We start from the raw sequence: 144,179 nt of genomic DNA on the forward strand, positions 1-144,179 counted from the left end.
AGGACAGGGACTTGAGGACTTACATACATGAAGACTTGAGGACATCTGCATGCACAAACTGAAACTTCTAGCACCAAACACCTTGAAGGCTTGCACAGATAAAGCCTTCTGTAAATGCTAATGGAGCCACACTCCTAGTGGAGAGGTACTGTTTCTATGTGTGGTCCATGAGTGTTTCACATGGTACTGTGTTTCATTTCAGTAGAAATATTGACTTAAGATCTGTTGAGGTCCTTACTTCAAATTCCAATTCTCCCTGAAGCCTTCTTCAGCCCTTCCCTTTAAACCCAGGTGAAAACATTCTCTACATCTTCAAATTTCTCAGAAAACATTGGCTTCTTCTTTGATCTCTTTAAATTTTGCCTTCTATCATATGAACTTACGTAATTATTATATTTCTTCATATTTCTTATTAGATGTTAAGATCTTTGAGGTCAGGGATTATATTATTTGTCATCTTTGTGTACTTGTTGTGTAACGTAGCACCTTGAACAAAGTAGGCAGTTAAAATATTTGTTGAATCCACTCTGAGCCTTAATTTTGATTTTCCCACCTTCATTTTTTTATTATACTGGATTCATGACATTGTAGATAGAGTTCTGATCTTCCATTCAGAAATATTTGGGTTTAAATCCCACCTTAGTTGCATCCTAGCTATGTGATTTGGAACAGTTCATATTTATTTACTTCATGCTACCCCTTAGGACTTACCTATGAAAGATTGCAATCTGCCATTGTGCAGTATGGTTCCACACTGGAAGGCACCCTTAAATTGACAAAACTGTTGATCCTTCATGCATTCACACAGTACTCACATTAACTGAAAGATGAACCACAACAAGTCTCATCTTTCAGAAGAGAAAATTGAAGAACAAGATTACTTATGGAGCTATGGGTTCTTTTTTTTTTTTTTTTGCAGGGCAATGGGGGTTAAGTGACTTGCCCAGGGTCACAGAGCTAGTAAGTGTTAAGTGTCTGAGGCTGGATTTGAACTCAGGTACTCCTGACTCCAGGGCCGGTGCTCTATCCACTGAGCCACCTAGCTGCCCCAGAGCTATGGGTTCTTAATTCCAAAATTTAAGGAACTGAGGCATGGTACCTTCCCAATTAATTATATATATATATATATATATATATGTATATATATATATATATATATATATATATATATATATATATATATATGTTTTTAAATGGCTCTGTTCAGTTTCTTAGGATGAACATAATTCATACCTGGGTACAGGACACCTGTGTCAGAAATTGGCTCAGTTGCATGAAGAAAAAGGTGAGGCTCAAAACTGGGCTATAGTTCACTATAGATAGTGGCTAAATGTCTGCCCCCAAAAGTTGTATACAAAGCACTACGTCCTGGGAACAATAGATTTGTTCTCACAGTTTGTGATATAAGATGACTTATTCTTTACTCTTATGAATCACATCATGAAAAACCATTGGAGAGAATTACAGATCAACAGGAAAGGTATTATAAATTCAGGCAGGGGTGCAGAGGTTTCTACAAGTTTTATCTATAATTATTACTTAGACGGCCAGAAATACAATAAAAGAAACTGTAGTTCTGGATAGCAGACATAAAATTTGTATTAGCCTCATGGAACATACATAGATTAAATTCTAAAATTCAATTCATTCAAGGTTAAAGTTACATCAAAAAATGAGAAAATATTGAAGTGAAGATCTTCATTATGTTGTATATCACACTTAACACTGTAACAGATGAGTAAAAATATTGCGTATAAGAGTTGTATATTGTCTTTAGAAGGAGAAGAGGACTTTTTTTGTCTCCTGTGCGGTAAAGAGCACTGTAGTAGGAATCAGGAGAACTGGGTTCTTTTTTCTAGCTATACCACCAACTATCTACGTGAACTTGGATAAGTTATTTAACCCTTCTGAGACTTAATTCTCCCATCTGAAAAAGGCATAATTAGATTAGCTATTCATTCTAAAGTCTCTTTCTGATTAAAAAGAAAAATAAATAACCAATAAGATTTAGTGTGCTATTGGTTATGGCAAGAATGATTAGCATGACTCAGAGGAAAGTAAGAAAGAAGGAAGGAAGGAAGGAAGCTCCTGCTGACTTGCCCCACCCCCTCGGAGCTGGGCTGCTGCCCCGCGCTGGGCCTCCCTTTTGCCCAAGTCAGACCGACCTTTTCCTGAAGTCTTCTAAATTATCTCTTGTTGGAAGACTGTGTCTCTCTATCTCTTTGCAGGTTCTGTAGTTTCAGAATCCGTCCAGAGGCTTGATTTAATGTTCTTTTTGAGGGAACAGAAGGAGAGCTCAGGCAGCTTGCTGTTTCCTCTCTGCCATCTTGCCTCCGCCCCCTCTTCCTTCTTTCTTAATGGGATGTACTTCTCCCTCACTTCCTAGATTCCTTAGTTTCATTCAATGCTCTCCTCAGGTGTCACCTTGTGGGGAAAGACTCACTTGAGTGAGAAAGAATATTTCCCTCTTATGTTTAATAATTAATTATTGCATTAAGAGCAAGGTTTTCCCCCTTTTCTATTTCCTCATCTAGAAATCAACTAGTGTGGGAAATCTCTTAGCAATTTACTAAGCCAAGATCTTAACAGACAATAAAATAAATCATGTTTGGGCTAATGGGTGTATTTCTGTTCATTGTGTTTGCTCAAACAGGTCTGGGAAAGTGTTGATCCTTTTGTCTTAACAAGTGATGTGGATATTGATATCTCTATCAACCAAGATTTGGGTGACACAGGTCATGTACACCAAGACCCTCATTTTTTTTTTGCAGGGCAATGAGAGTAAAGTGACTTATCCAGGGTCACCCAGCTAGTAAATGTCAAGTTCCTGGGGCCAGCTTTGAACTCAGGTGCTCCTGAATCCAGGGCCAGTGCTTTATTCACTGTGCCACATAGCTGGCCCCAAGACCCTCATTTTAATATAGCCACACCTACCTTTCAAATGGCCTATAAACTGTGAGCCCACCACCATTAGTAATCTTTGGTCTAAGAGAGATGGTCAAATGACCTTCCTTTTTATTACTAATGTGCTGGCCTTATTAATAAAGTGTTTAAATTACCAAGAAACTGTCTCTTGAATTTTTTAAATCAACACAGGGCACTCCTAGTTGTCAGTGGTTGCTTCTTCCTCAAGTTACCTTTTATATGCTCATCTATATACATCTTCTTCTTCCTAATATAATGTGAACTTGTAACGTGCAGGAGTTATTATTTTTCTCCTTTGTCTTTGTATTATCAACAATTAACAAAGTACCTTGCACAGAGTATTTGCTTAATACATGTGCATTGAACAGAATTATATTGAATTTGATAACAGGTGGGGCTTCTGGTCACAACTACTCTCCCTTGTCTTAACTGCACTATCTTTTCTGAACTATCCATTACCAACTATAAGGTACAAACCAGAAAAGTTGAGTTTTGGTAGAAAAATCTTGGAAGTAAGAAATAAACAAAAATATTTTCAATCCTCACCAATTCTGTCCATGAATTTACCAAAAGCAGCATGTAACAGCAAAAAATATCCATTATAATGATAGTCATTGTTTCCTCAGTGTCAAGCTAACCCAGTAAATTCTATCAAATAGTGGAATAACTACTCATGGTAATAACTGAATAATTTAAGCAAAACAAGTCAGTGCCTAGTCTAGCATTTCTTGGAGCACAAGTGTGTATTTTATTTAAATATGATGTTTATTGCTGAGATGTGCTCATCATTTTCACTGGTATTTGTGTTCTAATCTTGAAACAGCTAAGGTGGAAAAGTGAATAGGGCAATGGACCTGGAAGCAGGAAGACCAGAATTCATATCAGGAATCAGAAACTAGTTATATGGGAAAGATACTTCACCTTTTTCTGCCTTAGTTTCATCATCAGCAAAATGGGGATAATGATAGCACCTACTTCACCAGTTTCTTGTGAGGATAAAATGATATATCTGTAAAACATTTTGCAAAAACTTCAAGCACCATATAAATGCCATAAATGCTGCTGCTGGTGGTGGTAGTCTGTATCCTAGCCCTGAGAGATTAAATAGAATATACAACAGTCCCATGAACACAGTCTTGCTAGGAATAACCAGTGTTTGCTTGCTACTTCTGAACAGTCCATGGCAGTTGTGGCTTGAACCGTTATATACCTAGCAGAAAATGGCAGCTGGATTTATTTACAAATCCTCCAACCTAAAATAATAAAACCCCAGGAACCTGAGACCATGCCAAACATGAACAAACTAGATAAAGTTAAGGTTGAACATAGCCGTTGATTAAAATTCTTTGTTGATTGGTGGTTGTACTTATGGATCCATTAGTCATTAAGACATCTTTTTCTGTCTGAGTGCCCTTCCTCCTCTCTTTCTGGTAGAAGGGAAGAGAGGAGGGACAAAGTATTGATATATTGGGTAAGATTTATTTTTTCAACTATTCTATTACAAGATAGATATAATCATGGCATATACAACATGAGAGATAACCCTTCTATGAGGGTTGTAAAATCTTTTTAAAATTACATTTTCAATTTTGTAGAAATTTAATTGGAAAATCCATTAATATTTCCTAACCTTTATAACTTACTTTTTATGAAATGTTCACTGCATCTAAAAATATAATTTTCCAAATAAAAATTAAAAAAATGAAAATACAAAAGCATAAGCCCTGTACCCATTACTGCTCTACTGACCTACTCACCCTAGCTCTTTCTGCCTCATTTCCTAAGAATTCTGACTATATTTTACAAAATACTTCCTCTTCCTTATGTGTCTTCACCTTATTTTTGTTGCTGCTGCTGTTAAATCTTCTCTTTTCCTCTGTTAAAATCAGAATTAGTAATTAATGTGACCCCAATTTAGCATAAATAAAAAGCACTGGGAGCTAATATTTTTAATGCTAAATGAGACCCTCACACACCAAAATAACATTTACTTCTTTACAATACCTATTAATTAATGTATTCATCAAGCATTTGAGTACTTGATTGTCTTCATGTAAACTACTTTGCTAGGACTGAAAGAGATCAAAAATGGGTTGGAAGTGGTCACTTACAATGTAATTACACCACTTGATCAAGGTTCTAAAATTTTTTAAAAGTATGACTCTGTATAAAAGCTTCTCATTTTAAAAAAGACTTCCTTTTCTCTTTTTTCATGTTATTCTATTTAGATATCATCACCAAGAATTTCAATAAAAAGAACCACAAAACAGATTGCATAATAAATTATGAAATCTAATATGTATTTAAGGGTATGTTACATTTAACAAGGTAATATCAAAATAGCTGTTTGTGTTCTGAATTTCTTGTCCACCTTCAGTGTATCTTTAAAATGTTTTATTTGTGCCCTTTTCTTTCTTTTTATTTTTTGCATCTCTATCACCACATATTAGCAAAATATAGTAGCCTTCCCTTGTACAAAATAAGTGTAGTCACACAAAACAAATCAACATATTGACCATGTCTTAAAATGTGTCTCATTCTACCCAGCTACCATCACTTCTCTGCCAGGAGGTGATAAACATGTTTTCCCATCAGACATTTAGAGGCATGATCCATCACTGCTCTGATCAGAGTTCTAAAGTCTTTAAAATTTGTTATCCTCTATAATATTGTCATATTTAATTATTTAACTCCTTTTCCTGGTTCTGGTTCATCTCATTCAGTATCATTTCATAAAAGTCTTCTCAAGGCTCTCTTCCTCATAACTGTCAATTTTTTTAAATGAATATACAAAAAATTTATGACAGCACTTTCTGTTGTAGCAAAGGAGAGGAAGCAAAATGGGTGGCTGAGGAATGGCTGTACAGATTGTGGTATATTAATATATGCTATGTATATGTTTGCATATGTGGTATTTTTTCCTTAATTTAACTTCCTTGGTAAAATAGGGCCTATTAGGAAGGCTAATCTTTTCAATCCAAATATCCTCCAATGTTGCTTTAGAACACAACCACTTCAGAAGAGGGAGTGATATGTGTGAGTGGGAACATGGCGAATGTGAACAGATTGCTTTATATAAGCAAGTAGTTGGAGAAGAACAGGAATAAAAGATTTCATTAGGGAAATATGTGTGATAGGAAATGAAAATGAACCGGGCACATGGTGAGGGTATGGGATAACAAGTAGGTTTTGTGTACTACTGATTCTCATGATGTCAGAAGTAAGGAAGATGCCCGATATATTGGTTGGAACATGTCGTGGAATGGGACCAGGTAGATCAGAGTTGCAAAGGATGGGCAGGCATGGATGGGTTTCAATCTGCATCATCTCATTGTAAGGAATATCCACGCTGATTAAAAAAAAAGAAAAAGGCCTTGGCTGGGTAACACCTAATACTCAACAGCCTTATGTGGTTGGCAAGAAGTAACTATACTCTTTTGGGGTTTTTTTTGGTTTTTTTGTTTTTTGCAGGGCAATGAGCGTTAAGTGACTTGCCCAGGGTCACACAGCTAGTAAATGTCAAGTGTCTGAGACTGGATTTGAACTCAGGACCTTCTGAATCCAGGGCTGGTGCTTTATCCACTGTGCCACCTAGCTGCCCCCCTACTCTTTTGGTAAGAGAAGATTCAGTGAGGTTGAGAAGTAAGCTAATCAATTTATGTTCCAATGAGGGACCATGAAGGACATCTGATCATTCTTTATCTTTGGAGAGAGAGAGAATTCCTCTTATCTTACTTGATCAGCCCAGCTCTTCCTATTCTTCACTAATATTGTCTTCTCTGCTGTTTTCTTTGTTTTCAATCATCTTTATTTTTCTATCTATTTTCATAGGATTTTTATAAAATGGTATTTTCAAAATTATGTGATTCATGTTTTTGTTTAGCTGAACTGGTGAAGACATCATTAAAAATTTGCTTTGCCCAAGTTTCCTTCTTTAGAAGAGTTTAAAAAGGAAACATGACAGACGATTCACAGCCATTATTGGAGAAGAAAGGCATGAAAAATACAAGAAAGTAAGCAAAAGAGAAGACAAAGCAAACAAAATCAACTTCAAACAAGCCAGACTGCTTAGAGAACATTTCATTAAAGAAACAAGCAAAGTCTTTGATTTATTTCAGCATGTGACCTAAATATTGGCCCAAATCTGAAGTGAAAGGAAATGCAAACAAAGTAGGAAAAACCGCATTTCCTAAGCTAGAAGCGGGATTTATAGCCTTTGGCAAGCAACCTTTGTCATTAGGTTAACATCATCTGACCTACAAAAATTAAAATAAGCTGAGAATTTTAACAAATCAATAAGAAGGATGGTACATGGCCAGACCTCATATGTCTTACTGAAAGAAGTAAATGACTAGGCCAGTCCATTGTCGGAAATGGATAGAGAAAAATGACTCACTCCTGTTCTCTGACAATGATACTGAGTAAAGTGTGGAGTAACAAGTCCAGGGTGAGTGGAGCTGCTATTTCAGTAAAACAAAACATGGCTTCTGTATTGTAAAGAAAAAGAATTTACTTCAGACAAGTGAGATTTCCTTAGTCGCTCAGGAAGGAGGGGAATGGAGTGAGATCTGCTGAAGAATATATGTAAAAAAGAAGCCTGTTTGGAAGCTAATAGATTCAAGTAAGATACAGATGACTTTGAAAAATTGAGCTTTTCAGGGTCAGGTAGGAGAGAGGCAGCCATTTCAACCAACAATAAACTCCTTGGAGGGGGCAGGAAAAGAAAGACATTCCAGGGTCTTCATGCTTATTGAAGGCCAAATCGAGTAGCTACTTAGGTTCTTCTTTGGTGTATCATAGCAAAATTTCCTCAACATCAACAATAATGCCTTTTAGACAGTCCCTCTTTTGATCACAGTTCTTCTCAAAAGCACTTTTCACTAGCTTTCCATTGGTTAAGCATTCTCTATTGTTCTTAACCTGATGATTATGGAGCAACATTTATTTATGGGTCATTTCTTTATTCTTGGGGAAAGAATACACCTTTAAAAATTAACGATAGTCTGGCAGAAATTAGACAATAGACCAACATCTTACACGTTATATTAAAATAAGGTCAAAATGGGTACATGATTTAGACATAAGAGGTGATACCATAGGTAGATTAGGAGAGGAAGGAATACTCTACATTTCAGATCTTGAGAAAGGAGAACAGTTTATGACCAAACAAAAGATAGAGAATATTATAAAATGCAAAATGGATGATTTTGATTACATTAAATTAAAAAGTTTTTGTACAAACAGAAGCAATGCATCCAAAATTAGAAGGGATTCAGAAAGCTGGGAAACAATTTTTATGGCCAGTACTTCTGATAAAGGTCTCATTTCTAAAATATATAGGGAACTAAATCAAATTTATATGAATCCTAGTCATTCCCAATTGAGAAATGGTCAAAGTATATGAAGAGGCAGTTTTCTGATGAAGAAATAAAAGCTATCCCCATATGAAAAAAATGCTCTAAATCTCTAATGATTAGAGAGATACAAATTAAAACAACCCTGAGGTACTACCTGATACCTTTCAGATTTTCTAATATGACAAAAAAGGAAAATAACAAATTTTGGAGAAGTTGTGGGAAAATTGGAACCCATGATAGAAGAGCATCTCCAAATCCAGGAAAAAAATAACTGTGGAGTATAGATGCTGATCGAACTATACTATTTCTTTTGCTTTTGGTGCTGTTGTTTTTCTATTTTGAGGTTTTTCCTCATTGATCCAGTTCTTCTCCTATAACATGACTAATGCGTAAATATGTTTAATGCCATATATATATATATATATATATATACACACACTATTTCAGATTACCTGCTCTCCAGGGGAGGGAGGAGGGAGGGGAGGGACAGATGGAGAAAAATCTGAAATTGGAAAGCTTGTATAAACAAATGCTGAGAGTTGGGAGATGGAGCTATAAAGCTGTGCATACCCTTTGACCCAGCAATACCACTTTTGGATCTTTTCCCCAAGGAGATCATAAAAAAGGGAAAAGGACTCCAATTCCAGATATTATCAATATCTGTCCTTCATGGTTGGAATTGTTTCCCTCCTTGTTGTTGACACTCTGGCTTTCCTGGATTCCTTCAAATCCTAGCCAAATTCCCTCTAGAAGAAGCCTTTCTCCACACTCCCTAATGATAGTGCCTTCCCTCTGTTGATTGTCTTCTATTTACCCAGTGTATCTTTTGTTTCTACATAGTTGTTTTATATTGTCTCCTACATTAGACTGTGGGCTCCTTGAGAGTTGGAATTGGTTTTTTGTTTGTTTTGTTTTTTACTTATCTTTGTATATGTAGTCAGGGACATTCTGCCAGGCACATAAGAAGACAATAAATGATTGTTTTCTTAACTTGATGGGCAGGTAGATGGTACAATGAATAGACTGCCAGACCTGGAGTTAGGAAGACCCATCTCCATGAGTTCAAATTTGGCCTCAGACAATTACCAGCAGCGTGACCCTAGGCAAGTTACTTAACCCTACTTGCCTCAGTCCCTCATCTGTCAAATGAATGGAAGACAGAAATGACAAACATCTCCAGTACACTTACCAAGAAAATACCAAATAGTGTTATAAATATTTAGACGTAACTGAAATGACTCAGCAGCAATAACAAAGTCTTAACTTGACAATAGATTCTGTTTGTAGTAGCAAAGGAATTCTCTTGTAGCTCTTAGTAATGTAGAATCAGCTGGAAAAGGGTAGGAATGTTGACCTTGAAATTTCTGTGCTATGTATTTAGGGCTGGTAGGATTCTAGGAAGACTACTGCTGGTGCTAAAGAGTGGGTGTGGGTTCAATACTTGGTAAGGGGGAATTAATTTATGTTGAGTATGCAAAGGGAGAGGAAAGGGAGAGAAGCTAGGAGTTGCCCTACATTATTTTAACTCTGGGGTCCTTCTGTTTATGATATAATTATGTTGTAGGTTGGCATAATTAGAGGTTGTAGAATCCTAGATCAACATGTGGGAGGAATATCAGATGTCATTTAGTTCTCTCATTTCATCAATGAGAAAACCAAAGTTGAAAGGCAATTTCCCCAAAATCACACAGGGCTTAAGAGTCACAGCTTGAATTCAAAACCAACTTCTCTAACCACACAGTCAATTCTTGCACAATAGCATACTTTGTGTTGATAGGTGGCTTAGCTACTTCTGCATATGTACATGGATGTCACAGAAAGTGGGGCCAACACTGGCTTATCAGATTCTGTCTAGCACTGCTTGTCTGAATTGTGCAGTACTAGCTAAGCTTTCTTCAGGTTTAGGTGCCCAGAGTAGGGTGTTGCTCATAGTGGGCAACTTAACAGCTAATTTATAATCTAAAGCAGGGTGCTAACTAGATTCCTCCCATTCCCTGACAGTACAGGACTGACTTTCCCTGGACATGTATATTGCTTATACACATTCCAAGAATCTTGTAAACTCTTGGCAGCTTTTACATAATCTCTCTCAAAACACATTTTTCCTTTAAAATGGGGTCCTGTGTTTCTTGAACACACAGACTTGAAATACACATGGATTAGGTTTGCTGAAATTTTAGTTAAGAAGCCAGCATGCCAGATCTATCAGGTTACTTGCATGAGGGAATTTAACTCCAAACCTAACAAGTTTTCCTGTAGTGTATTCACACAAAACCATGAATATAGAAAGGAGATAGATAAAGTTAAAGCTTTCTTAAATCTACTAAAGTCTAGGTCTGGGGTACATTGAAATTTCTAGTCAGGCTAAAAAGAAATTTTTTTAAAAGTATGGTGATTAGAAAGAGATTTAAATATGAAGAGAGAAAGAAGGGGATGAGAAAGCATGGAGGAGGGGAAGGAAAAAGGAAGGGGAGAGGGAGGAAGACGGAGGGGGACAAGGAGAAGAGGGTAAGAAGAGAAGAAGAAGAGAGAGAAAGAGAATAACACTACCTAGCCATTTTTTTTTCTTGTTTTGTTTTTATTCCTACAGGAAAATATCAGTTAGGAAACCCTCCTCTACCAATTTACAAACTCTGGATAGCAAATATTATCTTGGACAATGAGAAGTTATGTGTCTTTCCTGGGATCCAGATCCCATATATAGTATTGTTAGAAGTACAATTTAAACCTATGGTATTCTTATTCTATTGAAAATAACATGATTATACTCTAAACCCATAAACCAAATGGAAATTTGGTAGAGCCAAGGGGATGAGAAATAAAGGGACAAAAAGATCCCCTGAATTCAAAAGACAGCTCACTCCAATGCTTCCAAAAGGAAAAAAAAGGAAGTACTTGTCTGTGCTCTGTAGTTTCATATTTAGAAGCCTTAGTGTGACAGTGAAAGGTAGATTTGGCATCAGGAAACCCCAGTTCTGACACTTGCCATGAGTAAACATTTTAGCTGACTGAATCTCATGGGCAAAATGCAGAAAATAACACATATACTACTACCAAAGATGTTTTAGGTAGTGATTTGTTATCCTTAAAATGCTAGAGAAATTTCTTATTACTTTTATATTTTCTTTGATCATTCAATGTCAGCTTTTGGCTTGGAGCCTTTCTGGTCCAAGTTAAATCCTCAGGACATTTGCAAACCTAAAGGGAGTTTTGTAATAGAGGGGGCTCAGAGGTATGGTGGAAAAAGGGCTAAACTCAGTCTTGAAGACTTGAGTATGAATCTTGCCTTTGACCGATTAGATGTGGGATCCAGAGCAAGTCATTTAATGTTTTTCTGCCTCTGTTTCCTCATCTCTAAAACAGAGATAATAAGAGCATATACCTCATGGGCTGTTGTGAGGAATAATTTAAGTAATATATCTAAAGAGCTTTGCAAATCTTAAATCACAGTGTAAACATTAACTACAATAATAATTATAACAACAATAATAATTTATACACACATATAGGCATGTAAAACAAAGAGCTACCACTATCTGGAACAAAAATAAACTAAAATATGTTCAACAAATGTCACCACTTCTATTTAACATTACAGCAGCCATAATAATTAAATAAATAAACAAATAAATAAATAAACCAACAAACAAATAAATGAATGACAGAATAAAGGAATGAATGAATAATAATAGTAAAAATTCAGGAAATAATAGGTAGAAATGAAATAAAATTAGAAAATTTTGCAGATGATATTATTATTAATTTTATATTTATATTATTTATTATGTTATATTATTTTTATTATTAAAAACATTATCATCATCACCTCAGAGAAGGAGTCAGAGTCAAGAGGACAGAGGGAGGAATCATTTCATCCGAAGGGGTTGAAAGTTACCTTGACTTATAGTCAAGATCCAAGCATTCAAATACTTAAATACTTCCTAGCTATATGCTTATGGACAAATCACTTAACTCTTCCAAGAAGCACTTGTACATTTGGGATGATAATGATTGAACTACCCATCACTTGAAATTGCTATGAGAAAAATGCATTACAATTCTTTTGCTTTGTTTGTTTTAGCCTGGCCCGATTTCATCAGTGTTTAGAACTGCCATGTGGTAATACAACTGAGATATATGAGGCTGTAATGTATAAACTTAGAGAGTTGAAAAGAATCACTGCTACATTAAGGCATACTAAGGTAACATATATTTATTTGCTTCTATATGATGCGTAACTAAATCTATTCCACTGATGAGTCTATTTTTTAAACAGTACAGAATTGTTTGGATAATTACTGATTTGTATATAATTTGAGCTCTGGTATTGATAGGTTCTCTTCCCATTTCTTTTAATTATTTCTTCTGAGATTCTTGACCTTTTTTTCCTCCATATGAATTCTGTTATTATGTTTTCTAGTTCCATAATCTTTTAGGGGTTTGGTATGTCACTAAATAAGTAAATTAATTTATGTAGTATTATTACTATATGTCCTACTGTGAAGAATTAATATTTTTCCAATCATTTTGGTCTAAGTTTTTCTGTAAACTATTATTTATAGTTTGTTTATACAGATTTATGTGTATCTTGAAGACAGATTCCTAAGTTTTTTATATATTTACAGGAATGTAAAATGGAACATCTCTATCTCTTCCTGCTGAGTTTGATTGGCATTATATAGAAATGCTGATGATTTGTCTGGATTTATTTTATATTCTGCAAGTTTGCTGAACTTATTGCTTCATTTTTTTTTTAGTTTTACTTTTTTAAGTATACCATCATGTCATCTGCAAAAAGGTCTAATTTTGTTTAGTTTTTACTTATAGATTTTCCCTCATTTTTTTCTTGTCATTACTGTAACATTTTTAGTACAATGTCAAATAAAAGTGATGACATTTGCTGAAAAGAATTTTACTTTATCTTTGTTCCAAATAGTGGTAGTTCTTGGATTTGTATGTATAAATGCACACACATATATATGTTTATAATTTTCTTAACATTAAACCAACCCTTCAATCAAGTTTTAAATTCAACCTAGCCTAAGGGTATAATCCTTGCGATATGCTGTTTTAGACTCTTTGCTAATGAAAGATGTGCATTTATGTTTATTAATAATAGTTTTTATTGGGGCAGCTAGGTGGCACAGTGGATAAAGCACTAGCCCTGGATGCAGGAGTACCTAAGTTCAAATCCAGCCTCAGACACTTGACACTTACTAGCTGTGTGACCCTGGGTGAGACATGTAACCCTCATTGCCCCACAAAACAAACAAACAAAGAAAAAATAGTTTTTATTTTTTCTGTTTTACTCATGGTTTATGTATCACAAACAAATTTGTGGCATAGATTTTTTTTTTTGCAAATACAGTATATCCTTTATTTCTTCATTTGCTGTCAGTTTTCCTTTTTTCAGTTTTGATACTGGGAATTTGGTTTTCTTCTTTATCTTAAAAAATCAAATTGGCTAGTGATTTACATATATATATAACTTTTATATTATATGTGTATGCATATACATATATATGCATATGTGTATACACACATGTGTGTATGTGTATCTAGATAGATAGATAGATAAACAGATACACATGTAGAGCCCACAAAAGCCCACATATATCCACAAAAAAAGCTCCTGGTTTTATTTATCAATGCCATGGTTTTTGTTTTCATTTTTGTTAATTTCTCATTTAATTTTCAGTATTTCTATTTTGGTGCTTACATAGGTTTTTAACTTTGTTAGTCATTTAATATAACTAGTATTACAGTATATATGTTGTATTATAGTATAGTATTACTTAATATTATATTATTAATATTATAGTGTAAGCATTATAGTACATGCTAACATAACCAATAGAGTATTTACCATAAGTATTTGTTACTTTTGTGTGTTTTTTAAAATTTCTAGTTGTATTACCAATATATTTATCTATTTGTTCTCACTTTTTTTGTAAATAAAAATGTTTAGAGACATAAAATTTCCTCAAAGAACTAAGTTAGCTACATCCTCCAGAGTGTAGAATGTTGTCACATTATTATTTCATTGTTTTTGATAAAAGTATTAATTCCATGATTTTTATTTGACCCAGCAATTATTTAGGGTTGCTATTTAATCTCAAGTTGATGTCTTATAGTTTTCTCAGAAGTCTCTTTCTAATATGATTTTCTTGACTGTAATCAATTCATATTTCTGAATATATTTATGATGCTTTTCCCCCTAAAACATACTGTTTTCGTAAAGGCACTATGCAAGTTGAGATATACACATCCTGTTTTCTATTTGCATTCAATTATTGCTAAATGTTTACACTATATCATTTTTCTAACATTCTATTCAGATCCTAGATTTTTTTCCTTTTTCTTTTTTGTTAGATTTATCTAGAATTGATAGAAGTGGATTGATGAAATTAATGAAATTATAATGATAGTTCCATTACCAATTTCTCCTTGGAATTCATTATTTTTTCCTTAAAGTATTTATACATATTCCAATTATTGAACTAACATCAAGCTGGAAGGGATATCGCTAGATGATAGATTCTGGATCCAAAAAGATCTTAGTAATCTAATTCTAATAAAATGATGTTCAATAGTGATGAATGTAAAGTATTGTATGTGGGCACAAACAATATGAGGGTGGATAGATAATAATTGTCAAAACTATCTTGGAGTTTTAGTGGACTTCAAGATCAATATGAGCCAGATGTATGATGTGGCAACTAAATAAGCTAATGTGATCTTCGGTTGTATTTGGAAGTGCATAGCTTCCAAGAATAGAGAGATAATTGTCTACACTCATCCCTCATCAGACATCATCAGGATAATGTGTTCAGTTCTGAACACCATGATTTAAGAAAGATATTGATAAGTTTGAGTGCAGAACCAGTGCAATTGTTTCAAGATAAAAAGAATATTTTTAGTAGGTGTCAGTCAGTCAACAAACATTTCTTAAACACTTGCAATGTTTACTGTGCAGTAAACATTTCCTAACAATTAGAATTGTACAAAAGGACAGTAAGCAGCCTTAAGAGATGATGTGTTCTTCTTTGTAAGTCTTCAAACACGAGCTGAATACCCCCTGGTATCCCTCACTCTTACCCCCTCAACTGAAAACCAAGAGAACAAAGGAAAAAAAAGTTGTCAAGCAAGACAAATTCATATAGTGCAATGTTCAAAAATGTATGTCACTTTTTGGACATTAAAATCCACAAACTTTCTGTGAGGAAGTAGGTATCATGTTTCATCTTAGATTATATGTATAGTAGGTAATTTCTTTGATCAAGTTGTTTTTCTTTACATTTTTGATGTGTTTCATAATGCATATAGTTTAATATCTTTTGGAAGAAAAATAAAAACAGAAACAATAGAATAGCTGTAATATTGAAAGGAACCAGGGCTGTTTTTTATTACAAATGACTGTTAAATGAGAGTCAGGTCAGTAGCAATCTCTTTATCTTTTGATTCAAGTATATTTCTTTAGACTCTTTCTTAGAAAAGTCTCCATGTCTTTATTCATCCCAGACATATATATCTATAATAATATCTATGAAGAAGTGCAAAGGTAATTTAAAATTTTCCAACTTAACCTGGTGATGAAGAATTAAGAGAAACAATGTGATGAGTGAGAATGAAGAAGATATTTTGCCTGACCCTAAGGAAGTTAGGAAACAGTAGATGATGAACATATAATTTTGCATAAATGGCTTCTTTTAAAATGAATATGTGATTAGAAATTTGACCCTGAATATCAATTAAAATAATGAAATTTATTATTCTTCCATTTCCTAAGTTTTTTAAAGTACAAAGGTATAAAACATGTGCTCATTAAAAGTGTTTTCTGGGACAGCTAGGTGGTACAGTACACTGGATACACTTGGATTCAGGAGGACCTGAGTTCAAATCCAGCCTCAGACACCTGACACTTACTAGCTGTGTGACCCTGAGCAAGTCACGTAACCCTCATTGCCCTGTCACCCCCAGAAAAAATAGAAAGGAAAAAATGTGTTTGCCATTGGGTGGTCCTTGGATGAAGATTTTAAAAGAATACCTAATTTTTATCTAGAATAGCGTGCATTTCTACTTTCTATTTTCTTGTGCTTGCTGTATAGCTTTTTGTTGTTGTTGTGTTTGTTGTGGGTTTTTTTTTTTTTTTTTTGGTGAGGCAGTTGGGGTTAAGTGACTTGCTCAGGGTCACACAGCTATTAATTGTTAAGTGTCTGAGGCTGGATTGGAACTCAGGTTCTGCTGAATCCAGGGCCCTCTATCCACTATGCCACCTAGCTGCCCCACTGTATAGCTTTTTTAAGAAGCTTCAAAATGAGTTGGACATGGTCTTCATTTATAAACTTTCCAACAGTGAGGCTGTCTTCTCTCCTTGTTTCACTCCACTTGGTCCTGACCAAAAGTGATCTCTCTCTTCCATCCACTTGATAGAAATTAACATCGTCCTTAGACCTTACACTGCTCAGCTTCTCGTGGTAAAAAAGTCTTTGCTTCCTACTCATGCACAAGATGTCTATCCCTGCTATTGGGAGAGATTATAGTCACAAACCAGTCTTATGCAACAAAGATCCATAACCTATGTTTATATTTCAGTTTCAATTTGCATAGGAGATTAATTTTGATGAAATGAAAAATATAAAGGACATTTTGCTGTGGTCTGAAGGGAGGTGTGATGGGAGCTTGGTTTCTTTCAGAAAATCCGCTTTTAAATGTACTATTAGATAGAAATAACTGGAGAAGTATATTCTACAAAATATTTAAAAATTATCCTTGATGGATCCCTGGTGTTGGAGAAATATACTCTGTGATCTCTGTCCTTACCATTTATCTTCTCAGTAAATAACTTTGTAAAAGCCAGTTGATGTTAACTGATCAAATTGATAAAGCACTAATCAGTGGATCAATCAATGATATAGTGAAGATACTAACATTAAATGGTAATGATGATATCGTGGATAACATACCAGAATACCAGTTCAAGTCAGTAGAATAAGGATACTCCCAGCTCTTTAAAACCAAGTCTTAGAACACTGAAAGCGAGCAGCACTGCTCCCCCCCACCCCAAGGACCCAACTTAACAGTATGAGTGGACATTGGAATAACACCCTCCAGATATTACAAAGGCTATATTAAAATAGTCTGGAATATAAATATTCAAAAATGAAAGCCATAAATATTCCTAAAGATATATTTCTTGAGAGTAGTCTTTTATTGTTGATACATTTTACTTTATCTTTAATCAAATTTCCATTTTTAGTATTCTGTTAAATGACATCATAACTGTCAACATTACACAAAGGAATTAGTGCGTATTGTAGGTGCTTTTATAATATGCACTTTTAATATTAATATTGCCTCGGTGTTTATTTGTTCTAGCAACTTTAATAAGCTTAAGCTAATAAAAAACTAACCTACACCTCATATAATTTTATTATAAACTACAAAGAAAAAGAAAAGTGGTATGTCCCACGGCAGTATGTTGCATAATGAATGAGTTTTTAATGGCTGTATGAGACAGAGCTTTCTACTTATAAAGTTTTTTAAAAGTCAATTCAATCTGACAAAAATTTTTTGAGTAGCTATTATGTTCCTGTCACTGTTAGGCATTAGAGAACTTGGATAAGGGCAGCTTCCTGACCTCAAAGAGTTGAATCCTATGAGACATTGTATAAATCAAGATATCCTAATCACTGAAAGAGTATTGACCTGATTTATGAGTAATTGTCTACTTTGTAATTAAATTAATATACTTGGAAAAAAATAAATCAAGATATTTACCAATTAATACATTTAAAAATTTCCCACCTTTTATAGATGGTGGTATCCTTAAAAAGAAAGTCATAGGTAGCTTCAGAAAATGTCCAAGGTTAAATCCATAAAAACATGCATGCATCTCTGAGTTTGGCAAATCATGTGATATTCTTTGCTGACTCTTGACACCATGTTCTGATCTGTACATAGCCTAGAACAAGGAATCTTTGTTCTGTCCTCATGGCCACAACCCTAGGAGTGACCTCCATTCCTTCTCTATTCTCATGATAAAGAAGAACTTCTTTCCTAGCTGTTCAGCTATTTCATTATGAGAAGGGGCAAGAAAATGGCCCTTCTCAACCACTTCCTGTTCATTAACAATCAGAGCAGAACAAAATGATGCACCAACCTGGTCATGGAAAAGCTAATAAATGGAGAAAATAGCAGGCCAAGTCGGGAGCTGCATGTCGACATTTTGTAATCAATCAGCCAGGCAACCAGTAAGCATTTATTAAGCACATTCAATGTGCCAGGCACTCAATGAAGTTCTGGGGGATCAAAGAAAGGCAAAAGGCAAGGAGCTCATGGTGTCCAGGGGTAGACAGCATAAAATAAAAATAAAATAAAATAGCAGAAACAGGATATACTCAGGATAAATGATACATAACCAATAGAAGGAACAACCAGTGGAATCAGAAAAGGCTTTTTGCAGAAGGTGGGACTTTAGCTGGGACTTGAAAGAAGGTAGCCTTGAGCTCTTCTACTCATCCCCAGCTATCAACTTTAGATTCCACAAACAACATGATGCTTATGCCCCAGTCTTTCAGGTGATGATGGCAACCATTCATCAGTATCCAGATTCAGATAGTTCTCAGCCTGAGCCAAGGAATAATCTAAAATTAGGTTCATAGCAGGTCCAGTGCTTGCTCCTTCCCCTGGGGCCGGGTGAACATAGTAAGCAGGCATCTTTACATTAATCTTTTTGTTTTGTTTTGTTTTTGTTTTTTGTTTTTTGTGGGGCAATTGGGGTTAAGTGACTTGCCCAGGGTCACACAGCTAGTAAGTGTTAAGTGTCTGAGGTCAGATTTGAACTCAGGTACTCCTGACTTCAGGGCCAGTGCTCTATCCACTTTGCCACCTAGCTGCCCCCTACATTAATCTTTGAAAAGTAAGCATTATGTAAATTAGCACACTACAGAAATTCATTCTAATACCCATGAGATACTCAAAAATAACCAGGTTATGAGTAATCCTTAAAATATTAGGTTATGAGGACATGTAATTTGTTTGGTTTATTTAGTAACACTGAAAATGAATAACTCTGGGTCTCTCCTTCCTCATTTTAAAATAAAGATCAAATTATATGGTTTTAACTTACCTCTCCTGGATCCTGCATTTAAGAGTGTTATCCACAATGCTCTGTTCTGAACTTTCTTCTCCAATATACTATTATACTTGGTAATCTATTCAACATCCATTGATTCAATAACAATTCTTATGGTGATGATTTTCAGACTTACTTATCCAGCAATAATGTCTCTGTGGACCTCGAGTCACACTTTTCCAACCACCTGTTGGACATATCAAACTGGATATTTCATAGGCAACTTAAATTCCAAACTTCTTCATGATTATTAAGGGTCCTGAAGGCATAAATCCTTGGTCTCATCCTTGACTCCTTACTATTATCATGCCCTGTATCCAATTTGTTGCAAGGTCTTCAATTTTATCTTTGTAACATCTTTCAAATAAGTCCCTTTCTTTCCTGTGACAATGCCAGCACCCTGGTTCAGGCCCTTTTCACCTGACATCTGGATTGCTACAGTTGATTGGTCTCTCTGCCATAAGCCTCTCTCCACTCAAGTCCACTCAACTGTCAAAGCTTCTAGGGGATTAAAGCATAGAGGCTGAGTCATTGCCTCCAGGTATGCAAAATGTCCTCAAAGGGGCATTGGAGATTTGGAAAGAGTATTTGAGAGAGACCCTGGGATAAAAGATGTCAGATCTAGCTACAGTAGAGATGATGGCAATGGTTATCATCGCTAAAGCTGAGATTATAGAGAGGAAAGAACGGGAAGTATAAATCTTATAGCAGTTCCACATTTGGAGAGTGAGAATTTATAGTCATTTCTCAGACAATGCATACCCACTTTTTCTCCCAGTTTATTGAAAACACACACTCACACACACGCACACACACACACACACACACACACATGCACACACACACACACACACACACATGCACGCACACACATGTTTGATGACTATCTTGGGACTTTCTCCCCCTCCCCTTGAGATTTCTACATAAAAGTTTCATGAATTAAAAAATATATTATGAACTTTAATTATCCAGAAACACATTCAGGCATATGAAGAAAAAAAGGATGATATATAAAACAAAATAGTTTATAAAATATTCGATTCAGTGAACTTGTGTCCATTCTAAATTATTTTATTTTCTTTTGAATAAGAAGTTTGAATACAGAAAAAGAAAATAATATTGAAAAAAATTCTTTTAAATAAAGAAGTCTTTAATTTTTAGGATTTCTATCACTTTCCACCAACTCACCAATTCATCTTACCCCTAATAGTCTCCTCTTGTTGTAAATTACATAATAATCAAGGAAAAACAAATCAATACATGTTTCATTTATTTTTGTTCATTACATATTATAGTACATTTATATCTTATATATTTTATATATTTATACAGTCCAACCCATCAGTCATCAGTTGATAAATATGTCACCTTCTCTCCTCTGATGCTGTAACCATTCTAATGTGGGGTCTAATGTCATCATGCCTCAGTTATTGCAATAGCCTGCTTGTGGGTGGGCCTGCCACAGATCCTTCATCCATCCAAATATTTTCCCTAAAGCACAGGACCAACAAGGTCACCCCTCCATTCAGTAAAATATGGCTTCTCTATCATCTTTAGCATCATTTTTTATGGTTCTTTTCTTTTGGCCTGCTTCTTTTATAACATGACTAATATGGAAATGTTTTACATAATTGCTAACCATCCTAGGGAGGGGGTGGCAAAAAAAGGAGGGAGATAATTTGGGACTCAGAAATTTTAGATGAATGTTAAAAATTATATTTACATGTAACTGGAAAAATACTATTAAAAATGTACTGCTAAAAATATTTTGATGTATATGGGGATGACTCCCCCCCCCCCCATTAGCAATGGTTTCTTTGGAGTATAAGCTCAGTAACAGCCTTTAGTTCATAGAGCATGGACATTTTAGCAACTTTATTTACATAATTTCAAATTACTTTCCAAAATGGTTATACTATTTCAGAGCTCTACCAACAATGTGTTAATATATTCTTCCACAACCCCTCCAACATTGTTGCTATTTTTGACAATTTTGAGTGTGTGAGGTAAATGTCAGGCTTGTTTTGATTCGCATTTCTCTTGTAAGTGATTTGAGTCATTTCTTTTTCATGTTGTTGTGAAAATTTGTAGCTCTTCTTTGAGAACTGCTATCCTTTGAGGAATGGCTATTAGTCTTACATATATGAGTCTGGCATCCAAGGTAAAATATATCAGAGACACACAATGGTTTCCCCCACACACACTTGACCATTTCCCTTCTTATCTGATGTGTATTATTAATGTTGTCTCTGCAGAAGGTTTCACTTTCAAGTAATTATAGCTTTTTTTCAAATATCTTGTAATTTCCCCTCTCTTGTTTGGTTAAAAATACATCTACTACTCATAGCTATGAGAATTATGTGGTATATCTCTCTTCTAATTTTCTTTGTAGTATGACCTTTAATAGTAAAGTCACAGAATGACTTTAGAATGAATTGTGAATGTGGTGTTAAGGTTAATTTCTGCCAGATTGCTTTCTAGTTTTTCCAGCAATTTTATTAAGTAGAGAATTTTACCCTAGGTAATTTATGTCTTCTACTTCACCAAAAACTATAGTATTAAGTTTTATTATTTCTGTATCTCCCTCGTCTAGTCTGTCTACATTTGTGTCTTGATTATTTGTGGTCCCTGAACAACACATCTGTCCCCTCCCTTTTTTTTATTTGTGCATGGTCAATGTTTTAAAAGTTCCATGTGGTACAGAGAAAAAAAATAGTATCAGAGAGGGATGGAGTGTCAGAGAGGGATGGGAAAAAATATTAATTTTTCCTCCTATAAATATTGCTGACTTACTATTATTATTACTAGTAGTAGTAGTAGTAGTAGTAGTAGTAGTGGTAGTAGTAGTAGTAGTAAAATAATCTACTCTTATTTTGTAGTCTTTCAGACCCAGCACTGCAGAGCAGGATGGGAAGGAAGAAGCTTGAACTCAAACTCATCATGCAAGGTAATATATATGCCATTTACACACCATTTACAAGCTATTTGCCATATACCCACCATATACATGCCATCACATAACAAACATGCCATCACACGTCATCACACACCAAAACACACCATCACAAGCCAAAAAAAAAACCATCACAGAGCAAAACAAGTCCAGAACATGGCATAAAACACGAAAACAAGCCATCATGCGCCAAAACATGCCAAAACACCATCTCATGAAAACATGTCCAAACACAAAACATGTCCAAACACAAAACACGCCAAAACATGAAACATGGAAACAAGTCAAAACATGGAGACATGCCCAAACATAGAAACATGCCAAAATGTACCCAAACACAGAAACACATCCAAACTCACAAAAATGAGTCAAAAAGTCGAAACACACCAAAACAGGCCAAAATGCGGAAACACGCCAAAACATGAAAACACACCCAAACATGAAACATGCCCAAACAGGCCAAAATACAGAAAAGGCCAAAACATGAAACATGCCCAAATGCACCCAAACACAAAATACTCTGAAACGCGCCCAAACACGAAACACATCCAAACGTGCCCAAACACATAGCACAATACTCCCAGAATTAACATTGCATTATGAAATCAAAACCATTTTGCATTGTTTCAAAATAAGATATATGAATGAATAGAAGAAAATACAAGTAGAAGAATAAAAGACAATGAAATTCAAACTAAGGAAATCTAAATTAATATGAACTTAACATTAATGAGAGAATTACAAAATATAAACTTGATCACATGACTATAAAAAGCTTTTGCAAATATTCCCTTTTTTAAAAAAAAGCTAAGTGTGAAACACAATCTCAAAAGCATGAAAATTTCTATGAAAATAAACCCATACCATTAATTTCACAATGTAGATGTAATAGCATAGAAATCCTATGTAACCTCTGAACTGACATCATTTCTCTGAGTGAATTTAGAACCCTTTTAATTCTGATATCTAAAATCCCCAATACTCATATTAATACCTCGCTGCTTACTTCTACATTTCTGTAAAATATGTCGTCTTGAAATATGATAATTGTCATTTTTATTCAGCTTAAGTTTGTCTTCTTTAACCCCTCTATATTGTCTTTAGGTCCTTTCATAATACAGGTTACTAATTAAAGACAAAAACAGGTTAACAAAATGAGCATATCTGGAATTTAAAGGGTTTTCTAAGGTTGGTTTGGGAGAACCACAGCAGGTCGAGTCAGAGTAGAAGCTGCAAGTTCAGGCTGCACATGTGTAACATCAGGACCTGAGAAAGGAGGATCAAGGGGCATGGCCATGGGAGGAGTAGGAGGTGGTTTCAGAGGAAGAGGAGGGGGTAGGGTCCCAAGAGGAGGGGAGGGACCCAGGCCTGAGTTCATGTCACCTCCCTTACTCAGTAAACTTAAGTGATTCCCTATCACCTCTGAGATAAAATATAAAATAATCTGTCTGATGTTCAAAGATGTTCATGACTTTTCAGACTTTCAAATACTCCTCCCAACTATCTTCCTAGTCCTTTTACATCTTAGACACATACTGTATGATACTGTCCTTGATATATTTTTTTTGAAGAAGATACTCTGTTTTCTAATTCTGGCCATTTCCCCTGGCTGTCTTGAATTTCTGGAATGCTTTTCCTACTCCTACTCCATCCTCCCCAGTTAAAATTCTACTATCTATAAGAAGCATTTCCTGACACTCCTTTGGGAGGTGTCTCCTTCTCTCTGTTGATTATCTCTAATTTATTTTCTCTCTATATAAATATTTTTTATATATAAAGGCTATACACATACATATATTCTAATATTTATTTACATGAATTTATTATTTTTATTGAGCTGTATTTGCAGAAAAAAAAGATTTCAATGAGGTTCCCACCCCTCCACTAAAATTATGTTCTAATACCTCATGATGGCCTGTAGGTGATCCTGGGTTTTTATAAATTATGATAGCAGATAATAACATCTGACAGATTCTTCTAACCTGGAAAGACTTTGATTACAAGCCCAGTGGAAGACTTTATTTTTGTCATTTCAGGACTAGACTAAGTATGAAGTATGAGGAAGCTTGTCACCAGAAAGTCACCCAGTTTGGGGGTGGGAAACCACAACTCATGCATATCCACTACTAAACCATAGAAAGGCTGTAATATGTGTTGCTGGAGGGTTTCTGTACCCGGGGTAAATTAAAGCTTATAAAGTACATATAATTTTATAATATTTTACATCCACATGATACTCTAATACTCCTCTTTTTAGTAAAATATACATTTTATTTTTTTATTTTTTTTTATTTTTTATTTTTTTTTTTAGTGAGGCAATTGGGGTTAAGTGACTTCCCAGGGTCACACAGCTAGTAAGTGTTAAGTGTCTGAGGCCGGATTTGAACTCAGGTACTCCTGACTCCAGGGCCGGTGCTTTATCCACTGCGCTACCTAGCTGCCCCTAAAATATACATTTTATTAAAATAAAAGTACTAATGTATAATTCCAGGTTACTACTACCCATACTTACTGCCCCTAGTTATATGGTTTTACATTTTTCAGGAAGTACCCAATCAATGTCTCACATTTTTCAAAAATAGATTGATCTCTCTTAAATGATGGTAACTCCTGGGGTACCCAATTTGTTTTTGTTCACATACTAGTTTTGTATTGGGAATAAATGCAAATGGTTGAGAGTAATAGATATGTTCATAGAACCAAGTACTATCTATATTCACATAGCATATGTTGCTACTGCCATATTTAGTATGGTTATTGGGATATTCAATCATTCAACTTATCACCCAATATCAATCTAACCAATATTCTTTCTCCTGCCAAATCATTTAAGAGACACATTATAAGAGATATATAGGGGCAGCTAGGTGGCGCAGTGGATAGAGCACCGGCCCTGGAGTCAGGAGTACGTGAGTTCAAATCCGGCCTCAGACACTTAACACTAGCTGTGTGACCCTGGGCAAGTCACTTAACCCCAATTGCCTCACCAAAAAAAAAAAAAGAGAGAGATATACTTATTATCAATAACAAATATATTTAATTTAGACAAAAAATAATGAGGAAGGAAATTAAATAATATTTACTGTAGCCTTAAGAAGGTTTGAATAACTAAAAACCAGTACCAAAAATGTGGAACTTAACAAGAAGACAGTAAACCAAGTTAGCTTTACTGAGTAGAGATATGACATGAGAGAGTAATTATGGATAACGAACACAGGACAGTCCACTGGGGTCCTGGAAGAATTAAGGTACACTGCTGGGATCCCAAAGAGGAGGACAGTACAATCTCCCCAGCCCAGTAAAGCTTGGTGGCTCTTTGTAGGGTATGTATCTTGGTCTAACAGGACTAGGCTTTGGGGTAAGGGAGAGAAAATTCTGTAAATGGAAACCTGTGCAGATTCATGCTAGTGGAAGGAAGGAGAAAGTACTGTGGAACTGGAGGTTATTTGGTGCTCAAATTCCCCAAGTAAAAGGGGCTTTGGTCTCTTACTAATAGTCTTACTCTAACTGTGTGACTGAGCCTCCCTAAAAGTTTGTTACAGCTTCGGGGGGAGGGGAAGATTTTCCATTTACTAGGATGGGGAGGCTACTGGACTCATTACAAGTAAGAAAACAAAACAAAACAAAACAAAAACACAAAACTAAGCACTTTCACATCCCCCCACAGGAGTTATAATCTAATAACCCTTCAATTACTCTGATTCCCAGCAGAGTAAAAAGAGAACCCATAATACCACTACTAACCATTTAGAATGAGGTGTTCTGTGCTCCTTGGAAGTTTCCCAAAGCATTCATATTTAATGACAAGTAGGGTGAGGATGACAATTTTTGTAAATATTTCTGAAACCAAATGGTCAAAAGCAGAATCAGAGTTGCATAATGGAAAAAAAAAAAAAAAACAACAAACCCTTGATCAGGGCCTCTCTGTAAATAAATTTTCATTGAGAGCATTTACACCTCAGAAATCAGATCAGCTACACATCAGGACTTCATTTATTATTTTGTTGAGTGACTAGACTTAATAAAGTGTTAATAATGGAGGTTAAAATAACAAGTGTACATGTGCACACATTTCTTTTTCACCCAGAAAACCCAGTTACTAAACATTTATGGCACATTCTTATGTTGCTTTATAAATCTTCCTCGAGCTCAGCAGGATGGCATTTTGAAGACTCCAGGAATGAGCTAGAGGCCCTGTGACTGAAGGCTACCACCACCACTACCACCACCGTGACCAAAAAACAGCAGCAGCAGCAGCAATTGGCATTTATATAGTTGTTCATGCATAGCAAAGTGCTTCGTCTCATTTAAGCCTCACAAAATCACTGATTGGATCTGAAGTCAGATTTAAAATCAGATTTAGGGCCAAAACTTAAGTTCTGGCGCTGTTACTTCCTATGTATTCAAACCAATGAAATTGTTTTTATTTTTTTTTCACCTCCCTAGTACCCATTTTCTTTCATTCCCTCAGATGAGAAGGTTGAACTAGATTTTTATGGTCACTTTAGTTCTCAATCTGTGGTCCTATGATTAAGAAATATTATCCAAGTTCATACAGTGGAGATGAAATTCCAACTCAAGACTTCTGACTTAAAATGCAGTAGTCATTTTAACATGGGAAGTGGCATTTTAAAGCAAGGAAATAAAAATAACAGTTATATAGTACTTTGAAATTTTTAAAGTGCTTTCCTTATAATCACCTGGTGGATTATTTAATATAAAAATTATTAAGCCATTTTACAGAGGTGTAACTGATGCTCTTAGAGGTTATGCAACTTGACCATGACCACAAAAAGGAATGTCTGATTAGTAACTAAAAGTCCAGGGTTTATCCACTATGTTAGGCTGACTCATAAATGATTCAAAAGCTACCTACACAAATAACAAATAGTTTCCTTCTCTTAAAGAGGGAGGGAACATTTTAGGAAAAAATATATTTTACCAACTATAGTGAAATGATTCCAAGTTTCTAGGAGACTTAGAAAAACAGGTTGGTAAATCCTTAAACTGTGAAGTCTCTAAGACAAAAGGATATTATCATATCAATGAGGTGTAAATGACCTTCACTTGTTTTGGGAGCTAAAGGGGGGAAAGTGAAGGAATTTGAATTAGAACCTCTTTTTTCTTCTTTGGTCTGAAGACTGGAAGGTCACAGGAGAGAGAGCTGTGATTTGACTTTTATCTTACAGGAGCAGGAGTGGATTTTAGAGCTGTTTAAACTATTTAGTGAAGCATATAGTCTCAATAATTTCTTAGCACCTTACTCCTCTTCCCTAAAGCATAGCTCTGAAAAACCTCACTCATTTTCCAGTTATCTCAAAGACTTCCACCTTGGGAAATAATTCATTGATATATAGCAGATTAGATACTGAGGGAGTAAGTAGAAAGGAAGTTTGGACTTTTTTTTTTTCTTTCAGCTCCTGGGGGAATTGCCAAATTAGCATCTGATGTATATGGACTCCTGAAATTAGGAGAGTGATTTGCACAGCCATTCTTATGTTACTTTGCTTGATCAGTTTTCTTATCAAATAAAAAATAAAAAGAATGGTCCAAATTTGAGTATGGATTTTATTAGGTATCCAACAACAAGATACAATTTTTGATTTATTTACTGGACTATACGGAATGTAAAATATGTGTCATAATCTGCACACACCCTTCTGTGAATAAAAATCTAAATCTGCCTTTCACTTCTGACTGGTTTCCTTATGAGAATATTTTCTATAGAAGACACTTATCTAAAGATCAATGCTTGCAGGCACCAATATGGTAAATCAACATCAGGCAATGTAGACTTGCCATGGAGTTTTATAATTTTGGAGATTATTGAGTTGAAGACTTATAGCCACAAAGGATGTTAGAAGTTACCCATTGGATGCATAAATCCCCTTTAAAACATTTCTGAGAAGTGGTCCTCTAGCCCTTGCTTCAAAGCTATCTTTGTGACCTTAGACAGACCCTTGCCTCTCCTCCTTGTCATGTTTAAAATCTAAATGTATTCTAAAAATTCTAATGTGTGGGCATTAAGCATTTATTAAAGCGTACTAGGTATTAGAAAAAAGAGAACATGGGGAGTTAAGAAAAGGCCCATCTAGCCTAGAGTTCTTGCCTGGTCAGGTTCTTCCTCAAATCCTCCACCAAAAGCCTGCTTCAAGCACGAACTCCCTCAAACTGAGTGTGGAAGCTTTTTATGGGTCTGGAGCAGAGGAGGTCCTTACACACTGCTCCAAGCTGATTGGTAGGCGTCATCCAAATCCATTGGTTCATTGGACTTGAAGGTGGTCTCCTGTTGAGTTCAAAGTCCTTAGCTTCTGAGAACAATACCTTTTTAAGGGCCAGCCAGGTGTGGTTAAAATCTAATTAACTTTAAGTAGGCTAATCAGCAAAGTCAATCACTCTCACTTATTTCAATCAGTTTAGATTAATTTCCAGGTGGGTCTTTGAGTATCTGCCAAATCCCAACCTTTTCTCACATCCTGGAATCTCCTCATATGAACCGTACTTTAGCTTTATCTTGTTACTTTCAAGGCAGTCTAACTCTCATGATTTCAAGATTTCCAGTAAAGGAAAACTCACTATCTCTCATAGCAACTCTATTATACTTTTGTGCAGTTTCTATAGTTAGTATTTTGTTGCTTATCAACATGAGGCCAGACTGCTGAAACCAGTTCAACCACTACCTTCTGTTAAACCCTGGTTGTATTATCAAAGACTCTTAGCCCAAGACAATCAGGAATATCTGTGTCCCCCAGATTACCTGTCATGTCTATGGAGAAGGGAAGAATTTATCACCAAACAATAGATAGGGAACATTATGAGATATAAAAGAGACAATATTATACTAAATTTAAAATGCTTTGCACAGACTAAGCCAATGAAAGCAAGATTAGAAGGAAAACAGAAAGTTGGGAAACAATTTTTACCACAAGTGTCTCTGATAAAGGTCTCATTTCTCAAATATATAGAAAATGGACCCAAATTCACAATAATACAAGTCATTCCCCAATTGATAAATAGTCAAAGGATATGAACAGACCATTTTCAGATAAAATAATCAAAGCTATCTGTAATAACATGAAAAAAATGTTCTAAATCACTATTGGTTAGATTAAAACAACTCTGAGGTACCACCTTACATTTATCAGATTGACTAATATGACAGAAAAAGAAAATAATCTTGGAGGGGATGTAGGGAAATTGAGACATTAATGTACTGTTTGTGGAGTCATAAACTATCCAACCATTCTGGAGAGTAATTTGGAATTATGGCCAAAGGACTCTAAAACTGCGCATACACTTGGATACAACAATGCCACTACTAGGTCTGAATTCTGAAGATATCTTTTAAAAAAAGGAGGGGGAGGACATATTTGTATACAAAAAATTGGAAATTGAGGGGATACCCATCAATTGGGGAATGGCTGAACATGTTGTAGCATATGATTGTAGTATATAACTGTATATGATATTACTGTGGTATAAGAAACAATGAGCAGGTGGATTTCAAAAAAACATGGAAAAAGTTACATGAACTGTTGCAAAGAGAAGTGAGCAGTACCAGGAGAACATTGAACATAGTAACAGCAAGACTGTATGATGATCTACTGTGAATGACTGAGCTCTTCTCAGCAAAACAAGGAACAAAGACAATTTCAAAGGATTGATGATGAAAAATGTTATCTACCTCTAGAGAAAGAACTGCAGATGTATATATGCATATCTGAATGAAGATTGAAGCATACTATTTTTGATCTGTATTTTTTTTCTTTTGAATCTCTTTCCTTTTGCAACATAACTAATATGGTAACATGTTTTGTATGATTGAAAATATATAACCTATATCGAATTGCTTATTGTCTTGGGGAGGGAGGGTGAGGAAGGGAGAAGGAAAATTTACAATTCAAATTTTTTTAAATGAATGTTTAAAATTGTCTTTACATGTAACAGGGGAAATAAAATATTAAAAAAAAAAAGAAGTGGAAAGAACTTTGAAATGGAACTTCAAAGGCAATATGGGCAAACATATCTAAACAGGAATCACTTTCATGATGGCCAATAAGTGGCCATCAACATATACCATTCTACCCTCCATATTGTCCATGGGAATATATTTTCTTAGATTGGATTTCCCTGTTTCACAGCAGATATAAGTGCAGCAGCTACTCACAGGACCAATACTGATGCTGATGCATAGGGAAGTTCTTACCTATTCTATTTATTTGACTTGGGCCCTTCCTTATGAAGCCTGGCAATAATGATATTGGTAATACTTGATTGGTTTTAGTTGTGCCATAATTCAGAATTTTTGAGCTCTAGTGATTCATCTGGCTTGAACTCTCATGTTTGCTGGGGTTGCAGGCATGTACTACCACATTGGTCACCAACAGGGTATTTTTTGCCTGTTTGTTTTAGGAGAGTGAGGCCAACCTGTATCTTCATAGGAATCAGGAAAACTCTATGTTTACTGGAATTCAAATCCTTATTTCTCTATAATTCTTGGTCCTCTATATGCAATTTGACCATGAGAGTTAACTTTCACCTCCTTGAGGCAGCTAGGTAGTGGCACAGTGGATGGAGCTCTGGGCCTGGAGTCAGGAAAAACTGAGATTAAACTTCATCTTGGACTCATACTAGCTATGTGACCCTGTACCAGTCACTTAAAATTTTTGCCTGTTTTTTTTTTTTATTCACTGTAAAATGGATATAGTAAAGGGTTGTTTGCAGGTCAAATGAGATTATATTTCTAAAAGGCATTTAGCACTATACTTGGCATGTGGTTAGAGCAAAATAAATACTTGTTTCTTCACCCTTTTAAACAAGTATTACTTGTCACTGTAGAAATACAACCATAACCCTCATTGCCCTGCAAGACAAAACAAAACAAAACAAAATAACCATATTATACTCACTAAAATTCACTGTAAAATTTCCATTGCCTTCCATGAATACTGCAGATTCTTAGTCTTCCATTACTCCTGTTGGGAAATTTTGTTGCAAACTACTGTGGTAGACTGTTTGTTTGTCAAACCTGTTAGTTGCTCAGGGGTCCCAAATAATAGGGCCAACTAAATAAGGCCTTAATTATTTATACAAGCCTTTACTTACAAAATGGAAACTAGCTTTCCCAATTGTTCAAAGGCTCATGAATTTAGAGATGGAAAGGATAATAAAAGTCACTGAGTCTTACTTTCTCATTTTATAGATGAGGAAATTGAGGTACAGGTTAACTGCCTTGATTACAATGACAAATTCCTATTAAAAGCCCCGTACAATGGATCAAAAATAATTTATTAAAAGTTTAGCATATGATTATGAAGGAATAGTACTGTGCTATAAGAAATGATGAGTTCAATGATCTTAGAAAAACATGGAAAGACTTGCATGAAATAATGAAGAGCACAATGAGCAGAACCAAGGGAACAGTGCATATCGTAACAGCAATATTATTTTAAGAATGATTTTTAGTGAATAGTCATTTTGACTCTTATAAATACCCAAATTAACTTTAAAGGTCACATAAAGAGAAAAGCTACCTGCATCCCGTGAAAGAACTGATATATATATATATATACACACATACATACACATACATGTATGTATGAAATAATTTTACATTTATGTGTGTATGTACATATACACATATATGTATATATGCATGTTTTATGTGTATAATGATAGCCATCTTTGAGGTGGTGGGGGAGGAAAGAAAAAAAAGGGGGGGAAGGAAAATTTATATGATAACTTTGTTGTGTTTATAAAAGGAATAGCATGTTTTAGATAGTGAATTTGGGGTTTCACATGCCATCATCTCTTTTTTTTTGTACTATGTTATGGAAATGCTTGTTTTATTCCACTTTTTTTTAAATTTGCCAGATCAAGATACAAAGAAAAGTGAAAACAGTTCAAACACTTAGAGAGTTCTTATTCAAATGAAGGAGGTAAATAACTGTTGTTATTCAGTAGTTTCAGTCATGCATGTGACCCACATGTTTGTGACCCCATTTGGGGTTTTCTTGGCACAGATCCTGCAGTGGTTTGCCACTTCCTTTTCCAGCTCATTTTATAGATGAGGAACTGAGGAAAACAGGGCTAAGGAACTTGCCCAGAGTCACAAAGCTAGTAAGTATCTGAGGTTGAATTTGACCTCAGGAAGATGAGTTTTCCTGGGTCCCAAACCAATGGTATGTATGTATGTATGTATGTATGTATGTATGTATGTATGTATGTATGTATGTATAAGATAATGTCAGAGGGAAAGGTAGTAAGCAGCCAGGGGTGGGGGAGGAAGGGAGTATTGGAAAAGTCCTATTGTAAAAGGTAAGATTTGTGTTGACTTGAAGAAAAGAGATAAAATAAGAAGCAAAGGTAAAGGGTTAGGATTAGGGTGGCATTTCAGCTGTAGGGGACAGCCATTGTAGAGTCATAGAGAAAAGAAATTGTTGTTAGTGAGGACATCTCAAGAAGAATCAAATTACCAAGCCCTTTATACTTTCTCACTCTTACATTCTCTCTTATCAGATTTCAGTAACCCTCTGGTCTTTCTACTATTTTGCCACTACTTTTTCTTTAAGATCTTCTGGTCCCCTTTCAGGTCTAAATTTATAATCCTGTGATGCATTAGAATCATTGTTCTTTTTCCTCTCTCCAGCCATTGGAGTTTAAAAAAAGAAAGAAAGAAAAGAAAAACAACCCATTCATATTTTCTTTGAATTTAAAAAAATATATATTTTCTTAAACTCCAGAGGGGGAAGAAACAACAACAACACCACCACCACCAACAACAATAATAACCACTATGACCACCACCAAGAAGAACAAGAATCAACAACCAACAGCAACAAACAACATTAACAAAGCACTTGAAGGGTTGCAAATTGCTTTACATATATTATCTCATTTAGTCTTCACAACAATACTGTGATATGCTATTATCTTCATTTTTCGTATAAGGAAACTGAGTCTGAGAGATTAAGTGACAGGGTCACACTTTTAGTACCTGAGGTAGAATTTAAACTCAGGTCCCAACACTCTAGCCACCTGTACTAGAGGTGTCAAACGTGTGGCTCATAGGCCTCATGTAATCCCCCAGGAACTTTCAAGTAAAGCCAGAACCACATCAAAATGTATTCGGGAAATATATGACAAAATTTTTAAAGTATAATTAATCAGATCTAGTTAATATGTAGTTTTCTAAGTCAATATTTGGCTGATCAAGATCCTTATACATGGTTTAGTGGCTCCCATTTGTATTTGAGTTTGATACCACTGCACTATACCATGTTTACGTGTATTTTATGGTCAGTTTTGGGTTTTTTTTGCTTTTTAGGCACTATTAATTCTAAAGTGATGTGATAATTTTCTCTTCATAATTCTCTTCAACAATTCCTTAGTATATGAAGGCATGACTGGCAGTCCGCATCATCATTGTATCTCCCTACCTTCGAAAGATTAAGTTTTCAGCAAGGCTGGTCAGGAATTTTTCAGTGGGGATAGCGAGGTGGCACAGTGGATAAAGCACCAGCCCTGTATTCAAGAGGAACTGAGCTTAAATCCAGCCTCAGACACTTCACACTTAACAGCTGTGTGACCTTGGACAAATCACTTAACCCTCATTGCCCTGCAAAAAACAAAAAAACAAACAAACAAACAAGAATTTTTCAGTGTCTGTTCCCTATATGTATTCTGTGCCTCTAGATGCCAGGTGCCTGGAGTTTCCCTTCACCCAAGTCGCTAAGCCTTTCTTTATCTATGTAATGGGATTTGCTCTGTAGGAGCAACAATAATCTGAATAAAGGCAAGTACCACACCTGATAATATTCAGCGATCCCATTGATTGTAAGATCTGTAATGACAAATGATATTTTAATCAGCTTGAACAATTCCTCTGCAAAGGATCTCTCATTGTCTATTATTGATTTTCTAGGTGTGATCTAGTCAATAGAACTCTGCTTATCAACCAGGTGCAAACACAAACCTTGATTAATAAAACCAAATTCCCTTGCTCACTGAAAGGCTATGGTTTCAACTTTTCTCTACTTTTTAATTACATGTAATTAATAGCAAGGATTCCTGATGTGAACTTTAGAAGCTCAAGACATTATCAAGTGAATGAAAAATATAGTTTTTCTTAATTCTTCTTCTTGGTGTTTTTGTAAGTATCTTAGAATTTTAAATTCATTTAATTACTCTAAACAAAACCTATGTGGAATAGGGTAAATGCAATTAAAAGCTAATCTGTTTATGTAGAATAGATAAAATCAAGGTTACTTAAAAGTAAATAAGCTAAAATTAATAAATGTGATCTACAGGGAACTTGAGCAGCTTTGTATGTAATGCTTATGATTATGCACCTATTATTTTGCATGCCTATATGAGATATAAATAGGAAATGGTTTAGTGATTAAATCACTTGATTCAACTATGTGTATTTCAGAAAAATCATTAAAAATGGAATTAGCTGTTGACTAATGATCCACATGTGCGGCTCTCAGGGCCTCCCATTTCTGTAGCTTATCCTATGCTCTGGTGAAGCTCATTAGTTCATCTGCAGCACAGGCTATTTAAAGTGTGCTCCTTCCAAAGGGTTTAAATTAAGATTTTCTATGTGTATTTATTGATATGAAGATGATTGCAAAAAAATCAGATTATCTTGTCAATGGTGACAAATTCAATTTACTTTTTCTTTTGCAATTGTAAGGTACAGATGTATTTTTTCCCAGAATACAAAAATAATATTGGAATATTATCTCAATGACCTTTAGAATCAGTTCTAAGGGCTTGTTAAATATTAATAAAAATGATAGAACTGTTCAAATGGGTGTCAGAATAAGCCAATCATTGGCACAAACAAGAACATTTGGAATCTGAAACTCTCTCAAGATTCTTAAAAATGGAAGAGAAAACTTTTTCCATTAACCCATCTTTTGTTAACTTTTCTGTTACCTTTCAGTTACCCAGTTTTGTGACCCATCTCACCTACCATAGCCAATTAGTTATAAAGTCTTGTCAAATCTGACCTTCACAACATCACAACATCTCTTGCATTTAGACATTACCTTTTCTTTGATCACACAACCATCATGCTAGTTCAGATTCTCATCATCTCTCACCTGAACTATTTGCAAAAGTTGTTTTTGTTTTGTTTTTTTGCAGGGCAATGAGTGTTAAGTGACTTGCCCAGGGTCACACAACTAGTAAGTGTAAAGTGTTTGAGGCCATATTTGAACTCAGGACCTCCTGAATCCAGACCTGGTGCTTTATTCACCGTACCACCTAGGTGTCCCTGCAAAAGCCTTCTCATTAGTCTTGCCCTGAGTCTCTCTCATCATTCTCACAGGTCTGACCATATCACTCCCCTCATGTAGCTTCCATGACTTTCTGTACTCTTTAGAATAATTATCTTTGGTATTTAAAGCCCTTTTACCATACTCTACCCAATCTTCTTTTCCAGTTTTATTACATATTACCCAATCCCTCATATATATATATATATATTCCAACCAAACTGGCCTACTTGCTCTTCCCTTTATGCTACATTCCAACTTCAGTGTCTCTGTGTTTTTTTCTATTAACTGTACCTCCAAAACTTTCCTGATCCTCACAGTTGTGAATGTCCTTTGAAATTTCTTTCTGAACTCATGATAGAAGAGGATCTCCAAATCCAAGAAAAAAAAGAAAGAAAGAACTGTGGAGTATAGATGCTGATTGAACCATATTATTTCTTTTGTTTTGGGTGCTGTTGTTTTTTTTTTTTCTATTTTGAGGTTTTGCATCACTGCTCTGATTCTTTCTCTTGTAACAGGATTAATGCAGAAATAAGATTAATGTTATTATGTGTATATATATATGTGTGTGTGTATATATATATATATGTATATGTATAGATATATATAGATATAACCTATATCAGATTACCTGCTGTCTAGGGGAGGGGGGGAGGGAGGGGAGGGAGGGAGAAAAATCTGAAATTGTAAAGCATGTATAAACAAAAGTTGAGAACTATCTTTACATGTAACGGAAAAAAAAATACCTCATACATTTAAACAAACAAACAAAAAAGAAATTGCTTTCTGTTTATTTTGTATATATCCTGTATTTCTTTATCTGCATAATAGACATTCCACCTCTTATCCTCCGTAGAAGTTCTTTGATAGCTGGGATTAAATTGATTTTTATCTTTCCAACCCTAACACCCACCACAGTATCTTGCACACAGTAGGAGGATCATCATCATCATCATCACCATAATACTAATAACAAATAATAATAAAATAATAAAATGCTTGCTTTTTTACTGCATACTTCTGAGCATAGTTAATTCATGACTACACAGCACAACCCATTCCTTTATTAAAAGGCAGTTAAGAGGCACCTAGATGGTGCAGTGGATAAAGCACCGGCCCTGGATTCTGTAGTACCTAAGTTCAAATCTGGCCTCAGACACTGCTGTGTGACCCTGGGCAAGTCATTTAACCCCCATCACCCTACAAAAAACCAAAAAAACCAAAAACAAACAAAAGGCAGTTAAGGGTCAGCTAGGTGGCACAGTGGATAAAGCACTGGCCCTGGATTCAGGAATACCTGAATTCAAATCCAGCTTCAGACACTTAACACTTACTAGCTGTGTGACCCTGGGCAAGCTACTTAATTAACCCCAATTGCCTCACCAAAAAAATAAAAAATAAAAACAAACAAACAAAAAAATATAGTTAATAATTCTTTAAAATGTTAAGCTCAAATTTGCCTCCCTAGTTTCTATCCTCTTAAGTCATATCAAATTTATTTATTTCTTCTTTCAACAGAGGACTAGACAATGGGGGTGCAGTGTTCTTTACCTGCTGCCAACCCACATAAGGGGCGTGGTGAAACTTGGTGACACTGCTTCTTGGAATGTGCGATAATCTGTTCTTAACCCCTTTTCATACTTTACTCTGGTATCCAGGTATTCTCTCTTGAATATTTGCTGTCCAGTTACTTGGTGAAGAAAAAATATTTTAATTAGCTGCTTAGAAGTACAAAGAAAATGCCATATTTCCTGGTAAGGATTAAGAAAAGTTGTGGTTTAGGCCATATCTTTCCTCCAGCTGCCATGTGGGCCATTATCCATAAGTCTACTATTTCTTATGTCTCTGTTGCGTTTGTTCTTTCCTGATCTTAAGTGAAGGAGTAATAGAAACAGATTGATGACACAATAACCTTGTGAGTTTCAAAGATTTAAAAATGATTTTACAGGTCTAGTGGTCTATCAAGGGTAGTTGCAACCTGTTTTACACAACCAGCAATGGATCAATCTAGCAACTGATAGTCATGACCTTCTACAAGCAAGGGGATGATCATATATACCATAATATTTACCATGCTTGCAAAGTAAACTTGATGGTGGGAGGAATGTTTAAAGTAGTCACTTTAAATTTGAGACCACTTTCAAGTTTGAGTTAGAAGAGACTGCATGGGAATGCAGGAGATGAAATGGTAGATGTTAAGAGAACATCCAGGTTTGGGTAGATGTCTTTATATACACTTCAGAATTTATTGTTAAATAAATATTTCTTTTAGAGGTTAATTTGTATTAATTAGTTAGGATTGATAAATCAACCAACTAAATTGTTAATATAGTTTTAATTTCTCATAATGATATTGGAAGAGAAAATGTCAGACAGAGGATTCAAACAAATAGCATTATAAGACATTATTTGTCCCTTGGGCAGAAGCAAGATGGTGGAGGAGTCTGTGACTCCCCCAAGCTCCCAATAAAACCATCTACTCACTTCCAAATAATGCCATTAAAAAAAAAAAAAAAAAACAGAGCAGCCTAACTCACATAAGAACAGAGTGAGTCTATTTTCCAGCCAAAGAGAGCAATTGGGATCACCTGTTGATCAGGCTGAGAGAGGAGCTCAGCACATGGTCCAGACCCAGCCACGAACAGACCTCACCAGCAGGACCTTCAGTGCTAGCCACTTCTGAGGCTTGGCTTGCAGACCAGTGAGGGGGTTTGGTGGTTGGCTGGGGTGAAATGGCTGTAGTCCCTGCTGAAGTTGGAGCAAAGCACCCTGGTACTGAACCAGTGGCCCTAATCTAGTAATGGTAGTCCAGTGGAGAGGGGCACAGGCACACATAGCTTCTGACCATAGAGAATCAGATTTCATTCAGACATCTGCTTCCAGTTTGAGATGAGTAGGCAAAGAAAACAGTGGACAATAGTTAAATTCTTTGGGGGAGGGCTAGACCAGAATATACCCTCAGAAGAAGATAATAACAAAGTCAAAGCTCCAACATTCAAAGCTTCCAAGAAAAATATGAATTGGTCCCAGGCTATGGAAGCACTGAAAAGGGACTTTGAAAAGAAAGTAGGAGAGATAGAAGGAAGATTTAGAGAGAGGGTGGAAAGAATGAAAAGAGAAATGAGAGTATTGCAGGAGAGTCATGAGAAAAATGTCAACAGTTTGAAAAGCCAAATGGGAAAGGACATAAAAAAGTTCTCTGAAAAAAATAATTGCCTAAGAATAAGGATTGAACAAATGGAAGCTAGTGATTTTATGAGAAACCAAGACATAGTAAAGCAAATCCAAATGAATAAAAAAATAAAGGGCAATATGAAATATCTCTTTGGAGAAACTGCTGACCTTGAAAATAGATGCAGGAGAGATAATTTGAAAATAATTGGACAACCTGAAAACTGTGACAAAAATAAACGCTTAGGCACCATCTTCTAAGAGGTTGTCAGGGAAAATTGCCCTGATATTCTAGAACCAGAAGGTAAAATAGAAATTGAAAGAATCCACCAATCACCTCCTGAAAGTGATCCCATAAAGAAAACTTCCAGAATTATTATAGCCAAATTCCATAGCTCCCAGGTCAAGGAGAAAATATTGCAAGCAGCTAGAAAGAAGAAATTCAAATATTGTGGAGCCACAGTCAGGATAACACAAGATCTAGCAGCTGCTACATTAAATGACAGGAAGGCATGGAATATGATATTCTGGAGGGCAAAGGAACTGGGAATACAACCTAAAACCACTTACCCAGAAAAACTCTGCATAATCTTTTCAGGGGGAAAAATGGGCCTTCAAGGAAAAAGAGGACTTTCAGGCATTTGTGATGAAAATACCTGAACTGAACAGAAAATTCGACTTACAAATATAAGACCCTAGAGAAGCACAAAAAGGTAAACAGGAAAAAGAAATCATGAGGGATATTAAAAGATTAAACTGTTTACATTTCTACAAGGGAAGATAATACTTCTAACTCATAAGATATTTCTCAGTATTAGGGAAGGTAAATGGAATATACTTAGAGGGCACAGATATGAATTGAATATGAAGGGATGATATTTGTTAAGGATTTATTTTTTGTTTATCCTTGTGGTAAAATATGAAAGTTTTTAACAGTCGGCTAGGATAACTGAAAGACGCCAGTTTTTCAAGGACCACCCTTTTGGGGAGGAGATGAACAGTCCGCCTGCTGCGCATGTCAGACTGCCTGCCGGGTTTTTTGACTTCCGGGGTGGAGAGAACGGGAGTAGCCTTTTTTTGCCGGCTTGGCGGGACTCCGGGCGGCGCGGCACAGACGGTCTGACTCACTCCAAAGGTGGCCTAAATCGGTTTGGTGAGTTTTTATAAGGAATATAGACTAAGCCTAGATTTAAGACGATTTGTACTGTATTTCTGTTTTCCTATCCTTCTAATCAACAACACCTTATATACAATAAAGGCTCTATCTAGAAAACCAGAAGCTTCTTCCATTTACTAGTCTGGGAGATGAATTAAGGGAAGGGTTAAGTAGGGGAGATTTATGATCTAATATCCAATTTTAAATCTCACATCCTTGTTTTTTGTTGGGCAGGCAGGGTGGGGTGGCTTATGTCTGGGGCCTGATTTGGGGTTGGGGCCTCCTGGGTCCAGGGCTGGTGCTTTGTCCACTGAGTCACCTAGCTGATCCATGATGACATCTTCAAAATAAAGTTAAGGGGTAAGAGAAATACACTAGAAGAAAGGGAAAGGGAGAGGTGGACTGAGGAAAAGTAGCTTACATAAAAGAAGCAAGAAGAAGCTTATGGAGTAGAGGATAAGATGGGGAAGGAGAAGGGGTGTGAATGAACTTTACTCTCATCAGAATTGGCTCAAAGAGCCATTAAAGTGGATATAGTAATATATTGTGCCTTGAGGGAAAGTGGGAGGTGAAGGAAATGGGGGGGGCAAAATAAGGAAGGACAGATTGGGGGAGGTGCAGTAAAAAGCAAAACACGTTCGAAGAGGGATAGGGTGAAGGAAGATAGAAATTAGAGTAAATATCAAGAGGAGGAAATAATATGGAGGGTAACACCGTTGGCAATAGTAACTGTGAAAGAAATGATGAGCAGGATGATATCAGAAGGACATATGAAAAATGGAAATCATCAACTGAGAAAGAATTGATGTTATCTGAATACAGATTGAAGTATAATTTTATTTGTTAGCCCCTCTTTCTAAAGGTATTTTGTCTATTTTCTTTCACAACCTGACTAATGAAAAGATGTTTTGCATAACTGCACATGTATGACTTATATTGAATTGCTGGACTTCATAGGGAGGGTTGAGGAGGGAGGGAAGAATAAAATTTAGAACGCAAAGTTTTACAAAAATCAATGTGAAAAGTAATGATGAGCAGGAGGAATTCACAAACACCTGGAAAGACTCACATGAACTGATGCTGACTGAGAGGAGCAGCACCCAGAGAGCATTGTACACAGTAACAGCAACATTGTGTGATGAACAATGGTCATAGACTTGGCTCTTTTTAGCAGTATAATGGTCCAAAACAATTTCAAAGAACTTCATGATAGAAAATGTTCTCAAACATCCAGAAAAAAAGAACTGTCTTTTGTGAATGTAGATTGAACCATACTATTTATAATTTGGGGTTGTTTTTTCGTTCTTTGTTGATGTTTTCCCTTGTACTCTGACTCTTCTTTCACAATATTACTAATGCAGAAATATGTTTAATATGATTGCACACATATAACCAATATTAGATTGCTTTCCATCTTTGGGAGGAGGGAGGGAAAGGAGGGTGGGAGAAAAATTTGGAACTAAAAATCCTATGAAAACAAATGTTGAAAACTCTCCTTATATATAACTGGAAAATAATAAAATACTAAACTAAGAAAAAAGAGAAATTATTTGCCCTGGAGGTGTACCTAAAACTCTGAAGGAGGGAATATAGTCATTCCCATTCTAGGCATCTAAACTGCTAGTTCAGGCCTTTTCCCCTTTTACTTGAACTGTTGCTATAACCCAATATGTGGGTTGGTAAGGTAAGTCTGGAGTCTCACTACATGCATAAAACAGTGTAGTTGTTTACTTCTTCTTCATGCCAATCATCCAGAGGCCTTTCAAACATTCCTTTAATTATTTAAGTATTTTAAGTATTTAGGCTTTAAGTACTCTTACTGTCCTGGTTTCCCTCCCCTGAGCATATTTGAGATTATCAATATCCCACTTAAAATTTGTTGTAACATAACATAACACTCTATCCTGATCTGGATTGACCAACATAGAGTAAAAAGAATTTTTTTTAAGTGAGGCAATTGGGGTTAAGTGACTTGCCCAGGGTCACACAGCTAGTAAGTGTTAAGTGTCTGAGGCCGGACCTGAACTCAGGTACTCCTGAATCCAGGGTTGGTGCTCTATCCACTGCGCCATCTAGCTGCCCCGAGTAAAATGAAATTTTAACTCTTTGTTCTGGAAGCTCTATGCCTACTAAAGAAGCCAGAGATTAAATTGACTTTGCCTGTTACATCCTATGTCCTATTGATATTCTAGTCAATGACAATTCCCAAGTCTAAATAGGTTCTCCCCAAGCTCTTTCCATAGTTTGTGTAATTGGCTTTTTTAAACCTAAATGTAGGACTTTCAATTTATCTCAAATAGATTTTATCTTATTTGATTAGGCCAATTACCTGGAACTTTTTGTATTCTCATCCTGTAATCATTATGTTTAATTGTCTTTTCTAGAGTTGAGTCATTCATAAAGTGGATAAGTGTGCCATTTAGGAAAATTCATATCAGTGGTAAAGATGTTAAACACATTAGGGACAAGATTAAAGTCACCCTCTGATTTGGCTCTGCTATGTAACCCTCAAAAATAGAAAGGAGCAGAGTAAACAGGTGATCTTTTCTTTCATATAAACCCCAATGATATTCCAAGTTATAGTTCAATATCTCATAGATCATGATTAAATATGTCAATACATTTCTTAGGACTATGAGTAAGTTCCTCTTCCCCCAGTGATAGTGAGCTGCATGACCTGCCCTATAAATCTTAGCTAATCATAAATGGAAAAAAATAGGTATTCAATAATGAGGTATATGAAATATTCTTAGAAAGAAAATGAGACTAAGTAATATCATTTCCTTCTCAAACATCCTAGACAATAGAAATATGAAAGGAATGGAAGAAAATACAGCTGAGGACAACAACAGAAAGGAAGTAAAAGCCTTTTTTCTTACATGTAGACAAAGAGAGAGTTACAAATACAAATCAGTTGAAGGTAATGGTGGAAAAATAGGCCTGGAACATTATTTACAGAACTTAGTGACATACTGCCGACAAGTGAGTCAATAGTTTTTAGTGGGACTATATTACAAACTAGAAGGGTGAATGGAAGGGGGTATGAGACCGAAGAGATAGGGAGTGATGTGATGTGTGATGTGCCGAGGTCAAATCAGGGGCTAGTAATGAGGGGAAGGTAACCTTTGTGGTTTTCAGGAACCTGCAAGGGGCTGGTTAAGGAAGAAGTAAGGGAAAGATTGAAAAGGAAAGGGAAAAGGTGGGAGACCATGTTTTGTGGGTTCTACTGATGAATGTTCTTATGGGTAAAGAGATATTCTGTGAAGGGAGATGGGAACCTTGTGCTGGGTATTGTCTGTGAGATTTGAGACTACCAAACTAAAAAGAAAAGGGGAAAACCATAAACAACTTATGGTCCTGATGGATTCATAAGAGAATTATATCAAACTTTTAGTGCAAAATTAGTATCCACATTTCAAAATTGTCAAAAAATGAGAAAAATTACCCCATATTTTTTAAAAAATATACCCTACCTTTATAATAGATGAGAATATATAATCCTAATACTTAAACCATGAAGGAATAAGGAGAAGAAAACTTATAAATATCATTAATGAATATTGATTCAAAAGTTTAGAACAAAATTCTGTCAGACTACAGTAATTTATCCCAAAAATGACTCATTATTAGAAGTGTGATTTATATCAGCAATGCAAGGATGATCACTCAACATTAAGAAAACAAACAACATAATTAATCATCATATTTAAATGAAAATAAAACACATCATTACCTCAATAGATATAGAAAAAGCCTTTGAAAACTATAACAATCACTTATGTTAAAACTACAAAATATAAATATAGAGGGACTGTATTTTACATCACAAAAACATCCATATAAAACCAAAAGGATATAATTTATGCAATAGAGATACACTGGACCCTTTTCTAATAAATATAGGAGTAATAAAAAAAACTATAGGAGTGAAGCAAAGATGCCCCCTCTCTTCCAATTATTGGATATAATTCTGAAAATGCTTCAAGTGACAGGCTACAGAATAAATCCTCAAAGATCAAGAGTATATATATATATATATATATATATATATATATATATATATATATATATATATATATATATATATATATATATATATATATATATATAACAAAACTCAAGAAGCAATAATAGAAAGAGAAATCCCATTCCAAATAACTACAGAATGCAAATATCTGGAGATTGACCTACCAAAGCACATAATCTATACAAAATAGATTCAATTATAAAGTCCCTTTAAAGAAATAAAAAAAACAACTTAAATATCTAGAGGAATAATCTTTACTCATGGCTAGTTTATTTCAAAATAGAGAAATAGAAGAATGGAACAGACTAAACAAGGAAGAATCAAAAACAATGGAAACCAACAATTCAGTGTTTGATGTGGTAAAAATTATTTGTGGTAAAAATATATATTGGAAGTTTTAACTGAATCATTTGAGAGATTGTGCATGCTACTGAAGCAGCTTTTGAAGGACCTCCTTTTCTGGGGAGGAGAACACGAGGAACTTCTGGGATGTGGACTTAAAAGTGAGGGCAGGAGCAGAAGTTCTCTCTCTCTGGTGGTGAATTTAGCAGAAACGAAGCAGGATTTAAAGGAGTGCATGTGGTTTGGTGTTTGGTCTTTTCAGAGATTCATGGTCTGGCAGGCAGTTTGGGATTCGGTGAGTTTTATAAAGGAATAGACTAAGCTTAGATCTAAGATTATTCATTTGTATTCCTCCTTCCTTATTTCCCTAATTGGTTTCAACTCTTGTTGTCTAATTAATTCCCAAGCCATAAAATAAAAGACTGATCCATCATAGATTAAAGCTCAGTGGCTCCTTTTTCTTATTGGTCTGTGATATATATATATATATATATATATATATATATATATATATACACACATACACATACATATATACATATATATACACACACATATATATACATATATACACACACACACACACACATATATATATATGTTATATTGGTCTGTGATATATATATATATATATATGTTAAAGGGGGAGATCCATATATCCAATTTGGCTCACACATTGACAAAGTGGAAAACATAATATACCTAGAAGAAAATCCTTATTTGATCAAAAGAAATTCTACTGGGAAGCCATCTGGTAGAAATTAGTTTAGATAAATACCTTAAACAATATTTCACAATGCATTCTAAATGGTTACTCAACCTTAACACCTTAACATTATTGATCATACTATTAAAAAAACTAGAAAAGAAAATCATATACTCATAGGAGACATTCTTGACCAAAAAAGAGACAAATGCAATTATAGAAGATAAAAATATAACTCTGATTAATTGAAACTGTAAAACTTCAGCAGAGACAAATTAATATACTTAGGATAAGAAAAAAAGTAATCAAATGGGAAAGATGTTTATATCACATTCTTCTACTAAGGTTTTGATACCCATGATACATAAATATGTGTATGCTTTATATCTAAGATATACATATTCACACATGCATATGTGTTATATATTCTTTAATTATATATGTGTATGTGTATGTGTATAACTACATATATGCATGTGTAACTTATATTTTAATTCCTTAATAGATAAACATGTAAGAAAATAATGGGCTTGCCAATGCCAAAAGTCCCCAGCTGGGATTGATTTGGACTGATTGGATTGACTGAGAATTGACTGACTTTGCTTATTAACATACTTGAAGTTGACTTAATTGAAACCACACCTGCCTGACTCTGAAGAGGGTGTGTTCTCAGAGACTGTGGACTTTGACTTCAACATGGGACCACCCTAAAGTTCAGTGAATCAATAGACTTGAATACTACCAGCCAATTAGGTTGGAGCAGTGTGTAGGTACCACGTCTCTCCCAGGACTACAGGCAGCTTCCTCTCTGACAGGCACAGGAACTTTCTCTTTTTGGCTTGAAACTCATAGGTAAAGGCAGCTCTTTTTCTCCTCTCTCTCCTGTAGATCCCAGATAGGCTTTCCTATCTTTCTGACCCAGGTGTTCTCTTTTTACTAATACCTGGTATGCTTTAATAACTGCGTAATGCCCCAAACTGGTTCTAAAGATTCTAATTTATAAGTCAACCCTAGCTAATTTTCCCTACACTTGGGACAGGAGTAAGGCAACCACACATTAGATTTTAAACATCATGTGTGTGTGTGTGTACACATACATACACACATGTATATATTTATATACACATATATGTATTGTGCATATATGTTTTCCTTTAATACATAAGCTATAAAAGCATATGAACAAACAGTATTCAAAAGAAGGATTTAAGAAGAATATCAAAGTATTCACAACCACATGGAAGAATGATCCAAATCACTAATAACAGAAATAAAAATCAGGGGCAGCTAGGTGATATAGAAATCAAAATAACTCTGGAAAAGGCTTTGTATATAAAATGTGATTTTACCTGGAACTTGAAGGAAGCTAAGGAATCTAAAAGGTGGAGATGAGGAGGGAACACATGAGGGACAACAAGCAAAAATATAGGAATTTAAGAAACACTTCTTGTCCGTGAATCATCAAACTGGGCAGCATCACTACACTGAAGATTATTGAGCAGGGAGTAAGGTAAAAGAAAACTAGAAATATGGGGCATGGGGGCGGGGGTTGCTAGGTAATGAGGGTTTTCAGTGCCAACAATATTTAATGCCAAAAGTTGTAGGGCGTCATTAGATTTTGTTACATAGGGAGATGGTTTGGTCAGACCTTCACTTTTAGGAAAATCACTTTGGCAACTGACTGTATTAAAGATTGGAGAGGGATGAGACTTTACACAGACAGTTCCACTATCATTCTATTGCCTCAGTCTATATGTGAGATGATAATGGTGCCATAGTGTTTATAACATCAGAGAAGAGAAGAGGGTTTATAGAAGAGATGATGTAGAAGTGAAATCAATATGTCTTGATAATAGTTCAGATATGGAGTTTGAGGGATACAGACTGATAGGTTGCAAGCCTGATGAACAAGGAGGATAATGCTGCTTTTGAAAATAACATGGAAGTTAGGAGGGGTAGAGAAGGAAGGTTTAGAAGGAAAGATAAGTTCAGTTTTGGACTTATTGAGTTTAAGATGTCTGTTGTACTTACAGTCGGAGGTGTCTGAAAGGAATTTGGATATGTGAGACTAGAGATCAGCAGAGAATTTGGAACAAAATAGGGTGATTTGAGAATTATCTGCATAGAGATGATAATTAAATCTATTGAAACTGGTGAAATCCTCAAGTGAAATAATATAGTGGGAGAAGAGAAAGGGCCCTGGAAAGAATTGTGTGAGATGGTTGGAAAAAAACAACGTGGATGAGAATCTACTAAAGGAGAGTGATAAGGAATGGTTTTATAAGAAAAATTAAAGCCTTTTTTATGTGCACATTTCTATATTTCTGAATTAGCCTCAATTTCAAATTCACATATTTATTGACCTCTGTCTCTGTGTCTTTCTCTATGTGTGTTTACATATACATACTGTAAGAAATTAATTGTGATTTGGGGTTTCCTTCTCCCCTTTTTTGTTTCATTATGGTCAGACTAAAAAGATGTAATCTTGAAAAAGCCTAAGAGAAGATGGGTGTGTACTTGATGGATTATAGAAAAGAACAATGAAGTATCTAAGCCTCCTCTAGTAGTTCCCCACACCCACATGGGCCTGGCCAAATTATAATGGGAACAGTCCAGGGGGTATATGGAACCTATTGGAGACTCAGCATGGTTAAGAACCTCCCTTCCTATGGGAGAGGCAAAAAGCAGGGAGAGAGGAGCTGAGTGAGAGAGCTTCAGAGTGAACCAGAGAGAGTCTCCATGGCTGACTCTCCCTGAAAAACTAGAAACCCCAGGTGGTGGTGAGTGGAAGTGATGCCAGCTCTTTGAGCTAGCTGAGCAGCAAGCAATTTAGGGGTTTTAGTCAATCATTGCTAGAACTAGGAAGCTTATTATTTTTCTCTTCCCCTATTCCCTTCCTTGTTGTACCTGGTTTTATTAACTTCACCTGTATAGCAAATTTTGTTCCCTTTAGTAAAACCTAGTTTGTTTGTAGAAAGAGGCTGTTAATCTCCTTTCTTATTAGTCTGGGAGAAATAACTAAAAAAGGCAGATTGGAAAGGAGAAAACTTTGGACCTAGAGGTCTCCCATTATTTTCTGAACCTTAATATTACGGTTAGCTGCCCAATTAAGATTTGGCGCTTACAATACATACATACATACATACATACATACACACACACAGATATATTCACAATGAAAGTAAGGCAAGGGGAAAAAGGATTAAAGTACAGCCAAAAGATGAGACTTCAATAAATGGAAAAAAAGACAAACCCCCTTCATTATCTGAACTACATGACTATGAGAGAGAATATCAAGGGAAGTGATATAATCACTGTACTTTCAGAATTATTCTTAAAATTCAGATCATTATTGCTTAAGAATAATTCTGGCACAGATATACTTGCCAGGGTGAGTTTGCCTATGGCAAGAAAAGGCTATCTAAGGTATAAACTATAGTATCCTTAAGATGGTAGTAGATGGTTCTTAATATATCTGTTTTCTACTACTAGGGAGGTTAACATCTCCAAATATCATTTCAAAAACTTGTAACAGTTCTGTAAATTCATGACCAACTAACCTAGAAAGCAGGAGTTGAATGGCAAAGCCTATTCTTTTTCTTTTCTTTTCTTTTCTTTTTTTTTAAATGGGGCAATGAGGGTTAAGTGACTTGTCCAAGGTCACAAAAATAGTAAGTGTCGAGTGTCGGAGGCCATGTCAAGTGTCTAAGGCTGACAACGCCTATTCTTAATTACAAAAAGGGAGGTAAATAACACTTAACTATAGGTCCCAGAAACGTTTCTGGCTAAAGATAATAAAGTACTTAGGAGAAAAAAGGAATTTACTTAGCTTTCTGCAAAAGAAGCTCACATTTTTATTTTTCCCCCAAAAGGCATTCTAACCAAAGAATGTGATAAATATTTCTTAGACAAACTGGTAAAAAAGGATTTGATATTGTTAATCAATCAATCAATTGATCTATCAATAAACCTTTCTTGTGTCTACTATTTACCGGGCAGTGAAATGGACTCTGTAGATACAAAGACATAGTTGAAAACAACCCCAGAGCTCAAAGAATTTGCATTCTGTCAGAGGAAACAACATAAATATATGCAAGCAAATATATCTCCTATAAAAACAAATACAAAGCAATTTCTTCCCCTTCAAGTGCATCAGTTATGACATTAAAAAATTAATTCACAGGTAACTTGGAAGAAGATACAATTTGCATGCCCCATGATGGCATAGTATTCAGTGTGCCTTTTCTCTTGAAGAAGGAAACATTTACAATTTGAAGGAAATAGCTCTCATGACCCAGAGGAGCTGCCAATATTTCCTGGTCAAGGGCAATTAACTAAAACTATATTGTCCATTTTGCTACAGGTTTCAAATGATGCAGATACTAGAAGACAGATTTTGGCTTAATGGAATGATTTTGTAGGTGACTTTGTACATGGGCATAGTATGATCACTAATAATCACAAATCCACCTACATCAGCAGGAGCCATAATCTTGGAAGACAAAGGAAAACTGAACTATTCTTTTCAGTTATGTGGGTTCCCACAAAGTCAAGTTAGGTTGGGGACCTTCTCAGTGGCTGTGATAATTTTAGCTGAAGGCTTGTCAGCTTTTTTGGAATGGAAGGAATATTTTTTTTAACAACAAAACTAAATTATCTTGGTCTTACCATCCAAAAAGACCTATTCAAATTTTTATTTTTGAGATGAGGAGGCTAAGAAGTACTGCTCTTAGTAGTATCCTGTGTAGAATTCATGCTCAAAAATGTTGGGTGGTATTAATAATCATAAAGCAATTTTTAATCATAAGGCAATAGATATCCACATACATATAGCACTGGTTGGAATGCCACATAAGAAATTAGGGAACTTTCTTATGAGTTAATCAATTAACTAACCAACAAGTATTTGCTATGTGCTACATACCCAAATAGGCACTATGAATACAAATACAATTAATGAAATAATTTCTAAGCACAAGGAATTTATATTATAATGGGGGAAAGAAAGAAAAATATACAGATATATTTCAACAAAAGGGAATAGGGACTTACAGAGACAGAGTCAAGATGGTGGAGAAAAGACATTAAATGCAGAGAGCTCCTTACACAATTACCCCCCAAAAGAGGCATAAAACAACACCTGAAGCAGCAAAACCCTCAAAAAGAACAGCTGAGATTATTTTCCAGCCAAAGACAGCTTAGAGGGAACTGTGCTGGGCTGCTAGAAGAGTCCCACCCTGTGATGATGCCAACAGAGTCCACAGGCAAGTTGTGCCAGAGAAACTTACTCTTGAACCTCCAAATTAGCTGCAGCACCAGTGTCTTCTGGAACTAAGCTTATGGTTGGGTGAGAAGGCTGAATAGCTGGCTGGGGGGGTGGGGTGGAAAATACATGGGTGTCTGCAGGAATGAAAGAGGAATTTGACTATCACACCACAGCAGGAAAGCAGGAACAAATCTTGAGAATGGGAGGCCCTAGTGGGGGGAGGGGTGCATGCTCTTTGGAGCTAAGAACCACAGCACACTAATTTTTGCTGGCTGGTTAATTAGGAAGTTGGCTTGAGGTTATCTTCAGACCAGAGAACAGGCCAGGCAAGAGAAAAACCTGCTCTTCCTCAAACCAAAATACCTGGGGCCCTCTGAACCTTGGGGCAGTGTAGCCTGGAAGTAGGGCCCCACTGTAAGAGGGAGTTAAAAGTCAAGTAAAAGATGGCAAGATGAGCAAGCAAAGAAAGTTGAGAACTATAGAACATTTCTTTAGCAACAAGGAATATTAAGGTGGACCCTCAGAAGAGGATAGTAACCTCAGAGCCCTTACATCCAAAGCTTCCAAGAAAAATATGAATTGGTATTAGGCCATGGCAATGCTCAAAAGGGACTTTGAAGAGAAAGTAGGAGAGATAGAAGGAAGATTTAAAGAGGTAGAGGAAAGAATGGAAAGAGAAATGAGAGCAATACAGGAGACTCATGAGAAAAAAAGTCAACAGCTTGAAAAGCCAATTGGAAAAGGAGACACAAAAAATCTCAGAAGAAAATAATTGCCTAAGAATTAAGATTGAACAAATGGAAGCTAGTGACTTTATGAGAAACCCAGACACAGGAAAGCAAATCCAAATGAATACAAAAAAAAATAGAGGGTAATGTGAAATATCTTCTTGGAAAAACTGCTGACCTGGAAAATAGTTCCAAGAGAGATAATTTGAAAATCATTGGACTACCTCAAAACCATGACCAAAATAAGAGTTTAGGCACCATCTTCCAAGAAATTGTCAGGGAAAATTGCCCTGATATTCCAGAAGCAGAAGGTAAAATGGAAATTGATAGGATCCATCAATCACCTCCTGAAAGAGATCCCCAAAAGAAAAGTTCCAGGAATATTATAGCCAAATTCCAGAGATCCCAAGTCAAGGAGAAAATATTGCAAGCAGCTAGAAAAAAATAATTCAAATACTATGGAGCTACAGTAAGGATAAAACAAGATCTAGTAGCTTCTACATTAAAGGACAGGAGAGCATGGAATATGATATTCTGCAGGGCAAAGGAACTGGGACTACAACCTAAAATTATTTACCCAGCAAAATTGAGTATACTCTTTCAAGGGAAAAATGAGACTTCAATGAAAAAGAGGACTTCCGGGCATTTGTGATGAAAAGACCCAAACTAAATTTTAAAATTTGACTTTTAAATACAAGAACCTAGAGAAGCATAAAAAGGTAAACAGGAAAAAGAAATCATGAGGGATATTAAAAGATTAAACTGTTTACATTCCTACATGGGAAGGTAATACTTCTAACTCATAAGAACTTTCTCAGAATTAGGGCAACTGAAAGGAATACACTTAGACAAAGGACTCATGTATGAACTGAATATGAAGGGATGATATCTGTAAAGCATTTATTTTTTGTTTATCCTTCTTTCTAGTGGGGCAGGCATGGTGGGGTGGCTTATGTCTGGGGCAGGATTTGGGATCAGGCCTCCTGGGTCCAGGGCTGATGCTTTGTCCACTGTGCTACCTAGCTAACCCATGATGACATCTTTAAAATAAAGTTAAGGAGTAAGAGGAATGCACTGGAAGAGAGAGAAAGTGGGAGGTAGACTGGGGAAATTTAACTCACATAAAAAAAAAAACAAGAAAAAGCTTATGGACAGGAGGGGAAGAGGGGAAGGAGTGAGTGAGTGAGGAAACCTTACCCTCATCAAAATTGGCTCAAAGAGGAAATAACATACACACTCAAGTGGGTATAGTAATATATTTTGCCCTGAGGGGATAGTGGGAGGGGAAGGAGATAAGAGGGAAGGGGGAGAGGGAAAGGAAGGAAGGGCAAATTGCACAGAAGCAGTAAAAAGCAAAACACTTTCAAGGAAGGTGAAGATGTTCTGCATAACTGCACTTATATGACATACTGAATTGCTTGATTTCATAGGGAGGGTTGAGGAAGGAGGGAGGAAGAAAAATTTAGAACAAAGAATTAGCTCAAAGCCCTTAATCTCTTCAGAGTTGGCTCAAGGAAGGAATAACATACACACCGAATTGGGAGGAGTAATCTATCTAACTCTCCTGGAAAGTAGGAGGGGAAAAGGATAAGGAGGGAAGGGTGAAAGAAGAGAGGGCAGAGTGGAGGAGGGAGCAGTCAGAAGCACAACACTTTTTGAGAAGGAATAGGGTAAAAGAATATCGAAAATAGAGTAAATATTATGGGAAGGGAATAGGATGGAAATAAACTTTAATCTTTGGAATGTCTTTCACATACCTATTTCATTTTCACAATAATCTTGCTAGATCTTATAGAACATTATTCTTATCTTCCAGCTGCTGAAACTGAAACTGATAAATTAACTGACTTAACTAGAATCACACAACTGTTATGTGTTAGAGGGTAAAATTGAACCTAGTCTTTCTCAATCCCATCCAACATGGAGTTGGGCATGTTGCCATCAGAGAGTATATTTCTATTGAAGAAAGGAAAGGACAAAATATGTATAGGGAATACTGTGAGAGTAATGATGGCCAATTGACAGGTGGACAAATAATATACTGATGTTAATTACGGCAAAATTTATTTCAATTCTCTTTTATTTTTCTGGGCAATGAGGGTTAAGTGACTTGCCCAGGGTCACACAGTTAGTAAGTGTCAAGTATCTGAGGCCAGATTAGAACTCAGGTACTCCTGATTCCAGGGTTGGTGCTTTATCCATTGCACCACCTAGCTGTCCCTCCCTCCCCCCGTTCTCTTTTTGAGAATTTTGATTCCATTTTGTTGAGAAGTTTCCTATAAAGGATAAATGTGTTGTTCGATTTTGGTTTTGTTGTTGTTGTTGTTATGACTGAAAGGAAGCCAGGGAATTCAGTAGATGTAATTAATAAGGTAAAGCATTCCTAGAATAGGGCACAGCCAGAGAAATTTCCCAGAGCTTAGAGACAGAATGTCTTGTTAGTGTAATATCCAGGAGGTTGGCATCACTAGATTGAAGAGTGTGTGTTTGGGAGTAAAGGTATCTCTATTCTGTCTCAACTATGCACAGGACTAGTCCTATATCTAAGACAACTTAATCCTACCACATTGATCAATTGACTTTATCCCAGGTGCTAGAATTCTTGCTTTTAGCTCTGAGATATATCAAATGAAAAAGAAGGTGGAGGAAAGATTATGTAACCAAGAAACATTCAGGAACCCAAGATTATTTTGGTTGGATTATTCATGATCCACATTAAATCTTTCCTACTCACGACTATGCCCAGTTACTTGGGATTGTTTGTAGATTTGGGGGGTCCAAATTGTTAACAGATACTATGACTTGTTGAACAATATCAATTCAATTTCCTTCCCAAATTTAAGGTTTCTGAGAATGTTCCGAACAGCACTTTGAATGTAAACACCACCAAATAGCATTTTTAACTGTCTTTGGTTTTGTCAAACACTTTTCTTCTTGTCTCCTTTATAACTGGATGACAGGGACCAATTAAAGAAATAATCCTCACAAAGTACTTTCCTTGGCAAATGGCAGTCTCTATTAATGTTTGCACAAGTTTTGCTTTTATGTCTTACGTGTTTACACTTGGTACCTATGTTGTGTGAGACACAACCACATTCAGTAGCTATGGTCTTCGTTTGTAAATTTCTTATCTATGGTAGAGAATTACAGTGGATGTGACAGTATTTGTTGGATTATTCTTGTCACTTCATATAATTTAAACATATATGGAGAAGTCAGATTCTGAAACACAAAAAGAAAGAATATAATATTTTATGTGACTGACTTCATTTGATCAGCCGTTTTGTTTCAGACATCTTTCCTCTTGTTTAATTTAATGATTTCTAAATGATATTTTTGCTCTATAATTAATTTTCTTTGTTTTTGGGCAGGGCAATAAGGGTTAAGTGACTTGCCTAGGTTCACAGAGTTAGTAAGTGTCAAGTGTCTGAGGTCGGATTTGAACTCAGGTCATACTGAATCCAGGGCCAATGCTTTATCCACTACATCACCTAGATGCCCTACAGTTAATTTTGTAATAACTAGTGGCAAAATATTTCCAGAAAATTATCATAATTCTGAAAACTATGACTGCACACTGTTTAAAGACTTTTACGTGGTCCAATTGTAACTTTTGTTATAGTATCATGATATTTGAATTTAGACACACTGTAGATCAGAGCACTAAAAAAGAAAGAGAAGTGTCATGATTGGAATGATGCCACTTGCTGGATACTTACTGTAGAAAAGCTCCACCATGAGGTGAAGGTCTCTGAGGGTAAGATCATGGGTCTTGCCTTTGGCGTCAGGAAGTGACATTTGCTTGTGGGAGGAAGAAGGGGGAGCCTGGCACTCCGACTCGATCTCTTTCCTGAGGATTCCAGTGGAGAAGGGAGCTAGAAATGTGCTTTCCCTTTAATACATAGATGAATGTAGGTCTTTCTCTCTCTCTTTACCAAATTCTTATTCTCCTTAATAAATGCTTAAAAGCCTAACTCTTGCTAAAGCTTATAATTTATTGGCAACCACTCATTAGATATTTTAGACAGACTAGCTAGAATTTTAGCCACTCACAGATTGCTGACCATGAAGAGGAAAGCTGAACCTCAGTCTTCTGATCTTCTGATTGGGTAAGAAATTTCCCCTACCCTATCCCTTTAAACTGTTACGTACAGGCTGTTTTTTCCCTTTAAATTTTCAAATGGGGTTTTTTTTTTGACTACCTAAATACCCTATTTCTGATTTTAGTCTGTTGAACCAGACAAATGGGAGATAAGATCATGTTAATGCTTTGTTTTTGTGGATTTTCTATTTTTATTTTTATTTTTGTTAGAAAAGCCAGCAAGATGCTCACACAAGGGTGCTCCCCCTCTCCCAGTCATGCTTTTTTGGAGAAAGCTCTGATTTCTGCAGCTTTTCCAAATTCTAACACTAATTGTTGCTCTAATTTTGCATGCCTGGAGGCTTCTCTAGAAGCTTTTAATCCCCTAGAAGCAGGGGAAGGGGAACCCAAGCCTGAGTTTGACTCCTGGGTTGTGAACCATGTGGGAGAGGTGGTTCCCTCCCCTTCTCTAGGGATCCCACCTCCTCCCCCTCCTCTCCTTGATTCTCCTGCCCAGGAGGTCACAAGATCTAATCTACTTTTCTCAGGTCCTGATCTTGCACATGCGCAGCTTTCTCTACCTGTATTTTCAGCCCTACCCCAGCTGGACTGTGATTCTGACTCAACCTTAGAAAACTCTTTAAGTCCCAAATATGCTCGTTTTGTTCATACTTTTGTTAATCTGCTTTTGTCTTTAATTAGTAACCTTATAAAGCATTTGCATTACAAAAAGACCAACAGACAACAAAGAAGGGTTAAAGAAGACAAACTTAAACTGAATAAAAATGACAATCATCATCATAGTTCAAGACTCTGCTTCTTTTGCCATGGAAGGATACATATTTTACAGAAATGTAGAAGTAAGCAGCAAGGCATTGATATGAGTATTTGGGATTTTAGATACTGGAATCAAAAGTAATCTAAATTCACTCTGAGTAATAATATCAGTTCAGAGGTTACATAGTATTTCTATGCTATTACATCTTCATTTTGAAATTAATGTTATGGGTTTATTTTCAGAGATTTTCATGTTTTTGAGATTGTCTTTTATATTTAGCTTTAAAAAAAGAGAACAATTGTAAAAGCTTTTTATAGTCATGTGATCAAGTTTATATTTTATACTGCTCTTATTAATATTAAGTTCATATTCATTTATATTTCCCTAGTTTGAATTTCATTGTCTTTTATTGTTCCATGTGTATTTTCTTCTATTCATTCATCTATCTGGTTTTGAAACATTGCAAGATGGTTTTGATTTCATAATACAATGTTAATTCTAGGAGTATTGAGCTCCCATATTCTGAGTTGTTTGTTTTTGTTATTTTTTTTTCTCTAAACTGATTATTTGATCAAACTCTTTAAAGCATTTCCCTGGCAAATTGCTTGCCATGGCAAGTGTAAATTGATTCTAGAAGTATTCTTTTTGATAAGCATATTCCAAAAAAAAAAAAAAGAGGAGAACATTTGGAAAAGTTTTCTTTTTTCAAAAAAAAAAGTTTTCTTTGAGATTGTGTTGTGCTTTAACTTGTATTTAAACATGTTCTGATTTTTCACAAAAGTATTTGTATACTTAGTAAAAAAGGGGTATTATTTGAAATTATTGCATAATTATATATTATATTCTGAGTCAAGATATATTCACATTTTTTTGCAATCATTTATTATCCTCAATTTTTAAATCTATATGAGACTTGGATTATGGTAACTAATCATTTAAGACATTAATTGCCTTTATTCTGAGTTATCAGATGCCAGTTGGCCAAGATGTCATCCAATCACAAGAGGAATACATGCAAGAGCAGACATTGAACTGTCACATGAGGGGAGACAAGCATTAAGTTAAGGTATGGCCGAGGGAACAGCTTTTGACAAATGTTGAAGTTGGATTCTCTTGGTTTAATATTTTATTTTATTTTTCCCCACAATACTGTACAGATGGCTGGAAGTTTTGATCCCATCCTTCTCATTCTTCACCTGGATTCTATCCTGCCTCCTATATGACTGATGCCATGGACATTTCAATCCCATGCATCTGATTAAGTCTGAATCAGTTTCCTCCAATATGTTCAGTGGCATGGACATATATTCCGTCCACCTATTTTAAGCCTGGCCTACTGCATAGGCAGTATGTATTGGTCAAGTGTGGGAATGCACATATCCCATCATTTCTCGGTTCTTTTATGGTAACCCCCATAATTATCTCAGGTGTCATGATAACTACAGTTTATATATAATTTGGCCTTGACACTTGTTACCAATTATATTACATTTTTTAATTTCTCATAATGGCATGAGGATAATTAGGCAGATGATGAAAAGAGTGATGAAACAAAGATAAAAATTATTTTTAGAAATTAATATCACAGCAATTGTCTTCTCAATTTCCCCTCCATAAGGGGGGGACTATAGTAATATTAAGGTTTAAAGAATGTTTCAATTTTTGTTTTATTATATCTTTCATGTGTAACAATTAAGATTCTGGATTCCTTTAGACATATTTTTGAGAACTTTCATTTTTTGATTTGATTATTGACAAAGCTATTTTAAAGTTGTGTTAAGCTCAATTTTGTAGGAAATTCTCCTGACTGATTACCAGCATCCACACATCAATCCCTGAAAAGATTTCCATTTCACAACTACACCTAGAGGACATCTGAGAAAAGACTTTTAGAGACTTTAAATGAACAGTTTTGTTTTGTTGTTGTTGTTTTTTTCTTTTCTCTTTCTATTATAATATACTCCATCTGTTACATGTACTCTCTGGAGAGGCCCTCCATTTGCAAGACCAATGTCAAAGCGCTGGTTCATAAGGACAAAAAACTTCCTCTCTAGACAAAACTTTCCTCTCTCCCTTTTCCATATTGTTATTAACAAATGGTTAGTTAGCATAGATAATTATATTCTGTTATTTTTGACTGTTTCATCAAGGAAACGCCCCATTTCTTGAAGAAAGGGAATGTAATGATTGGAATGATGCTACCTGCTGGAGACTTACAGTAGAAAAGCTCTGCCATGAGGTGAAGGTCTCTGAGGGCAAGACCATGCATCTTGCCTTTGGCTTCAGGAAGTGACATTTGCTTGTGGGAGGAAGAAGGGGAAGCCTGGCGCTCTGACTCACTCTCTTTCCTGAGGACTCCGGTGGAGAAGGGAGCTAGAAATGAGCTCTCCATTTAATAGATAGATAAATATAGGCTTTTCTCTCTTTACCAAATTCTTATTCTCCTTAATAAATGCTTAAAAGCCTAACCCTTGCTAAATATTATAATTTATTGGCAACCACACATTAGATATTTTAGACAGACTTGCTAGAATTTTAGCCCCTCACAGAAGATGGAATGAATTAACAAAGATCTTCATTTTGAAAGTGTAAATGGGAAGGAAAGAAAGGATTAGACCGTAACAGTATTTCTTTTAAAAAGTACCACATTTTGGATATTTCTTCACAGTTGTACAATGTTTGGACAGATATGTGCACATTACCTAATATGACAAATTACAAAGGAATATTGAAATAACTTCCAGAAAAAAATTCATTCTTAACTACAAATTACTTAATAATACACAAATGTGGACCACACTTTAAAGTATTTCATCTAAAAATTGATATTTTTTGGACAATTGTGTTAATGAAAGTTCATGCTCTTTCTCAAAAAAAACCACATAAGAATTATTGTATCCCTGTATAGGTAGTTCTCACAATCTATTTTCATCCATATTTTTAAAATGTACCCAGAAAAGAGTTTTCAACACAAGACCTGTTTCATTTTTTAAACACCAGGGTTTCTTATAAAATGTGGGAATTTATTTTAATTTGGGGACCCTGCCTTTGGGCTGGGATTAAAAAGCCTTAGGCCCTCAGGTTTTTTTTTTCCTGTGTAAGAGGGGCTGGTGCTCCTCCTCCTCCACTACAGCTGAGCCAAAAAACCCTGTGGGCTTTACAGGACACCAGGTCAGAGGGCTGGGGGAGAAAGCCCCAGCTCCCTCTGCCCTGAGGGGATCTATCCCAGAGATCCCGGGCTTGTCCAGGCCAAGCTCTGGCATAGCCCATGCAGAGGTCCCAGGCACACAGCAGGGGGCCTAGGTTCCTGGAGCCCTGGCTGTGGTACTCATGAGACATTTGAGCCCTCACCCAGCCACAGCGCTATCATGACCAGCAGATTAACTTGGTGTGTGCAGGGGCACAGGGAGCCCTAGGTTTGAGGGGAGAGTAGGAATACATACACAGGGGGGAAGACAGTGAAAGAGGAGGCAGGAAGATTAAGAGAACAGAAGGAGGATGGACAAGAGAAATGGAGTTGGAAAAATCGAGGAAGGGCTATGATACAGAAATGCTAGAGAAGCCAGAGGGTTGGCAACAGAGATAATGATGCTAAGGGGCTTTTCAGGAGGGTTGACAAAGTGAAAGGGGCTTGGAGTTCCATAAGAAAGTAGTGGAGTAGTAAAAGTGAAGCAGGGGAGCTGGAGTGAATGAGAAAGAGTTAAAGTTGGAGAAAGCTGGAGCATACCCTAAGGCAAGAGGCAGCAAAGGCCCTTATCATATTAAAACCAGACAGGTTGTATAATTTGCATTTCATAACCCTTATTATTTACATTGATTTTTACAAATAAAGTCTGCTTTGATTATTTAATTAAGAGGCTTCTTAATTGTTTGCTTATCAATTTGGAAGCAGAGCAGAGTGGAGAAATTTTTTAAATGCCCTAACAGATTGACTTCAGAAATTAATAGTAGTTAGATTTGGCCCCCAGTCAGATTAGGCCCTAAATTAGCTGAAATATTCTTACATTTGAATGGTGACCCAGATGGGATTTATGGCCCAAATTATAATTTTTCTAAAGTTATAATTTTTCATATCAGTACAGTTATAAAAATTTTCATCTTAGCTAGTTAATAATTCTTTTTTACAAAAGTATGGGCATCACAGAATTTCACTTTGAATACTTTGTTTTTTATGATTAAGAACTAACAAAATTTCAAATCCATTCAATAAACATTTATTATATGCTTACTGTTTGAAAAGGAGGGGGTACTTTCCCATCAAGGAACTATTAGAAACAAGAAATTCTTAAAATTTTATTTCAATATTCTGGAATTATCCATAGGCAATGGTTGGTTTTATTGAAAAAAATAAAATCAACCTCAATTAAATGAAATTGTTTTCTCTAGGACAAAGATTTGTAAATTCCTGGAAGTGATAGGGGACCATGAGAGATCTTAAATAATCTACCCTCAGAGAAGGAATTAGAGTGAGTTATGGAGAAACTACCAAAGGGCTATAGTACTCTTGGTTCTGATGGATTCACTGCAGAATTTTATAAAACTTTTAAAGAACAATTAATACAAATATTCAATTTATCCTCAAAGTTTGAAAATGAAAATGTTCTTCTACACTTCTTTTCTGGAAGCAATATCGTCATAATATGTAAACCAAGGAAGGATAAAGCAATGAGGGAGAGTATACACCAATATCATTAATGAATAGCAATTAAAAATAAATAAAACAAAAGTCGTACACATTATACCTTTAGTAAGGCCCCTTTATCCCATTATGAAATATATCTCTGCTCCCATAAGTGTTATTTATTGTCAATAAGATATCCCAAGTTCTTTCCTGGTTTCAGGCCCCCTTTTCACAACTTCATGCATTCTCCTGTAATCTGTCTTCTTTCTGAGAGACTGAGTTATTTTCCTTTCATTGTTTACCATTTACTTGATTTAAGTACATCTATCTTCTACTTTCTCTCTTTCCTTTTATGCACCTGCTCACTCTGCAGTTTAGTTTCAAAAATATATTGATAATTCAGCGGGGATGCAGTTGATCACTTAGTGAGGAAGACAGGGAGTAATGTTTAGTCCATGGTATTTTAGCCCTGATTCTTATCTGTCACTTTTCCTATTTCTTTAAGTTTCTTTTTAATCTTTCCTCCATTCTATATTTTAGAAAGAAATTTCTGAATGATTCCTCTGGTATTTCTTTTAGAAACACCATAGTTGTTTTTCTTTATGTAATTTTTCTCCTTTTAATTGTTTTTATATTTTAAAAAATGGGATTTCCTTGATAGTTGAATTTATGTAACTTGTGTTGCTTCCATCATTTACAGTAATTACCAACTGCATAATCTGCTTGTGACTATTATTTTTGTTTTGTTTTCATAGGACTACTTCACATTTTTCCTTCATTGAATGTCTGATATTTTTCTATTATTTATTTTACTGACTATTCTGAGGTTTGCAGAAATTTTCATTTTTCTTTAATCCTGACTTTCTTTGTCTTATGCAATATAGTATTACATTTTGAAATAATTCCATACTTTCTTTGGGATTCACAGAGTCATTTCTCTCAACATAAATTTGTTCAATCATCCATGTCTTACAATATTTGCAGTAATTTAGATATCTTGGTGGTCATCTTCCCTTCTTTTTTAACACCTTCCTGATGATTTTTTTGCTTGTGTTTTGTTTAACTAAATCTTCTTTTCCTTGAGATCATTTAATGTTAACCTTTTCCCCTCATATTCCTTTATTGTTTACTTTCTGACATCTTTCCCTTTGATGGTAGGTCCCCTATACACTGGATATCAAAGCTATCTCAGGCCCTTCATAATGGGAAATTCATTTTATTTGGCCTTAGGCTACTAAAGTAATAATATGGGCACCACCTGAATAGAAGACTCTTTTTTCTCCATTACTGATACAGTCCCAAGGACAAGCTGATGCCCTGCCTTATTTTCTCTATTCGTAATTTCTCTGTGTGAAAGAAGTTGCACTATAGTGAAGCCCTTGACAATGTGCACTTTCATTTTCAAATACCACCTTTTCCTCCTTAAGAGAGTGTAAAGAATTGATATTTCCTGCCTATAGCCACAGAATGGTGGGGTGAGGTGAGAGGAAGGGGTTATTGGAAGACTGTAGCAGCACAAAGAAAATGCTCATTGGTTTCCAGAGCATGAGTCTATATGACTGGTTGTAAGTGCTGAGAAAATGTGGGGGTGTTGATGAAGGAGGGGGTACTGAAAAGTGCATTTTACACCATTAATTTATTATGCTGTTGCCTTGTTAGGTTTTGTTGTGCTTTAGCCTGTGGAGATAGACACAATAGCTTTACTTCATGCATATAATTCTTGTTTTTTGGAGATTTTGTGGATTTATGAGTACTGCAAAAATGTTTAGTCCTTCCACTTTTTGTCATTTGATTCAATGTCCTCCTAGTCTCCTATTATTATTCATTTGTAGTGCCTGCACAAGTTACATCAACTGATGGATAAGCCTAATGAATTGTCCATTTGATTTAAATTACATAGTTTGACAATTGGCATACTTCTGTTTAGAGAGGTAATATATTTTTCACTTGATTATTATGTGCCCAGTATTGTACTAAGTGCTAAGGATGCAAACACAAACCAGAAAGGCAGTCTCTACCCTGAGGGAGCTTACATTGTAATGGTGGAAGACAACACAAGAATGGGATTTGGAAAGCAGAGTAGGGAGAATGTGGTAGCAATTAAATGTAGGTGGGTGACAAGGGTTATAGACAATTAGTCTAGGTGGGAATGAGGTGAGCCATGCTGGTTTTCCTCCCTAAAATGTTGTTCCCCAGGAAATAATCACCAATTAACATGTGGATAGTTAGTACAAACACTTCTGGATAATTATATATCTTTTTAAAAGCTTTTGCCATATAAAATCAATATGTTCCATATGTAGATTCTATTTTAATTTTTTGCGGGACAATGGGGGTTAAGTGATTTGCCCAGGGTCACACAGCTAGTAAGTGTCAAGTGTCTGAGGCTGGATTTGAACCCAGGTACTCCTGAATCCAGGGCCAGTGCTTTATCTACTGCACCACCTAGCTGCCCCTGATTCTATATTTTTCAACCTGAATTCTAAATGAGTTTTTAAAAGTCCGTATTTTCTAATGACTTCTTCTTACATCATTATTTTGTGTTACATAAAGAGGCAAAGAACTGCATTTAAGTGTTTATGGATCATACAGAGCCATGAAATATGTCAAGTTTATTGTATTTGTATATGATTGTAGATGAGACTGTTCCTACTTAAAGGAATGGCCACTTGCAATATTTTGAAATGATTTTTAAAAGAAATGCTTTTATATAAACAGACTTTAAATACATTTTGTTTTGGGTTTCTTCATATTTTTACTTCTATCATAAATCATGTGTATAGTTTTTCAGAAATATAACATTGGACCATTACTTCATTTTGGATATTTGCATTCAACTTCTTGAACTGTTTAGACATTAATATGAAGTTAAAACATTTTTTAGTTTCTTTTTTCTTCAAAAAATGATGTTCAATAACTTTATTAACTAAATAAAGATGAAATCCAGAAAAAAAAGCTTTTGCCATGTTCCATGACTTGGTGCAATCGATACAATACCAAGATCTGCAATAAATGGCATCAAGAGAATTTCAATATCTCTAGGGAATCGCTTTTTGTTTTGAGGTCTACACCAAATATCATCCATGGCAGTGGCAAACACTGTGGGTGAACTTCCTTGTACATTTTGTGCTTTGTTTTTATATTAATAATCATGGGATTTTTGAATTTTTTTTTAACTTTTTAATATTTCAAGGAATCTTATATATTTTTTATATGTAGCCACAACTAATTGAAGGATAGCCTTTAAGGAGATATTTTGTTATATAAGATTTTTTTATTCTCACCAAATAACAGAATAGTGGGATTTTGTATTCTCTTAATTTTTCAGGTGATTATATGGCTGTAAAAATGTAGATACCTGCACATTCCCTTTAAATACTTTTATTTAGGATGTATAAAATATAGATATGGGAAAGTGTGGTTATAGTAGTTATTATATCTCATTTACTTTTCTTTGATATACTAAGTAATAAAATCTGATATTTTCAATTCCTTTTTTATTTTCTTCTCCTTTAGACACTGAAAATCATTCTCACAGAATCCTGAAATTTGCGACCCCTCTAGGAGAGAAATCTCTTATGTATACTTTGTATTGTTCATCTCCTTTTCCCTTCTGGTTTCTTCAGTGATATTTCTTCCTGTGGTATTTCCAGGATAAACACGTTAGGTCCTGTATGGTTTCTCCATTATCCTTTATATTTTAAAATATGTTTTCCATTTTAATTTATTTGTTGTCCTAATTTAACATGTTATATAAATGTAAGAGAATATAATTTCTTCAGCAGTAGAGAATAAGCAAAATACTTTTCACACAGCAAATGTTTAATCAATGTTTCCTATGTTGACTTTTCAAACACCCTTTTGGATGATATGATTTCTTTCTAATTCATTAATATATGCTTTATTAAGTAAGAAAAATCTATATTAATTTAGAAATGCCATAAACATTTTAAAAAATCTATGATTTTTGATAGACATTCAAACTAAATTTGATCCAATAGTTATATATTCAAATGGATTTGTGATCTAATAAATTTGGGAACCCCTTTATAAAATGATGCAGGTTGTAATCCATTCTTTTTATGCCACTCTTCCATATCCTCCTAAAAGTTCATCATTTTGATACCAGGAAAGTAGTAGGTAAACACTCATTGGCTATTGGATGTGCCTTGTGCCTATCACATGACCAACACATCTCTTCTCATTATGTAATTCCATATTGATTATTTTTTAAGGCATCCTGTTCTTCAGAATTCCTCAGTGTTTCTATGTTACCCCCTATTCTTACATTCCATGAATATCTGCAATGCCCTTTGCATGACATTCATTTTTTAAAATATTTTGCAGGTGTTTGCATTCCATGTCTTACTCTAAGTGTACAACTTATTAATACTGGAAATCAATAAATACCAACCCATGGACCTATTTTTCCAACTGTATAAAATATTTATAATTCTTCTATAAATAATTTAAAAGTACCCTGTTTGATATGGTTAGTAGGTAACAACCAGTTTTTTTTTTGTTTTGTTTTAACTACATAATATTCAACAATGGAGCATGTCTTTAACATTTCACAATGAAGGATCCTGTTGGGCTGATTGTTTGTTGATTATGAAAAAATGTGTTATATAATAGATCAAAATACCGCTTACTCTTTTACAACCATGTGTCTCCAAGCCATATTTCAAAACATTTCAAGACTACTTGGAAAGGAAGGCAGAGATAAAATGGTGGTGTAAAGGCAGGGACTCACCTGAGCCTTCTGAATTTCCCCTCCAGACAACTGTAAAATAATGCCTCAAAATGAATTCTGGAGTGGCAGAAAGAACAAAAGGACAGGGTGAAACAATTTTCTAGCCCTAAATAACTTAGAAGTTCATCATGAAAGGTCTTTTTCACTGGGGTGAGAGCAGAGAATAGTCTAGCACAAGCCATACCCAAACAAGCCAATATAGGCCTTTTGGGTGATTTAATCAGCTACAGCAACTTCTGGAGCTTTCAGTCCAAAGATGTAAAGGAGGCCAAACAACTGGTCAAAATATAACAGGGAACACTTTACTGGCACTGTATATAGGACTCTGTTGCATTGCCCAGGTCATAGACCTGGGTCACAGTTCAATGGCAAAGATTTATTCAATTCTTATTATGTGCTAAGCATTAGTATTTTATACAAAAACAAAAAAAAAACCAAAGTAGTCCCTGATTTCAACTAGCAAGGTTGATAGAAAGTCATGGAAGTCCTAGGAATTCAGAGGTTGGGTCTATGAAAACACCCAATATTGTTAGGTTATATTGATAAGGTCAAATGATGGTGCAAGAAGTCTGCAGGGCATAGAGGCAGGGCAAAAGATAATACCTACATGTTTGAGGTATCAGTGGCAGGAAATAATGGTATCGATTGCTTTTCCATCTCACAAGAAGGAATAGAGTTTTTGACTTCTATCTCATCCAAACCATGTGAGCAGTTAAGCAGCTTTGATGGATTTGGGGTCTTCCCAGCTGGGAAAAGGAGCTTAAATGGGGGATGCAAAGAGGAATACAGGAAATTAACACAAATATATAGGGCCAAAGGACATTATCCCATTGATAATTGGTCAAAGGATGACAGTTTTCAAAAGAGAATTACAAATTAGGAACAAGTACATGAATTATATGAATGCCAAATCATATGGGTATTGTGCCCTAAGTTATTGTGCCACTACTTAAAAAAGAAATGCAAATTACAATAGTTTAACTTTGGTCTAATGGAGGGCCTCTATAAATGGAACTGTTCCATTTCCAATGGACTCACCAAATACTTCCACACTGAACCTTTGTCTCTGTGTTCATTTAGCTTCCTTGAATGACAGAACAACAGAATTTCAGTTGGAAGAGATGTTGAAGACCATTTAGTCTAAAAAAATAAAAGAAACATACATGAGGGCCCTGAAAGTATTCATCATTAGAACATGTCCTACAATCAAGCCTTTATTAATAACCTCCAACAAAGAGTGACCCACTACATCTTAAGATAGCCCATTCAACTCTTTGGTCCACATCATATTGAGAGGTTGTGGTTGTATATTTGACACTCTGTAACCTGGTTGGTTGGTGATTGTTATTTAAGTTAGCCTGGAAGAGACTCTGTCAAAGCATCCAATGCCCCAATTTCCATGGATTACAGTAATGCTGCTAAAGGGAGTAAAAGTAAAATTAATTGTGAGAAATTAGTGAAACCTATAAGACTATAGCACCCAACCCCTTGACTCATCACTTAACTACTATGTTGTCCCATCTTGTTTAATTTCTGGAAAAGCAGACTTTTATTAAAAAATAAGGTTTTTTTGATAATAGCTATTTCTTATATCACCAGATTATCTCATGCATCCTTCTTCCTCTGCCTTTTAGTAATTCATACCATATGACAAATATAATATTTTGCAGAGGAAAAAAAAAAAGCACGACTAATCAAAACAGTGAAAAAGTTTGACAACATGTTCAGCAAGTAATACCTATGGACCTCCCAACTCCAAAAAGGGGAAATTTGGGGGTGTTCTCTTAAATCATTCAAATTTCACTTGATCTTTATAATTTTATTGCATCTTACCTCACACATTTAATAGCTGTGTGACCTAGCCAAGTCACTTAACCCTAATTGCCTTAAACATCCTCGTCCATCTCCAGTCATCCTGATATATATCTTGCCACTGGACCCAGGTGGCTCTGGAGGAGAGAGTGAGGTTGGTGACCTTGCACAGCCCTCCCTCACTTAAATCCAATTCAGTGTGAGTCATGACATAACCCAATGCCATGGTCCTCTTTTGGAATGAAGGACAAACAACAATATGCATTTCATTTTTTTTCTGTCATTCAATTTTTATTGTTGTAGTTACTACGTATATTTTCTTAGTTCTGCTTAATTCACTCTGACATAGGTGCTTCTATTTATACATCACAGTCATTTCTAACAGCACAGTGATATTGCATTACATTCATCTACTACAATTTGTTTAGCCATTCCCTAATCAATTGACATGAAATTTGTTTTCAATTTTTTTTTACTATCACAAAAAGTGTTGCTATAAATATTTTGGAGTTACATTTTTTTTTCTTTTTTCTTATCAATGAGATATAAGCTTCATAATAGAGTCCTGTTCAAAAGGTGTGACATTTTAGTCTTTTTATTTGAATAATTCCAAATTGCGTTCCAAAATGGTTGTTCCATTTCACAGATCTCCAATAATGTAATGGTATACTTATCTTTCCACAACATCGCTAACATTGATTATTATCACTTTTGGTCATTTTTGCCAATTTGTAGGGTATAAGATAAAACTTCAGGGTTGGTTTATTTTTTATTTCTCTTATTATTGATATGGAGCATTTTTTAATGTGGTTGCAGCACTTTGTAATTATTCTTTTGAGAAGTATTTATTCATATTCTTTGACCCTTTATTACTTGGAGAATGGTTATTAATAATTTGTACATTGATTAATTCTTTATATATCTTGGATAACAATTCCTTATCAGAGAAATTTGATAATTTTCCCTATATTTGACCACTTCCTTCTTACCCTAGATGAACTAATGTGGTTGGTGTCTAAGCTTTTCAGTTTCATATTCCCTCTTCTTCTGTAAACAGTCTTATGTTTCTTCAGTTATTTTACTTTTTTCAAATGGCCCTATTTCTACTGACTCTGCCTCTTAACCCTGATTCCCTCTGCTCATTTAATATACTGCCTTTTTCTCCTCACCTCAAACTAGTCCTAATCCTTAGTCTTCTACTTTAATTTTTTGTGCTCCTTTCTAAAAGATTTTCCTCTTTTAATTGTCCATTTTCTCTTTATATTTATTCTAGACCCCTATTCTCTGATTCATGATGCCTATAGTTATCTGTCCTCTCTTTTATTTGTATTCTTAAGGTAATCAAAGCTTCCACAGCAACCATTCCAGGCTCTTCCCTCTAAGCTCTTATTGTCACTGCCTTGTACAGCTTGATCCATGGATTCCCCCTTTCCATTTTGTCTCATTTTTAGAACTATGCCAATTATTTCAGGTGTCAGAGAGAACACTTCCCCCTAACAGTGCCCTTCTTTCCTCAACCTATCCCTAATTACACAGTCCACCAGTCATCTATGTTCTCTCTATGTGTGTCTCTCTGTTTCTGTTTGTGTGTCTGTGTCTTTCTGTCTCTGTCTTTCTCTGTGTCTCTGTTTATATTTCTGTGTCTCTGTGTCTGTCTGTCTGTCTCTGTCTCTGTCTCTCTCTCTCTCTTTTCCCACATATTTTTCTAGGAATTTTGTCCCTGTGTCTTCATACCTCCAAGTCCTAGTTACCTGAAGGGATGTCAGTTGATCATTTCTCTCTACTCCTAGGAGCATTTATCAGTGGAACCTCTTCTCACTTCCAAAGTAAGGTCTTTTTTACCCCTCAGTTTTCAATCTTTCCCCCATTCTGTGGGCTCTTCTCTTTCTGAGACCACAGAAGTCACTTTCTGCTCTTTGCTAGCCCTTGATTTGCCTCTGGCACATCACTCACTCTCTTTAGCATGCTGCTTTCCTCTCCTCCTTTTACATCCTTCCCATGTGGTAATGTGGTCCACCAGATTTCCACCTTCCCTTCCTTCCTTATGTGCATATACAAAGAAGTCTCTTACAGGTCTATCTATTGTTATTCTGTTGCTGTTACTGTCCTTGCCTACTGTGTCATTTGAAAATATACAGGGTGGGGGGCGGCTAGGTGGTGCAGTGGATAAAGCACCAGCCCTGGATTCAGGAGTACCTGAGTTCAAATCCGGCCTCAGACACTTTACACTTAACTAGCTGTGTGACCCTGGGCAAGTCACTTAACCCCCATTGCCCCGCAAAAAACAAAAAACAAAAACAAAAACAAACAAAAAAAAACAAACAAGAAAATATATGGGGTGCCTATCTCTGTTCTAGATTTTAGGAATCTTAGCTGGGGTTTCTAATATACTGCTACTTATAAGTTAGAGGTTACTGCACCAGTTTGGGGCATTAATCATTTATTAAAGCATATTAAATTCTAGTAAAGAGAAAGAGAGCACATTGCTCAGAATTAGAATTCAGAAGCCTTACATAGCTAGTCAGGTCCAGCATAAAATCCCAGGATGGGGAGAGGAGCAGCAAGAAAAGTAAGGGAGAAAAGAGAGTGAGGGGGTGGAGGTGGGGGCTAAGAGAGGGACCTCCCTTGCCTCAAGGGATTTATCCTCTCTTAGGTAGAGGTGGGTCACTGCACATTGATCCAAGCTAATTGGCCAGTAACATGCCAGTCCATTAATTGTCATGACTTGAGGGCGGTCCAATAGGTGAGTTAACTTCCTTTAGGTAGTCAGGAAGGTCAATCTACATTCCATTTGCAATTCTCCTGACTCTGGGCTGGCCTTAAAAGAGGTCAGGGAAGGCTCCCTCAAGTGAGGGGGGTTCTGGGACCCCCAAAACCCATTATTTTTCCACACTACATTTATTCATATTTAGTGGGTACAGAATAATCTTGTCTTGCTTGAATGTACTATATTCTGTGTTTGAGGCTCCTTTCTGATGGCTTGCAGAACTTGTTGTTTCTGAAATGAATTCTTAAATTTAACCACTATATGTCTTGAAATTTTCTTCCTTGGATTAATTTTTTTCTGGAGGTTATCTATTAATTCTTTCAACTGGAATTTCATTTTCTCTGTTTAGAAATTCTGGGCAGTTCTCTTCTATCATTTCCTTAATTGTGATACTAAGGTTGGTTTTCGTTTATTTTTGTTGTTTTGGTCCTGTTGTTCATATGACCCATTGGACAATAAATTAGAATATTTGGGGAAATATTTTGGAAAATTTTGTTTTACTGAATTAAGTCAACAATATTTCATTTCCAATAAATTGGAAAATGATGATGATGATGATGATGGTCTGGACATAAAAAATCAAATGAATTTTTCTATGCTTCTACTTTTATTTTCTATTTTATTTTAGGTAACAGTTCTAAGAAATGGCATGATTTACATTTACATAATGCTTTACTCTTACAAATATATACACACACAAGTATATACATACATACATGCACATATATCCATTTAATTCTTACAACAATACTGTGGAGTAGGTACAAGTGTAATTCCTATCTCTACTTGATAAATGATGCATCTAAAGCTATACCTTCAAATTTTATGCCAACTTTACAATATGATTTCTAATAAAGCTAGGGTTATGTCATTGCTGTGTTTCCAATTCATAATATGTTTGAAAAACTCTAAGTAGATAAGGCTCCCATTTGAGGCTTAGATGTTTCTAAACACATTATGAATATATAATTTAAAAGTATTTTGGTTTGGGCCAAAAATAAGTTAACATTTCCTCCTATAACTTGAAATAAGCTGAATAGTTTATCATGAAAGGCAGCATCTAAAACTGTGAATCCGTTCTTTAATAAGAACAACAACAAAAACCCTAAACTCTTTTATTTCTTAATAATGTATTTCTCAATTAATGCTCTGAGAGACATGGACATTATATGTAATAGAAATCCATACATGATATAAAAATGCAAATTTCCTGACTACTTTCACCCTCTGTGAAGAGAGCAGGGTGCTTTACCTGCTCAGAGAGTTGGAGGTCAGGGCTGGGAGTTTGGACGTTATCCCATGCACTACTTTTAGAGTGGAATGAGCATTTCTTTTTCAGCTTTTCATCCTGCAACAGAATACATTCCTGGGGTTTTGAGAATATAGGAAGGAAGGAAGGAAGGAAGGAAGGAAGGAAGGAAGGAAGGAAGGAAGGAAGGAAGGAAGGAAGGAAGGAAGGAAGGAAGGAAAGAAACTAGTATTTATTAAGTACATACTATATACTAATGTACTAAGCATTTTAGAAATATTATTTCATTAATCAGTCAATAAACAGTTATTAAGTACTTCATATGCTCCAGGCACTGCTCTGGAATCTGAGGGCACAAAGAAAGTCAAAAGACATTCCATTTTTGAGGAGTTCAAAATCTAATTGTCACATGCAAAAAAAACCAAACCAAACAAACAAACAAACAAAACTACATATAAACAATCTATATATGACATAAATAACAAATTATCAAAAAAATGAGGGGCAACTACATGGCACAGTGGATAAAGCACCAATCTTGGATTCAGGAGAACCTGAGTTCAAACCTGGCCTCAGAGATTTAACTAGCTGTATGACCCTGGGCAAGTCACTTAACCCTCATTTCCCCGCAAAAAAAGAAAAAGAAAACACTAGAATTAAGAAGACTTGGTAAAGGCTTTTTATATGATAGGATTTTTGTTGTTTGTTGTTGTTTATCCTTCTTTCTCAGTGGTCCATGACATCTTTAAATAATTTGGATTTAAGTGAGGGAAGGTTGTACAAGGTCACCAACCTCACTCTCCTTCAGATCCATATGGGTGCAGGGACAATATATAGATCAGGGGACTGAAGATGTCCCCAGATGTTTAGGGAAATTGGGGTTAAATGACTTGCCTAGGGTCACATACCTAGTTAGTGTCTGAAGTAAGACTTGAACTCAGGACCTCCCAACTTTGTTTGTGATCTAGAAAGTTAGGGAGCATCTGGGTCAATATTTGTAATGGCTACACTATTTTTCCTCTATTTTGTTCTCTTGGTGAACTAGTTCAGCTTGACACTATCCTCTACACTCAAATTTCTTGCCTTAATTCCAATGCTAATTATGCCTTGTCAAACCCCAACCTTATATAATTTGTACCATCCTCAAACCCCATCCTATTTTTAGTTTTACTTTCTAACTGGGGCTTAAGTCCAAGCCATTTCATAATTATACTTCCAAGTGCAGAATTATCATGATTGTGTACTATATTTTATAATCCTGCCCGATAGATGGAAAATGATGTTAACAGGAGGATAAGCCCCAGGCTTAGAACCATTTCATACATTACTGAAAGGGGCTGGAGAAAATTCACAAAACCATGTTGACTGGGTCCACTACAAAACATATTTATATATCAAATTCCAGTGTCTTTCCTGACCCAAGTTTCAGATTGCCAGTTTCCTTTTAGATACCTTAAATGATGTCCATATCAAACCCATGTTAAACTCATTATCTTCCCCTATAACTCTCCTCTCCAAAGTTCCAGTTATTGTGTAGGGTTGCACTGTTTTCTGAGCTATTCAGGTTCTTATCACCTTTGAATTCTTCCACTCAAACTATGTATCCTACCTGTTACCAAATCTCGTCATTTCACAATTCTCCCTTCTACTAACAGAACTACTACCCTGGAATGGATCCTCATTTTGTTATGATAGAATTCTTAGAATAGATTTTTTGATTCTTGTTCTTGTACCCACTCTCTCCACACTTTGCCTGTTGGTTCTGTCTTTTTTCCTTCCCTCTTTTGCTCCCTCCCTCTTCCTCCCCTCTCTTTTAAAAATCATTAGCACCAAGCACAGTGCTTTGTACATGGTAGCTGTCTCATATAGAGCTGTTGTGCTCAGACAGGAGTGGAACCCAACCCCACAGTCACCATGATGCAGATCCAGTCCCAGGAAGGCCTCACCAGAGAAGGAGACCCCCAGAGCCTCTGAATCAGCTGAAGCACCAGTGTCATATGGAACTAAGCTCATAGTCTGGTGAGAGGCATGAGCCCTTGGCAGGGGGAAGACTACAGGGACCTATGCTGGTGCTGTGCCAGAACTTGTATTTGTCACCCCTGCTGGGAACCAGGAGGTAGGCTTGAGTAGCAGTGGCCCAGGTGGGAGAGGGGCACAGGCTCTTCAGAGCTGACAACCACAACACACAAAGCTGATTGATTAGCAAGTTGGTCTGGGGTCATCTATGTACCAGGGAACAGGCCAGGCAAGTGAAGAACCTGCTCCTCCTTAAATCATACCACCTGGGACCTTCTGAAGCTTGGGATAATGCAGCCTAGAAACAGTGCCCCAATTTAAGGAGCTAAAAGCCAAGTAAAAGAAAGGCAAGATGAGCAGACAGAGAAAGGTGGGGACCATAGAAAGTTTCTTTAGCGACAATGAAGATTAAGGTGCACCCTCAGAGGAAGATGTCTATGTCAGGGCCCTTATATCTAAAGCTTCCAAGAAAAATATGAATTGGTCTCAGGCCATAGACACTCTCAAAAAGGAGATTTGATGATAAAGTTGGAGAAATGGAGGAAAAAATGGAAAGAGAAATGAGGGTGATGCAGGAAAGACACGAGAAAAATGTCAACAGCTTGAAAAGTCAAATGGAAAAGCTCTCTGATGAAAATAATTGCCTAAGAATTAGGATTGAACACATGGAAGCCAGTGACTTTATGAGAAACAAAGACAAAATAAAGCAAATTCAAATGAATAAAAAAATAGAGGGCAATGTGAAATATCTCCTTGGAAAAATTGCTGACCTGGTAAATAGGTCCATGAGAGATAATTTGAAATTTATTGGTCTACCTGAAAACCATGATCAAGGAAAGAGTTTAGACATCATCTTCCAAGAAATTGCCAGTGAAAATTGCCCTGAAATTCTAGAAGCAGAAGCTAAAATAGGAATTGAAAGAATCCACCAATCACCTCCAGAAAGATGTCACAAAAGGAAAACTCATAGGAATATTATAGCCAAATTCCAGAGCTCTGAGGTCAAGGAGAAAATATTGCAAGCTGCTAAAAAGAAAGAATTCAAGTACTGTGGAGCCCCAGTCAGGATAGTACAAGATCTAGAAGCTTCTACATTAAAGAACTGGAGGGAATGGAATATGATATTCCAGAGGGCAAAGGAATTGGGATTACAACCAAGAATCACCTACACAGCAAAACTGATCATAATCTTTCAGAAGAAAACATGGGACTTTAATGAAAAAGAGGACTTTCAGGTATTCGTGATGAAAAGACCAGAACTGAATGTCAAATTTGACTTTAAAATACAAGACACTAGAGAACCATAAAAACTTGCAGTTGGGGGACATACCTGGGGTCATGCAGTGGGTTGCTGTCTTATGTCTGAGGTTGTGTTTTGTCTGAGATCCCCTGGGTCCAGGGGGGTTGCTTTGTCCACAGTGTCACCTAGCTGCCCCATGATGACATCTTTAGCATTAAATTAAGGGGTGAGGGGAATGCTCTCGGGGTGGGGGGGGAAGGCAGAGGTGAAATCCTACATGAAAGAAACAAGAAAAGGCTTATGGAGTGGAGGAAGAGTTGGGGGAGGAGAAGAGCAGTAAATGAATTTTAAACTCATTAGAAAAGGCTCAAAGACTTTAAACTCATCAGACTTGACTCAAGGAGGAACTAACAGACACACACAACTATGTGGAGTAATCTCTTTAATCTGGGTGGTACATGAGCCATTCTCATCAGAGAGAACAGTGTGGGGCTTTCTATATATGTGTGAGTTACGTCAAACAGGTACTGAATGTCAGGGTGAATAAGGTTGTGGGGGAAGATGAGTAAAACAGGTCACCTCCCACAGAACTGAGGTGATGATGGTAACAGGATTTGGAACTAATAGTGCATAAGTCTTGCACAAAGATATTTACCATCAGGACCTAGTTTGGATTTCTTAACAGGGAATATAGGAGTGTTACAAGGGAATTTACATGAAACAATAATTCTTTGTACACTCAGAGAGTCAATAATTGGTGAAATATGTTTAATGTGCTACCTGGACAATGGATATTGAGGAATAGATGGAGGGGGTCCCTCCCTTAGTCTCGATGGTAATGGGGATAGAAGGATTTAACAATCCTGCATCTGAGGATGAAGTAGCATATATAGAATTGGGGATATCAAGTGGAATATCAGGACTGTCCAACAGAATCTTTTGAGAATTCTGAACTAATACCTGGAACAAAGAATGGGAGACCTGAAGGAGTTGTAAGGTCAGAGATCAATTAGAGGAGCAAAAAATAGTGAGCCATAATTTACAAAGAAGATAGTGACCTAGATAATTCACAGAAGAGTTGGACATAATAAAGACTGAATGCTCCACTGAGAAGGAACCAACAGTTACAATATAAGGAGACAACTTTAGAATGCAGTGGAGCTTGCCCAAGACTCAAACATCTAGAGATCTAATGGAAGTATAACAAGCCCATGTGACTACTAAGCAATCATAAGATGTCACCAACTTTTAGAGTAATGTAAAGTTCACTGGTAGAGTCAAAGACTAGGATAGCTGAGGCAAGCACATGTGGATCATAAAAAAGCAAACTGATCTTCCACAGAATCTGTGATCCTTGCCACTCCTTGCACTGTCATGCCGTAGATCCTCCTTGTGTTCTTTCAGGGCCCCTTCACTTTCTTTTCTTAAAATCCAACATTGTCCACATTCTCTAGAAACATGGTACTTTTTGTGACAATAAAAGCACTCACACATCCCATGTTTTCCTGATATAACTTGAATGGGAACTGGAGTTGTTTGGGCAAGGGCCAAAATTGTTTGAGGTTTTGGCTTAGAGTTTTCCTCTATCTCTCCCCAAATAGTATTTATTAGCAAAACAAACTTAATTAACCATATCCTGGACCCCTCAGTAAGCCCAAGACTTAATATATATACATATACATATACATATACATATACATATACATATACATATACATATACATATACATATACATATACATATACATATACATATACATATACATATACATATACATATACATATACATATACATATCACCAATTCTTATACATTAGAAGCAAACAATAAACAGGATACTGAAGAGGATGAAATATTAGATAATCTAATTTGTTATTGAAAGATAGATTATAGGGGGCAGCTAGGTGGTGCAGTAGATAGAGCACCAGCCCTGGATTCAGGAAGACCTGAGTTCAAATCCGTCCTCAGACACTTGACAATTACTAGCTGTGTGACCCTTGGCAAGTCACTTAACCCCAGCTGCCTCACCAAAAAAAAAGATAGATTATGGACTTTCTGAGTTTGAAAGGGGAGAACTAGCAGGTGGAATTCCCCCAAAGCAGATGATTTATCGGGGGAAAAAAGATGGAATCTCTTCATAAAATGGAGTTTAGTAACAAAAAGAAGCTGGCCTAGTTTTCCCAATTCTCACATCAAACCGACTCCATTTTATAACAGGACTTCCTATTTTTCCTTCAAAAGAGATAGAATAGATTATGATAAGTATAATAAATGATTTTCATTGCATGAAATCAAAATAATTTTGCACAAACAAAATTAGAATGAAGACAGGAAACTAGTAAAAAAATTAAAACAATTCTCTAATAAAGGCCCCATTTCTCAAATACATAGGGAACTGAGCCAAATTTATAAAATAAGAGTCATTCTTTAGTTGATAAACCATAAAAGGATATGACTAGGCAGTTTTCAGAATAAGAAATCAAAGCTATGAATAGTAACATGAAAATACTCTAAATTTCTATGAATTAGAGAAGTAGAAATTAAAATGACTCTAAGATACCACATCAACCTGTCAAATTGACTGACATAACAGAAAAGGAAAATGATAAGTGCTGGAGAATAGAAACAGTAATGCATGGTTGATGGAGTTGTGAACTAGACCAACCACTCCAGAAGATAATTTGGAACTATGGCTAAAGGGCTACAAAACTATGCATACCCTTTGATCCAGCAATACCAATATCAGGTCTTTATCCTAAAGAGAGCAAAGAAAAGGGAAAATGATCTATTTGTAAAAAAAAAAATTATAGCAACTCTTTGTGGTGTCAAAGAACTGGGAATTTTGGGGTTGCCCATCAATTGGTAGATGACTGAACAAGTTATGGCATACAATGTTGATGAAATACCATTGTTCTATAAGAAATGATAAACAGGATGGTTTCAGAGGAACCTGAGGAGACTTTTACAATCTCATGCAAAGTGAAGTGAACAGAGCCAGGAGACTATTGTATATGGTAACAGCAGTATTGTAGGAATGATCAGCTGTGAAAGACTTAATTACTCTGATTAAGACAATTCCAAAGAACCCATGATGAAAAATGCCATCCACCTCCAAAGAAAACTTATGAACTCTGAATGTTGATTGAAGCACACTCCTTTTTTTCCTAGATTTATCTTTATTGTTTTATTTTGTTTGTGTTTTCTTTTGCAAGATGGGTAATCTGAAAATATATTTTGTGTGACCTCATATGTATAATCAAAATCAAATTGCTTGTTTTCTCAAGGAGGGGGAATGGGCAGGAGGGAGGGACAGCATTTGGAACTCAAATTATTTTTTTTTTAGTGAGGCAATTGGGGTTAATGACTTGCCCAGGGTCACACAGCTAGTAAGTGTTAAGTGTCTGAGGCTGGATTTGAACCCAGGTACTCCTGACTCCAGGGCCGGTGCTCTATCCACTGCATCACCTAGCTGCCCGAGCCAGCTAGCTGCCTGAGCCACCTAGCTGCCCTCAAAGTTTTTAAACAAAGATTGTTAAGAAAAATTTTACATGTAATTGGGAAAGATCTAGTGAAATAAATAAACAATTTAAAAAAGATAAAATGAGAATACATTCCAGCATATGATTTTGCAAAAGTTGCCGTTAAAAATTAGAAGAATTATACTTTGAAAATCTCAGTCAGCCAGTTCATCAACAAGTATTTACATGCTTACTATGTTGCAGGCTCTGTGTTGAACATCTGCAGATAACCAAGATAAGATGGCCACAGTTTTTTAGATAAATGTTCAATGTATTACCTAAAAAACAAAACAAAACAAAAACTTATCTTGTAAATGTCATAGGAGGAGTGAGTAAAACTAAAGGCAAGTTGACATTTCAGGACATTTAATAAATTGCACCTGAAAAATACTTGAATAAACTACCAGGAATAAGACACACCCTGACAAGTAACTCATCAAGTTGGGAACCTGGAATATTGGATGACCCCAACCCACTCCATCCCCTGGGGTTTTAGTTTTGATTTGTTCTCATTAAGTGATCTAATCCAGTATTTGTGGTCTATAAAGATTTCCTAAGTCTGAGTTTATTCTATGACTGCTTCCACCGAACAAGGTCCAAATTTTGTTTCCAGAGCAAAGGTTCTTTATCTCCTTTTTTGCCTTATAGGGCCATTTGGCAGTCTCCTCAGAATAATTTTTGAAAGTATATAGAATAAAATATATATGCTTGTGAGGAAGCTATCTTCTATTGAAATAAAGATAGATTTTCCATATCCCAGTTCACGGACCCCTTGAAATTAAATATGTTTGTATGATGGGGGCAGAGAATCTATGGACCCTAGATCAAGAATTCCTGCTTTAGTGGAGATTGCCTGTAGAGATCCAGATACAATCAGGGTCCCAGGTTGCATAGCATAGGAAGAATAATTTATCCCAATCCTGTCCAGTAAGAATTGTATTACTATGCTAAAAACAGCTCAGTGAACCAAGATTCTCTTCTATCAATTCTATTGAGATATTAATTATTAGTAGAATCTATTTCAAACACTGGAATGAGCACATCACAAAATATCCTATTCTTTTGTAGAAAAAGACCAAAAATAGACAAGTTAATCTGATTTGAAATTCTAGCAATTATATGTTCAAACAGCAGTTTCCTTGGTGGTTGCCATATGGCCCATTACAGCATGGTTTTCAAAGGAGGGTAAGCCAGTTGGGAGCTAGGAATCCAAGAGGTACCATGTGCCTGACTTTTCACATTATAACTCAGCTGGTGACAATAAAATGGTGCCCAGTTGTGATCTGATACAGGGGCCATGTCCAAAGGGGCACAGATGTTCTAAAGACAATGAAGTTTCCATTTATAAGGAAACTTGCATTCACTCCTATCTCTCACTGATTCCAAAGTAAAAGCTCTTCCCTGTTTTCACCAACGCTAAATGTCTAGTAATTTTAGCTGTACCAAAATCTTGTATTTTTATTGCTTGCCATATTGAAGAAGCTAATGTGTCATTCATTAATCTGCATAATTTAAAGTTGGTAATTGGGTGATTTTTTTTCATTCCAGACTTTTCATGATTGCTTAAAATGTTTAACATTCCACTCAACTTTTTCTTTTATTATCTGCCTATTTTCTGTTACAGAATTTTAGAGATGGAATGACCTTCACAGTCATTTTAATCCTACCTATGCCTGGAAGAAATCTCTATTACTATACTAAAAAATGGCCATGATGCCTTTGCCTGAAGATTTACACAGAGAAGGAATCCTCTCCCTCCCAAGATGGCCTATTCCACTTTTGGACAGTTGTCTTTGTGAGGAAGTTTCTTATTGAAATAAAGCTCACCTGTGTCTCTTCACAGCTTAAAGTCATTACTACTAACTCTTCCTTCTGTGGGGCAAAAAGTAAAAATAGAATCCATTTGGTACATGATAGTCCTTTGAATATTTGAAAAAAAAATATTCTATCTTCCATGGGTCTTTTCTTCTCCGCATTAAATTTCCCCAATTCTATCAGTCTTTCATTATAATGCAAGACCTTTACAATCCTGGCTCCCCCTTTCTGTGGTCTTGAATTTACTAGAGTCATTGAATTATGCGATTAAGAACTAAACAATAGATTCTGCATGTTAATATGACCAGGGTAGGCATATCTCTCATCTTGTTTTTGAGAAGCTGATTTTTAAGACTATATTTGTCTTTTGAATTTTATCTTATTAGATTCAGCCTAATAATTTAGCCAAATCATTCAGCCCAGTGTTCTATGTTTAGTAACTCTAACAAGAAAGGAAATAAAGTTATTCTTCCATGTCATATCCTTAAGAAATAACCAATGTCTCTTTGCAGTCACACATACAAATGTGTCAAAAGTTTCCTTTGATAAATGTCCACTAACAATTTCTTTAATAGGGAAGGTAGGTTTCACAGTATATATAGTACTGGACCTGGAGTCAGGAAGACCTAAGTTCACGATACTGACTCAGACACTTACCATTTATGTTACCCCAGGCATATCAGTTAATTGTTCCATGTCTTAGTTGCTTCATCTGTATTTTACGGACAAATATCCACTAATTATTTGTTTATTGGCAAAACTAGGTGGCGCAGTGGATAAAATGCTGGACCTGGAGTCAGGAATAGCAGAGTTCATAATCCTGCAGATACTTGCTAGCTTCCTTGAGCAAGTCATTTAATTTCTCTACCTGCCTCAGTTTCCTCATTTATAAAATGGGAATGACAGTAGCACCTACCACCCAGAGTTGTTGTGAGGATAAAATAAACTAATATTTGTAAAGCCTGTTACAAATGTTAGAGCACTATATAAATGCTATTTATTGCTGCTGCTGCTATTGTTGCTGCTGTTATTATTATTAATAGCTAATAAGAAACTGATAAACAAGCAACAGTGAGTTCCCTGGGTATACAGTAGCGAGACAGAAGGATAGTGTACAAATTATAAACCCATCCAATTGCAGGTAGTACTAAATTCTTGAATGGATTATTGTTGTTAATATATTGAGTTTGATGAGGGGCAGCTAGGTGGTTCAATGGATAAAGCACCGGCCCTGGATTCAGGAGGACCTGAGTTCAAATCCAGCCTAAGATACTTGACACTTACTAGCTGTGTGGCCCCGGGCAAGTCACTTAACCCTCATTGCCCTGGAAAGAAAAAAAAAAGTTGGGAATCTGATGTTAGTTCATGATAAGTGCAATAATAACCCATTCTAGAATTTACCAGGAACTGAAGTTGAACTTTCTTATAATTGGCACTCTGTTCTCCTTTCTTATTTTAATTGAGAGAGTTGTCCTCTATGCTTGCAATAATATTTTCTCCCTTTTCCATTATCTTTAAAATATCACTAAGAATGGCTTAACAATCACATCTGTGAATTCTTTCATCCCTCAGGATGGTGTTAACCTAGAGCAGTTAACTTGAACATAACAAGGGAAACTAGGGGCTCTCTTATATTTCCTCACTTATCTTGAGTATCAACTCCTTATTAGCTATTTTTGTTCCATTATTTGTAGGGCAAATATAATTTTACTCAGCAGATATGATGCAAACACAGTAAGAAATGAGTATCTCTGGTACTGTCTTGTTGACAATTACCATTATACCAACTGACCCTGGAGATTTTTTCCATCCATCTTCAGAAGAAAATGGGCCAAGGACTGGGTCTAAGCATTATGGGTAAATGGTAAAGCACTGAAACAGTTTTCTCTAGAGGTTTCCAGTCTTTGAGTATGACTCTCAAGAAAATAAAACCACCATGTGGATCTTCACATTCTTCATAGTGTTCATTGATACATTTGCTTCCCCAAACCAATGACCAAATGGCATATAAAAATTTGATCATTTCAAAGCCATGGTCATCCTTAATTCTAAGGAAACTGTGACATGTGCAGGGAGGACTTCAGTCTACTTTATTAGGATAATTTCAAAATATATTTATGTCTCATGTGAAGTTTCTCCTTTCTCTAATCCATCTTCCACACAGCTGCTGAAGGGACATTCCTAAAGTGTAGGATTGACCATGATAAAAAGCTCCAGTATCTCCCTATTGCCCTACAATAAAAAAAACAAACCCATCCTCTGTTGATATTTACAGACCTTCACAACATGGTTTCAGGGAAACACAGGAAGACTTGTATGAACTGATGTAAAGTGAAGTGAGGAGAACCATGGTAAAGACAAAAAACTTTGAAAGATTTAGAGACTCTGATGAACACAAGGACCAACCACTATTCCAGAGGACTCATGATGAAACTTGCCAACCACTTCCAGATAGAGAACTGATGAACTCAGAGGGCAAATTTAGGCATATTCTCTTTTTTAGACATGATTAATGTGGGAATTTGTTTTGCTTGATTATACATGCATGTCTGTAATGGGTTTTGTGTTTCTTGTTCTCTCAGTGGCAGGAGAGGGGGACATAGGGGGGAGAGAAATTTGGAGCTAAAAATAAAATTGAATTTTAAAAAATCCCTTTAAAACCTGAAAAAAGAAAGGAAAACTGTAGTTTGCTAACTTAGTTTCCTTATCCTAATCTTTCTTACTCAAACACTGTTTTTAAGGATTCTCCTATGATGGTTCATCATTTGTTTGTTGCCTTTCCTTCTATTTTCTATACATAAAAATAAAGTTGATTGGTGAGTTCCCTGATTTTGTTTCATGTCTTTCAGAATTTCATTTTTGAGAGTTTTCCATTCCTTACAGGTTGACTTCTCCTATGGGACTGTAGTTCAAAGGTTCACTTATTTACTTGTTTTCAACCATTTCACATTTTTTTTCAGAAATTAAGGTACATATCACACTAGGCCTAGCTTTTTACTCTTCTTTCATAAATTCTGGGAGAGAATGATTACTGCCTCCCAGTGTTGCTATCATTTTCATTCCACATTCCCTCCATCATTCAGTTCCCTACTATTAGTGTAAATCATATTCCATACAGTATTTTCTCTTTTTTGATCATCTCTATTAAATCCTTATTAAAATAAGGAAGAAATAATTATTAACAAAAGTTAAGGATGTAGAAATGACTCTGAATATTGCAGAGACAGATGTATAAACAGGCATACAGAGGCATAAAAAGATAAAGATAGATCAAAGAAAAAGTAGAAATGTGAAATTTTATTTCTACATGTGAAACATGAAATATTTTAATGATTCTAATGAAAGTGAACATGAAATTAAAGTCCTGGGGTTAGATATTAAAAACTTGTTTAAAAGAAAGGTATGGAGAAGAAAAAACAGAACAATAAATTGTTTCTAAATGCATCATAGAAAAAAAATTTAGGCAGTTGGCTAAGGATATGAAAACGAAAGCATTCTTGAACCAGTAGTGTGCCCAACAGCGCACAACTAGTTAGTAGTGGAATTGAATGGCAATAAGTTAGTTCTACAAAAAAATGTAATAGATATTGTTCAAAATAAATTAGAAAAAAAAACCAGCAAAGAATCTTGGGCAAAAAATACTGGAGCATATGTTTATAGAAAAAAGTGAGGAGTGGAATTCATTCGAAAAACAAACAAAATAAAAAACTATAGATCACAGGAAGGATAAACAAAAAAGAAAATATTAACATTTACATTTATTTCACTTAGAAGAGGTAAATGTGTGATTAACTGAAGGTTAAGGAAACTTATTTGATAGAAATAGAAATATCAAGATCTATACAATGTAAATAGATTCTTAAATGAATCTGTTTCACTTCTTTAGATCCTTTAAAACAGAATAATGCAGTTAAAGATTTGGAAGGGAGTTAAATATTTATCTAACCAGATAACCTCCCTATCAGATCTCTGCATCTCTATGTAACATTCTGAATAAGGGATTACATGCTCATTTTCGTCTTGTTTAGTACAAGCCATGTTTTTTCTAAGGTCATTGAGCTCATCATTTCTTTCTTTTTTTAAAGTATTTTATTATTTTCCAGTTACATATAAGGATAGTTTTCCACATTTGTTTTCACAGGATTTTTAGTTCAAATTTTTTTTCTTCCACCTTCTCTTGCCTCCCTCCTCCCCAAGATAGAAAGCAGTCTTATATAGGTTGTAAACATACAATCACATTAAACATATTTCTACATTAGCCATCTTATGAAAGAAGAATCAGAACACAAGGGAAAAACCTCAAAAAAGAAGGGAAAAACAGTCCAAAAGTAGAAACAGTATGTTCAATCTGCATTCATAATTCACAGTTCTTTATGTTGAGAACATTTTCTATCATGAGTTCTTTGAAACTGTTTATTATACTGCTGAGAAGAGCCAAGTCTATCACCATTGTTCATCACACAATGTTGCTGTTACTGTGTACAATGTTCTGCTGGTTCTGCTCCTCTGAGTAGGCATCAGTTCATGTAAGTCCTTCCAGGTTTCTCTGTACATCTTTTGCTCATTGTTTCTTACAGCAAAATAGTATTCCATTACATTCATATACCACAATTTGCTTAGTCATTCCCCTATTGATGGGCATTCCCTTGATTTCTAATTCTTTGGCACCACAAAGAGAGCTGCTATAAATATTTTTTGTACATGTGGGTCCTTTTCCCTTTTCTATGGTCTCTTTGGGATACAGACCTAGCAATGGTACCACTTGGTCAAAGGGTATGAACAGTCCTATAGCCCTTTGGGCATAGTTTCAAATTGCTCTCCAGAATGGCTAGATCAGTTCACAGCTCCACCAACAATGCATTAGTGTTCCAATTTTCCCACAGCTTATCCACCATTTATTTTCCTTTTTTTATCATATTAGCCAATCTGATAGGTGTGAGCTGGTACCTCAGAGTTGTTTTAATTTGCATTCCTCTGATCAATAGTGATTTAGAGCATTTTTCCATATGGCAATAGATAGCTTTGACTTCATCAGAAAACTGGTTATATCCTTTGACCATTTTTCAACTGGGGAATGACTTGGAAGCTTATAAATTTTATTTAGTTCCCTATATATTTTAGAAATGAGACCTTTATCAGAAATGCTGACAGTAAAAATTGTTTCCCAGGTTTCTGCCTTCCTTCTAATTTTGGCTACATTGCTACTGCTTGTACAAAACCTTTTTAATTTGATGTAATAGTGTCTTCCATCTTGCATTTCATAATATTCATTATCTCTTGTTTGGATATAAATTGTTTTCCTCTCCATAAATCTGAGAGGTAAACTATTCCTTCCTCTCCTAATTTATATGTGTTATCACCCTTTATGTCTAAATCTTGAACCCATTTTGACCTTATTTTTGTATAAGGTATAAGATGTTGGTCTATTCCTAGTTTTTGCCATACTATCTTCTAGCTTTCCTAGCAGTTTTTGTCAAATACTGAGTTCCTATCCCAGAAGCTAGAGTCTTTGGGTTTATCAAACAATAGATTACTATAATAATTTGCTACTGTGTCTCCTGTGCCTAACCTGTTCCATTGATCCACCCCTCTAATTCTTAGCCAGTATCAAATAGTTTTGATGACTGCCACTTTATAATATAGCTTCAAATTTGGTATGGCTAGCCTACCATCTTGTGCATTTTTTTTCATTAGTTCCCTTGATATTCTTGACTTTTCATGTTTCCAGATGAATTTTATTATATTTTGTAACCCAAATAAATAAAAATTTGGTAGTCTGATAGAAATGACACTGAATAGGTAAATTAATTTCGGTAGAGTTGTCATTTTTATTATACTAGCTCAGACTATCCATGAACAATTGATATCTTTCCAATTATTTAGATCTGATTTGATTTGTGTGAAAAGTGTTTTGTAATTGTGTTCATAGAGTTCCTGGGTTTGTCCTGCCAGGTAGACTCCCAAATATTTTATATTGTATACCATTACTTTAAATGGAATTTCTCTTTCTATCTCTTGTTGCTGGACTTTCTTGGTCATGTATAGAAATGCTGATGATTTATGTGGGTTTATTTTATATCCTGCAGCTTTGCTAAAGTTGTTAATTGTTTCAAGTAGTTTTTTAGTTGATTCTTTAGGATTCTCTAAGCATACCATCATATCATCTGCAAAAAGTGAAAGTTTTGTTTCTTCCTTGCCTATTCTAATTCCTTTAATTCCTTTTCCTTCTCTTATTGCTATAGCTAACATTTTTAGTACAACAATAAATAACAGAGGTGATAATGGAAATCTCTGTTTCATCCCTGATCTTATTGGGAATTTCTCTAACTTAGCCCCATTACATATAATGTTTGCTGATCATTTTAGGTAGAAACTGCTATTATTTTAAGGAAAGCTCTACCTATTCCTATGTTCTCTGATGGTTTTAATAAGAATGATTGTATTTTGTCAAATGCTTTCACTACATCTATTGAGATAATCGTATGATTTTGGTTAGTTTTATTATTGATGTGGTTGATTATATTAATAGTGTTTCTAATGTTGAATCAGCCCTGCATTCCTGGTATAAATCCCACCTGGTCACAGTATATTTTCCTGGTGATCACTTGCTGTAATTTCCTTGCTAATATTTTATTTAAGATTTTTGCCTCAATATTCATCAGATAAATTGGTCTGTAATTTTCTTTCTCTGTTTTGGCTCTGCTTGATTTAGGTATCAACATCATATTTGTGTCATAAAAGGAATTTGGCAAAACTCCTTTTACACCTATTTTTCAAAATGGGTTGTATAGTATTTGAATTAATTTTTCTTTAAATGTTTGGTAGAATTCACTTGTAAACCCATCTGGCCCTGGAGATTTTTTCTTAGTGTGTTCATTAATGACTTGTTCAATTTCTTTTTCTAAAATCAGCCTATTTAAGGATTTTATTTCCTGTTCAGTTAACCTGGCCAATTTGTATTTTTGTAAATATTCATCCATTTCATTTAGATGGTCAAATATATTGGTATACAGTTGGACAAAAAAGCTCATAATTATTACTTTAATATCCACTTCATTGGTGGTGAAATCACCCCTTTCATTTTTTATACTGGTAATTTGGTTTTCTTCTTTCTTTTTTTCAATAAAATTAACCAAAAGTTTATCTATTTTATTGTTTTGTCTTGGAACCACCTTTTAGTTTTATTGATTAATTCTATAGTTTTCTTGCTTTCAATTTTATTTTCTCCTTTAAATAAATTTCAGGATTTCTAATTTAGTATTTAGTTGGGGTTTTTTAATTTGTTCTTTCTCTAGATTTTTTAGTTGCATCCCAATTTTTTGATCTACTTTTTATTCATGTAAGCATTTCGAGATATAAAATTTCCCCTAACCACTGCTTCGGCTGCATCCCATAGGTTTTGGTATGTTGTCTCATTATTGTCATTCTCTTAGATGAAGTTTTTGATAGTTTCTATGATTTGTTGTTTGACCCACTCATTCTTTAGGATGAGATTGTTTAGTTTCCAATTAATTTTCAGTCTACATTCCATTACTCTTTATTACATGTAATTTTTATTGCATAATGATCTGAGAAGGATGCATTTGCTATTTCTGCTTTCCTACATTTGACTATAAGGTTTTTGTGCTGTAATACATGGTCAAATTTTTAGTATGAGCCATGTACTGCTGAGAAAAAAATGTATGTTCCTTTCTATCCCCACTCAGTTTTCTCTAGATATCTATCATATCTAACTTTTCTAATATTCTATTCACCTCTTAAACTTCTTTCTTATTTCTTTTTTGGATAGATTTACCTAATTTTGAGAGGGGACGGTTCAGATCCCCCACTAGTGTAATTTTGCTGTCTATTTCCTCCTGTAACTTATTTAACTTCTCCCTGTTGTGTTTCTTTTTGCAGTGTAACTCTCATTTCTATCATTTCTTTTTCCCTTTTTTCTTCTACCTCTCTCATTTGGTTTTTAAAAACTTTTTGAACTCTTCAAAGAAAGCTCTTTGGTCTTGAGACAAGATCATCCTCCCACTTGAGTCTTCACTTGGAGGCATTTTGGCAAACTCATCTGAGTTTGAGTTTTGGTCTTCCCTTTCACCATAGAAGCTGTCAGTTGTAGGGGTCCTTTTTTGGTTCTTGCTCATGTTGTAGCCTATTTTTAAATTTATAAAGTTGAAGTCTGCTCCTGGGGCACATGGTTCACTGCTGCAAGCTTCTTACTGCTCTCAGCTGCCCCACTCTCAGCTGTTTAGAGTTGCAGCAGTGTTGGGCTTCCCACTGAGCCGTACTGTCAGCTGAGCTGAGCAGTGCTGAGGTGCCCTCCCCTTTCACCCAGGTGAGACAGACCTTTCCTGAAGTTTTCTTAAGTATTTCAAGTAGGAGGATTATGTCTCTCTTTTTGTAGGTTCTGTAGTTCCAGAATCTGTTTAGAGGCTTCATTTAATGTTGTTGTTTTTGAGGGAAACAGAAAAACTTAGGCAACTTCCTGGATTCTCTTCACCATCTTGGGTCTGCTTCCCCCTCCCCAGTCTAAGCTCATCATTTCTTATAGCACAGTAATATTCAAACAAAATTATATATCATAACATATTCAGATCAAAATGAGCAAAACCAAGAGAATGTTGTATGCAATATCAGAAATGTTTGACTTTGAGTTGTATACAGATTGAGTATGTATACAATATGTATACAAATATGTGTGCGTATGTGTTTATGTGTACATATTTTATGTACATGTGCATACACATACATGTATGTATATATACATATACACATACATACATATTTGTATACATATTGTATACATGTGTGTGTGTGAAATGCTTGTTTTATTCAATGAACTAAAAATAAAATTTAAAAACATTTAGCAAGTGATTATCTGGTCTTTATTGGAACATGTTTAATCTAACAATCAACAAGGATTGTAAAGGAAATACTATATGCTAAGGTCTCCAGTGGTGGAAAACTTATGACAACAGGGCAACTTATTACATGTGGTCACAACTATAATTTTTAGATAATTCTTCATTTTTTGAATGATATAAACCTCCCCATAATTGCACATATCCAGTCTAGTTTTGTACTCTGGAGCTATAAAGAGTAAATTTAATTACTCTTACATGAGATAGTGTTTAAAATATTTGAAGCCCTCCATCATGAGCCTCTAAATCTTTACTTTTACAACATTATTGTCCCCATATTTGTTCCTCATATAGACCAATTTTCCATCTTCTCATTATTGCTGTTATCATCTTCTAGATGCACTCTAGCTTATCAATGTCACATTTAAAATATAGTACCTTGAACTACAAATAATACTGTAGATATATATGACCTGATCAGTTTAGAATATAGTTGGATGAATACTTCTCTTGCTCAAAGTATTTCTACTATTGTAGTACTAACAGTGAATGTAAGTAAATTGCAAAGTAAAATCCTGAACTCTTTATCACTTGAAACTATAATCTAGCCACATATGCTCCATCCCACATTCATATAGGGGATTTAAGATTATGTAGAATTTAAAATTATGTATATAATTTACAAAACACATGTACACATGTATATACACACATGCATTGCATATGTATACACACATGAATACATGTGTATGTTCTTTTTTGCATTATTCTATTTGCTTATTCTTCAGCTCAAGAGGCTACATTTACTAAATGAACTAATAGTATGACTTATAAAAAGATTGAGAGAAATAATTTCTGGGTATTTAACCCACTTGTTAATCATGCTAGCATACAATTAATAAAAGGGATCAGTGACACTCTCGATTTCCAAAGACCCCTCATGGAACACACTTAATGTTTATATGGCCTTGAAAGAGTAGATATTCCTGAGGGTAGCAATCAGCTCTGATAGGCTAACAAGTAATGAGAGAAAATGAATATAATAATGAGAGGTGGATCTATTCTAATGAGAAACTGGGGAAATTGACTTTGATCGTATCATTTACTTCCAAATTACTCCCCACCTTAAGCAATGTAGACAACAGATCTGCCATCCTGCTCCCCTCAACAAATCTGAATGGAAAACAATGAATCAAATTCACCTTAGATTAAGTTTGTAAGGTTTTCAAGTTTGAATGTTGGCAACAACTCCACCTATATAAGGTAGTATAGGTGAGGTATATTTTTGGGAAAAGTCAGAGGTTTCCCCAATAATTTGTTATTTAATAATAATTTCTCTCGATCAATAAATAGTTATAATTTTCTGTGGACTACATATAGTTTTATGAATAGATAGTACATATTAAAGAATTTCTCTGGTTTCTTAAAAGAAACCTGAGCTGCCCTAGATTCTTCTGGATATTTTGAATCTCTCTTTACATTAAAGTATTTTGTCATGTGAACAAGCTTAAGGAGAAAAGACCTTATCATACTGGAACACTAAAGAGCATGGAAATTGATTAGTGCTCAAAGAAGTCACTCTGTGCAAACATCATATTGCATCACACACAGAGAAGTGATTGGTGAATTATGAAAAGTTCAGCATGGATAAGCAATTGAAAGGTCAGATGCTGATTTCTTATTTGAACTTTGAATCTAAAATTTGAATCTAAAACTTCAAAAGTTCCTTTCTTCTGATAATAAAGCATGGGAAGACTTTTGAACAAAGATTTGATTGAGCTTTCTGGAATGCCTCAAATTCTGATTTGTCTTAGGGTTATTGGTACATTTGTTTCATCACAGCCACAATACTGAAAATTCCTTTCAAGTGGATAGTGTTTCCCTTATATTTTGCATCCCTCTAGTGCTGACCCAGAGACTTATAATTGATATATAGCAGAGAAAATATTCATTAACCTGAAATTAACTGAATAGATTTGAAATCTGCAGACCACAGAGACTATGTAGTCTGACTTCTTCATTTTGTAGAGGAGGAAACTGAGGCCCACCAGTGACAGGACTTGAACACGAGAGAGGGGGGGAGGGGAGGGAGGGAGGGAAGGAGGGAGGGAAAGAAAGATAGAGACAGAGACAGACAGAGACAGAGACACAGAAAGACAGACACAGAGAGAGACAGAGAAAGACAGACAGAGGGAGAGACAGAAAGAGACAGAGAGTTATATATATATATATATATATATACACACATATTATATGAGTGTTTGTATAGTAGCCATCAAAGAAAAATAAATTTTCAACTACTTTCTTTCCCATGGAATTTGTGATCATGACTCCTTTTTCCCTACTCATTCTGAGTAACTTTTCTCTATGACCTTTCAAGCATAGATTTATTTGGCGAAATCCTTTATATTTCTTCATCTTCAAAATTCCTTATTTGTAAAGAGTTGGAACCTGCTCATTATCAACTTAATCTCTCCTCTTGCTCAGTGCAAATTTTCCTATTTCTCCATTCCATTGAAACAAAACAGAACAAAAAATTCAAAAACTCAAAACACACTCAAAAGATCTGTGACTAAATGTCTTTAAGGCAACATTGGGTGTTACCCTGTTGAAAGAGAACCTTTAAAGTATGCATATTTTCTAAAACTTTCAATGAGATGCAATATGATAAAAATGTGGATAACTGTTGAATATCTGTTGTCAAAGAGTACTTGTTTCCTACTATGATCATCATCAAGATAACCTTGGTTCACGAACAGCTGGTTTACACAGATTTCATAAAAATGGGAAAGTAGACATATAAATCAATATCTGATTATTGAATTTTGGTAAATTTTTTGGTGGTCTGAGACTTTTTCCATGCCTCAGATATCTTCCTCACTTTCAAATACTTATAGTTACTTCACAGCATTCACAAGTAAATCAGTTTGGTGAGGTAATTTTTTTTTCTTTTTGATAGCATGTTAATGATGTTTCACTCTCCAAGATTAGGTTATATAAGATGTCTATGTTTCTTTTTATATTTTGTATTTTGTAAGATTCATTTATTTACATTATTGCCATTGCTAGGATGCAATTCTTTTTAAAAAGTTGTTGTTCAGTCATGACCAACTCTTCATAACCCCATAAAGGTTTTCTTGGCAAAGATACTGGAGTGTTTTGCTGCTTTCTTTCCCAGTGGATTCCATTTGCCAATGAGGTTAAGTGACTTTCCAAGGGTCACATATCTAGTAAGTATATGAGGCCAGATTTGAATTCAGGTCTTCCTAAGTTCAGGCCTGAACTGAATAGAAAATTTGACTTTCAAATACAAGATCCAAGAGAAGCATAAAAAGGTAAACAGGAAAAAGAAATCATGAGTGATATTAAAATATTAAACTGTTTACATTTCTACATGGGAAGATAATACTTTTAACTCATAAGAACTTTCTCAGTATTAGCTCAGCTGAAAGGAATATACTTAGACTGTACAGGTGTGAATTGAATATTAAGGGATGATATCTGTAAAGGATTTATTTTTAGTTTATCCTTGGTTTTTTGTGGGGCAGGCAGAGTGGGGTGGCTTATGTCTGGGGCCTGATTTGGGCTCAGGGCCTCCTGGGTCCAGGGCTGGTGCTTTGTCCACTTCGTCAGTTAACTGACCCATGATGGCATCTTTAAAATAAAGTTAAGGGGGCAGAGCCAAGATGGTGGAGGAAAGACATTAAACTCACAGAGCTCCTGATACAATCACCCCTAAAACAGCAATAAAAGAATCCCTGGAGTGGAAAACTCACAGAAATATGTGATGAGATTATTCTCCAGCTATAGATAGATTTCAGGGGGCTGTGCTGGACCACAAGTAAAGTCTAACCCCATGATCAAGCTGACAGACACACCAGACATGCCACTGGAGGAATTTATGTTGGAGCCTCTGAATGAGCTATAGCCTGGCGTCTTCTGGGGCTTAGCATGTGGTCGGGTGAGAAGGCTGATCAGCTAGACAAGGGGAAGACAGAAACTGAAGGGGTACCAGTGGGACAGGGGAAGAATTCAGCTGTCCCACCCCAGCAGGGAACCAGGAAGAAATCTTGAGCAGCAGGAGGCTCAGGTTGGGGAGGTACACAGGCTTGTCCAAGCTAAGGACACCACAGAAAGCTTTGCTGCTTGGTTGTTTAGTAAGTAGGCTTGATGTTATCTTCAGACCAGAAAACAGGCCAGGTGAGAGCAAAACCGGCCCTCTCTCAAACCAAAACACCTGAGACCCTTTGAAGCTGGGAATGGGAGTGGAGCTGAGGGGCAGTCCCCCCACCTACCCCCAGGGGAGAGATTAAAATAAATTAAAACATGAGCAAACAAAGAAAGTTCAAAACTAAAGAAAGCCTTTTCAGTGAAAAGGAAGATCAAGGTGCAGCCTCATATGAAGAAATCAACCATAGGGCCCCTACATACACAGCTTCAAAGAAAAATATGAACTGGCCTCAGGCCATGGAAGCTCTCAAAAGGGACTTTGAAGAGGAAATAGGAGAAATAGAAGGAAGATATAGAGAGAGGGAGGAAAGAATGGAAAGAGAAATGAGAGCATTGCAGCAGAATCATAAGAAAAAAGTTAACAGCTTGAAAAACCAAATGGAAAAGGAGATTAAAAAACTATCTGATGAAAATAATTGCCTAAGAATTAGGATTGAAAGAATGGAAGCTAGTGACCTTATGAGAAACCATGATACAGTAAAGCAAATCCAATTGAATGAAAAAATAGAGGGCAATGTGAAATATCTCCTTGGAAATACAGCTGACCTGGAAAATAAAGCCTGGAGACATAATCTGAAAATAATTGGACTGCCTGAAAACCATGACCAAAACAAGAACTTAGACACCATCCTCCAAGAGATTATGAGGGAAAATTGCCCTTATATTCTAGAAGCAGAAGCTAAAATAGAAATTGAAAGAATCCACTGATCACCTCCTGAAAGAGATCCCAAAAGGATAACCTCCAGGAATATTATAGCCAAAATCCAGAACTCCCAGGTCAAGAAGAAAATATTGCAAGCAGCTAGAAAAAAGGAATTCAAATACTTTGGAGCTCCAATAAAGATAAATTAAGATCTAGCAGCTTCTACATTAAAGGACCAGAAGGCATGGAACAGGATATTCCAGAGGGCAAAGGAAGTGGGACTACAGCCAAAAATCATGAACCCAGCAAAATTTAGCATAATCTTTCAGGGGAAAATGGAATTTCAATGAAAAAGAGGACTTTCAGGCATTTGTGATGAAAAGACCTGAACTGAATAGAAAATTTGCCTTTCAAATAGAAGACCCTGGAGAATAATAAAAAAGTTAAACAGGAAAAAGAAATCATGAGGGACATTAAAAGATTAATGTATTTATGGTCATAAATGAGAAAATAATACTTCCAACTCACAAGAACTTTTTAATCAAGGAATACATGGGGGACACAGGTCTGAAATGAATATGAAGGGATGGTGTTTGTAAAGCATTTATTTTTTGTATATCTTTGTTCTTTGTGGAACAAACAAGGTAGGTTGTCTGGTGTCTGGGGCCAGATTTGGATTCTGTACCTCCTGGACTCAGGGCTGGTGCTTTGTCCCCTATCTATCCCATGATGACATATTTAAAATAAGGGTGAGGGGTAGGAGGAATAGACTAGGGGAGGGGGGAGGGGAGAGGCTGAATGGGGAGAAGTAGCTCATAGGAAGGAAACGAGAAAAAAGCCTATGGAGGGGAAGGGAAGAGGGGGAGTGAGCAAATTTCACTATCATCAAAATTGGCTCAAAGAGGGAATAACATACATACTCAAGGAGGTATAGTAATATATTTTTGCCCCAAGGAAAAGTGGGAGGAGAAGGAGATAGTAGGGTGGGGAGAAGAAGGGAAGGAGGAAAGAGAAGTTTGGGGGAAGGAGCTGTAAAAAGCAAAGCACTTTAGAGGAAGGTGAAGATGTTCGGGATAACACCACGTGTATGACATATATTGAATTGATTGATTTCATAGGGAGAGTTGAGGAGGGAGGGAGGAAGAAAAATTTAGAAAACACAATTACCTCAAAGGCCATAATCTCATCAGAGTGGACTCAAGGAGGGAACAACACACACATCCAATAGGGAAGAATAACCTATTTAAACCTTCAGGAAAGTAGGAAAGGAAGAGGATAAGGAGGGAGGGGTGAATGAAGGGAGGGTGGAGTGGGGGAGGGGGCAGTCAGTAGCAAAAAAACTTATGAGGAGGATTAGGGCAGAATAAGGTAGAAAATAGAATAAATATCATTGGAAGGGAATGCGATGGAGGGAGATAGTTACATTGATTGGCTACAATGTCAAAATGTATGGTACCTACTCTGCTGGACTATTATGAAGAAAATTCTCTGTCAAGTTCAATGTACCATATAGAAATTGTGATAAACAGGATGCTATCAGAAAAAACTTGAAAGACATACATGAACTAAAGCAGAGTGAAATGTACTGTATACAAAAGAACAGCAATAGTGTAAGATGATATTTTTGGGAAGCATATGGTTCTTTTTAGCACAGCAATGATCCAATATAACTCTGAAGAACCTAGGGAAGTTTCAGTACATCTACAGAGAAAGAACTGATGGTATCTGAAAACAGACTGAAACACATTTTTTTTGACAATTCCTTAATCTGAAGTTTTGTTTTTATCTTTTTCCACTCAAAACCTAGTTAAGGTAGAACTGTTTGCCATGACTACTCATGTATAATTTATGTTGAATTGTTTGAGTTTTGGGGTCAGGGTGGTAGGAGAGGGAAGAAGAGAAGTTGGAACACAAAGTTTTAAAAAAATGTCAAAATTTGCTTTTACATGTAATTTGGAAAATAAAACTCTAAAATAAAAACAAAACAAAACAAAAATGAAAATCAATCAATGATTCCCCCTTACACTATGAACATTTTGAGAGCAGGGGTTGGTTTGGTTTGGTTTGGTTTTTGCCTTTCTTTATAGACCTTGTGCTTAGCTCAATGCCTGGTATATAATAGGTATTTATTAAATGCTTGTTGATGTATGGCTTTAAAAAAGAAATCAATAAATAATGTTAAGGATAAGAGGAATGCTCTGGAAGAAAGGGAAAGGGAGAGATGGACTGGGGAAAAGTACATCACATAAAAGAAACAAGAAAAAGCTTATGGAGTGGAGGGGAAGATAGGGAAAGAGTGGGGAAGTAAGTGAACCTTACTCTCATCAGAATTGTCTCAAAGAGGGAGTAATGTACACTCTCAAGTGGATAAAGTAATATATTGTGCCCTGAGGTAAAGTGGTAGGGGAAGGATATTGGAGGGAGGCAAAGGAAGGAAGGGAAGATTGGGGGAGGGTGGCAGTTAAAAGCAAAACACTTTTTTTTTTTTTTGCTGGGCAATGAGGGTTAAGTGACTTGCCCAGGGTCACACAGCTAGTGTCAAGTGTCTTAGGTCAGATTTGAACTCAGGTATTCCTGAATCCAGGGCCAGTGCTTTATCCACTGTGCCACCTAGCTGCCCCCCAGAAAAACACTTTCAAGGAAGGATAGGGTGTAGGAAGATTGAAAATAGAGTAAATATCAATGGGAAGGAATAAGATGGAGGGTAACATAGTTAGCAATAGTGACTATGAAAGAAATGATGAGTAGGATGATATAAGAAGGATGTATAAAAAATGGAAATCATCAACAGAGAAAGAACTGGTGGTATCTGAATACAGATTGAAGCATAAATTTATTTGCTAGCTCACCTTTCTAAAGTTATTTTCTCTATTTTCTTTCACAACCAGACTAATGTGAAGATGTTTTTTATAACTCCATATTTGCATATGCTTGATTTCATAGGAAGGGTTGACACAAAGTTTTAAAAAATCAATGTGAAAAAATGTTTTTTTTTTAATTTTTTCTAAATGTAACTTGCATATAATTGTAAATAAAATGAAAAAAAATTAAATAAAAGCTCACCTGATCTGTCCTGAGGCATTTTTCTTTAGATCATATATGCAAATGGAGAGTAGCATGGGAAGTGGGAACATATACATGATCTATCTATCTATCTATCTATCTATCTATCTATCTATCTATCTATCTATCTATATCTATATATCTATTCATCTATCAAAGACCAAGGTATTAGGGAAGAAGAGGGAGTACATCTATGTCTTATTCTAAAATGGGCTCACTCATCTTCTGTTCTTCACAATACTTAGCCTTTTGTAGGCCACTATTAACAGAGGATTGAACTACTTTTAGCTAGAGAGAGAACATTGACTTTAATAATTCACTTGATTTCAGTAAAGATTTCTCAGTTCCTCTTATGTGCAAGAAATTGTATTAAGCACTAAAGATAAAAATATATAAAAAAAATTAAACAGTCCTTTACCTCAAGATATGTATGGGCAGAAGGGAAACTGATTTCATGACTCCTTGCTTCTCTTTAATTAGAAGTAGTGTCTTTTCTTTTTGTGGGAACTTCATTATTATTTCCTTTCAGGTTAGAAGTATATTTATAAATTTCATAGCATGACTTCTTGAATCTCTTATTTGCAGCAGGGCACTCTTTCATGATCATGACCTGGCAGAGAAAATTCCTTAGTATTAGCACCAATTTATATTTTCCAATGGTTTGCTCAAATTTTGACCTTTAAATGTAGATACCTATATTCTGTGGAATTTCTTTAAGCTTATTCAGTTTCCTGGTAATTCTTTGATCTACAGCAAATTCTCATGCAACATTAGGCTTCCTTTTTTTTTTTGCTTTTATATTTGCTGGCACAAGAGTCCCTTTTTATTGGGTCTTAGATAGCTTCTACATTGAATTCTCCCAGGCAGTTGGTAATTATCATTCTGGGTACAAAAGGAGACACTAAAGCCCAGACTAATTTCATTTCACATCTTTTCTTATCTTTGGTGCCTTCATTTTTATTTTGTCTTGTTCTCATTGAAGTAGTCCTTGGAGTGCTGAGTTACTATAAGTACTCTGCTAGGTTAATCCTTCTTGAGGACAATGATAGCTAACTTGGTTGATTTTTGTTTGCCTATTTTCTGAATTTGTGAAATTTCTAACTAAATCTTTCTGGCTGGTTCACTGGTATTTGTTGTACATGCTTGTTAATTATGCCTTTGTGGCTGAATTTTAAACTGTGTTTCAGGTACTGGAAAGGCTCTGGATATTTACTTATACAGTAATATATTATCTTCTCTGAGATTGATAGGAAGCATCTGTCAAGGATGTTATGTTAGAATTCTATCTGCATTATACATTTCAGGGTCATGATATAGATGCACAAAGGAGTGCAACCAGATAAGAGATAAGAAAGATTACTGACCTGAAGGCATTCTATATTTTTTTGCAGATAGTAATAAAAATGGGACTTGAACACAAGTTTTCTGACTCCTAAACAAGTGTGTTGTTTTTTTTAACAATTGATGGTGTTGTTTCTCTGTATACCTTAGAAAATAGTTAGAAGGAAAACACTTTATAAAGTAAGTTAATAATAAGAATATTTGTAAGCTATTTGTATTATTATTCAGAGAAGACATGTGGGATATAGGCATAGAAATGAAGGACCAGATTTTGGAAGGTCTTAAAATGAAATTTATTGAATTAAGTTACAAGAGAAGGAAAGAGAAGTTAGGAGGAAATGAATGGATTGGGATTGTGAAGAAGTCGAAAGAGTGAAACAGTGGAAGGTACCTGAGAAGGAAAAGGGCATTTCAATTATGGAATTTGACCTTCCTCTGGCTTCTCTTTGTTTCAATGTATTATTATCTTCTGGTTCTTCTTGTTTGGCTGCTACTCAATCACCTTCACTTGTACATGATCCATGTAATGTCTTCTAAACTCTACCCTGACTGCCCTTTTTCCTCATGCTTTCATTTTATGACCTCACAACTGGCATAGGTTTCATTGTATTCTTAATGCAGTTTACTTTCAATTTTATGTATCCAGCCACCCTCTCTTTCCTGAGCTCCAGTCCTCTATAACGAAATGTGTATTAGGTATGTCAAGCTGGACTAGCTCCTGACACTATTAATTGCAGATAAGTTGCCTGGTATATAGTAAGTACTTAATAAATATTTTTGACAGACCTATTTATTGACTTATGTGCATTGATAAGAAGTTTCCTTCTTTACCTTTCTCATTTTTTGAAAATAAAATCACAGTACTAGTCACTATCCCTATCTATAAAACTGGATATCATTCAAGGCACATAAACTGTAGAAAGAATAATAATGGAGATGCTAAAAAATTCACAGTATGCTGAATCCAAGAAACTTCCTAATAGTCCATGACCCCAGATGTTTATACACAAATTTACAAAGTAGAGGTGATAAGAAAAATGAATTAATTAGAGATGCCCAAAAATGGAATCACATTTTAATGCATAGGCATTGTCTAAATTGTAGTGCTCATGATAAAAGTATGGCTATGTAAGTATACATCTTATTCAAAAGAAATGGAATAGGTAAAAGTGAAGTAGAGCAGAAAATATTGTATATGAAGAAAATACAGTTATATAAAGAAATTTGAGAAATTGAGTGTGTAAATATGGTGGAGAGTATATGGATAAAAATCCATAGAAGTATATACAGAAGCAATATTTTTGCAAATCAGTTGGATAACAAAACCAAGTAGATTATGAATTCAGAACATTTCATAAGTGTGATATGGAGAAATGATATGGTAAGTGTAGGACTTTCAATTATCCAGATATGTTCACTTCTCTTTTATATGTATTGTACCCCACTTAGAATGTGAGCTTATTGGGGGAACAAATTGTGTCTTTTGCATTTTCTTTTTTCATATCCCCAATACTTAGTACAGTGCCTATCACATAGTGAACATTTAATAAATAGTATTGACTGTTTGACTCTGTTATTGATTTGGAATAGGAAAAATGAAAGAAGTTAAAGGCAAGTGAGTGTAACATGGTATGGTTGAAATAGCATTTAATTTGAAATCAGAAAATTTAGGTGTGAATCTTACTCTTCTATTTACTATTTATTTTGCCCTGAATAAGTTACTTCCCCTCTGTTGACCTCAGGTTTGTTTGTTTGTTTTAATTTATTAAGGCGTAGATTAAATGAGGGCATAGATTAAATAATTACCAAGATCATTTCCTGTCCCACAATCCTATGGTTCAGTAATGAATATAACCAGGGAGATCTTAAACATTTTTTTTCTCATCCTTCCTATGTGGCATCTTTTCTTTTTTTATCATAAAAGCAAAAGCATTTTATTATTTTCCAGTTACATGTAAAGACAATTTTCAACATTTGTTTTTATAAGATTTTGAGTTCCAAATTTTTCTCCCTCCCTCCTTTCCCTCCCCCCTCCCCAAGACAGAAAGCAATTTGATATAGGTTATTTATGTACTATCACATTAAACATATCTCTGCATTAATCATGTTGTGAAAGAAGAATCAGAACACAAGGGAAAATCCTTAAAAAAGAGAATAAACAACAAACAAAAAGTAGAAACAATATGGTTCAATTTTTATTCAGAATCCACAGTTTGTTTTTATGGATGTGGAAAACATTTTCCATCATGAGTTCTTTGGAATTGTCTTGAATCATTGCACTGCTGAGAAGAGCTAAATATATCACAGTTGATCATCACACAATGCTGCTGTTACTGTGTACAATGTTCTCCTGGTTCTGCTCACTTTACTCAAAATCAGTCCACTTCAGTCATTCTAGGTTTTTCTGAAATCTGCCTGCTTATCATCTCCTATAGCACAATAGTATTCCATTGCATTCATATACCACAACTTGTTCAGTCATTCCCCAATTCATGGGCATTCCCTTGATTTCCAATTCTTTGCCACCAGAGAGATATTATAAATATTTTTGTTCATGTGAGTCCTTTTTCCTTTTTTATGAAATCTTTGGGATACACACCTTGTAGTGGGATCACTGGGTCAGAGGGTATGCACAGTCCCATAGCCCTTTGGCATAGTTCCAAATTGCTCTCTAGAATGGTTGAATTAGTTTATGTGGCATCTTTTCAATGTGGTTTCATTTGCCTTATAGTATTATCATTTTCCAAAATCTGTGTGTTTGTCTGCCTGTCTCTGTCTCTGTCCCGCTCTCACATTTACATTCAATGGTATCTATATATAAAATATAAATCAAATAAATTTCATTGTTGGATACTTTATAATTTTGAACTATCTTTCCATTGCCTCCCTTTATTAGTATGTATATTTGGGAGCTTATTGCATAAATAAAGAGATGTATTCATATCCTCACCTATACACAACCACAGTCCTGAAATATTTATGGTTGTTATTTACAGTTTCATAAGCAGGTTCAAATTAGTTGGACATGGCTTTATGAAAATGACTTTCTAATAAATTTTAAAATAAGTAGACGTTATGTATGCAATGGAAAGTAGGAAATGCCTAATGCCTAAACAGAAAAGATATTGTCTGTTTAGATTACCACAATAACAGATGAAGACATACAATTTAGGATCAGATAATACCTTAAAGTTTTTGACCAAAATTTTGCCTTCCAAACTTTTCCTTCATCTCCATCATCACCACTACCACAATAAAATAACACAAATTTCAGGAAGTGATTTTAACGTTGTAAATAACTCCATACAAATTCATGAACATGGGGAGGTAAAAGCTGTTATTACCCCCAACTTACTTGTGGTGAAAATGAGACTCAGAAAAGTGTAGTGACTGTTATTGGTCAATCATAGATAGACCGCTATGTATGAACTGGGACTTTTCAATAAATTTAACATTTTCATTTTATAGGTGAGGAAATTGAGCCTTGAGGAAGTTAAATGATTTTTCCATAGATCCCTTCACATTATTCTGTATATTACAAACATTTTCCTCCTCATTATTATTTTCCTTCTCCATTTTTTGGTCAATATTATTTTTTAATTTGGAAAGGCTGGAAAGGCCAGCCTTTCTTTGAGAAACACTTCTCTCATGCTTTGTTGTAAACATATCAAATGAAGGTTCTCTGAAGGGAATCTTGATTAATGTGTATTTCCAGAATAAGTAACATTTTCTAGTTGCAGAGCAACCAGTGCACTTTGACTTAACAGTGATTTTTCCTAAATCTCAGCTTTTATCTACCCCTACCTCTTTTTTAAAGTAAATAATTGCAGAACTATTGCATGTAAACTTGTATTCAATAAATCATCCATGATAATGGATATTCTCAAAGCTAGAGTTAACATTTGTTAGCCCAAGAATTAAGCACTTTCTTTTTTTGTTGTTATTTATTCACATGAATCCTTTAGAAGGAACTTTTGGTGAGTGTTTGTTATTGCATTGTCTTCTCTCTTCTTTTAATGAATAAATCATGCTTTATCAGCAGAGTGACCCTTTGTTTCCTCAAATGTTTAAAAACCAGTGATGACTCCACATGACAAAATGACTGAAGCTAAAATGAATCTTTTCCCTTGGCATTTTGGAATGGGTCATAGGCATATATGAATTCCAAGCAGGTCTGATATCATAAGGGAGACAGAGTTTTGGGCTGCAGTAGTTGTAATAAATGACACTAGGAAATAGGGTACACTGAGAAATCCTACAGTTTATCTTTGTAGGATGAAAGTGATAACATTAGAATAGTCAGAAAAGGGTTTGGTGAAGAATACCAGTATTCTCTCACTTCAGTAATGCTCTATTATATTTACATGTAGCTTTTTGAGGCCACCTGGGCAAAATTCAGTGAGTGAGCATTCTGGGAAATTACGGCATACCCTAGTAGACATAAAAGGTTAAATTCAATTCAACTAAATAAATATTTGTTTAGGGCCAACAATGCTGAATGCTTTGTAAGTCAATAGGAATACATTGAGGCAGCTAGGTGGCAGAGTGGATTCAGGAGAGCCTGAGTTCAAATCTGGCCTCAGACATTTGACACTTACTAGCTGTGTGATTCCCTGGACAAGTCACTTAAACTTCATTGTCCGCCCCCCCCCCAAAAAAAAGACACTAGGAATACTAATTCAATTCAATAAACTTTTATGAAATGTCTACTATTTATGTGAAGGGCATTGTGATAGACACTCATTGTATAAAGACAAAATGTAAACAATATCTTCAAGTATCTTCACATTCTAATAAAGAATGTAACATGTAAAAGATAAATACTTACAAGACAGTATGAGAAGAGAGAGATCACTAACAACTCAAGGATCAAGAAAGGTTTCTTGCAGGAAATAGCACCTGAGGATTATGTATGATACAAATAATTTCTATTACATACATATTTTAATATATATATGACAGTTAAAATTATAATTCTGATATTTTTCTACTCCTCTGTGTCCCCTTCTGAATGTCCTGCTTTCTTTGCTTTACTTTTGCAAATGTTTCACTGACTTGTTTTTCTTTTGAAAAATATAGATTACTATGATTTTCTACCACTTTTACTACACTCTTCAGATAGGTAGTGTAAGTAGCTAAAATTCTAGCTATTATGTCTAAAATCTAATGAGTGGTCACCTTAAATTAGAAGCTTTAGAAAGAGTTTAGACACTTAAGTATTTAGTAAAGTGCATCAGAAGTTGGTGAGGAGAGACAGGTAAAAGGCAAACTTCCTCTAACTATCTAATAGACCCCAGCTTCTGACCCACCAAGCCGAGGTCAGGAACTGAAAAAGAAAGCCCTCTCCCTCCTCAGCTTCTCCCCAAAGTCCCTGTGAAACCAGAAACAGGGCTGTCTACACACACACACACACACACACACACACACACACAGTTCAAGCTAATTGGCTGGTAGCTCTGATTGACAGGACCCACAAGCAACCATCACTTCCTGATGGCAAACTGACCTTCAAAACCTCAGAAAAGGTTACTTCTGGATGCTAAAGTCACATGGTTTCCAAGTCACATGCTTTCTCCTCAAGGCAGAGCTTCCCTGAAATATCTCTCTCAACAGGTTGGTAGCGCTCTAAATCTCATAGTAGGTAGGTAGATAGATAGTAAATATATCTCTATATATACACATGCACATGCATACATTCCTGTTTCTATGTGTATATGTACATATATTATATATGTGTACACACACACACACACATATATATATATCCACCTAACAAAAACATCTTGCTTGCAATAAAGTACAGTCAAGCAAAAGAAATCCACATATTATTTATATATAAAATATATCCTATTTGCTTCTTAGTCCATTACCTCTCTGCCAACAGGTAGGGAAGAATGAATCATTTGCATTTTTCTGAGTTAGAGGTTAGTCATTGAATTTGTAGCCCAGGAATGAGGCCAACCCCAAATCTTCCTAGATTCTCCCCCTTTGCTGGCATTGACTTGCTTATGTCATCCATCTTGATAGATCATGGTGGTAGTCCCAGAGGGGTGGACACACAGATAACATATACCACTCAATTTCAGGATCTTAGGAAAAAATCGACGTGTGTATGTGTGTGTGTGTGTGTGTGTGTGTATGTGTGTGTGTGGGTGTATTAATCACCCTTAATACTTTCAACTTTAACTCCTGAGTCCTCACTAGGTGTTTCACATTCATACAAAGCAGTAACAATGACACTACTAACTTTTAGAATCAAGTATATTATTCACTAAGAAGGAAAAACAGGAATAATCATCATATAGCATTTCCCTAATATATGGCAGAAACGTGAATAAGAATGCTTCATTCATAAACTGGGTTCACTCTCTCCTTTTTCAGTCTTGAGGACAATGAATACCAATTTATAGAAACCTTACTGTAAGGCACGTGAATAGGGAAAACAGTATGTCTAGGGCAACTCATTACCCTAGACTGAAAATCTTGATGTTGGTAGACTCTTTTAGGAGATAGTCTATACTCCCCAGCAACTATATCTCTTCTGAGCTTCTATACTTACTTATTTGATTCCAACACTTTTCTGCTATTCTAAGACTTTCGAGCAATGTGAAACTAGTTTAGTTAAACTGTGGTTTGAAATTCTTCCAATAAAGCAGCAGTAAGTCTGAACCGATTAGCCAAGGTAATCTTGTATTCCATCATTTGAGGACTTTTCACGTCTCAAACTATAGGAGACAAAAAAAGTCAATACATGCAAATTCATGAAGCTTTACCCTCTCCTAACCTGTATAGAACTATAGGTCAGTTCGAACTTTCCCCTGTCAGTTTTTCAAAAGGCAGAGGTTTCTATTTTCCCCAATTAGATCTCAGAAAAACAACTCATCTTCAATCTGCATTTCTCCCTTTTGAGGCATTGAGGGCATGAATACATGCAAGTAACATACAGGCACATATTTGAGAGAGTTTTGATTACATTAAAGTTCAATAAGAATGGGGGCAGCTAGGTGGCACAGTGGATAAAGCACCGGCCCTGGATTCAGGAGTACCTGAGTTCAAATCTGGCCACAGGCACTTGACACTGTAACGATTGGAATGACGCCACCTGCTGGAGAATTACTGTAGAAAAGCTCCGCCATGAAAGGAAGGTCTTTGAGGGCAAGACCATGCGTCTTTTCTTTGGCATCAGGAAGTGACGTTTGTTGGTGGGAGGAGGAAAGGGGAGCCCGGCGCTCTGTCTCTCTCTCTTTCCTGAGGACTCGGATGGAGAAGGGATTGAGAAATGTGCTCTCCCTTTAATAGATAGATGAATGTAGGCCTTTTTCTCTCTGTTTACCAAAATCTTATTCTCCTTAATAAATGCTTAAAAGTCTAACTCTTGCTAAAGCTTATAATTAATTGGCGACCACTCATTAGATATTTTAGACAGACTAGCTAGAAATTTAGCCCTTAACAGATGGCTGACCACGAAGAGGAAAGCTGAACCTCACTCTTCTGATCTTCTGGTTGGGTAAGAAATTTCCCCTACTCTGTCCCTTTAAACTGCTAAGTAATGGTGTACTGGTTGTGTTTTCCCTTTAAATTTTTTCAAATGGACCTTTTAAACTTCCTAATTACCCTATTTTTGATTTTAGTCTGTTTAACCAGATAAATGGGAGATAAGATCATGTTAATGCTTTGTTTTTGTGGATTTTCTATTTTTCTTTTTATTTTTGTTGGAGGAGCCAGCAAGGTACTCACACATGGGAATATAGATATCCCCACCCCCCCCTCTCCCAGCCATGCTTTTTCAGAGAAAGCTCTGATTTCTTCAGCTTTTCTGAATTCTAACACTAATTGTTGCTCTAATTTTGCATGCCTGGAGGCTTCTCTAGAAGCTTTTAATTCCCTAGAAGCTGGGGAAGGAGAAAGCAGGCGTGAGTTTGATTCCTGGGCTGTACACCACATGGGAGAGGTGGTCCCCTCCCCTTCTCTAGGGAACCCACCTCCTCCCCCTCCTCTCCTTGATTCTCCTGCCCAGGAAGTCCAGAGATCTAATGCACATGCACAGCTTTCTCTATCTGCGTTTTTGGCCCTACCTCAGCTGAACTGTGATTCTGAGACAACCTTAGAATACCCTTTAAATTCCAGATATGCTCGTTTTGTTAATAATTTTGCTAATCTGCTTTTGTCTTTAATTAGTAACCTTCTAAAGCATTTGTATTATGAAAGGACCAACAGACAATATAGAGGGGTTAAAGAAGAAAAACATAAGCGGAATAAAATTGGCTATCATCATAGTTCAAAACTGCACTTCTTTTGCCATGGAAGGGTACATATTTTACAGAAATGTAGAAGTATGCAGCAAGGTATTGATATGAGTATTGGGGATTTTAGATACCAGAAACAAAAGTGTTCTGAATTCACTCAGAGTATTAATGTCAGTTCAGAGGTTACATAGTATTTCTATGCTATTACATCTACATTTTGAAATTAATGGTATGGATCTATTTTCATAGAGATTTTCATGCTTTTGAGATTGTATTTTATATTTAGTTTTTTTTAAAGAATATTTGTAAAAGCTTTTTATAGTCATGTTATCAAGTTTATGTTTTATAATACTCTTATTAATATTAAGTTCATATTCATTTGTATTTCCCTAGTTTGAATTTCATTGTCTTTTATTGTTCCATGTGTATTTTCTTCTATTCATCTATATAATTTTGAAACATTGCAAGATGGTTTTGATTTCATAATACAATGTTAATTCTAGGAGTATTGTGCTCCCATTTTCTGAGTTGTTTGTTTTTGTTATTTTTTTTTCTCTAAACTGATTATTTGATCAAACTCTTTAAAGCATTTCCCTGGCAAATTGGTTGCCATGGCAAGTGTAAATTGATTCTAGAAGTATTATTTTTGATAAGAATATTCCAAAAAAAAAAAGAGGGGAACATTTGTAAAAGTTTTCTTTTTTCAAAAAAAGTTTTCTTTGAGATTCTGTTGTGCTTTAACTTGTATTTAAATATGTTCTGATTTTTCACAAAAGTAATTGTATACTAAGTAAAAAGAGGGTATTATTTGAAATTGTTGCATAATTATATATTATATTCTGAGTCAAGATGTATTCACATTTTTTGCAATCATTTATTATCCTCAATTTTTAAATCCATATGAGACTTGGATTATGGGAACTTATCATTTAACACATTAATTGCCTTTATTTTGAGTTATCAGATGCCAGTTGGCCAAGATGCCATCCAATCACAAGAGGAATACATACAAGAGCAGACACTGAACTGTCACATGAGGGGAGATATGCGTGAAGTGAAGGTATGGCCGAGGGAACAGCTTCTGACAAATGTTGAGGTTGGATTCTCTTGGTTTAATATTTTATTTTATTTTTCCCCACAATATTGTACAGATGGCTGGAAGTATTCATCCCACCCATCTCACTTCTACACCTGGCTTCTATGCCCCCTCCTATATGCCTGATGCCATGGACATCTCAATCCCATGCATCTAATTAAGTCTGACTCATTTCCTCCAATATGTTCGGTGGCATGGACATATATTCCATCCGCCTATTTTAAGCCTGGCATATTGCATGGGCAGTATATATTGCTCAAGTGTGGGAATACTCATATTCCATCATTTCTCTGTTCTTTTATGGTAACCCCCATAATTATTTCAAGTGTCATGATAAATAACAGCATTGAATTTGGCCTTGACATCTGTTACCAATTATATTACATTTTTTAATTTCTCATTATGGCATGAGGATAATTAGGCAGATGATGCAAAAAGTGAGGAAACAAAGATAAAAATTATTTTTAAAAATTAATATTGCAGCAATTGTCTTCTCAATTACCCTCCATATGGGGGGAGGGGGACTAGAGTAATATTAATTTTAAAGAATGTTTCAATTTTTGTTTTATTGTATTTTTCATGTATAACAACTAAGATTCTGAATTCCCTTAGACATGTTTTTGAAAAATTTCATTGTTTGATTTGATTATTGACAAAGCTATTTTAAAGTTGTGTTAAGCTCAATTTTGTAGGAAATTTTCCTGTCTGATTACCAGCATCCACACATCAACCCCTGAAAAGACTTCCATTCCACGACTACACCTAGAGGACATCTGAGAAAAGACTTTCAGAGACTTTAAATGAACAGTTTTGTTTTGTTGTTGTTGTTTTTTCTTTTTCTCTTTCTGTTATAATATATACCATCTCTCACATGTACTCTCTGCAGAGGCCCTCCCTTTGCAAGACTAATGTCAAAGTGCTGGTTCATGAGGACAAAAAACCACCCCTCTGGACAAAACTTTCCTCTGTCCCTTTTCTATATTGTTATTAACATATTGTTATTTAGCATAGGTTATTATATTCTGTTATTTTTGACTGTTTCATCAAGGAAATGTCCCATTTCTTGAAGAAACAAAGGAGAGACTGTAATGATTGGAATGATGCCACCTACTGGGGACTTACTGTAGAAAAGTTCTGCCGTGAAAGGAAGGTCTTTAAGGGCAAGACCGTGCGTCTTTTCTTTGGCGCCAGGAAGCGATGTTTGTTGGTGGGAGGAGGAAGGGGGAGCTGGTTGCTCTGTCTCTCTTTCTGTCCTGAGGACTCTGGTGGAGAAGGGAGTGAGAAATGCACTCTCCCTTTAATAGATAGATGAATGTAGGCCTTTCTCTCTCTCTTTACCAAATTCTTATTCTCCTTAATAAATGCTTAAAAGTCTAACTCTTGCTAAAGCTTATAATTAATTGGTGACCACTCATTAGATATTTTAGACAGACTAGCTAGAATTTTAGCCCTTAACAATACTTACTAGCTATGTGACCCTGGGCAAGTCACATTGTCTCCAAAGAAAAAAAAAGTTCAATAAGATTACATGAACACCATGATAAAAAAAAGTTACACATAATTTTTCTTTTTCTTTTTTTTTTTTTTTTTGGTGAGGCAATGGGGGTTAAGTGACTTGCCCAGGGTCACACAGCTAGTAAGTGTTAAGTGTCTGAGGCCAGATTTGAACTCAGGTCCTCTGGACTCCAGGGCTGGCACTCTATTCTCTGTACCACCTAGCTGTCCCTATCCATCATTTTTCAAGAAAATATCAAGGAAAACTGTCCCAATATCTTAGATCCAGAGTGTAAAATAGACACTGAAAGAATCCACTGATATCTCCTGAAAGAAATCTCAAAATGAAAACTCCCAGGAATATTATAGACAAATCCCAGAGTTTATAGGTCAAAGAGAATATACTTCAAGTAGCCAGAAAGAAACAATTTAAATATCATTTAGCTACAGTCAGGATCATAGATTATTTAGTGACTCCCACATTAAAAGAGTAGATGGCTTGGAATATGATATTCCAGGAGGTTCAGGAGCTAGTATTACAATCAGGAATCAGCTCTCCAGAAAAGCAGTGTAATGCTTTAGGTGTAAAAATTGATATTTAATGAAATAGAGGACTTCCAAGCATTCCTGAAATGAAAATACCAGAGCTACAGAGGAAAATGTGATATTCAAACAGAAGATTCAAAAGAAGCATAAGATAGTAAACATGAAAGAGTAAACATAAGGTTCTCAATAAGGTTATATTGTTTACATTCCTATATGGGAAGATGACACATGTAACTCCTAAGAACTTTATCATTACTTGCACATTTCAAAGGAGTTTATATAGACAGAGGGCATGAATATGAGTCAATTATGTTGGAATGATCTCTAAAATATTGTGGTAAAAATTATTTCTGATAAAGATTAATATTGCAGTTTTAGCTGAATCATTTGGGAGGGGCCACACCTGGTCCACCCTAAAGTTATGTATGCTACTGAGGTCAGAAGGAGAACTCTCCATAGGCTACTTTTGAAGGACCTCCCCTTTTAGGGGAGGGGAGATTGAATGCTCCCTGAAGGGAGGCAGTCCACTTCTGGAACACTAGGCATCTTCCAGAACTCGAGCTTTTCTTTCTTGGCCCTTGCGCTAGTGGCGTGTTTGTTCTCTCTGTCTGGTGACTCCCCTTGGGGTGGCATGTTATCTGTTCTGGACATGCGAGCAACTGTAGACTTTCAGGTTTGGTTAGCTAATTACGGAAAACACTAAATTCCTTCGAACTAGTTTAATTGGGAAGGGTCTGGGCAGTGAATAGGTTAAGCTTAGAGTTAAGAATATTTATCTGTATTTCTATTTTCCTATTTCCTTATCTTTGATTTTTATTAGTTTGACCTTTGTTGTTTAATTACTTCCCAAGTAATAAAATCTGATTGTTTTGTGAACTAAAGCTTAGAGGCTCCTTTCTTTTTCACCTGGAGAAATATCTAAAAAAGGGCAGTTCAGAGTGAAGGGAGAACCTAAAAGGTCCCTCATATTTCCAGGACCCCAATATTAAGGTGAGTCACCCAAATAATGCTCTGTATATCAAATTTTGGCACTCAGAAAATCAAGGGGTGGAAAAAGGGATGCATTAGGAAAATAGGGAAGGGAAAATTAGAATCAGGAATATTTTCTCAAATAAAAGAGAAACATAACAAAGATATTTTACAGTGGAGCAGAAAATGGGAGGGGTAGGTGGCAATGCTTAAACCCACTCTCACAAGAATTAGTTCAAAGAAGGAAGAATATACACATATACAAATATATGTATACATATGGAAATTAATATGCATATACATACACATACACACACACATACACTCAGTTGTGTATAGAAATATAACTTATTCAATAGGAAAATATGAGGGAAGGGGCTAAGAGAAAGAGGTGAGAATGATCAGTTGGAGTGTTGGTTAAGGGAGGCTGTGGTTAGAAACATAACAGACTTTTGAGGAGGGACAGGATAAAATAGTAAGAAGGAATAAAACAATGTAACGGAGGAAAACACACAGTTAATAATCATAACTGAATGTGAATAAGATGAGCTCACCCATAAAATGAAAGCACATAGAAGAATGGATTAGAAACTACATTCTAACAATATGTGATTTACCAGGGATACTCTTGAAATAGAAAGATACACATAGAGTTAAAATAAAGAGCTGGAGCAGAATCTAATATGGTTGGCTGAAGTTAAAAAGACATGGATGGCAAATACAAAGGCATAAAAAGCAAATGAAAAAATAGACCTAATTAAAAGAGATCTTTAGGGAAATTACATTTTTTTTTTATAAAAGGTAACATGGAAAATGAAATAATATCAACATTTTATAGCAAGTTTCTCTTATTAGGACTCATTTCTCAAATATATACTGAATATGGAATGAAATCAATTTTATCTAAAAAAAAAAAGAGTCATTCCCCAATTGATAATGGTCAATGGATATGATCAGCTAGGTAGATAGAGTACTGAGCTTGAAGTCAGGAACATCTGAGGTAAAATCCAGCCTCAGATAATACTAGCTGTGTGACACTGGGCAAGTTATTTGACTCTATTTGCTTCAGTCTCCTCATCTCTCAAATGAACTGCAGATAGAAATGGCAAACCACTCCAGTATATTTGCCAAGAAAATTCCAAATAGGGTCATAAAGAGTTAGATAAAATTAAAAAGGATATAAATACACAATTTCAGAAGAAGAAATCAAAGATATCTATAGTCATAGGAAAAATGTACTAAATAATTATTGATTAGAGAAATGCAAATTAAGACAACTCTGAGATACTACCTGAGAGAACTGAAAGGATTATAATAGCAAGTGGTTAATTTTGGGAATTGAGCGAACCACACTGACTCCCCACTGTGATTCAATTTTCGAACTAGCTCGGTTCCCTTTCTATTCAATTATGGGTCTAGTGCCATTTCTGTCTTAGGAAAAAATTTTATTGCATTGTGGAAATTGGGAAAAAATGTTATTGCATTGTTTGACCTTATATGTGTATTGCTGGGAAGCTGAACCCCCTCTACCGGCTCCTTAGAGACCTTTATCTAAGGACCTAGGGTACGCTGTTTAGAAACCTGGTCAGATCCTATGATTGATGGAAGGAGTTTTTTCACAATTATACATCTCAAACATCTCATATATCATATATAAAAACTGGCCCCATACTGATCAATCAATTATTGTTTTCATTTTTCTTTGTTTACTTATACTTGGGAGAAGTATGACATCTCTTTTATTGAATTCATGAAATTTTACCTATTTCCTTTCACCTTCTCAACTTGGAAAGTATCTTATCTTTCATCTATTTAGAAAACAGGTGGAAGTGGATGGCTACTCTGAAAGACTTGACTTCTAAGATCAATACAGTGATCCAAGACAACTCTAAAGGACTCATGATGAAAAAAATATGTTATCTACCTATAGGGAGAGAATGGATAAACTCTGAGTGAAAATTGAAGTATTTTTCCCCTTTATTTTTCTTGATTTTTTTTGAAAATATGGAAATAATACAGAAATATGTTTTTCATGATTTTACATGTATAATTGATGTCATATTGCTTGGCTTCTAAACAGTTGGGAGAGGGGTGGGAGGGAGGGATAAAATTTGAAACAAAATTTAAAAAGAAAATAATTTTTAAAATAAAGTAAAAAATAAATTTAAAAAAGTTATTTTGGGATAAGAATCTAGAATGCGAATGATTTAGAAAGAGTGTTGAAGGAAATTAGGGATTTTGACAGAGAGACAGAGACAGAGAAAGAGAACTAAGGACAGAAAGCATGATCTCTAGATATAGTAGCAAACTATACAAAGGTACAAAGATAGTATATGGAATACCTGTGAAATCATTGGGGGAAAAAGGGTGGTGTGCATGACAGTTGTGACTCTTCAAGAGGCACTAGTTCTGAAAAATAACCTCATTGGTAATTATGGGGCTATATCATTCTAAGAAATATTGATTATTGAGGGGTGGGAATGGGGAAAGAGAAGAACTGAAGACAGAACAAAGCAATGTAGAATAGTTTCTATGTTCACATGGATATTTATGAGTAAAATATTTGAACTCAATAAAATATGCATTGGAATGCATTGGAATAGGTAAGTTGTGTTTTGAGACACTGTATATATAATCCATAAAATACAATATAACCAAAATATATTTTTAAAAACCACATTGAATTCTTCCCTCTCCTGCCATCTTCCATGAAATTTACACTGGGGGAGGGCCATTCTCAAAAAGACTCTCTTAAAATACACATATGTATTTGGGATATATTTACTAGACTTATTCTTTTAGTTTAGCTGACATAAAATGAAACTTTGTCCTTATTGCACCAGGGAAGAAAAAGACACCAATACCAATTTTTTTTTTTTTACCACAGCATATAGAGACTGAACTTGTGATTGAATTGATATAAGGAACTCTGAGATTAAGAAACTTCCTATCCCAATGCATTTTGGCATTTTTCGGGTAGTTAATTATCAGATAATTGCCATGATCACTGAGATATTGCCAGTATATATCAAAAGCAATACTTGAACCCAGATCTTCCTGTCTCTGAGGATAGCTTTATCCAACACACCACAATGCCCTTTATCTATCATTATAGATAAGCCTTTGGGGACTGTTCATTTATTCCCAGACCCATTAAGAAAATTATTCCCTAGAATTTATGAGCTAAGGCACCAGGAAAGCCTTTAATTCTTCTAGTCTGGAGAAATTTAACAATTATTCTTAGTTTATGTTAGGAACATTATTTCAAAAATGGTATCTTCCTCTAACAATGAAAAAACTAGACCTCACATTTAAAAAGAAAAAGTTTGATTCATCCTTGTTTTTTACATTATTTATCCCCTCATTACTCAATTTTCTATCCTAACACTAGAAACTTCATTTGTAACAAAGGGAAATAATTCAATAAAATTGATCCAGCAATCTGTCTGACTGCTTATGCAACTTTCCATCCCTATAGTATATGATCTCTCTACCAAGAGGAATGTTCTCACATTTAATATATATGAAGTAAAGTACTACATTGCTTATATTTGAAGGAAATATTTAAATTCACCAGCTTCCCAACAAGTGACTGATCTGAAAATATTTAAGCAGCTATGGTAATTGTGGCATTTTTAAAATTTGGTTAAAAAAATAAAGCAGTATATTATCTACTGAATACATTGTTAAAGTAAAACTGTTCCTTTGATTTCTTTATCACATTTCATTATTATACTTTACCAATAAGCTAGAAAGGCAATGTTTCATGATTTTCTTGATGTTCCCAAATATATGCTCTAAATGCTAGTCCTGATTTACTCTTTTTAAAAATTCTATTTTTTCCCTTACCCACCAGGAGTTTCCTTCCTATCTATGAATGTAGTTAATCTGGCAGATTAAAATATGAAAATATTTTTGATTTATGGAATCTACTGGAATAATTAATTACCCTGATTTTCAGTTCATCTTAAGAGAAGAGATTATCAGGATCCTATGATATCTCTTTTGTTTGGGGAAGGGGGGGGGTTGTGAGGCAATTGGGGTTAAGTGACTTTCCCATGGTCACACAGCTAGTAAGTGTCAAGTGTGTGAGGCCGAATTTGAACTCAGGTCCTCCTGACTCCAGGACCGGTGCTCTATCCACTGTCCCACCTAACTGCCTTGAGTATCCTATGATATCTCATGTCGTTGTGGCTGAAAGAATAAAAAAGGGTTCGGAAGTAAGTTGTTCTGTTCACAAGTGTCCCTACCCTGGTAATAGTGATCAACATTTATCCTTCTTTGTCCAAGAACTCAAGCAACTTGTACCATAGCCTGATACACAAAACTTCCCCAGAACATTTATACATCCTGTTGAGAATTACTTACTGTAGACATTATAATCTTACATATGAGAGAAGACAGGCTCAGAAAAGTTGAGTGATTCACCTAGTTAAAATGTAAATGTTGGAAGTGGTATTGGCAGCCAAAACTTCCTGATTTCATTAAGCATGCTATTTGTTATATCACAAAAACAACATTATAAACCATTATTCTCTTTTTATGCTAATTTTTAAAATTTTTACTTTTCAAAATTTTAATTTATGGAATAAAACAAGCATTCCAATAACACAGTAAATAAAAAGATGAATATTTTATTTTAAATATAAAATGATATTATCATGACTCTAAATAATGAATAGTTACTATTTTGTGATATTAGTCTTTGATATTTTATGTAGCAAAAGTTTATTGTAATGATTTACATCAATTTTTCACTTATTTATTTTATTGTACATGTATAGCATTCTATATTATATATGTATACATTACATTTGTACAGTGTTAAGTAAATATTAGTATTCAGGGGATTTTTAAACTCAAAACAAGAAAAAAGAGGAAAATGTAATTGATTGAAAACAAGCTTGAAGCATTAGCTAGCCTGATTAAACAAAGGGATGTGAAATAGGGATAAAATCAACTTTAAAAAGCAGAATTCTAATTTAATTGAAGATGATGCCAGCTCAAACTTCCCAAACATAAAAAATAGAAACTATGCACTTTTTCAGAACAGAATTATAATGATGACTCAATGTAAACTTTTTAAAAGTTAACTGTATCTCATTAACAATGATAGTTTTCTCCTATAGAGTTACAATGTTCTCCTGTCACAAAGAAAATCAGACTAGTAGAGCCATTCTGTCACATATCTCAAACTCAGATCTTTAGTGATGCCACATCACTCACTCATTCATCCCTCTCTTGGTATCCCTTCCATATTTTTATTTCTCTTTTATTTAGTTTGCCCTTTCTTGCTTCCCCCTGAATTCATTGCACTTAATTCTTCCTGTTCAAATTTTAAGCTAAAGAAGTTGGTTACTTCTCCCCATCCTCATCAAAATATGGTCAGGATAACTTTTCAGAATTATGTGGACACTAGCTCAAGAGTTTGTTTAACTGGACACTACTGAAAGCAAAGGAGTATAAAAACAAACAATCAACAATAACATTCTCAATTTTTTCTAGGCATGTTGCCTGACTCTCAATAGACCTAGGCATGTAAATTAATTATTATTTTCATAGTAGATGGAATCAGTTAAAAATGGACTGAAAAAATATTTTGGGAGGGACCAGAAAGTTTAAAACTACTAATTCTTCTGTTATCTTTTCCTAGTCACAACCTTTATTCCATTTGCCTCACTGAAGATATCTAAATTTGAACCAGGAAATTCATTGATGCTATCATATTGATAGCCAAGATAGATGCTTATCTTTTTTGTGATAAGCCATTAATTGGTTCCATTTTGATGGCAGAAAAATAATTTGAGGTAAAAGCATTATTTTCAAAACAAATATATACAGTGACTAATAAAAGTGTTTAATTACATAAAATATTTAGACCTAGACCAAGTTAAGGCTAACTCTATTTATCATGTTGCTGAAGAGGAGGTGAAGACCTCCATGGAGTGGCATGTTGCCAGTATGACCCTGGCCTTTTCTGTATTCATAGTTAATATGATGCCAGCTAAAGGTCATTTGTACACAGGAAATTCTTTAATTACTGTCTGTTTCATTTTGTTACATTAGCATAATATCCAGAAATATAATCCATAATTTTATTCACTGGCACATATAAATAATATACAGAAATCCAACAACCTCATTTGAATTGTCCTAAGCTTTCTCCTCTAATATGTAGACAGTCTTCTGATCCTGATCTCATTTAAAAAAAAAAAAAAGCTTAAATGGTAGAGATCATTAAAATATTCATGAAGCCAGGAGTTAAGGATTTTTTTTTTGTTTTTTTCCCAGGGATTGGATGTGGGAAACAAGTAAGAAAGGTTTATATTTGCAATACTCTTCCTAAAGAGAAAAATCTCTCTGAGTTGTCCTTTCTAATACTTAAATTTATAAAAACAATTAAATATCCAGAATCAATAGTAATAGCTAATACTTTATATGGTGTTTTAAGGTTTAAGAAATATTTTGCATGTATTATTCCTGATTGTCTTAGTATCCACAGTAAAAATCACCTGAAATATATCAATTAACTCTGCTTAGATGGGTTCCAACATTTTTTTGATAGAAAAGGAGCAAAAAACCAAAATCTCCAAAAGATTCCTCATCTGAGCCTCACTGATTCAGAAGAACAAAGCATTAAAACCTGGGTAAATCAAGGCATTTCAGTATGTGAATTTGGCTACTCATCTTGGAAAGTTTTACCTGCTAAGCTTAAAGAAAATCCATACACAATGACATTCAGAATATTGATTTTTCATTTGGGGTCCACAGACTAAAAATCATCACTAATTGGGTACATATGAAAACTGGCTGCGTGTCAATCTTTTCTTTCTAGTCCCATGTACATGTATACCTGGAGAGAAGCATAGTATTAATACAAGGAGCAATAACAAAATCATCCTTCCCCTGGAGCTCCAGTTGACATTCTTCTCCCCCTTCCTTTTTGAAGGATGCTGTCAACTTCAAGTCTTTTGTCACTGTGAGCCATTTTACACATCACCTTCTTTGGCCTAGTTCTCTAAGGAAAGTAACATTCATATCCTCAGTATGGGAGCTATTAATAATTAAAGTCAACCCTGATTTGCCCTTAATTCTTAGCAAAACAGAATGTGCTAACCCCCATCTCACATATGCAATATTAAAATTATATTCTTTTGTTTTTATTATATATAACAACTTCAGATTTCTTGGGATTTTTATAAATCTCTTCAGATACTTGCTGTGTTGTTGGTCAATTGTTGATTATAATGCCCTTGGGATTTTTACCTTACATAGCACTAGTACACATTTGTTCTACTTGTTATTTGTATGATAAGATTTAAAATACCCTAAATTTGTGGAAACAGTTTGATTCACATGCCCTTTAGGAAAGAGACAGTATCCCGTTGGATGAGTATTTTTATGGCCACTTAGCCTACTAGAAACAGGTGAAGTAGACGAGGATAATGGTCTGTGACAGTGGAGACTTAAAAATTCATTCACTGTCTTTCATGAAGCATATCTTTGTCCACCTCACCACAGAAATAGTTAGAACTACTAGATAATATAGGTGCCTAAAATTGTGGCTATCTTAATAAAAGAATTGGATTTTATAAAAAACAAACAAAAATGCATATTGCCCAATGCTATGGTATGGTAGGTCATAAGTATACTGTAATATTTACAGATCTCAGGAAGCTTATGATATTATTTTTCACAACATCCACAAGAGCAGATAAAAAGTACATGAACTAATATATTAGCTAACTCTGTGATACACTGTACTATTGTCCTTTTCAAGCAGGGGGCATCTATAGGAGGCACAACTAATGGGTATCTCCCAAACTTAAAGGGAAAAAAGTGCAATGATATAAATATATATTTTTTATTGTAATGATTTTGAATCATGATACATCATAACTAGTAACAACTAAAATAAGTTTGGACTGACTGACACCTATCAATCATGAATTTGCTAGAAGCATGAGAATAAAGTTATAAACTTCCCAGAATCATAACTGAATAGTTTTTAGACAGATATGATGACTGACTATTATAACTAGACCTTGACCCTCAGACCAGGAATAAGTTTCTTTGAACTAATTTTAGGATGTGACCGAAAATAAGACAGGGATTTCTTTTTTCTTTTCTTTTCTTCTTTCTTTCTTTCTTTCTTTCTTTCTTTCTTTCTTTCTTTCTTTCTTTCTTTCTTTCTTTCTTTCTTTCTTTCTTTCCTTCTTTCTTTCTTTCTTTCTTTCTTTCTTTCTTTCTTTCTTTCTTTCTTTCTTTCTTTCTTTCCTTCTTTCTTTCTTTCTTTCTTTCTTTCTTTCTTTCTTTCTTTCTTTCTTTCTTTCTTTCTTTCTTTCTTTCTTTCCTTCCTTTCTTTTTGGGCAGGGCAATGAGGGTCAAGTGACTTACACAGGATCCCACAGCCAGTAAGTGCCAAGTGTCTGAGGCTGGATTTGAACTCAGGTTCTCCTGAATCCAGGGCCAGTGCTTTATCAACAGTGCAACCTAGCTATCCCAATAAGACAGGTATTTCAAAGACACTAGAAACTATGACATTCTTCCTCATGATTTTTAAAACATTTGTAAATATCTGGTTAAAGGAAGGATAGAATATTGATCACTTGTTAATTTCTAAGGCAAGTATTAAAAAACTTTTATTGATATCTTTTGTTCTCTTTTTTCTGTTTAGAATTCTATTTTACAAGTTACATGTAAAAACAAATTTTGGTATCAATTTTTTAAAACTTTGTGTTCCAACTTCTCTTCCTCCTTCCCTCCCAACCCCCACCCCAAGAATTCAAGCAATTAAATATAAGTTATACATGAGTAGTCATGCAAAATATATCCACATTAGCCAGGTTGTGAAAGAAAATAGACAAAAACAAAACTTCAGATAAGGGACTATCAAAAAATATGCTTGAATTTGTTTTCAGATACCATCAGTTCTTTCTCTGTAGATGGATTGCAATTTTCATAAGCCCTTCAGAGTTACATTGGATCATTGCATTGGTAAAATAACCATGTCCTACACAACAGATCATATTACACTATTGCTGTAATTTTGTATACAGTACATTTCACTCTGCTTCAGTTCATGTAGGTCTTTCTACCTTTTTCTGATAGCATCCTGTTCATCATAAATTTTATATAGTACCTTAAACTTAACAAAGAATTTTCTTCACAATAGCCCAGCAAAGTAAGTACCATACGTTTTGCATTATAATCAATCATCATAACTGTTTCCCTCCATCCTATTCCATTCCCTTGATAGTGTGTGTTATTCCCTCCTTGAGTCAATTCTGATGAGATAAAGGTTTTTGATGTGTATAAGGCTCCTTTACTTCCCCACACCTCCCCCATCTCTCCCCCTACTCCATATGCTTTTTCCTATTTCTTTCATGTGAGATTTCACCCCATTTTGCCACTCCCCTATCCCCTCCCCCAGTGTATTCCTCTCCCCTCCTCAATTTTACCCCAAAGATGTCTTCATGGGGCAGCTAGGTAGATAAAGCACCTGCTCTGGACACAGGAGGACCAGAGCCAAAATTTGTCCCAGGATGCAAGACACTCTTTAAACCTGACCACCCCCTAAAAAAAAGTTTAAAAAGAGAAACCAAAAAAAAATGCTTTAGAGGAATAGTACCATCATAATCATTTCTGACATGTTTCCTCTGTCTAAATTTATTCCTATCATCTACCTTAATACTCAGAAGGCTCTTATGATTTAGCCATATCATCTTCCCATGTAGGAATGCAAACGGTTTAACCTTTTAACATCTCTCATGATTTCTTTTTCCTGTTTATCTTTTTATGCTTCTGTAGGGTCTTGCATTTGAAAGTCAAAATTTCTATTCAGTTCAGCTCTTTTCATCACAAATACCTGAAAGTCTTCTTTTTCATTGAAATACCATTTTTTTACTTGAAAGATTATACATAGTTTTGCTGAGTAAGTGATCCTTGATTGTAAACCCAATTCCTTTGCCTGCTGGATTATCATATTCCATGCCCTTTGATCCTCCAATAAAGAAGCTGCTAGATTCTGTGCTATACTTGCCATGGCTCCAAAGTATTTGAATTGCTTCTTTCTGTCTGCTTGCAACATTTTTTCCTTGACCTGGGAGCTCTGTAATTTTGCTATAATATTCCTGGAAGTTTTCCTTTTGGGATCTCTTTCAGGAGGTGATTGGTGGATTCTTTCAATTTCTATTTCACCTTCTGCCTCTAGAATATCAGGGCAATTTTTCCTGACAATTTCTTGGAAGATGATGTCTAAGCTCTTTCCTTAATCATGGTTTTCAGGTAGTCCAATAATTTTCAAATTATCTTTCCTGGATATATTTTTCAGGTCAGTAGTTTTTCTGAGAAGATATTTTACCTTGCCCTCTACTTTTTTTATCCATTTGGATTTGCTTTATTTTGTCTTGGTTTCTCATAAAGTCACTAGCTTCCATTTGTTCAATCCTAATTCTTAGGCAATTTTTTTTTGTTGTTGTTAGAGAGCTTTTCCATTTGGCTTTACTGGAACTAAATAAAAATTATAATGTATCATATTCTGTGGTAAAAAAAAAAAGACTCTATTAAGAGAACCTGGATAGCACCAGGTGTGACTAACACAGCATCTAGAATCTGCTCGGGCTGCTCCACATGCCAATCTTATAATCAGCATCCTTTCAAGACCAAAGCTTATGGAGGATGTCCTCTAGCATATACACCCTTTGAGCACTTGCAAATTGACTATATTACAATGCCAAAAGCAGGACATTATAAATTTTGCCTTGTTATAGTTGATCAACTCACTCTGTGGGTAGAGACATTTCCCAGCCTGGAGCCACAGCTGCCTTTGTTGCCAAAATTCTTCTTAAAGAGATAGTACCTCATTTTGGCCCACCAGCCCTCATTGATTCTGACAAAGGCACACATTTTACTGATTCAATTTTATCCCAAATCTACTCTTTCTTGTGAGTAACTCCAATATTCCACACACTACTACCCACAAAGTTCAGGCCAGGTTGAACATATGAACAAAGAGCTTAAGAGTATGATTGGCAAATTATGTACTGAAATCCATTTGAAATGGTCTGATATTCTACCATTGGCATTATTCTATCTACGCAGTAGACCAAGAGGAGAACTTCATATATAGCCTTATGAAATGCTTTTTGGTCACCCTCCTATCCAAGCTAAACCTTTTTCCCCAGTTTATACATCACTGGTGGAAAGTGATACTTCTGTTGCCTCCTATAAATAGGAATTACAGACTAGGCTACATGAACTCCATGAGACAGGAGCTTTTAGACTTTTCATTGAATAATGTAAATCCAGGAGATAAAATATATGTAAAGAATTTTCAGAGAACCAGTGGAACCCAGCCCACTTGGGAGGGACCTTTTCAGGTATTACTGACAACTCCTACTGCCATTAAAATTGGTGAAAAAGACTCTTGGATTCATTGCTCTCATGTAAAGCCTGCACCATTCATAGGTAAAGAGATTTCTGATAAAACTCAAGTAGAGGCTAAAGAGTAAACAACTGTAACAATAGCAACTGTTAAAGAGCAAAGAGAGCCAAGGGGCAATAGGCAGTTCCCATTTGATAGTCCAGATCAGTTACATGCTTTGGGACTCAGTCTTGTAAAGTATTGGGAGATGGAAATTGCCTCTTTAGGGCCTTAGCAGATCAGCTAAGAGGTCACTGTAGGATCATCTCAGACACAGACAAGAATCTGCTTCTTAAATGATTAACCATAGAACTGAGTTTGAGTCTTTTAGAATAAATAACTCTCCTTTTCAAGAATATGTTGACGAATTAAAGAAACTTGGAAAGTGCGAAGGAAATGATATGATTGTAGCATTTGCTAGACAGCATCAGCTGAATGATATAGTTCATCAGTTGAATCACCCCCTATTGAAAATCAGTGGCACAGACAAAGCTGATGCTAGAGAACTCCATATTTTCTACCATAGAAAACATTATGACAGCATTAGAAAAATCAATGACAATTCAGAAACCCCTGCCACTTTGGCATGCAGAGAATTGGGGAACCAGTTAAAACAATGTGGCATACCCCAAATTCTAGCAGCATAAATACCTTAAAATTTTAAAAGCATTTCCTTCTACAGGCAAACCACTGAAGCACATGGCCTGGTTTTCTGGCCCACCTCAATCTCCCCTACCCTTTCCCCTTCCTGTACCTATCCTTTAATCCTATTATTTTTTTTTCTTTTGGCTTTTGAAAGGCACAGAAAAGGCCTGGAATTCACCACACCTTTAAGTTCTTTAAGAGCACAAAAGAGTGCTTAGCAAATCTTTTGCTTTTTGTTTTTATTTATGGTTTTGCTTTGGTATTTTTTTACTTTTGATTCTTTAGCTTTTTTTAAAAATTCAATTTTGTAAACTAAGTGACTTTTCAAAGACATCTTAAGTATATGCTTTGGGTGAGGCCATTGGGCCTCAGAAGCTACCAGAAAAAAGGGTTATTGAATCCTATTGCTTGATCTATCAATGAACATATTGAATATTGAATCTTGCTGATTGAAGTCTTATTCCTTTTTAATAAATTGATCACCACTTTAAGTATCTGCTACTGTTATACTAGAGAATTCATGTATAAGATGATGTGGTTTACTTGCTAAAAGAAGATTATGTAATAATGTCTAATATAATCAGCTATTTACATTCATTTATCATTTATATGTCATAATACTCTGGGTATGGTTTGGAATTATTGTATATATCACTAGTATAGCCTCAGTTATGCAGCATAGCATACATTTTTACCATCATACTGTCTTTGGTGAAATTAATATGAGATTTAGGAAGTATGGAAACTTATTTCATAGACTAACTTACTGTGAACTTTGATGCAGGACCTGGAGAGAATATATGTGCAACAAAAGGAGAGACAGGTATATGTAAGTCCATGGTTTGCTAATGATGGCGACTATGTAGAGCACAATTGCTAGACACAGTACAGTTACTTCCTCTCTCCCTCCTAATATAACCTAATTTAACTGAACTTGTTTTCTTTTTGTCTCACTCAGTCTAATCAACTGTGGCCTAGCACAATCACTGGCTGTGTCGAAACCATGAGATATGGTATGATAATCTTTCCATAACATTTTTCAGGTGTCATGAACACATACTAAATTTAGCTTTGATCCAGACACATCGTGGTAAGAAGTGTTATAGCTTGCATAACTACCTCAACCCTCTATTATATAAAGGAGGGAATGTAATGAGATTTATTAATTTAATCATTGACAATGCTATGCCAAGGTTTAGTAAAAATCCAGCAATTCAAACAGTTAAAGAAGAGAATCCAGCTTTCCAGACCAGAGTTGAAAATCCAGTTTTCCAGATCAGAATCCAGAGTCCAGAGGCCAGTTTTCCATACCAGAATCCAGCTTCCTCCTGATGACATCTTATCACTTCAAGAAGACAAGAGAACTCAGAGACTTTATATGAACAGTTTTGTTTTGCTAGTTTTTGTTATCTCCTTCTGTTATTATACACCATCTGTAACATGTACTCTCTGCAGAGGCCCTCCCTCTGCAAGACCAATGTCAAAGCGTTGCATTCATGAGGGACTGCCACTCTGGACAAAAATTTCTCTCTCCCTTTTTCTATATTGATATTAACATATTATTAGCTAGCATAGGATATTATTTTTGGCTGTTTCATTGAGCAAACTCATTTGCTTTTCAAATGAAACAAAGTGGTGAATGTGGTAAAAAAAATGAAAGTTTTAGCTGAATCATTTGAGAGTTGAGCACATGCTACTGAAGCTGCTTTTGAAGGACCACCCTTTTGGGGAGGAGACTGTGACAAACGGCCCTCCACCTGCTGCTGCCTGGAGAGCTGGCCAAGCATGCCATGTCCGAGGGCACCAACTTCCAGGAAGGCAGTTTAAAAACTGAGAAGGAATGGAAGTGGGTCTCTCTGGTGTTTCAGTTTAGCTGTGGTGGCACACACTTTTGGTGTTCGGTGCTGGTTCTCTGCCTGGCAGGCAGTTTGACATTCGGTGAGTTTTATAAAGGAATATAGACTAAGCTTAGATCTAATATTATTCATTTGTATTTCTACTTTCCTATTTCCCTAATTGGTATCACCTTTTGTTGTCTAATTAATTCACTAACAATAAAAATTAATCCCTCATTGATTAAAGCTCAGAGGTTTCTTTTTCTTAGTGGTCTGGGAGACATATAAGGGAAAAGTTAAAAGGGGGAGTTTAATGCTTGTATATCCAATTTTAAATCTCACAATTCTTTGTCAGAGCTTAGAGAAATTTAGAGAAATTACATGCAGAATTTCATGCCCATAGTGCTCCATTTCTTCAACACAAAGCTAGAACTGTATTTCCTCATTGCTTTTCTAAGCTCAGTTCTTATCACAGTGTTTAAACTAATTTTATTGGAATTTTGTGCCAATTTATATTGACATGATTATTCTATATGTTGTTTTCTTAGTTATATTTAAACGACAGTTTGGTTACATTTTACATAATTAAAGCTTTTCCAAAATGCTTAAATCAATTCATAGCTACATCAAAAATGTATCAGCCTTCCTGCTTTCACCCACAGGTATTCTAACATAAACTAATTCCATCTTTCATCATGTTTGTGAATTAGTATTGTGTAATATGAAACGAGCATATGAAGAGAACTCTTCTAGTTTCATTAAATATCTTTCATAGGAAATAAGATACATTGGGATTTAATACAAGTATATTTCATACAAAAACTGAGAGACATTACACAGTATGTAAAAGTTCAGTGCAAATTATTAAGAACCTACAAAGGGGGTAAATAGAATGGAGGGGAATATACAGTCAGTAATAATAACTGTGAATGTGAATGGGATGAACTCTGCTATAAAATGGAAGCGAATTGCAGAGTGGATTAAAAACCAGAATCCTACAATATGCTGTTTCCAAGAAACACATTTGAAGCAGAGAGATACACACAGAGTAAAGGTAAAAGGCTGGAGCAGAATATATTATCCTTCAGCTAAAGTAAAAAAAGCAGGGGTAGCAATCCTTATTTCAGACAAAGCACAGGCAAAAATAGATCTCATTAAAAGAGATAAGGAAGGAAATTACATCTTGCTCAAAGGTACTATAGATAATGAAGTAATATCAATATTAAATATGTATGCGCCAAGTGGTATAGCATCCAAATTCTTAGAGGAGAAGTTAAATGAGTTACAAGAGGAATTAGAAAGTAATACTATACTAGTGGGGGATATGAATCTCCCCCTCTCAGAATTAGATAAATCTAGCCAAAAAACAAATAAGAAAGAAGTGAAAGAGGTGAATAGATTACTAGAAAAGTTAGACATGACAGATGTCTGGAGAAAATTGAATGGGGATAGAAAGGAATATACCTATTTCTGAGCAGGACATGGCACATTTTCAAAAATTGACCATGCATTAGGGCACAAAAACATCATAGTCAAATGTAGAAAGGCAGAAATAGTAAATGCATCCTTCTCAGATCATGATGCAATAAAAATTACATGTAAGAAAGAGCCAGGGAAAAGTAGAATAAAAATCAATTGGAAACTAAATAATTTAATTCTAAAGAATGAATGGGCCAAACAACAAATCATAGAAACAATCAACAACTATATCCAAGAGAATGACAATAATGAGACAACATACCAAAATCTATGGGATGCAGCCAAAGCAGTGCTTAAGGGAAAATTTATAGCTCTAAATGCTTACATGAATAAAAAAGAGAAAGAGGAGATTAATGAATTGGGCATGCAACTTAAAAAGCTAGAAAAAGAACAAATTAGAAATCCCCAATTAGATACTAAATTAGAGATCCTCAAAATTAAAGGAGAAATTAATAAGATTGAAAGCAAAAAAAAAACAACGATAGAATTAATCAATAAATCTAAGAGCTGGTTTTATAAAAAAATCAATAAAATAGATAAAATGTTGGTTAATTTGATTAAAAAAAAGAAAGAAGAAAACCAAATTACCAGTATCAAAAATGAAAAGGGTGATGTTACCACCAAAGAAGTGGAAATTAAATAAATAATTAGGAATTATTTTGCCCAACTGTATGCCAATAAGTTTGACAATCTAAATGAAATGGATGACTATTTACGAAAATACAAACTGCCCATATTAGAAAAAGAAATTGAACAAGCCATTAATGAACTCCCTAAGAAAAATTCTCCAGGGCCAGATGGGTTTACATGTGAACTTTACCAAACATTTAAAGAACAATTAATTCCAATATTATACAAATTATTTGGAAAAATAGGTGAAGGAGTTCTACCAAATTCATTTTATGACACAAATATGGTGGTGATACCAAAGCCAGGCAAAGAAAAAACAGAGAAAGAAAATTATAGACCAATTCCCTAATGAATATTGATGCTAAAATCTTAAATAAGATATTAGCAAGGAGATTACAGCAAGTGATCACCAGGATAATACACTATGACCAGGTCGAATTTATACCAGGAATGCAGGGCTGGTTCAACATTAGGAAAACTATTAACATAATCAACCACATCAATAAGAAAACCAAACAAAATCATATGATTATCTCAATAGATGCAGAGAAAGCTTTTGACAAAATACAACACCCATTCCTAATAAAAACACTGGAGAGTTTAGGAATAGGGGGAGCTTTCCTTAAAGTAATAAACAGTATCTACCTAAAATCATCAGCAAGTATTATATGCAATGGGGATAAATTAGAGGCCTTCCCAATAAGATCAGGGGTGAAACAGGGATGTCCATTATCACCCCTATTATTTAATATTGTCCTAGAAATGTTAGCTTTAGCAATCAGAGAAGAGAAAGGAATTAAAGGAATTAGAATAGGCAAGGAGGAAACAAAACTATCACTCTTTGCAGATGATATGACGGTATACTAAAAGAATCCCAGAGAATCAACTCAAAAACTACTTGAAACAATTAACAACTTTAGCAAAGTAGCAGGATATAAAATAAATCCCCATAAATCATCAGTATTTCTATACATGCCCAACATAGTCTAGTAGCAAGAGATAGAAAGAGAAATTCCATTTAAAGTAATGGTAGATAATATAAAATACTTGGGAGTCTACTTGCCAAGACAAACCCAGGAACTCTATGAACACAACTACCAAACACTCTTCACACAAATCAAATCAGATCTAAATAATTGGAAAGATATCAATTGCTCATGGATAGGCAGAACTAATATAGTAAAAATGACAATACTACCTAAATTAATTTACTTATTCAGTTCCATGTCAATCAGACTCCCTAAGAATAATTTTACAGAGCTAGAAAAAATAATAAAATTCATCTGGAAAAACAAAAAATCAAGAATATCCAGGGAAATAATGAAAAAAACAATGCACAGGAGGGTAGGTTAGCTCTACCAAACCTGGAGCTTTACTATAAAGCAGCAGTCATCAGAACTATCTGGTACTGGATAAGAAATAGAGTGTTAGATCAATGGAATAGGCTAGGCATAGGAAACACAGTAGTAAATGACACTAGTAATGTACTGTTTGATAAACCCAAAGACTCCAGCTTCTGGGTTAAGAACTTAGTATTTGACAAAAACTGCTGGGAAAATGGAAAGATAGTATGGCAGAAATTAGGCATAGACCAACATCTGACACCTTATACTAAAATAAGGTCAAAATAGACACATAATTTAGACATAAGAGGTGATACCATAGGTAAATTAGGAGAGAAAGGATTAGTCTATCTTTCAGATCTTTGGAAAGGAAAACAGTTTATGACCAAACAAGAAATAGAGAATAGTATAAAATACAAAATTTTTGATTTTTATTACATTAAATTAATTTTTTTTGTACAAACAGAAGCAATGCATTCAAAATTAGAAGGGAGGCAGAAAGCTGGGAAACAATTTTAATGGCCAATACTTCTGATAAAGGCCTCATTTCTAAAATATATAGGGAACTAAATCAAATTTATGAGAATCCAAGTCATTCCCCAATTGAAAAATGGTCAAAGGATATGAACAGGCAGTTTTCTGATGAAGAAACCAAAGCTATCTATTCCCATATGAAAAAATGCTCTAAATCTCTAATGATTAGAGAGATGCAAATTAAAACAACTCTGAGGTACCACCCGACACCTATCATATTGGATAAAGTGACAAAAAAAGGAAAATAATAAATGTTGAAGAAGCTGTGGGAAAATTGGAACACTAATTCATTGTTGGTGGAGCTGTGAACTGATCCAACCATTCTGGAGAGCAATTTGGAGTTATGCCCAAAGGGCTATAAAGCTGTGCATACCCTTTGACCCAGCAATACTCCTTTTGCCTCTTTTTCCCAAAGAGATCATGGAAAGGGGAAAAGGACCCACATGTACAAAAATATTTATAGCTGCTCTTTATGTGGTGGCAAGGAATTGGAAGTTGAGGGGATGCCCATCAACTGGGGAATGGCTGGACAAGTTGTGGTATATGAATGTAATGGAATACTATTGTGCTGTAAGAAACGATGAGCAGGAGGAGTTCAAAGAAACCCAGAGGGTCTTCTGTGCGCTGATGATGAGTGAGATGAGCAGAACCAGAACATTGTACACAGTATCATCAACATTGTGTGTTGATCTACTGTGATGGACTATATTCTTCTCACCAACGCAATGGTACAGAAGGGTTCCAGGGAACTCATGATGGAGGCGGATCTCGAAATCCGGGAAAAAATTTTTTTAAAAAGAACCATGGATTATAGATGCTGAATGAACCATACTATTTCTTTTGGTTTTGGTGCTGTTGTTTTTCTATTATAACATGACTAATGCAGAAATATGTTTAATGTTATTATATATCTATATATACCTAGATAGATGTGTGTGTGTGTGTGTGTGTGTATATATATATATATATATATATATATATATATATATATATATAAAACATATATCAGATTACCTGCTTTCTAGGTGAGGGGGGAATGAGGGAGAAAAATCTGAAATTGGAAAGCTTGTATAAACAAAAATTGAGAACTATCTTTACATGTAACGGGAAACAAAATTTAAAAAAATACTTTAGGAAAAAAAAGTGCTTTGGAGGGGGCAGCTAGGTGGCACAGTGGATAAAGCACTGGCCCTGGATTCAGAAGGACCTGAGTTCAAATCTGACCTCAGATCCTTGATACTTGATAGCTGTGTGACCCTGGGCAAGTCAATTAAAGCCGACTGCCCCACTCCAATCCCTCCCCAAAAAGTGCTTTGGAAATGTGAGAAAATAATGGGATTTGGCGGTTACTCAAAGGCTCACCTCAAGATTAATCTAAACTGATTTAAGTAAGTGAGAGTGATTGACTTTTCTGATTAGCCTACTTCAGATTAATTAGATTGTATCCACACCTGGCTAGCCCTTAAGAAGGTTTTGTTCTCAGAAACTAAGGACTTTGAGCTCAACCTGAGACCACCTTCAAGTCCAGTGAACCAATGGATTTAGATGATGCCTACCAATCAGCTTGAAGCAGTGTGTAAGGACCACCTCTACTCCAGACCTATAAAAAGCTTCCACACTCAGTCTGAGAGGAGTTTGTGATTGAAACAGGCTTGTGGCAGAGGACTTGAGGAAGAACTCAACCGGGCTGGTACTCTAGGCTAGATAGGCCTTTTCTTAACTTTCTAAACTCCACATGAATACCTGGTATGCTTTAATAAATGCTTAATGCCCAAAGACTGGTGCTAAAGCTTTTAATTTAAGGTGACCACACATTAGATTTTTTTTTAGACATCACATTTAGATAGGAGACAGGTAATCTGTAATCTTTAAAAGTTCTGGAAACTTTTATTGTATTTTTCCTTAAGTATGGTATTTCAGTTTTTAAATTTATCATGCTTTTGATTAATGAGGGGAAAAAAAAAGATGAGAAAAAGCAAAACAAGCAGAAAGTCCACCTACCCCAAATGTTTCAGAGCTCCTTTCCATATCTAGGTCTATGACCTTCTGGTCCTACAGTTTATCTAAATATAGCTTCTCATATCCATGGGGACACTGATGCATGAATAATTGTTAACATCACCAGGAAGTGTGGTTTATCTCACTAAAGTCATTGAAATAATTACATGCTGTAGAGATCTCAGAAGAAATTTTGTACAGTGGCTTTTATCAGAGCAATTTTTTCTCTGTCCTGAAATTTGTCAGAATTGATCATAGAAATGTGCTCTTAAAGTTCAACATTTTAGTTGTTTTTAAATAGCAACACAAAAATACAAACTTAAACTGCTGTTATCATGGTAGAAATTGTATTCTTTCTATAACCTGCATTAGAATTCAAGCATATTCTACTATTTACCATGACTCATCCGTTCTCTTTATCCCTTTTACACAAAGCAAGACATACACCATAGCTATTTTTTTTTTCTTTCAATAACATTGGGAGTTATGAAATCACAAAGCAAAAGCACCACGTAATGTCTGATTATTTTACATATATAATTTGTCAATTTAAAATAATTTTTAAACTCCCTATGACTTACATTGTGCTATCTTAGGAGAGTTCTAAACCAATAATGTTTAAATTATGTCAATGCATCCGGGACCATGTCATAAATCTCTCCACCACTACTGATTTCAACCAATGTATAACTTATAATAAAGGAATGGCATACAAAACTCTAGCTTTAGCACAATTTGCTATGCCTGGTCCTAACCCAGAAATGCTAGGGGAGCCTGCTTCCTTATCCTTCCCCTCCACTAGTGAGAATGTATAGGTAGTTTGTGACTATTTCTAGTTTGCTTGCTTGGTGGTTAAAACAAAAAATCATTCTAATTTGTTGCTAAAATAGAAACTACAAAAGGACACAAAAAGGCTAAATCTGGCTCACTTTCCCAGTGGTGATTAAAGAAAGGTATGGTGAGCTTCTAGTTGAGTATAAAGAGGCTCTGGGCCTTTTTTTCTCACCTAAGTGATTTTGAATATATGATGCTATCAGTTTTCTGTGTTAGTTGATTTTCAAACTTTCCCAACCAGGTGAATCACTACAGGAAATGGATGGTCTAGTCTATGATACTGTGAGTTTTAAAAGATCAGAAGAGCCATTATAATTACAAGAGTTAGAGTTAGGCTAAACCTGGTAGGTCAGCACATTCCTGAGTAGTAAACTCTTTGATCCAATCCATCAGTGAATCAACCAGAAGCTGAGATTTTATGCCCTTCAAGCAAGGAAGTAATTCTACCCATCTACTATGCTGAATTTGGATGTTAACTTTATGTGGATGAATGCTTTATACAGACTGCGTTAAGTTTTAACCCATTCTCACCAGGGACAGATATCAAAGAGAGATAGATGAGTGTGCCTCATTTCTAAGAGACATTTTGTTTTGTCTTGTTTTGACTTTAGTTATTGTTAGATCTTTTCAATAAAGAATCCTTTGTAAAGGATAATCAAGATTAATTGTTTATTGATGATATTGAGGCAATATTAACCCATCTGGGGCAATTGATACAAGCTAAGTACACAGCATAATGAGAATAATGATAGCATAAAAGAAAAACTCATAATCCCTTAGGTTTACCCCTAGAAGTTTAAAAGAGAAGATATAGCCCAGTTCTGGGGAACCAACCCACCACTGTAGTTGGGATGGTATTTCCAGAACTTATATGGGCTTATAGAGTTGCCTAAGGATTAAATAGGGGTTAAATGACTGGCCTTTCAGGCAACTTGGTGGTGCAGTGGATAAGGTGCCAGACTTGAAGTCAGGGAGAATATTTTTTCTGAGCTCAAATACAGCCTCAGACACTTATTTAGCTATGTGACCCTGGGAAAGTCACTTAATCCTGTTATCCTCAGTTTCCTCATCTATAAAATGAGCTGGAGAATGAAATAGTAAACCACTCTAGTACCTTTGCCAAGGAAACCCAAATGAGTGGACAAAGAGTCAGACATGATAGAAAAACAACCCAATAATAACAAATCACTGGCCTTTAGCCTAATAGCTAGCATCAGAACTAGGATTTCGATCCAGCTCTTCCTCACTCCAAGTCTGCCACTTTATGTTCAGAAAAATTGAGTAAAATGAGTCTTAGACTTAAATGCTATAGTTCCCTTGTCTTTAGGGACCTCACATAAATTATATCATTCCTTTCAAACAATTAACAATTATGTATAACAAGATGATTCTCAAATTTGCTCAATTTTATTCCTAGAAACATTGAAGTTGTGACATGTGAAGAGACAAAAAAGAGCAGGAATTATTTTTATAACATTCCTGATAGATGATTATATAGGCTCCCCTTCAATATTTATAGTAGAGTAAGTTGCCTCATGTGTAAGGCAATTCTACTTGTTAGAATACTCTGGTGGATTGAGCCAACATCTGTATCCCTATAACGACTCCCCATGAATTTTAGTTCTCGTCTTTGGAACAAAATAGAAGTATAATCTCTTTTAAACATTAAACTTCATCAAAGATTTGGAGTAAATGATCAGTCAGAAGTTTGGGATGTTGAGGGAATAAGAATAACATTGGTGTTCCCAGTCATGGTTTATTTTTTTCTTTTCTATTTACTACATTTGTTGGGGTGTCTGTGGGAAGGAAAAAGGAATTTGTGTTTCTGTAAACTAAATTCAAAAATATCAAGAAGCAACCTCAAGGCTGATGTTGATTTATTGTCAGCTTTGGAGACCCAGTTTGGGATATGGGAACAGGAAAAGGCTTAAATGAGAGGTAGTAGTTTCAGAGAATGCATAACTGGATAAACATTCACACTGAGATAAGAAACTGAGAAAACAGATGAGTTGAGTTCAACTTGTCCACTGGGGAAAGGGTAGAACTATTTGATATGTGATGGCTTTCCCTGAGTATAAGATTGGGGTTGGCCCAAGAGAGTGGTACACCACACATATAAACTGACAAAAACATCATTAACTTGGTACCACTGAACTTACTGTTTTCCTCCTTCTCTGCTGTGGACGTTGTATGTGTGTGCATGCAGGTGGTGGGGGGGAGTTTTTTGTGACCTAGTTGGTACCCACCACACATACAAAAATCCCCTGACCATAGTATATATCTATACAGGAAAGAAGGTGTACATTATGGATATTTGAGCTTCTCTAGGATTCTGTGGAATGAAAATGTACTAGAGGACATTGGGTCACATGAAACTCTCATAACTTCCCTGAGTCTTCTCTTCTTCAAGCAAGACATGCTATGTTCTTTATTTTTTCCTGATTTTTCCTTAAAATTTTGAACTTAAATTTTTACTGATTGATATGTTTGTTTTTATATTCTCTCAATTTCCAAATATAATACTTCACTTACACCTCCCCAGAGAGCCACTCCTTTTAAGAAAGAATAAAATAAAGGGGCGGGGGGAGCATTTCAGCAAATATAACCAGCACATAAACTGGATTTAATACTATTTGTAATGTCCCATACTATAGGTCCTCACTTCTTTAAAGAAGGAAAGAGGTACATCTGTCTCTTATTTGGGACCAAGTTGAGCTATTGAAATTTCATATAATTGATTGTTTTAATCTCCCACACAAATTTATCTTTTTTATTGGGGGACGGGCAGGGCAATGAGAGTTAAGTGACTTGCCCAGGGTCACACAGCTAGTAAGTACCAAGTGTCTGAGACACCGGATTTGAATTCCGGTCCTCCTGAAACCAGGGCCAGTGCTTTATCTATTGTGCCACCTAGCTGCCCTCCCACACGCATTTATAATGTAGTCATTGCATTTTCTAGTTACTGCTTGCTTAACTTTGTAGATTCTTATAAGCTTTTCCCTGATTCTTTAACTTCATCATTTATTATAGTAACGTGATATTCTAGTACATACTTGTATCCATTTCCCATTTGATGGGCATCGATTTTATTTCCAGGTTTTTGCTATCAAACACTCTTCTCTCATATCTCACAATTTCAACATGATAAGATGAACAGAATGTTGCTAAGTGAATAAATACAAAAAACAAAGTACCCTTCATGTTATTCTTTCATGCCTTATACAAAATGAAAATCATATTCCTTCCCTATAATAGAGGACAATGTGATTATATAAAATTATAATGTAATAATAACAACAATAATAACAAATATTTGTATAGTACTTACTATGTGCCAGGCACTGTACTAAATGCTTTACAATTATTAATCTCATTTGGCACTTGTTACAATCCTAGGAGGTTTGTACTACTATTATCCTCATATTAAAGATGTGGGAACTGAGGGGTTAAGTGATTTTCCAGGGCTACACAGTTAGTATGTGTTTGAGGCAAATTTGAACTCAGAACTTCTTGACTCCCAGCATGGCATTCTATCTACTGTACCAAATAGATGTTATATATAACATATGCATACATGAACATATATATTCTATACATATGGACATTGAATTTTATGTGGTACTTTAAGGCCTATAATATGTTTTAAATACATTATCTCACTGAGTCTTACAACATCCCTATGAAGTGAGAACTGGAGGTATTATTGTGCCCATTTTAGAGATGGTGAATCTGAGCCTCCGAGACATAAAGTGACTTGTCCACCATTATATGATCAATCAATATTGATGGTTGGATTTAAACCCAAGACTTTCTGAAGAAAAATTCAATCCTTTCTGTATTGTAGGTTGATATATATGAATGTACATAGTTACATTGGAATACAATCCACAAAACAGTGTTCTTCATGTCATGAGCCCATTTTTATCACTTTTCCTTTTATGTTTTTATGATCTGTTCCTTTCTGACACTTGCTACAGCTGAACCTCATTTTGAGCATCCAGAGAGTAGATTCACTATGAACTACTTTCATTGAGTAAGTACCTATAACACAAGACTTTATATAAATGTATAATTATACTATTTTTATAATATTCATATTCTTTTATTTTACCCAGACCACTTCAACTCATCTTTTCCATATTAAAAAATATAAAAGTAAAGAGAATTCACAGATAATCACATAATTTAAAAATAAAACTATTTATTGTAAATTCCTTTGGTAATCAGTAGGAAGCTGTCTACTTTTTTCTTGTTGCTATAAACACTTCTACTTTAGTATTAAGAATAATTTTCCCCAGGAATAGCTTCTTAGCCCTTTAGCCACATACTCCAATCAAGAAATTTCTCTATTTACATAGAAAGCATGGCTTTTGCCCTCTCGAGTCTGATATTTTTATTTCATTTCTATTCTAACCTTTTTATATGAGTTAACACATTTTCCCAACAAGAGAGGGATTAGAGGCTAAATTACAGTTTAGTCTCTTAGCCAATTGTGATGACAATGCAAATTAATTGTATCTCATTGATGTGGTTCACTGAACAGAAAAAAAAGATGAGAGAGAGAGAGAGAGAGAGAGAGAATTGAATAAACCATGACCTAGGTAGCTTATTCCATTCTTTGGAATTTTTCATAACTCATCATATTACATATAAAGGCCAATGAGAGAACAACCATGATCTTATGGATTTCCTTATACTCTATGTTGGGTAGCTGAGCCTACCAAATTGAAAAATAGTAAAGGATAACCAGAATACTGAAGGAAGAAGATATGGAAATACAATCAGAAATAGGTTGAAAGCAAATGTACTAAATAGTTTTTAAAATTAATAAAGCCACAATGCACAGTCAAACGGAGAAATGAACATAACAGGGCCATCTCCCACCAAGGTGCTCTCTGCCATGCCTTGATGCATTCTTTCCTTACCTCTTTGCCTCTCAGACCTGCTAGTTTCCTTTAAGGCTCATATCCTTAACAGCATTTCCTAAAAGAGACCTGACATTATCCCACCCCCATCCTTAGATTAATGCTTCCCCTTCAAAAATTACTTGTATATACAAATGTTTCCTCTCTCAATAGAATATAAGCTAGTTGTTTCATTATATCTTTGAATCTTGAAGTGCCCAACACAGTGTTTGATACAAGTGAGTGTTAAATAGATAATTGGTCATTGACTGACCTATCTATCCATCCATCCTTCCTTCCTTCCTTCCTTCCTTCCTTCCTTCCTTCCTTCCTTCCTTCCTTCCTTCCTTCCTTCCTCCTTTCTTTTCTTCTTTCCTTCCTTCCTCCCTTTAAAATTGTTCAGTATTAGTGTGGGTCTACTTTCTTACATATAAGAACAAAATTGGTTGCTTTGTCCATTTTTGATTTGAAGATATTTTGATGTCATTTCTAACTCCCCTATAAACACTTTGAGAACTCTTTGGAGACCAAAGGTTGTTACTCCACTGTCACTGATGGTGAGAATACTTGTGACATTCATCTTTTTGGTATTTTCAATTTTATATGCTTTTTTGTCTTCCTTTAATTTTCATTCTTAAATTACCTTGAAATGACTTTCATTAGTTGAGTCTCTTTCCAGGATTTCTTTCAACTTTTTTTTTCAACTTTTCTTTATTTTCCACTGCTGCTTTTTTTTTCTTTAGGAGATGATACTGCTAGTAATCATTCTTCTTTGTATATTTTACCAAATAAAGTTATATTTTATATTGGTTTTATATTTTGGCATATCTTTTTTCTCACCAAGTATATTGTGTAATTACTAACAATCTCTTTATGTGTTTACACTGCCACAATTGATTTTTATGATTAAACTTCCATATAAATGTATTATAATCAATTTCAATGTCATTTCTGTGCTTTATTCCCATCTTTTCATTACCAACAACTTTTTATAAAATTATCACTATTAAGTAATTTCAATAGTGTGCCATTTTTTCAGTGTGTCTGTGTTGACCATCTAAGATGTGTATATCGGTACTGAATGTCTAAATCTACAGATAAGTGGCTCAAGTAGAAGCATTGGCAGATATATCTGAAATCTTTCTCATCCCTCTTCAAGGGAAACTATGGTTCTAGCCTTGAAGTAAGAGATAGACAGATAGACAAATAGAGACAGAGATACAGAAAGAGATCATTACTGAGAAAGAATTATATCTATCACTTTCTCCACTATCTACCCCCATCATCAAATTCTGCTGGTCTAATAGCATGATTTTCAGGATAAAAAGGAAAGGCACTAACTTCCCTGCTTATTACTATCCCTTAAAGCAGGGGGGTGGGTGGAGAACAGATGGTAGCTCTTAGCTTATACATATCAGTTTGATGGCTTTAAACCAAATGCTATTTACACAAAAGACTATCACAAATGTGAGTGAACTATTTTTTTTTCTAAGAAAAGATCAACAGCTATCAGAGAAATTATAGAGATTGGGATATCATAAAATACACAAAATGAAAGAACTTTCCCAATGAGGGCAAGATACTTCAGCTCAAACCAAGAGAAAATCCTCAATTTAACCAAAGGAAAAATTTACTAACATATCTGAGGAATCAATCAGGGAATTAGAAACATATTGAGAAGCCATAATTTTCGATGTCTATCACTTTCAAAGTCTGTCTCTTTACCCATATGTCTAGAGTTAATCTTCAACAGAGTATGGCACTGCATGAGTCCTTTTCATTTTGAAGATATCATAAATAATGTCTCCCTTATTTAAAGCTCTTGAACAAATCTATCTTTCACACATGTATAGTATTGTATCAGAATTCTTTCCACCAGATAGGAGAATATCATGCAAAATTCCCCAGGCTTGATTGGAATTTGGTTTATATAAATTTTTTCCTGTCATTTTTTTCTAATACAAAACTAATTATAATCTTTATTCCAATCCTTCAGCAATCTGACTATACATAGCTGATTCAGGGATAACTTCCACATCAATGATAATATTTTTCCTGTATATTAAAACATAATAAGCCCATTTAAGATTATTTTTTCTGGTGCTGGCCATTTTCAGCACTTACCAACCATTTTCTTGAAAAAAGTGTTCATAATTTAAAAGTAATAATCTTCTGTATAGTCCAGAAGTCTTTGGTCTCTCATTTTTTCTGAACCAGACTTCTCAAAATACTTTCACCATCTTCAATGTCCCCTGTCTTTGCAATGAATTTACCAGATATCAAAACAGAGATGATTTTCTTTGGAGGGTCTTGATAAATTCTTCCTAGAAATTTTCTATAAATTTAACCTGTGTATCTGATTTTTTTTATGCATAAGATTCAATTATTTTATGGTGGTCTTTTTGAAAATATTTATCATGAGTATTTACATAAAAAGTGATATTAAGTTTAACAAAAATAAGAATTGCACTGCTTTCAGACTATTAACAATTTTAATTTGACTGCTATATACTGTCAATGTGATACCCTTGTCCTATGATCAACAATGAATATACTGCTGGAGAAGCTGAACCATATTAATTTGACATTATTGCTAGAAACAAAAGCAGAAAAAATAATTTATCCACAATAAATGGAAGGAAGGTTAATAGGTACTCCTTGGAGAGGCAAAAAGGACTTACCATAATTGGTTGTACTATGTGATCAAAGGGTATTTTTGGTCAACTTGTATTGCAGTTCTGAAGAAGTATTGGGGGAGGGGCGGGGAAGATGACTAAGAAAATAATTGTTCCATGCAGAATCCTGCATGAATCAACATGAGACTTTTATCTGAATCTAGTTAGAATTAATAACTAAACTTAACTGAAATGTAGACATATCCTAAAGTCATGCTGTCTATAATTATTCTTTTTCAAGAGGAAGAATGCTTTCAATTTTGTCATTATGTTTCATGTATACTGATATGCTTATAGTGTATATACTATAAGCTTATAGAAGGTACACACTAAATACTTGTCAAATTGGATTGAATTCCTTTTCTCTAGAATAGATAACAAAGCAGAAGCATGCCAGTCCTGTGCAGAGACTTTATGTATCCTAAGTAATAAAAAGATAGTTCTAAATACCTATCAAAAACACTGAAACACTGGTAAGGTAGGCTATGTTAATACAACTAATTGGGTTGCTACACTGGGAAGTGAGATGCAATTGCTTTTATGAGTCAAGGAAATAAAGTGTGTGGCTTACTGTTGCAGCTTGACTCTACTTAATACCCTCATGGTGACCTGTTTGACCTGGAGTATAGTGGGGAAAAAATTATGTTATTTCATATTGTGGTACCATAAGAAAGCAGAAAAATCATTCATCAATATTGCAACTGCTCTAAATGCTCCAGTGTGAGTAGTATCAACCATTAAAGTGAAAAAAATATGATTACTTCTGAAATTAACTGAAGACATTGATTATGCACTAATACTCTGTCAAAACAAAATTGGAAATACATCTAAGCAAAATGAAATAAATCTATGCCTTGTCTGAAAGTACATATCTCATTTGGCACCTTTACTCCATCACCATTCGGGCAAGAGGTAGGAATATCCTTCATAATCTGAATCCTAGAGTTATGCTTGGTCATTACTTTGCTCAGAGGTATTAAGCCTATAAATATTGTTTTTCTCTACACTAGTTTCATCGTATACATTGTTCTATTGGTTCTGCACACTTTCTTCATGCAGGATAATTGGGGATAAAATAAACCCTTTGTTCCCAAGCCTGGATACACAGAAATAAGAGCTGAAATAGAAAAGAGAATAAAATGTGGAGAAAAATTTAAAGAGCTTGAGGCAGCTACGTGGCACAGTGGATAAAGCACCTGCCCTGGATTCAGGAGCACCTGAGTTCAAATCCGACCTCAGACACTTGACACTTACTAGCTGTGTGACCCTGGGCAAGTCACTTAACCCCAATTGCCTTATCAAAAATAAATAAATAAAGAGCCATCTTATTGACTGTTTTAACATCATAAAGCCCCTTAATAAATTCTACCTAAAAACAAACAAAAAAGGATATTAAAAACAACAGTGATATTTGAAATGGTTTGAATAAAAGATGGGCATATTTTTAACCAGAAGTTTTAAGTTCAATGTCATGAATTTAATTAAAAGGCCAACTATATCAGAAAAGAGTAATTTTACAAAGAAGGCTCATTTTCCATAACCATAAGTGAATACATTCTCCTATATAATTTGACAGAAAGTATAAACATATTTAAGAACTTGATCACAGGTATAGGAAAGAGCTAATGCTACAATAAGAACTAGAGAAGAAAAAGTAGATTGTCAAGAAATATTCCTAAAGAATGTTGTCAAACAGCAGCATGGCAAAAATTACAGATTTATTGAAGATCTACAGAAAGGCATTGGAGATGACAACAATATATGTCTGCTATGTGAAGTTTAAAAAAATGTTGATCCCAGTGTAGGCTAACTGAAGATATTGAACAAAAAAAGATGTATAGGGAATGGAATCCAGAAAACAAAATTATGTTTAATCAATAATTTAAAGCAGACAGTTAAGGCAGTGTAAGGAGACAAAAACAGGGCAAAAACCAAGACTAACAATTCAACATAACATCTGTGTAACACTATAGATTTTGACATATGCTTTATGTATTCTCATCCATTCTCTTATCTGAGCCTCACAACAATTGGATGAAGTAGAACTAAACATGAACAATTAATTGTTTATCTCTTAATTCATTTACCTATAACCTAGAAAGAAAAATAAAACAAAGGAATAATATAGTTAAAAGAATGAAATGCCTATAATATGCCATCACATCTGATATTCTATATATACATATACATATATATCTATATAGTATATTTATGAACATGTGACACATGCACATTACATTGATAGGATGGGGAGGATGTGAGTTAGCTTAGATCAAGGCATTTTAGTTATGGTAATAATTGACATTTTAAAAATTCTTATTCCAAATTGATTATCCATTAGATATGGGAATAAACTGCTTGCTCCTTAGACCATTTCCTTATAAATTTGATAGTTGCAGAGACATTTTACTAAAACAAAAAGTAGTCCCCAGATGCAATTAATCACTCATTCCCTAGCTCATGTGTAGAACCCTTTTTCCCCAAATTTGCTACTATGACATTACTTGAAACATTATCCTCAACCCTCAATCTCCCTAAATGTTCAGAGGCCATTTTTTCACCACCACTTCTCTTCTAATTAGAGTTTGTCACTGTCTTTTCCCCAAATTCTGTCAGTTTGAGAATTTTTTTCTCATTTCCCAAGGGCAAATATCTCAGGTTGACAGACTATAGGACTATTCCTGACATATATTTCTATTTCTCGTTGAGCCTGGGCATTCAGGTCATCTATTTCTTTCCTGGCTGTAGGGCTTAATTCCATTGCTTTATTTAGTTTGCTCCCCCTTAACAATAAACATATGGACAAAAATTCTATGGACATGGGTGACAAGAATTACAAAATATTTCACAAAGATTAATTCATTAAAAAACAACATCTTTTTGAGACAGGTGGGTCAAGAAATTCTTGAATTAATGATATAGTTAGACATGAACATATGGATTGCCTTGTCTGAGGTCACACAGAGAATGGGAGTAGAAACATTAGTGCTTTTCCCTCAGGGAAGCATGTCTTCTCATTCTGAAACTGATAGCTTCTTGCAAAGAATCGTAAAGAGTTTTCCTCTTTTCAGTTATGTTTTAGGATAGGGGATAGGGTTGAAATATCTAATATAGTCACTTTTACCCTGTTCTGTGATCACTGCCCACAACTCCTGAACTTTTCATGGTATAATTTTGTTTTCTTTTCTGATTCTGCTACAAAAGTGTAGATAAGAACTTACTATGCTGATAGTAGAAGTGTTCACTCAATTGTCTCAAATGAAGAGGAATGAGAGATTGTGGATTTTTTTTAGTTATGTCTGTTGCTTCAATTTATACATATTTACTTTTTATTTCTTTTTTTTGTGAGGCCATTGGGGTTAAGTGACGTGCCCAGGGTGACACAGCCAGTAAGTGTTAAATGTCTGAGGCCGGATTTGAACTCAGTTCCTCCTGACTCCAGAGCCAGTGGTCTATCCACTGTGCCATCTAGCTGCCCCCCATATTTACTTTCAAAAGCATAATTAGTGTCTGACTAGAGAAGACAATGAATAGGAAATCAAACTAAAGCAATTGCTTTTCTAATATTTTTCTGACCTTAATAAAGTCCTGAAATATTTCTTTTTCTTATTATTCTTTCTAGGTCAAAAAAGTCTCATAGGACATAAAGACATTTAATGTGACATAGAAAATCCCTTGTGATAACTGCTGAATAAGACTTTGTGAGACCTGAAAATTGGAAATGAAAGGTAGATCTAAGTGGCATATCCCCTAGCAAATCAATCACCATATTTGAGAAGAAAATACAAAGTGACTAATATTAAGTGACACTAGTCCATTTAAGTTATAAACACTTGCAAATTTGCCAAAGGGAGCTGTAAAAAAGAAGGGTAAGAAGAAAAGCATTTTTGATAAATGAGTAATGTGAAAAATGTTTGTTGATGAACAAAGATTGATAAAGATCCTTATTTGGATTTAAATTCTCATTCACTAGAAAAATACTAGGTTGATAAAGACTCTCGCTATCAATTCCCCCAGCACATTCATATTGCTGTACAAGGATGAATGGCAAATATTGTTTAGGAAGTGGATAAAAGTTTTGCAAATGTTATGTATTTTTTAAAAAGTAAAATCATGATTATTGCAGAAATGCTTGCTCCAAATGCATGACCTTAGATTGTACTTAGAGAATTGGGTGAATGTGATTTAAGCAGAAATCTTCATTCATGGAGACAAAAAAAAAGGTGGGAAAAGAAAGGCTTAGCAAATAGAAATTAATATATTCCATGAAGCCCATGATTTTAGTGCCTAAAGGCCTTCAACATCCAGAATTTGCCATTTCTAAATCTTGTTCTGTTATTCTCTCGGTGCTAATTTTCCAGCTCTATAGTCTTTCATATCATAGTTGATCAAATGTAAATACATTTCTATAACTAGATTGCTTGGACCTTGCTCAAGATTGACCTGTGACCTTCGCTTATGAAAAATGGACATGCTTGATTGCCCTGCGCTGACACAGAGCATGTTCAATTAATGCTTACATTATAAAGAATGTGCAAACAACACAGACGGAAATTAAACCTTTTCACTATCCGTCTGCATCTGAGCATTCATAAATTGAAATAAGTGTGAAAGAGCTGTCCTCAATCAATTTCAGCTCCAGTCCCTGACCTGATTATGTTCTGCATGTCAATATACATTCCCTTAATTAAATGCAGTTCAGTGAACATTAATGGTATTAAAAAGAGTAAGGAGAAAAAAAAAGAAAAGGGAGATTTGGGGCCTCTCATTGCTACCCTTAATGTTGCCCAGGAAAACAATAGAGAGATTGATGAAAAGGAAGCTCAGCTGAAGAAAAAGCTGTTGTGTACGTTATCATAATTATCTCCTTTACTGAATGATTTCAAAGCAAGATTCTAAAAGTTCCATTATTTTTCCTCAGCAATCCATCTTAGGTCCTAACAATTACTAGAAGAGGTGCCGAGCAATACATATTTTCAAGAGACTAGCTTCTCTCTTTGAGCTATTCACCCCTTGCTGTTGTTAATTCTGGCTCGAATGCTTACATATTCAGTACCAATTCTGACACTCTACTGGAGAAACACAAGGAAAGAAAAATCTTCCCAAAAGCTAGTTTTCTTTCTCAAAAAAAAGAAGAAGAAGAAGAAGAAAAACCCACTAAAATTAAAAACAAAAGCAAAAACAAAAACAAAAACAAACCAACGCCAAAAAAGTTTCCTCACTGGTTGGGGGTGGTTTTTTATCCCTATCTTTTCTGTCTTGTTTCTGGTCCCCCTTCTCTGTTTGAATTTGCTCTGTCCTCATTCTGAATCACCAGCAGCAATGAGGCCCAATGAAGCAAACCCCTGGTAACCAGCCTACCCCACACAGTGCTTCAGTGGTTTTCACAAGGTTGATTTTTCCCATCAATACTCCATGATAATAGAGGGCCCCACACAAAATATGGGTTTACAGTCTGTGAAGTGCTGATAATGGTGTTAGAGGGTGCTAATTAAGTTTCTCACAGAGATTGCTTTTTACTCAGTCTACTTCAGGGCCTGGAAGGAAAGATCTGACAGACTGGAAGAGTCACAAACTGATTTGGAAAGGAAGTTCCAGGAGGGGAGTAAGAATAGATTTTCCTTGACTGGGCAATGGGCTTTTCACAAAAGACATTTCCACATTTCCACTTTCTTATTTGTCTGTGGATTATGTT

The sequence above is a fragment of the Dromiciops gliroides genome, chromosome 4, assembly GCF_019393635.1.
Source record: "Dromiciops gliroides isolate mDroGli1 chromosome 4, mDroGli1.pri, whole genome shotgun sequence".
Taxonomy (NCBI): domain Eukaryota; kingdom Metazoa; phylum Chordata; class Mammalia; order Microbiotheria; family Microbiotheriidae; genus Dromiciops; species Dromiciops gliroides.